This window comes from Lynx rufus, unplaced genomic scaffold (assembly GCF_022079265.1).
Source record: "Lynx rufus isolate CCGP_SWC_20201006 ecotype Redwood Valley unplaced genomic scaffold, mLynRuf1.p SCAF_6, whole genome shotgun sequence".
Taxonomy (NCBI): Eukaryota; Metazoa; Chordata; class Mammalia; order Carnivora; family Felidae; genus Lynx; species Lynx rufus.
The window spans coordinates 35,661,512-35,805,690 of record NW_025814878.1 but is presented as its reverse complement, the minus strand read 5'-3'; the positions used below and the strand labels follow the sequence as shown (position 1 = coordinate 35,805,690).

At 36.3% G+C, this 144,179-nt stretch overlaps 2 protein-coding genes across 3 annotated transcripts; one reads left to right on the top strand and one right to left on the bottom strand.

The window, feature by feature from the left end:
* The first annotated feature begins 36,727 nt into the window (after positions 1–36,727).
* HSF2 (heat shock transcription factor 2) lies at positions 36,728–72,627 on the top strand. Of its 2 annotated transcripts, XM_047102651.1 has the most exons (13): positions 36,728–36,912; positions 50,968–51,076; positions 51,213–51,340; positions 51,987–52,111; positions 54,983–55,058; positions 58,866–58,927; positions 60,078–60,165; positions 61,941–62,089; positions 62,500–62,739; positions 63,029–63,134; positions 68,036–68,089; positions 71,074–71,158; positions 71,619–72,627. In XM_047102651.1, the coding sequence occupies exons 1-13, from the start codon at positions 36,820–36,822 to the stop codon at positions 71,909–71,911; spliced, it is 1,608 nt and encodes a 535-aa protein (XP_046958607.1). In that variant the 5' UTR covers positions 36,728–36,819; the 3' UTR covers positions 71,912–72,627. The 2 variants fall into 2 exon arrangements, with proteins under 2 accessions (XP_046958607.1, XP_046958608.1); XM_047102652.1 differs by lacking the exon at positions 68,036–68,089.
* Positions 72,628–77,058: 4,431 nt separating this feature from the next.
* Positions 77,059–113,465, bottom strand: SERINC1 (serine incorporator 1). Its single transcript, XM_047101221.1, has 10 exons — positions 113,357–113,465; positions 96,428–96,589; positions 93,195–93,364; positions 84,943–85,022; positions 84,569–84,706; positions 82,557–82,726; positions 82,357–82,447; positions 80,613–80,757; positions 80,268–80,498; positions 77,059–78,621 (listed from the first exon to the last, which is right to left on the bottom strand). Exons 1-10 carry the CDS (start codon positions 113,393–113,395, stop codon positions 78,486–78,488), a joined length of 1,362 nt encoding a protein of 453 aa, XP_046957177.1. The 5' UTR covers positions 113,396–113,465; the 3' UTR covers positions 77,059–78,485.
* Between the last annotated feature and the right edge of the window lie 30,714 nt (positions 113,466–144,179).

The following is a 144,179-nucleotide window of genomic DNA, read 5'->3' as shown; positions in this document are numbered from 1 at the left end:
AAGAAAAAAATCATTGTGGAATTCTGGAGTCTCAAATGCACATCTTGGTCCAGCAACAACCCACATGAACTTTGTCCTTCCCCACTAAAAACGAAAACACTAACTTAAGTGCTTCATAGCTAGCATGGTTTTTGTGCAAAGCACTTACTGGATACTTGACATGCAAATAAATCAAGAGATGACAAAACAATGTTTTGCACAAAAGAATGAGGATTTAGAATCCAGGTCAATGTATTCTTTTCCTCTCTCTTTGCTATTTTCTGTAGCAAATCCCAGAGACTAGACATAAATAATGAGACAGGAAGAATAAAAATATGAACATCTAACCTCCCAAGCCTTCAATAGAAATATATCAATAGAAAGTTAAGATAAAGCTGAGGCTTGCTTAGTTTCTCAGTAACACTGAGTAGGTACTCTTTTTTGTTTAAAATCCTTTAAATCCTTTTGTGTGTGCACCTTCAATAAAATAAAGATAAAAATAACAAAGTTTTTAATAAAATTTAAAAAATAAAGACTTGTTAGCTTTGTTTTGCTTTGAGGAAAATAGATACAGACTCCTGAACTAATGAAAGTAAGAAGACATTTCATATTTATGTCCAACATTAGAAATTACTGTCTCAGGATGGCTGGCTGGCAGCTGAGTTGGTAGAGCGTGTGACTCTTGATCTTGGAGCTGTGGGTCTGAGCTCCACACTGGGTGTGGAGGTTACTTATAAATAAAATCTTTTAAAAAAAGAAGTTACTGGGGGCACCTGGGTGGCTCAGTCGGTTGAGCGTCCGACTTCAGCTCAGGTCATGATCTCACGGTCCGTGAGTTCAAGCCCCGCATCGGGCTCTGGGCTGATGGCTCGGAGCCTGGAGCCTGCTTCAGATTCTGTGTCTCCCTCTCTCTCTGCCCCTCCCCCGTTCATGCTCTGTCTCTCTGTCTCAAAAATAAATAAAAACATTTAAAAAAAATAAAAAAAGAAGTTACTGTATTTCTGTTAGATTTTTTCACCATCAGTAAGTTACAGAAGCATAGATTATCTTATTTCTCATAGTTTTAATCTTGCAAATATTCATAGTAATGGCAAAAAGCCCAGGCATAGGTCAATCCCCCTTTGCTATACCTCTGAAGATCTCAGGATAAAGTAACCCAATTCATTGAATGACTACTATATTCCCATTTTGATGCTGAGGGCATCAAATACAATATTTACAGCAATCTTAGGAAGTATATATTATTGACTTTCTATTAGTAGAAGACTATCATAGCTCAGACAGTGGGCAAATGATAAAATGAGAAGTCAAACCTAAATTTTTCTGACTCCAAAACCCATTCTTTCTACAAAGCACTGTGCTGCCACCAGTAGCTGCACATGATCATACAAATATGTGAATTGGATTTACTGATAGCTAGAGAGAAAATACTTATATAATTATTTTAACAGATTATCTTGTGAAAGCACTGTGATTATTTTTTTATTAGAATATTACTAATGTACATACAAGTAATAAACTCTTCTAAGTAATTTAGAAGACTCCTCATTCAGGGCATCACATTGCTGAATATGTATTTATTTGCTCTCTTATTTTCCTCCCACGTTTCCCTACTAGAAGGCATAGTTTAGTGATAAGATGATTTCACAGATGAAATTCCAAAGAACTGTCACAAGATGCAACTTTAAATTGATTTCTATTAATAAATGTGTTTACTCCAATTTTCAGTTTCTGACAAGTATATAAAGAACAGCTAACCAGAGACCTCAATAAAGTCTATGGCCAAGGAATAGTATGTGTTTCTGTGTGACACTAACCAGTACATATAGAGAGGTAAGCCATACTGACCTCATAGAAATCAATTTGTCATCAAGTGAACTATCTAGCTTAAATAATCTATGAACTCTTCATGGCCCCTCCAAAAACCCTGGAGTTAGCTATATATATTAGTTCCAAATATAGTCATGCACTCAATTACCAAAACCTTCAGTCACACGTGAAAATTTTAGAAAAAGCTTTCAAATATACTTTCAATCTAAAATCATTTTCTTTATTTTTAAAGTGGATTTGTTTTATTTTGGAGGGGGGTGGAGCAGAGAGGCGGGGGGGGTGGGGTGGGGGGAGAGAGAGAATCCCAAGCAGGCTCCATGCCCAATGCAGAGCCTGACATGGGGCTCGATCCCACAACTGTGACATCATGACCTGAGCCAATATCAAGAGTCAGATGCTTAACCGACTGAGCCACTCAGGCACCCTAAAATCACTTTCTGATTTATAGTAAGAGGATAAAAGTGTTGGTTGCTGCTTTATCATACAGAGATAGCAATAATCTACATAATATTCAATAATCAGAAGCCTCTTAAAATGAGAAGTCTACTCCTTTAAGACTCTGAACTTTGTTTTACTTTAAGAAAGAGTATTTGGCACTGTATTAATCTCCCTCAAAGCCACATTACTGCTGAGTGAAATAACAAAACTAGATTATTTAAGCACGGCAGCCTGCTAGGCAGAACATTTCTGAGTGGTTATCATAGGCCATACCTCAGGTGGCTATTGTAGGGCTCCAGACCAAAAGCAAAGTGATTCATAAGAACTACATAAATCAAAAGATATCATTTTTTTGGCTTTCATATTGCTATTATGAACTAAAATTAATATAAACTAATAACGAAAAATCTGCAACATGCTAAACTCTTCCTGTACCTTCTCCTCATGTTCACAACATCCTTTGGTTTGAAATGTACCAAAGGACAGAAACCATGTGTAAAATTCTCTGGCTTAAAACAGAAATTTTGTAGCCTGTACCTGGTTTCTGACTACTCTACCAAGTACATTACCTATAGACACCAGAAACATCATCAAAGTCACCTAGGTGACAAATGGGGCCAAAAGACTATGTGTGCAGTAAAGAGAGGGAAAGGTGTGTTTCATACATTTTGAAGAAAAATGCCAACCTAAAAGAACTTTCAGAGAAGGCTAATCAATTTTCAACAGGTGATTTTAAGTCACCTGCCTGGGAAGCTCAAGAAAGCAACTAATGAGCAGCATACAACTGTATATGTCGCCAAGCAACCTCAGACTTCTGGCCACTCCACCTAGAGTTTAGTAAATTTCAAAAAGAAAATTGCAAAAGCTTAGTTACAGACCAAAAATAATAATAATAATAATAATATAATAATAATAATAATAATAATAATAGGTACCATTTCATGAGTACAAATTATGTGCCAGGAACTTAGCATTCATTACCTCATTAAGTTACAATACCCCTATTTTAGGAAAATTCCATTTTAGAAATGTGGAAACTGGAGTTCAGAGATCAAAAACTGTCTTCATTCACTTGCATATTTTCTCAATCAGAGCAGACAGTATAATTTACTAATGTGCCCACAGCTCCCAAAACAGTGCCAAGCACACAGTAGATGTTCAAGAAATAATTGTTGATGGGAGGTCTGAACAATTACAAAGTTGAAGGCACTTTTCCCTAGGCCATACTAATTCTCCAGAGATGTGGGAAGAAAAAAAATAAGGAAAGAAAGAGGAAAAAAAGGAAGGAAGGAAGGAAGGAAGGAAGGAAGGAAGGAAGGAAGGAAGGAAGGAAAAAGAAAAGGATTATTTTCTTAGCGGGAAAAGAAATCTTTTATATTTTCATTGGTTTAAAACCAATGGGCTATTATTTTTATATAACATTTCAGTCTGGCTAATGAACAGTTTTATGCTTATAAATTGAACAAGTTAAATGAAATGGATAAATTCCTTGACAAGTATAAAATACTAAAACTTGAGAAATTGATAACGTGAATAGCCCTTTATCTGTTAAAAAAATAAAAATTAACTTTTCCGCAAAGACAACTGGAATCCACTGTCACTATCTTCCTCCCCTCATATATAAGCAATAATCCATGCTTATCATTTTTTCTTTAAAATTTTAATTCCTATCTCCAAGCACCAACTGACCAAAACCCTTTCCAACTTTTGCCTGAATTAGAATAATGGTTTCTAAGTTGTTACTCTGCTTTCATTCTTTCCTGGTAAGGTCTCTGTATTTTTTGAAGTACTTTCCTTATTTACCTGCTTAAAACAACTTTAGGATTCCCCTTTGTCTACAGAAACAGTCTCAACTCTGTTGGGAGTCCATTTCCACAGGCCTATCACATTTTGCTCATTGTGTGAAACAAAGCACTACCTGCTCTTTGTTTTAGATAATATTTTCAAGGATGTTTATATAGAAAATAGATACAGTATCTCTCCTTCTGGAGCAAAAGGGAGGCATGTTACTTTCCAGTATAGAATATTCAGGTCCCCTAAACTCAAGGATCCTCTCTTGTAATGAAATCTGCTATGTGTACAGATGTCATCTGACCTTCTTTGTATCACCCTATGGGAATTAAGATTCAAGGAACCAGCGCACGCTCACACACACACACATACACACACATGCTGATACTCTGGCTACTGATATTTCTATGAGTAATAAATTGTCCTTCATCTCTGACAAAGGAATTTCATGTTTTATACCAGCATCCTTGAAACTGTGGCAGACCAACTTTTTAGCTCTCAGAGTAAAATTTCAGACCCTTCACAGTTCTTGAGCATTAGAATCACCAGGGTAGACATTTAAAAACACCCACGTCCAGTCTCTACCATATCAATTAACTCAGAATCTCTGAAAGTAAACCCTGAACACTGCGTTTTTGTTTTTGTTTTCTTGTTTTGTTTTTTTTATTTTTTGGTTTTTTTATTTTTTGTTTTTTACTGGCTGCTTGGGAGTTTATTTTCCACTGGGTACAAGGCACACAGTTACAGGGTGTCAGGAAGTCTTGCATGCAGCTTGGATAGCAAAGAGTGGGATTGTCTCTACTTCCTTTTTATTGTTTTGCTGTTTTGATATAAAAGAGCCCAATTGCTTCTGCTTGCTGCAGCAGAGGGGAGGGGCTCTGATGAGCCTAGCACCTCCTGAAGCCTAGTGGTGGCCACTCAGGACTGGGGCCCAGTGTTGGCTTTGCTAGGGTGGCTACCATGCCACTTTCTCCTGGCTTCCAGAGCCAAGTCACAGGTGATAGTGCTTCTGGAGGCCTAAGGAGATCCTGAGCATTCTGGGGACTCCAACACTAGCCAGGAACAGGAGAGTGGATTTATTACCTGAAAAAAAGCTTGCCCGTCAGTGACCTGGGTTGGCCTGGGGAGGCCAGGTGATGAGGAATGCTTCCCCAGGATACTCTGCACTTCCACAGAAGCTCTTAATGGAAGTGGAATCCATGTGATGCCAGTAATAGTTGTGGGTCGCCATGAGCAAGCTGCTGGAGGGGATGGTTGCCATGCTGTCGCTTGTGGGCTGATGGAAACCTCCATGGCGACACCTTGGGCAATCACAGGTGGCAGGATGGAGACTCTAGGCCATGAAGCCCATTTGCAGAGGAAGCCACTCCATGACAGAGGTGTATGTAGTGTCTGAACACTGGATTTTTTAAAGCGCTCCAGGTAATTCTTTTTTTTTTAATTTTTTTGATGTTTATTTATTTTTAAGAGAGAGATAGAGCACAAGCAGGGGAGGGTCAGAGAGAGAGGGAGACACAGAATCCCAAAGCAGGCTCCAGGCTCTGAGCTGTCAGCACAGAACCCAACGTGGGTCTCGAACCCACGAACTCTGAGATCATGACCTGAGCTGAAGTCGGACACTTAACCAACTGAGGCACCCAGGTGTCCCAAAGCTCCCAGGTAATTCTAACATGCAACCACACTCATCTATAGAATAGAATTTATATTCAAGGCCCTCTAAAATCTGACTCAAATTTGTCTTTTCAAACTCATTTTTCTGGAAGAAAATTGGACACAAATAAAAGAAGAGACTATCTTAGCTAGAAGAAGAGAGGCATCTTCATAAGAAAAAAATTGAAAAACAGAAGAAAAAAAAGACAGACAAATGCAATAGAGAAAATGAGATTCTGAAGGCCAGAATAGAAACATAAAAAGGAAAAAAAAATGCATACAGGATTGCTTGCTGTTAAAGAATGTATTAGGGAAAAAAAAAGAAAAAAAGAAAAAAAGAGAGATAAATATCTAATGTCTACTAAGGCCCAACAACATTTAAGAGACAAAGACAGAGGCAATATCTAAAAAAAAAAACAAAAAACAAAACAAAACAAAACAAAAAAAACAGAAAGAAATGATTCCTCTAATGAAGCCAGGATCCTGGAAACTACTAAGAGGTGGCTTCTCAGGCTGCAAATATAGAGTCCATTGTCAAAGTAGTTGGGCAACAACCTCATAAGCTTGGGATAGCAATACTAAGTTGTTAAAATAAAAACCTACATAGATTTGAGGGGAGAAAGGTCATCATAGTAAAATACACCAAGAATTATTAGGTGAGTTCAGAGTGATACTGTGCCCTGAAAGTACATGCCTGAAATGTGGGTGAAATTAGGACTGTAAGGGATGGCAAAGCAAAGATGGGGTATATCACAGTAGGACCAGACAGGACAAAAGCAGATGGAGTTTGAGCTAGATGTTGGCTGGGTGGGAGAATATTGGTGGGATTATCCAACTCAAAATGTATAAATTGGACAAGATATATTTGACAAGCAAAGGTTCTGGCAGTCTCAGAATCTCATTATTCTACTATCAGCATCTACACATAATCTGTAGGAACAGAGTAGAAATACAAAGAATAAATTAAAGGGGAAAAAAAACTTTTACAGAAATCTAAAAACAATGCTAAAAGAAGGAAACAATTTAGGAAGCTGATTAAAAATTCAATTGAGGGGCATCTGGGTGGCTCAGTGGGTTAAGGGTCTGACTCTTCATTTCAGCTCAGGTCCTGATAGGCACAGTTCTTGTGTTCAAGCCCTGCATCAGCTTCCTCATTGGCAGTGGATTTGGACTCTCTCTATCTTTGCTCCTTCCCAGCTTGCATGTTTTCTCTCTCAAAATAAATAAGCTTAAAAAAAATTTTTTTAATTCAATTGAGCTTCTCTGAACATTTAACAGAACGGCAGGGAGAAGTGAAGCTAGAGACAAATATCCTACAGCTACAGAAAATGATGTGGGAGAAAATAATGTTACTCATTACCTGGAACATTTAAAACCAAGAAAAATGCCTTAAAAAGCAGACCCCTAGGGGCACAGTATTCAGAATTACCAAAAGGAACTTCAGAAATCTATTAGAGCGACTCCCAGGCAGGTGCTAAGGAATAACTTCCCTAGCAACAAGTTTCTGGTGTTAGGCAATTCATAATGAAAGGAAAGAACAGGTACAGGGCTTAAAAGCCTGTTCACAAGATATTCAATGACTGTCTCTAGACAGAGTCCACACTCATTATGCTCTGGAGTCCCAGAAGCATAAGATTCAAATGGAAAAAATGAAAATTGAAAGGTTTTAAATATACAAACAGAAAAGAAAAACACCTCAAATGAGACCAATGGGCCAAAGTTGCCACCACCGTAATTTCTCAGCTTAGAGGAAATAAATATAGAGTGCATGGATAGCTTCCCCTCCCCAATTCTAGTCATGGGATAGTGCCAAAATTCACTCTTGCTGGGAGAGATCTCAGGCTAACAAGTTCCCTATTCATGGATCTGAAGGAACTGTTATCTTAGGAATCACAGCAAGTCTGAAATGAGAAAAATAGCTCCATCTAACTACTTTCTCTCAAATACAACTGGGACTTTGGCAACACTAAATACAGGGTCCTGAGAACACTTTCATTGGGATTAGTGCTCTATGAGATTGGAATTGGACTGTTTTCTAAATTACGTTGGTTGGTGCTCAGGAAATTTTTTGTTCTATTAAGTCTTTGGACAGTCTTTTAAAAGCAAAGATATGAAAGAGGTTAAGTAATACAACTGAAGGAACTATCTACATTTTAGTGAAAAACTGGCCACCGAAGCTAAAAGAACCTGACTCCATCACGGTACCAGAGAGAGAGAACTTGAAGTTTGAGAAGACTCAAAGTCCTTTGATTTTAATTTAATTGTAGAAATACAATTTGATTTGAGACTTCAAATCTTTGGAATCCCCCTGAAGTATTATAATTAGAAGGCATTTTTATTCAAATCTTGAACATTTTTGTGCTGATAGCAGCTTATTACCAGAGTATCTTAATGTTTGTGTTGAATTTTAATGAAAAACTGACAAGCAATTTTGGACATTATGGTCAGCCTTGGTTACAAAATGTTACTTTAATTAGTGCACTGGTCCAATTTATTTCAGCACCTTCTAGGTGCTAAATGGACACTGATAACTAGTGTGGTAAAAGGCATACATAGCAACTGGTAGGAAGTGAGTGGCCTCACGAAAAGGGAAGCTGTCTCAAAGGTTCATCTGTTACCCTAAAACGAAGAGCCACACTCCTGATTCACCATAATAGGCTTAATGGTTAAATCCAATTGGTTAAAAGCAACAAAAACAGTAACTCCATGGAATGTGGCAAACAGAGGTAGCAGGAAACTCTGTATATTCACTGACAAATTTGGGAACAGGAACCAGAAAAGCACAGCTGAGATCCTTCCCCACCCCTCCTCCTTTATGGGAACAATTTGCCTGCAAAGAGTACACATTATCCTCTATCTTTAACACAACTGAAATGTTACAACTCTGCCCCAGGGGAGGAGGCCTGCCAGAATCTAGACAGGCCTGTGGGTGGGAAAGTCTGTCCATTTATGAGATTCAGTATTGATGGAGTTCAGTATCTTTGCCACTACCCAAGTGTCCTAACAAGTCTGGCAATAACAAAACTAACATTTATTTCCTTCTCAGCTAGACTTCTTTGTCTATATCAAGTGAATAAGAATTCAGATGAAAGAGGGGGCGCCTGGGTGGCGCAGTCGGTTAAGCGTCCGACTTCAGCCAGGTCACGATCTCGCGGTCCCGGAGTTCGAGCCCCGCGTCAGGCTCTGGGCTGATGGCTCAGAGCCTGGAGCCTGTTTCCGATTCTGTGTCTCCCTCTCTCTCTGCCCCTCGCCCGTTCATGCTCTGTCTCTCTCTGTCCCAAAAATAAATAAACGTTGAAAAAAAAAAAAAAGAATTCAGATGAAAGATTCAGATTGATGTTATGTACTGGTCCTCTCCAAACCCCAAAAACTCTCTGGCTGTAAAACCCCAACCAACACCCTACTGTCTCACACCAGAAAGCTCTGTTACCTTCCTAACCCAAGTAGCTATTTGAGTGTGACTCCTGGAACAGCATTATCATAGCTGGATTAAAGAAAAGTTTATTGAATAAGCACAGATGGGATTGGGTGATAGTTTGGTGCCACGTTGGTAAAAGGAAAGAAAACATCACAGATGACACCAAATATTTTACTTTGTGGGGCAGGGGAGGAATCTGAAAAATGATAGTGTTACTGTCAAAAACAAAAAAAAAGAGAAAGCATAGCTCAGCCTGATAGCATTACTCTTTCAGCTTTACAAGCAATTAGTTAGTACATACTATGTGCCAGGAGCTATGTTCTGAGTTCATGGTTTACATATGAAAGGGCATGGAGGAAGGTCTCTGCCAGGTACCCCATCATCTCCTGCCTGACAGCACTATCAGCAACATCAGTAGGACCCAGCATCCAGCAGAATATAAGCTTCTGACTTAAATGTTTTATTTTAATCCATCAGAGAACATGAAAAGAAGATCCAAATGCATATCCATAACAATATAGTAGAATCCCTTTCTTCTCAACTCCCCTGCTCCCACCAGGCTTCCAGAAACTCTCAGTCCCCAAGCCCCCAGTTTCTGAACCCAGAGATTTTTTTTTGTTTTTTTGTTTTTTGTTTGTTTTTGTTGTTGCTACGTCCTTCACTCCTGGTTCTTCCCTCTTCCTCATTTTCCTTGACGTTCCTGAACCTTCCCCAAAGACTGTGACTTCCTGAGGGATGTCATCTGAAATGACCATGGCTTTTCTCCCTATGAATCAGCCCACTGACTTTATCCTTTCCATAGATGCACCTGCTGTTCTCACTTGGCATTGTAAAAATGTAATATCCTTTCTGGAAGTGTCAGAATTCCTTTTTTTTTTTTTTTTTATTTTTCAATGTTTATTTTTGGGACAGAGAGAGACAGAGCATGAACGGGGGAGGGGCAGAGAGAGAGGGAGACACAGAATCGGAAGCAGGCTCCAGGCTCTGAGCCATCACCCCAGAGCCTGATGCGGGGCTCGAACTCACGGACCGCGAGATCGTGACCTGGCTGAAGTCGGACGCTTAACCGACTGCGCCACCCAGGCGCCCTGTCAGAATTCCTTTGAAAGGTGGTAAAAGCAAGGAAGCTAAGTGAGCACAACCAAAATCCTCTTCAGGGGAAATTAGACGGATAGGACTGAAAACACTTACATAATTTTGTCCAATCATAATTATAATAATAAACATAATAATTAGAATATTGAGTGTTTACTACATGCATGGACTGATGCTGAGCACTCTTACATGGACTATTTCATTTCATGTACCAGTTCTTCAAGATAATTACTATCACTATTATTACAGTTGACCCCTGACCAACACAGGGGTCAGGGGCACTGACTGTATGCAGACAAAAATCCATGGATAACTTTCGGCTCCCCAAAACTTACTAATAGCCCACTGTTGATGGGAAGTCTTACCAATAACATGAACAATGTATTAACACATGTTTTGTATGTTATATGTCTTATATACCATAATCTTACATTAAGCTAGAGAAAAGAAAATGTTACTAAGGAAATCATAAGGAAGATATGTAAAAAATCCACATTTAGGCAGTGCAACCCGTGGTGTCACAAATCTGTCTCTTGCTTTAACAGTGTTTGGATAAAACAAACCCAGGGACTCCCCTTTCTTCCAGGCTGGGACCACCCTCCAACCTCTTTTCCAGTCCCAACCTTCAGCGCCATTGTCTCAGGACCAGCGCACACCGGTTTTTTGCGCTAAGCTCCTTACTGCGGGTCAACCATGAGCCCAGGTTCATCAGAATTATTCCACCAAGGTGGAGCCCCCCACCCCTCGCCCCCGGCCCCCTGCCCCCAACAAGCATCTGCCGGCCTCCTACACCTACCTCTCTCTGGGTCTCCATTTCCAATGTGATGATGTGGATCTGGAAGGCGCCAGCCACTTCCTCGGGAGTTTGCTGAGAAGCGTGAGGCCTTCCAGCGTCTCTTGAAGACAAAAACCCAGCTCGGAAGCCACGCCCTCTTCCCGCACGTGCAGAAGCCTCCCCAAGATGAGTGGGTAAAACCCAGGACACTCCGAAGCCGCCACGGTCCTGGACAAGAACCCGACCCAGGCGCTTTGGACAAGAACCCGACCCAGGCGCTTTGGACAAGAACCCGACCCAGGCGCTTTGCATCTGCCGGTGCAGACCCCACCTCTGGGACTTTGGAGGAGCCACTTCCGGGATGAGAGGTGAACAGCGTCAGGGATGGTGGCCACCCAGCTCCCCTCTGCAGGCTGGGCGGGAGAGTATCTCTCCGAAAGCTCACCCTCAAGCACAACTAGGAGCCTGCGGGGCCCAGAGCCTTGCATCCCCCTGAGGTCAGGGCTTCTGCCCGAGTCTCTCCCTGCAGTCATTGGGCAGCTTTTTAACCACCCTGGAGCCCTTTGCCTAGCCAGGAGCTAAACGGTATTAAAGCCGTTCACAGCCAAAAAAAAAATGTATTTTAAAAACCACGTGTAAGTGGACCCCTGTTGTTCAAGGGGTTTTAGAGAGGAGACTAAAGCTTAGGAGTTAAACATTGCCCAAGATCACAAAACTAGAAAGATGTCCAGTTAGAACTGAAATCTAGGCCTGCCTGACTTGGGAACCCTTAACTTTCTCATATCCTATTTAATCCATGACAACCATATCTTACCCTTTTCTTCCCATCACCCTCCCCCAAATTCCAATTATTTTAGAAAATTTTGAGTACAAAATACAAGGAATCTTTTTTTTTTTTTTGAGAGAGAGAGAGAGAGAGAGAGCAAGTGCCAACATGGAGAGAGGCAGAGGGAGAGAGAGGGAGAATCTAAAGCAGGCTCCATGCTCAAGTCAGCATGGAGCCCAACTCGAGTTCAATCCCAGGACCCTGGAATCATGACCTGAGCCAAAATTAAAAGTCTGCTGCCCAGACAACTGAGCCACCCAGAAGCCCCCAAAATACCAGGAATCTTAAAGTACATATAGCATCGCAGTATATAAAAGCATGTCAGTGGTGCCAACACATTGTCAGCACTCAAGTAATATTTACTTATTTGACTTCTATCATCTAAAACAAAATGCCTCCGCCCAGTTCTTAGCCTCCAAATCAGTGTTTCCAAATTTTCTTTCTTCTGTAAAGCGTACAATTCCTTACACACACACACACACACACACACACACACACACACAATCACAACCTCAATCTAGAAATCACTCTCTTATGGAATCTGTTCAGTATCTCCTATTGATTCTTCCTTGAAAATGTCCCTCTCATCAATCTCTTCAGAACTACTATCATGCCTAGCATAGGCCCTCATCATTTTAGACTTTGAAGTACCACAGTAGTACCTTAAGTGAATTCCCATTTCTAGCTTCCCAATTACAATAGATTTGACACACTACATACTGACTTTTCACAAACTCTTCAGTGGTTCATCAGTCTTTAGACTGAATTGCATGTTCTTTTCTCAGTCTAACCCTTACATCTCTAATCACCAAAGACTCAGCTCCAGACAAACTGCTTGCTCATTGTTCCCTGAATATACATTCACATTTCTTTCTTATAAGTGAAATACAAACAACCAATAATATTAAAAAATGATTCATCTTTACTCACAATTAAAGATGCACTAATTTAAACTGTGAAATACAATTTTTAACCCAAGCAAAGACAAAATTTAAAAGTGCTAATAAAAATGTGGAAAAATAGGTACTCTAATTCCTTAACAACAAAAAGTACTTCAGTGTTTGGAGCACTATTTGTATTAAAAATGTAAAGGGCATTGCTTGTAACTCTAAGAACTTGTACTAGAGATACTTTAATACAAGTAGGCATATATATATACATATACACAAATTTATTTGCTAAAATATTGTTGTGCTATTAAAAATAATACCTAGTGGGACTTGGGTGGCTCAGTCAGTTAAACGTCTGACTCTTGATTCCAGCTCAGGTCATGATTTCACAATTTCATGAGTTCAAACCCCACATCAGGCTCTGCACTGTCTCCCCTCTCTTTGCCCTTCCCCTACTGTCACATGCTTGCTCTCTCAGTCTCCCTCAAAATAAATAAATAAACTTAAAAATAATAATAATACCTAGGAAACAAACCAAATGTCAATTAAGAAATAAGTAACCAGTTAAATAATGATGCATCTATACAATGGCATACTGTGCTTTTGTAAATATATATGTGCATTGCATATATATGTGTGCATACAAATATGATTGATCCATACATATTAATATAGATGTTTATAATATCATGTTAAGCAAAAAATAAATTGTTGCACTAACTTCAGTGAAGCTCAAGGGTACTATGCTGAGTTTTTAAAAAGACAATCTTAAAAGGTTACATTCTATTTAATTCCATTTGCCAGGAGTTAGGGATTGAGGTTGTAACTGTAAAGAGGGTAGCACAAGGGAGACTTGTGGTAATGGAACAGTTCTAATCTTATTGTAGTGGGAACTGCAGGAAGCTACACATGATAAAATTACATTGAAGTATACACACATACACAAATGAGTGCATATATAACTGTTAAAATCTGAGTTAGTTCTGTGGATTGTAACAGTGTCAGTTTCCTGGTTTGTTACTGTACTATCAATGTTAACTTTGGGGTAGGGTGGGTGAAGGGTACAGGGACTATCCCTGTACATATCTTTGCCACTTCTCATGAATATATAATTATTTCAAAATGAAAACATTTTTTAAAACATAGATATTCTCTCTGCACTCACAGAAAAAGCAATATTGAATACAAAGATTGTGCAACTCTTACTGGAATAGAAGGTTGAATGATGTTAGTACATTAAGAGGGTATAGGTGTTGTATAAAGAAGAGTAGATTTGTTAAAACATGCTAACATAATCCTATAGTCTTTTTTTTTTTCTTTTTTAGCAGATAGGTTATTGCAGATGTAACTGAGCATCTCAAGAGATCCTCCTGGAAAATCCAGGTGGGCCCTACATCCAGTGACAGGTGTCCTTATAGAAAACAGAAGCACAAAAGATACAGAGAGAAGAGAAGTCCACAGGAAGGCAGAGGCAGAGATTGGCATGAAGCAGCCCCAAGGAACTCTAAGAGGCACCAGAATCTGAAAGAGGTAAGGAAGGATTCTCCCCTAGGGCCCCTAGAGCTCTTAGTAAGTCTTTCTGTAAATATTAAAAAAATAAAAAGAACAAATTGCAAAATAGACATATGGTTATATCTCATTGATGTAAAATATACAAATATTTGTGGATTAAAATATCCATATGTCCACACCTAACTGTTAATAAGGGCCATCTGTAGGGAATGTGTTAGGGAAAGCTGGGGAAAAACGGGAGGAATTTTGGGTTTTACACTACACATTTTTGAGAATTTTTAACTTTCTTTTGTATTGGTATGTTTTTTTAAAAATAATTTTAAATTGATCAGGAAGATAATGAAGAGGAAGAAACTGAAGAGGAAAAGAAAAGGAAAGAGGAATTTCTTCCTCTGAGCCTTTGTTCATCCCATTTTTCAAGGCCCATTTCACGAGCTTCCTTCTTACATGACGTCTCAACAGAACACTGAACTCCAGAGGTATTTTACTTATGGTGTACACTTCATATTTGGGATTTAGAAAAGTCTTTCTTAAAATACTAGATCCTGGAATCACAGGGTTCTCAATAAATATTTGTCATGCTAATACTAATACATTTTATTTGCTAAAAATTGATTACTCACAGAATATCTATACCATATTTTCTTCCATTATGAAGCGAAGAATAAAGATAATAATTTTAAAAACATGGACTTTAATTAAGTACCATAGTCTTAAACTTCTGGGTCAATTAGTGATTCAGAAGGAAAAAAAATACAACCTTAAATAATTACTCAGATTTAATAAAGGCAGACTTCAAAATTATTTGAACATTACTTATTTTAGGAAAGCCATCTAAGTTTTAAAGACTATTAAAACTCATATGAAAGACTAAAACATGATACTGTCCAGCCATAACAGTTGCTCATCAATCCACTGCCCTATTATTGCCTTCGAAAAGCCTGCCCTGCACTCTTGTGGTGATTTCTGTTCTGTGCAACAAGTGTAGAGGAAAGATCATTCAAAATGTGTATGCCACTGCATTCAGACTTCCTATTCTTTGCACTGATGTTAGGGAAAAAATAGAAATTGTTTAATTATAGGAAGGCATGGCAGCAGTACATACCTCCAAGAGCTAATCTGATAACTCGGATAGAGACCTATTTTTCATTCTACATTGATAGCTGTATAGTTGATGATGGTCTTGATATTTGAATATTTATCATTCATTTGAAATAACTGAAAGAAATAGATATATCAAAATTTTCTTCATTAAAGGCTAAAAACTAATTTTATTACAATACCAAGAAAAAAATTACATTTACATTTCATTATACCTCAATTATTGTATTCATACCAATATCTCAAGAATATGAAATGTCATCCCAATTATTAAATTATAGAAGGTAGATAAAAGAGATTTGGTTTTATCCAGATACAGAATAAAATATAGAAAGGCTTTCCAGGGGCGCCTGGGTGGCGCAGTCGGTTAAGCATCCGACTTCAGCCAGGTCACGATCTCGCGGTCCGTGAGTTCGAGCCCCGCGTCAGGCTCTGGGCTGATGGCTCAGAGCCTGGAGCCTGTTTCCGATTCTGTGTCTCCCTCTCTCTCTGCCCCTCCCCCGTTCATGCTCTGTCTCTCTCTGTCCCAAAAATAAATAAACGTTGAAAAAAAAATTAAAAAAAAAATAAAAATAAAAAAAGAAAAAAGAAAAAAAGAAAGGCTTTCCATAGTTCCTATTGATTTTCAACATAACTGTGCCTTGTGCACCACCTAGAGGAAATCTGTAAAATTAATATTGATCATACACACTTGTACAGATTGAATGATCTCACCATGAGTTATAAAATAGAAATTATTTTCATCTGCTTGAGATGATTTTCATGTAGTCCTGCTAGAATATGACTTCCAGTCTTATCCAGGTGAAGTCAGATGCCAGTTGGAATCTAGCATGGGTAACTATAGTTGAAATTACTTAAAATGTGTTCTTGAATTTAAACTCCAGTTTCTGTTAGTAAATTGGAGACCCTAAAGCTAGATCTTCTTTAACATTAAATCAAGTCTATTTATCTAAAATTAAGTATAACACTGTGTTACCAACAAATCGTTCAAACAGAATAGTTTAAAAGAGGAAAAAAAACCCTCTTTTTTGTTCTCCATACCAAAAATAAATAAATAAATAAATAATAAAATCTGTATTACTGACAGGAAAACTGAAAGGTAGGTTATAAAAAATTTCAAACCTAAATGTTTTATTACCAAAAGAGAAAGGAAAAGAATTGAACATCATCACCAAAAATGTTTATCAAATATCTTTCTAGACCTCATAGCATCATTGTAGCTAAGTGAGTTAAATTAATAACTATACTACCTTCTATGGGTAAATATTTTTAATACACAACTCTGTCTTTATAGTAGATATTCCACTTATTTGCTAGTAATTGTTACTACTACTTACAAACACATTTTTTTTAAATGGGAAGAAACTCCTTACTCTTACTATTCTATGTTGAAAGCACTTAATCAGAACTAAAACTCTATGCCTTTGTTTATTTTTCTTTCTATGCCTTCATTTCTTCTTGCCATATGATCTTTCCTCCTAATTAGTCTGATTCAATAATAAAGTCTTAGTTAATAGTTAAATGCCATTGACTCCAAATTAACACCTATAATGCAACTCTCACATCTATATATTCAAAAGCCAATTCAATGTCTCTATTTGTATGTCTCAAGGACATTTCAACTCAGCATGTTCAGAGTCATTGTGTTTTTTACCCTCAAACTTTCCTCTCCTGCAGTTCTCTTTGGTTTAGGGTATGGCACCACGAAACTTGAAAATTATTCTTGAAAACTGTTTCTTCCTCTTTCCAAACCTAATCCATTGTCCCAACCACCGATTTAGCTTCTAAATGACTCTCAAATCTGTTCACTCCTATCCATTTACATTCCTGCAATTCTGCTTCAAACAGACAACACTTCTGGCCTGGAAATTATCATAATTTCCAAATTCATCTCCTGTCATCATTAATGCCTATACCCAGTTCAACACATAACAGCTGCACCAATCTTTTCACATTGAGCCCGCCCCACCTTCTAAACCCTCTTACAATCTTCAGTGGCTTCCTGGGGATGGAGACTCCAGCTCTAACGCTATCTAAGAAGGCCCCATTTCACCAATTTCATCTGGCTAGTACCTGCCATCTCATGTCACCTGGTTCTTCCCTTTGTCCTACATGCTGTAGCCACCTGAATTCTCTCAGTGCTTCTGAGCACCATTCTCTCTTCCAACCCTGCAACTTTGTAAATACTATTGCTTTTTCCAGGAATATTCTACCTCCTTCTCAGTGATCCCTTATATCTTAATTCAAACTCACTTTCTCAGGAAAACTGTGCCCTGAAATCAAGCCAGGTCCCCTCTCTTACCTGTCCCCTTTAGCATCCCCATAAGCATAGAAACACTCTCTGGTTTTACTTATAATTCTATTTTCAGTGCACGGAATAGAATTAGTAAGCACTTAATAAATATTTCTTGAATGAACAAATGAAAACATGAATGACAATGGCCCTTTCTATCTTCATTACAAGAAAAAAAATCAGATGGAAGACAATATAACTGTTTATTTCCTCTCTTTTCCAAGACTCAGTGAAAATAATAGTAGAGCTATACACAAAAATAGCATGAGTCAACAATTAAAAAAAGAATGAAAAGCAGGACAATCAACAAATGATTTCAACAAATTTGGGAAGACTAAAAACAGATAATGAACCAGTGGCTCATAAAGTAAAGTAAAGAAAACTGCTATAACGTATACACACAGAAAGGACCATAGAGCAAGTTAATCTGCCCAGTGGAGTTCAGAGGACTGAGAACTTTTAAGAGCCAGCTACAGTGGAGAGTAGAAGAGAGGCACAGGCTAAAAATGGGAAATTCATTGAAAGAGTTCAGACAAAACATGTTATGTCCCCAGACACCCACCTCTTTCACCCAACATCTTTCTCAGAAGGTCCATCCATCACTTAACATTTACCCTCATCACAGCCCTGGGTGAAAGAAAGAAAGGAAGAGAAAGAGAGATAGCATGGGGGAGGGAGGGAGAGAGGAAAGGAAGGAAGGAAGGGAGGAGAATGAGCAGTTGTTCTTCTCTATAATAATTGAATACCCTGCTTGGAAAGTAGGGCAGCTTGTGTGGGAGTTGGAAATCTGACATTTAAGAGTCCCAAATTATAATGTTTAGTTCCCCATCCACATACCTTAAAACAAAGCCTACCAGTCCAGTAACTGCCTTTGACAGTCACTCACCCAGCTTTTCTATTACCTCTTAAAAATAAATGGACAGGCAAGGACAACCAAAGTCTAAGGGGAAAATCCTGCAATATGAGTAAGAAAGATAAAAATAAGCAAAAATGACTCCAGGAAAAACATAGGTAATTCATCAACAGAGGGATCTTAAAGAAATACTTCTTATTACATCTTCAGATATATTCAAGAAGATACTATATCTATTTCATGTATAAAACAAACAAGATTAAGGAGAGGATGGCATTAAAAATTAAAAACAAATCAAATGTGTTCAATTAAAATATGTGCCAAATTAAAATATGAATACTAAAAATTTTATACAATATAGAACTACAAGATAAGAAGTAGAAAATATAAGAGAAAATGAGACATAAATGATTAAGATGTCTAACATTAGAGGGAACAGAAATAATAGAAGGAAGGTGATAATAGTAATAAATAATCATAATCATTGTAGAAGAAATCTCCTGCAGCTGAAGTACTTCAGTGAAAGCAAATTGAAAGAGCCCATGATGTGTCTAGCTTAATAAATGAAAGAAAGACATACATTGAGCCATATCATTGTAAAACCTCAAAACATTAAATAAAAACAATATATTTAAATTTTCTAGTATGGAAGGGCACCTGGGTGGCTCAGTCAGTTAAGCATCTGACTCTTGATTTGGGCTCAGGTCATGATCTCATGGTTGATGGGATTGATTCTCGCATCAGGCTCTGCACTGACTGCCTGGAGCCTGCTTGGGATTCTCCAATTCTCTCTCTTCCCTCTTTCTCTGCCCCTTCCCCCCTCATGTGTGTGTTTGTGTGTGTGTGTGTGTGTGTGTGTGTGTGTGCGCGCGCGCACATACTCTCTTAAAATAAATAAATACACTTTTTAACATTTTTTTAATAAAAAAAAATTCCAGTATGGAAGTAAAAACAAATTCCTTAAAAGGGAACAAAATACAGACTATCATCAGAACTATCATAATACTAGATAGAAAATCATGGAAGAATGCTTTCAAAATTCTGAGGGAAAGTGATTTTCCACCTAAAACCCTGTGTATAGTAAAACCATCCTTCAAATGAGAGGGTCGAAACAAGAAATATTTTCAGACATATAAGCCATCTTACCTTACAAAATTTAGCTATGAGCTTTTGGATGAAATTTCTTTGGGATATACTCCAACAAAAAGGAAGAATAAGTTAAGAACAAGGAAAATGCTTGGGAACAGTGAATCCTGCTCAGAAGAGCAGTGAAAGCAAGTCCCAGGAAGAATGAGTCCCAGAATACCAAGTCATAGAGGAAGAAAGTTCCAAGCAGAATAACTTGGCAATAAAAAGGTCCACAATATTATAAACTATATGATAGGAAGTTTAAACAAAATTTAATATGTAGTAATGACAAATGATTCAAAGAAAAAAAGAAGCAATTAGAAATTCTGCAAGAAAGAAACAACTTAAAAGAAAGGAAATATAAATATAATGTTCAATTTGACTTCCCAGGGATCAATATTTACACAATCATAATAACATTTTCAGTGTCTATTGAATTTCACATTGTAGAATCAACTTAGGGACACAGTATGAAAATATTGTGATTATAGGGTAGAAGGTAAGGGATGTGAACTTCAATAACAGCAGAAGTACAGTAACAAAAGGTGACAAGTAGAAGGAAAAGTAAGAGGATTGAAGGAATGAAGCGGGTTATTGCCTGTGTTTTATAGAGTAGAAACAAAAGATACTCTCCATAGTCAGAGAAACAAGAAATAAATGTAGTAAAAAAAGATTATACTACCTAAACTAAACTAAAGCTGTAGCATACAAGATCACATTTTTGATAAAAATATATTTGGAGGTAGGGAAATGTTGAAAAGCTTGGTAAGAGTTAGCTAAATTGTCATTTATCATAGCAAGAAGTTAATAAAGAATATCTAAAACTGATAAATTTAGGAATAGATATAGAAGCACATTTTGGAGATGTTTTAGAGATTTGCTAGCTTGTGTGACAGCTAAGTTACTTAACCCCACAGTGCCTATTTCCTCATCTGTAAAATGAGAATGATAATAGTATTTCATGGTGTTTGTTTCTGAGGATTATGTGAGCTAATATATGCAAATCCTTTATAATGCCTTTAAAATACCTTGTGAGTGCCACATACAAATGAATAAATATATATTTGATGCCTTTGATGGCTACTACTGGTAGAGATGGGGAAGGGAATCATAGGGCTCTTAATTTTCATTATTTATCCTTTATTTTATTTCTTTTAACAAAGATACTTATTGCTTTGGTAACAGAAAAAAATTACTTGTTCGGGGCACCTGGGTTGCTCAGTCGGTTAAGTGTCCGACTTCGGCTCAGGTCATGATCTCGTGGTTCACGAGTTCGAGCCCCGCATCGGGCTCTGTGCTGACAGCTCGGAGCCTGGAGCCTGCTTCTGATTCTGTGTCTCCCTCTCTCTCTGACCCTCCCCCCATTCATGCTCTGTCTCTGTCTCAAAAAATAAATAAACGTTAAAAAAAAATTACTTGTTCAAATAACTTTAAAAATCATGCTTTACCATTGAAAAAGTTCAATTCCAAAGCTTAGAGATGTCAAAGTTAAGCTTACACAATTAATTTTTAAGCTTTGCTATACACTATTAAAAACCTATGTAAGGTCAAGTTGAATTAAAGGATTAACGTGAGTGATACTAGGCCAAATTCTCATCCTTCTATGATCTTTCAGGCAAAAATGTTTGGGTGCTCTACTCTTCTTTGCTATGCACATAGTACATGTTGTTTCTTTTTCTCCTTCACTTTCACTCCCGCTCCTCCCCCATTCCCTTTTCTCTTTCATTGTCTTCTTTCCCTTTGTACTAGTTGCCCTGCATAAGCTTTAGCATGTTAGTGACTTGTCTTACTGTGCTTGCTTATCCCTGTTGGAGGTACTTAACACTTCGTGCCTTGGTGACCATGAAAATAGGTATTTCAGAAATTAAAATTTCTTAATCTCTACAGCATAGCCATTATTATAATGCATTTCATAAATTCAATTTATTCGATATTATAAATATAATGCTGAAATGGTTTCCTAAGATCTCAGAAATGACTACACATTTTAAATTTAAGAAAATAACTTTTTAAAAATATTCAAATAAATATGAAGCATACTATGAGTATTCCAAAATCCGATTGTCCTAATGGTCATTGAAATAACTCAGAGAGATAGGGGCGCCTGGGTGGCGCAGTCGGTTAAGCGTCCGACGTCAGCCAGGTCACGATCTCGCGGTCCGTGAGTTCGAGCCCCGCGTCAGGCTCTGGGCTGATGGCTCGGAGCCTGGAGCCTGTTTCCGGTTCTGTGTCTCCCTCTCTCTCTGCCCCTCCCCCGTTCATGCTCTGTCTCTCTCTGTCCCAAAAATAAATAAACGTTGAAAGAATAACTCAGAGAAATCATGTGCTTTCAACATCATCTAGACACTTAAAAAAAAAATCATACTTGCCAATACTATGTATTCATGCCTTATCATTAATTTAAAGAAAACTGATATCATATGTTAAGTATACTTCATTTCTTTAAAACAAACAAAAGGAAACTTACATTAACCAAGAAAGAAAATCTGATCCTAGGCAATACAACTCTGAGGTATATTCGTATATTCGGTGCCGCAGTTTTGCTAAGAATAAGCAATTCTAGTGCTGGGAGAGTGGAACTTAGGAAATTAATCATATTAAACACCATTTGGGGGCTTAAGATGAGATTCAAGTTTCTTTAATACATTTTTTTTTTTTTTAATGCAAGTGCCGTCTTTTTCTGTGGTATTTGTTTTTTAGCTAGGCACCCAAAAATAATGTTTACACATACAGGTCACAGCAGTAACTCAGCGTGAACAGCAGAGGGAGCTGAAGGGGCAGGCCAGAAGGTGAAAGAGAGTCTAGTATTTCACCACAGCCTAACCATGCTTGAGCTTGTCTGGGGCATGCGCATACAGAACTCCGCATCACGAGGGTGTGCAAAGCATATTCATGGAAATAATTGGGAGATTCCTTTATTCTTAATAGTAGTATATAAAGATCAAACCGTTCTTAATGGTCCTCGTTGCCAAATATTATTTCTGGGGCAAATATAATGAGGGAAAGATCTTATTGTCAATTTATTTTTTAAATATTTTGGAAACACCATTTTCAAATATTCCAGCACCTCCATCATTCCTGTTATGAATACCATCAATTAGTGTAAAGATTCAGGGCTCCTTACACGAGGATTTTCTACCTTGGAATAGGGAGTTAAGCCGAAACAATCTCACCCTTGACTTCTACTAAGAAGGGCTTGTTAGAGTGACCCTGTTACAGACTTACTCCCATAAATGAAGCATGTTTAAATTACTTTTTACTATCTCTTATCTGTTGTCTCATGTTTTTCTCACTTATTTTTTCATATATTTTCCTTTGAATTTTATTTATTTTCATTTTTCTTTCATTTCTACAACTCCTTCTCTCCAAATGTTTCCCAATTATTCTTGCCTATTTTTGCTTTACTCCTTGTTCCAACCACATTTTATTTCAACTTGTCTTTTTTTCTTTTTTTTTTAATATTTTTAAATGTTTGTTTATTTTGGAGGTAGAGTGCAAGCAAGGGAGGGGCAGAGAGAGAGGGAGACACAGAATCTGAAGCAGGCTCCAGGCTCTGAGCTGTTAGCACAGAGCCCAGTGCAGGGCTAGAACTCACGAATCATGAGATCATGACTTGAGCCAAAGAAAGATGCTTAACCAACTGAGCCCCCAGGTGTCCCTTCTTTAATTTCTTTTTAATGATTTTTTTCTCATTCATCTGTTTTTCTTCCATCCATAAAATTCCCTTCTTCTATAATCTTAGCCATTGTCTCAAGAAAATTTTTCCTCTTTTACTTTTTTCACATTTATTATAAAGTTGCCTCTTTTCCACTTTTGGGTGATGGGAAGAACAATATCTATGGCTTTATTTCACTAATTTACTTATTTTATAAATCCTTAACAGACGCTTACAGTATATAAGACACTAGGTACCACAGTTGAGGGGTAGCAATAAGGAATGAATAAGGAAGATGAATGAAAAAACCATGATTCCTTTCCTCTGTTGTCCATAATATAAGGAATAGACACAAATAAATATAAAGGCAGTATAATATGAGTACCATCAGAAAAATATAATATTTTTCTCCGGTAATATAAGAATGACATGAAAACCCCTCATAAGGAGACAACCTCTGTGAGGAATCTTGAGGAATGGAAGGGTATCAATGGAAGGAGTCTGAGGAGAACAAAATGAACAATAACATGAGGAGAAAGAAAGAATGATTTAATCATGTTAAAGCATAGTGTTTATGTGGAATAATAGCTGGGATTTTTACATTATTTGTCAGACAATAAAGATGGTCCCTCTGCAATATTCATAATCAGCTCTACCTTTTGGTGAACCTCTTCCACCTTTCTGTAAACTCAATGGGAAAGACTGAATATCACAATTACCAATCCTCATCCTTTTTTAAACTTTTTATCTGTTGCAAAATAGGTAAAGAGTTCTCAATTCATCAGGGTTTGATGAGAATTAAATGAATTAATAAATGTAAAGTACTTATAACTGTTCCTGAAACATAGTAAATGTCTTCTTGTTGGTGTTTTTGTTATGCTAAGGGTTAATTGAGGGCAATTCAAATACCCTATATTCCTTCCATGAACTTTTTTCTAATCTTTCCAAACCCACTCTGATCTTTTACTTCATTGTACTCCTTGTTCATGTTACCTAGTTAATATTTAATTATTCTGTAATTGCTTTGTGTATTTTCATTTTGTGTGTTCATTAGGTCATAAGTTCCTTTTGGCAGGTACCACAAAGCATTGCATACTTGCTTGATTTGTGGAACTCATATGGTTGAGGACATCTAATAAGACTCAAAGAAACATTAGCTAAACTAATCAATGCATTCCATATCTTACAAGTGAATGAGTAACTAGTATGAAATATAAGCCTGCTCATTCATTAGTTGAAATTGATAATTCTGTGGGGCACCTGGGTAGCTCAGTTAGTTAAGTATCTGACACTCGATCTCAGCTCAAGTCTTCATCTCAGGGTCGTGAGTGCAATCCCCGCATTGAGGTCCACGTTTAACATGAAGCCTACTTAAAAAAAGAAAGAAAGAAAGAAAGAAAGAAAGAAAGAAAGAAAGAAAGAAAGAAAGAAAGAAAGAAAGAAAGAAAGAAAGAAAGAGAGAGAAAAGGAAAATGAAAAGGCAAGGAAAAAAAAGGAAGTGAGAAAATTATAAATAAACTTGGAAGATACCTAAGAACTGCTGAAACACACAGTGTTTTGCTGTTTAGGGGTTGACAGTATCAGAGGATATTTCTTGGACATTTACTATTACACACCAATCTATCCATAATAAATTCATTATTTAAATTTTCACAACCATATGAGATCTTATGAATGATTGAGGCTCAGAGAGATTCACAGTCACACTGTGAATAATAATGACAGAGCTAGAGTCCAAATCTGTGTCTACAAAACTCCAAGTACAGTTGACCCTTAACACAGATTTGAAATGCATGGCCCCACTTACAAGCAAATTATTTTTAGTACGGTACTATAAATGTATTTTCTCTTCTTTATCATTTTCTTAATAACATTTTCTCTTCTCTAGCTTATGTTATTGTAAGAATACAGTATATAATACGTATAACACACAATATGTATTAATCAACTGTTTTCATTATTTGTAAGGCTTCTGGTCAACAGTAGGTTACTAGCAGTTAATTTTTTTTGTGGTTTCAAAAGTTATACATGGATTTTCAACTGCATAGGTGTCAGTGTCCCAAGCCCTCATGTTGTTCAAGAGTTAACTATATGTGCTCTTTCTTCTGTAATATCTTCTATTAATAGAAGTAAGATAATTGGTGAAAAAATGTTATTTATGGACTAAAGAGGTATATTTCATAGCCAAACAATTATGGAGATACAAATAAAGTAAATTAAAAAATCAAAATGCATATTTTAAGAGTTATCTCTGAAAATCTAGCAAGAACTATCAAATGCCAAAGTTATTTGATTTACAAGGTTTGAATTCTGCAAGCTTATTATAAAGTCTCAATACATACTAATATTGAAATTTTTCAATGGTGAAACAAACACTTTTATTTTATGGGTGGTATGAAAAATGTTGGATACATGTTTACTGAGGGAAGAAAGTTCATAATAATAATAAAATGCTTTGATTTTTATTTATTTCATGTTTTTAAGGATCAGACTAAATTTTTTCTTAACCCCATGAGTGAGTCATTTCTTTGATAACTTGGTGTAGAATTAACACATCATTAAATAAAGCCTGCCTTTATGTCAAGTCCTTTAGCCAGCTCTGGCTATTAACTTAATTGTTAGAGTGTTACCTAAAAATCTGTTCCTCTTATGTATTCATTTGTTCATTTTTCAAAATAATGTTTATTGAGTACCTGTGATGTGCCAGGCATTCCTCTAGGATCTTGGGATAGATACATCAGTGAGAAAACAAAGATACTTGCCCTTGCAGAAAAAATAAAAAGGGATTAGGGATGCATGAAAGGGTGGTGGTAAGAAATCGTTGCAATTTTTTTAAGTTCATTTACTTATTTATTTTGAGTGACAGAGAGTGAGCAGGGGATGGGGCAAAGAGAGAGGACAGAGAGAATCCCAAGCAGGCTCTGCACTGTCAGCACAGAGCTCAATGCTGGGCTCAATCCCATGAATCTTGAGATCATGACCTGAGCTGAAATCAAGAGTTGGGTGCTCAACTGACTGAGCCACCCAGGCGCCCCAGAAATCATGCAATTTTAAATAGGCTGGTCAGGATGGTCCCCATAGAAGAGATGGCATTTGAGCAAACACTTGAAGAGGAGGGAGTTAGGGAAAATGCATTCTAGGCAAAGAAGCTTGGTATCCCAAAAAGTATCCCTAAGAGGATACTTAGGAAAAATGCATTCCAGTCAAAGAAGCTGTTTGTGCAAAGACCCTAAGGCAAGGTGTTCCTGATATGTTTGAAGAACAGTAAGGAGTCCAGTATAGCTGGAAAGAAATGAGAGTAGTAAGAGATGAGTTTAGAGATGAGCTCATTGGCCTTTACTTAAAGGGAAATAAGCAGCCCTTGTAGAATTTTGAGCAGAGGAGTGACATGCTTTGATGTATATTTACAGTGAAAAATAAATAGCATAAAGCCACATAACCTATTTAAACACAATTTTAAAGTAGTAAGCTAACAAAGGGGAGAAATGAATTGACTACATCCAAAATACTGATGGTTATTTTTTTTTCTTCTTGGATACTAAAAATTGCATATTCCTTAAATCTTTTCTAGTTAAGGGTAAATTTCACAAAGTAAACTATAATTCTAATAGAGAGAAATAATTCTCTATTCACCTAGGCTTAGAATAATGCTTTATTGTGTCATCATAAACTTTTGATTATTAAAATTAAAATGTTAATGACCTTTAAAATGTATTTATCAGTTTAGTCATAAATCAACTAGGTTAGTAAATATTTTGATTAGTATTGCTTTAATATGCAGAATGGTTGGATTTTTTTTGAATGACCTGCATTTTTGGCACAGTTGAAGATCACAAAGCTCCTGCAGAGAGCCCATTAGCAATCTCAGTTGCAAGGTTTCCAACAATGCCAGCGTGCAGGCGAGGAGGAGAGAATAGGTAAAACCAAGGGAAGTATAAGGATCCTGCTACAGGCTAGATGGGAATGGATGGTCAGCAGATCTTATCACAATATTCAATGGGTAGGGTGAAATTTTTCCCTACATAGGCCAGCACTGGGACCCAAAAAAGGGAAGCCAAGGAATAGGTGGGCTGCTGTAATGCTCACCTAGTGTGTTAGTTTGCTAAGACTGTCTTAAGAAAATGTCACAGACTACGTATCTTAAGCAACAGAAATTTATTTTCTCACAGCTCTGAAGGCAAGAAGTACAAGAGCAATGTTGTCAGGTTTGGTTTCTTCTGAGACCTCTTTCCTTGGGTTGCAGATGACCACCTTCTCATTATATCCTGAATGCTTGCTCCTCTGCATGTTGTCTGTGTCCTAATGTCTTATAAGAACACCAATCGTATTGGATTAGGGACCGTCCACATGACTTCATTGATTACATCTTTAAGGACCCAATCTCCAAACAGCCACATTCTGAAGTACTGGGAGTTAAGATTTCAGCATATTAATTGGGTGGCTAGGGATGGGGGAAGGAGGGAGGTCACAGTCCAGCCCATAACACTTGGCATCAAGATCTAAATGATCCATCTGGTTGAAGCAAGATTTGAGACCAGAGCACCCAGTTATCTAACTAAGCACTAGGCAAAGTAAGAGAACCAAAACATGTTTTTCTTTGTGTTCGTTTTGTTTTATTGCAGATTTTTATATTTTCATAAAGTATCAAAGCAGTCATTATGAAAATGCAGAACTTAATTGCAGTTTCTTTTTTTATTTTAATGTTTATTTATTTATTTTGAGGGAGATAAAGAGAGAGAGCAGGAGAGTGTGCATGCATTGGGGAGGGGCAGAGAGGAAGAAAGAGAATCCCAAGAAGGCTCTGCCTCACAAACAGTGAGATCATGACCTGAACTGTAATCAAGAGTCTGTCACTTAACTGACTGAGCAACTGAGGCACCCCTGTTATATTTGGAATTATGGAGTCTCACTTTGGCTGAGCACTAAGGGAGCTGCCCAGCCAAGTGGATGGGCAATCGAGGGAGGGTCCTGGGACTAGCATCAGAATTGGAGTGCAAATCAGAGAACTATGACTGAATCCCAGTTATAGGGTCCAGAGGAGTAAAAAGAGTCAAATGGGAAGACTGTCACTGTAGATTGGAAAAACCAAGCACTCACTCTGGGCACACAGATACAAGACCTGGGTTACCAGGTTTGGTTTGAATTCTGTGAGGGTCCTCAAAGGGTAAATCCTAAACAGGTGGTGGAAAGACATATGCTTTAAAGTGAAGAAGTTCCAAATCAAAAAACTAAATACGTATCATACTGATTGTGAATTTATGAAATGTGATCAAACCTCTCTGGGTCTCAATTTCAGTAAATATCTCCATAATGCTAGTTCCTTTCCTTTACTCTTTTCCCCACAGCTGACAAGGACTGAAGGAGATCATTACTGACAGTTATATGTTTAATCCACTGAAAAGTAAACCAGAATTACACAGACCCAAAAACAGCTTATCTTCAGCCACCAGTGCCTGCAAAGTCATGTGTAATAAAATCTATAGTTTTCTGGGTTTGTATTAATTTGTTACAAAGATACCAAAGGATAAAAGTACTCCTTTAATTTCTACCTAATAGTCAAAACTCTCCTTAGCACCAAATATTAGATCCTTCTCTATCAAGCTTAAACGTTTGTTATTCCCAAAGAAGCATGATGTTGACTTTTCTGGTTGCTAGGAGCATCATAGTGTTGGATACGTATACAGTAGCATTCTGTTAGCTCAAATGTGGGGCTTTATAATCAGCAGGACTTTCTCTTTATATGCCAGTACAATACTTGGAAGGGTAGATTTACCCTGCAAATTATACACAAAAATCTGAATTAGCTAATCTAAAAAATAAAAGCATGAGTATTTAAAGACATGTTTAAGGTTTTTTGTTTTATTTTGTTTTGTTTGCAGTCTTTCAGAGTGAAATAAATAAATAAATGCCTTGAAACAAAGCAGATGCCCACCAGTAAGTAGCAGAATGGCTAAATATACTGTGCTCCACACACACCATGGAATACCATGGAGTCATTAAAAGAAGTAAATTATAGCTGTGTTAGTTGACTTGAAAGAATTTCCACTATGCCTTGTCAAGCAAGAAAGACAAAATACATAAAATTATGTATGTGCAGCAATGCTCGCAGCAGCATTAAGATAACCAGAAAGTGCCACCATTTAAAATTTTAAATGTATTAATTATAATTTACATTTAATTTTAAATTTTACATAATTCTTAATATTTAAACTTAAACATATAAGTGTAACTTTAATTTCTCAATTTTTTATATTTATTTTAAATAATATTTTATGAAATATATTCAAATCGGGATTTTAAACATAATTGTGCCTTGAAAATGCTTACATTTTTAATACTTTGATTATTACCATCAATAGAACACAAATCATGTGAAAATCTGGGTAACAACCTAATTATTTTGTTGAAATAAAGGCAAGAAAACACAATTTTATAGAATAAACATATGATAATTTATGAATTATATATGTCTTTATTTTAGTCATCATCTAAGACACCATTTCCCAACCAACAAAATGCTAGATAATGATAATTAAATTTGGTCATTTTGGATATTTTGCCAACTTAGTGTCTTATAATACTATAGCTTTTATATATTTCTTTCAAATTTGTTATTATGAAGATATTTATCAAGGTAAGAAGGGAGAACATATTTTATTTAACAGTTATTAAGTTTAACAGTTTGTGAACATGATCGTTAACTGTTCTAAAATATGTATGTGGGCCTCATTTTTACTTTGAGCCAGGTTACCCAAATCTTCCAGACTGACCTGGAAAGCCCTCTGAATACAGGCCTACCAGAATCCTAAGATTAGGGTACTTACAGAAGGGCGTAGGCTCTGGCTCAAGGTATCTTGAAGCCTAGGTTAGTCAACAGTGGAGAAAGCCAATACACTGTATCTAGCCAATACACATACCCTAAACTTCATTTTACCAAGGAAAAACCACTTCCACATTCCCTATCCTAAATTAACAAAATTTTTGGAGTTGATGAAATAAAAAATAAAATAAAATTAAGACTACTTCAGTGAGTAGGCTTTTGATTAGTCTTTTAAATGCTAACTAACCACCCCTGGAGTATGCATTCCTAATTAAGGTATTTCAAATGCTAACTAACTGCCCCTAGGGATAGATTACAATGAATTATCACACTACCGACCACTGTTTAAATAGCAGTATTTTAAAATAAATTATAGCAAATGTAACAATCATCATAAAGTCTTTATAAATAAGAGTCCTACCATTAATTAGCAGTTCTTTAATGTGTTCTTGCAAGTCCTTCAAACATTCTGACATTCAAACAATGTCAGACTTTTCTCTGGAAGGTCAAAAGTCATTCAGTTTTATCTATTCTAACCACACTGTGAGCACACACACCAAAAAGGACATTTCCCTTTCCAGCGAGTCCCTGGATGCTGCTCATAGTACTTGGCTAAACTTTAAAGAGGTGAGAAGTGTTCCAATCATTGCCATCTCTCCCTACACGCCTCTCAGATGATGCCACACATCCATGACAGTGGTTACCTCTTGACTGAAGCCAATGGCTCCAGGAATGAGTAGATTTGTCTTCAAGGTATGAGTAGATTTCTGTACTCAAGCCATATAACCCACTTCATTTAATTGTTGAAGGGGCTCAGATATCCATCATCAAATGATTTGAATACAATGATCATTTAAAACCTACTATCTAGAAAGATGAAGTCCAAACACCTATCTTAGCCACTGCTTCCACTTGGAGCAAGACCAGTCCCAGGAGGATGGAAACTGGAACCCTAATCATGATGCTATTCTAGTAGAAATAATGGAAGGCTTATACCACAGACTACATTGCTGATCTACTACATTTTTCTAATGCTTCTAGTCTCTTTTAATTTTCTGGCCTTAAATTTTCTTTCTTATCAATATCTCTCTTTGTGGGTCTGGGCCTCCATTGGGATATTAATTTGTGGGATACATGAAGTTCTTCCATTTATCATACAGTTGTTGGGATACCTATGAAAGAGTACCTTCAGCCTGCTTCCAGAATGGCTAAGTAAGAGTTGCATTTAAATTTCAGATCCCTCATCTGCACTGGCTGCTATACAAGCTCTTTGGCTTAGCTTGATGAGTCCCTCTTTCCTGTCCAATAACAGTAACTGGAAGAGGCTACAGTTAGTGTGATCAACCATCCTGGGGCTAAGGGAGTACCTGTGGCATAGGACTTTCAGTACTAAAATGGAAAGTCCTGTGCAAACCTGGACTTGTCACCTTTGTTGGGTGATGGATCAGATTTTAGCAAATCTGGCATATAGTGGAGGTTTCATGTAGAGCAGTCCCAGCCCCAGGCTGGTACAAGTGGTACTAACACATGTTCTATTTAAAAGGCTTACTCAGCCAGGGCCTCTGCACCTAAGTTGTAGCCTTAGAAAAAAGAAGGTTCTTTGATCTTCTTAAAAATTTTAAGAAATTGGGGCGCCTGGGTGGCTCAGTCGGTTAAGCAGCCAACTTCGGCTCAGGTCATGATCTTGCGGTCCATGAGTTCGAGCCCCGCATCAGGCTCTGTGCTGACAGCTCAGAGCCTGGAGCCTGTTTCAGATTCTGTGTCTCCCTCTCTCTGACCCTCCCCTGTTCATGATCTGTCTCTCTCTGTCTCAAAAATAAATGTTAAAAAAAATTTTTTTTTTTAATTTTAAGAAATTAACTTGTATAGTTTTTTCGTTCTCTACTTATTCAAAAGCCTACTATAGGATCTCTAAGCATTTTGCCACTGTTACTAAAGCATTGTTTCAAAGACAAATGCCCTCAATCCCTGGGACTATAATCTCCCTCAGAGAGAGAGGGAGACACAGAATCGGAAGCAGGCTCCAAGCTCTGAGCTGTGAGCACAGAGCCTGACACAGGGCTCAAATCCACAAACTGTGAAATTATGACCTGAGCCGAAGTCAGATGCTCAATTGACTGAGCCACCCAGATGCCCCAGGAGTTTCTAGAGTACATTCTATCCAAAGGTTTCTAAAACTGAAATTATTCATTCAACAAATATTTATTCAGTAGTTTCTATATTATTAGCACTATGTTTGCTGCTAAGGATACAACAGTGAACATTGTAAGCACAATCTTCCAGGCCAGAAGGGCTGCTTAGAAGTTAATGATCAGTAGCAGTGTGGTAAATACCATGAGGCTCAAGGTCTACATGCCATGGGAACATATGAGAAGAACAACTAATGCCAAATTTTTGGACCATGGAAGACTAAATGGTCTTAACACTCAACTGTTCATTTATTCATTGATTAATTCAACAAATATTCATTGAGAGTTGAACATGTACAAGGCACTGTGATAGCCATTGAAGATGAAAATAAATACAAATAGGACATATTCTTTATGTTGGAGTTACATAGTCTAGTATAAAAAATGCATGTAAATAATTACAATATGACATAATAAGTGCTATAATAAAGGTCTCCAGGGAAGTTTCATAAAAGAGATGACTTCTGTATAGAATTGTACTCAATCTTGAGGGTTAAGGAGAAACTTGAGGTATAATGGGGTAGAGGAAGGGCTCTCTACACAGAAGAAACAGCTTGCGGAAAAATATGCAGAGGTGTGAAAGAACGTGACCAGTAGGGTATCAAGCAGTTGGGTATAGCTAAGGGTAGGGTAAGGTGAAGAGTGGTAGACAATGATTGGAAAGATAGGTGTAATCAGAGCACAAAAGACCTCTTATGCCATCTTCAGGAGTTTGAATTTATTTTGAAATTTATGGGAAGCTACTGAACGGTTTTAAGTCAGGAAGTAAACTTTTCAGATTTGTGTTTCAGAAAGATATCTCGAAAGATTGTAAGGTGGCCTGGAGGAAGAAGCATTTTATCTGATCCTCAGAACCACTCTGTGAAGTGTGTACAACAGGTATTTTCACTCATATTTTATACATAAGGATCTAGGACTTGGAGGCGTCTAGTGATTTGCCTAAACCCCCCTGCTTCATTCCAAAATTGAAGAAACTTAACAGCTTGTCCAGATAGGATGTAGATGGAAACCTCTGTGCAGTTTCCCTTTGGTTTCAGTCATACTATGCTTGAAAATAATCTTTAAAAGCCAGTTCTGCTTGCACTACTGATTCCAACTAGTTTTGCATAGTTGATTAGGTAGAATTTGTACAGTCTGAATCAGAGGCTTTGAAGCATCAAAGTGTCCCACAATATGTTATTCTGTTTCCTAAGTAAAATCCTAGGCCACTCATATTTTCTGATGTTATTCTAAATCTTCTAAATCTTACACTCAGGCTGCAAACGAGCCACAGATATATTTAGACTTTTAAATTTGGAGTCGACAGGAGGCAATTCACTTTAAGAAAGTGACATTTTTATTCTCTACTATTGTAAATATTTCAGAATTGTGAACTCTGGGTCAAATCTGTTTCTTATATTTGTGGGATTTGTAGGTGGCAAATAACTGTGAATTAGCTTGATTTGGTTTTCTTCCCTTCCCAGTTTTATAACTGAGTGTCATATAAGTGCAAATGGTTCAATAATGATTTTCTCTTCCCCCAAAAATGTCTCTAGTCAGTACTTAAAGTTTTCAAAAAGTTTATTAATTACAATTAATATTAAGGATTAGGTTCATAGAACAAGAAAACAGTCATTTAAATTATTTCTGGAACATCTGGATTTTATTAAGAGGTGAAGGGTGAGTAACAAGAAGTCTGTACATGTTAGCAAAGGAAGGTCAGCTTACTAATTTTTTCTCTATAATAGTGGTTCTCAAGGTCAGCAGCAGCTGCGTCACCTGGGAACTTGTTAGAAACCTGCACTTCAGATCTAGTTGGTGGAGTAGGAGGAAAAGCACCAATCTGTTTTTTTCTGAAGCCCTCCAGGCAATTCTAATGTAGGCTTAAGTTTGAGGTACACTGGTATAAAAGGAAAAAAAAAAAACCATGTTTCAGACTATGAAAGACATGGTTTCAATTCCAAAGCGATGTGATTTTAGACACATCATCTATTTCTTGGTCATATCACCAGGTTTCCTGGTTAACAACTTATCTCCTTAGCTGGTCTCATGAGTGGATAAATACTATCCAAAGTGATACCTGTTTATTTGTTATATTGACCATCTTCCCCCTCCACATGATTTGGATGCATGTTTAAGTTGGAGAACCACTGATATATAACATGCAATATATTGAAAGCAGACCAGCTACAGAATTTGAAGAGCTCAATGCAGAAGGAAAATGCAGGATACCTTGTTCAAAAATGAAGAATTTCAAGATGGTGACAGCAAAGCATTAAACCAAGCATTAAAGTACAGAGCCCTATAACCCACAAGCCTACAGGTTGAATGCCCAAAGAGTAGCTTCTGCTTGTATCTAACCACACCTTTTTTTTTTTAAATGGAAATGCTACAGTGCCATGAAACTAGGCCACATTTTCCCCTCAGACACTACCAATCTTACCTCCTGAGCTGTCACTCTCCATGCTTATTGGCCTCCTATCTTTGCTCCCTGTTGTCTTCCTTTCAGCTATCCATATACAATTGTACTGTACAAGACCCAACTTAAGGTCACCATCCTCCGTGACATCTTCCTTTACTACCTTAATTTACTTGACTGTCTTTCTAAACTTTCCTAGTATTTTTATGCCATAAATTTAGTTCTTTTTAAAAAAAAACCATTGACTGCTGATCATTGTGTTTATCCTGTTTCTTGAGTTAGAATATAAGCATCTTAAGGATTGAGGTGGTGCCAACATCATACAATGGAAAGAGCACAGGCTTTTGAGCTTAAGAAACCCTGGGCGTAAATTCCCTCTCTTGTTTACTAACTGCTATATAGGTAAATTAATTCACTTTTGGGCCTTAGAATCTTCATTAGAAAAATGGGATAAGATCTGCTTTATTGGGTTGTTGTGAGGGTTAAGTGAGATAATATGGACAAAGCCCTGGGCATATATCAGTGCTCTGAAATGTTAGTTCTTTTATGCAGACACATTGGATGTATCCTGTCAGATATCTGATTTTGCTTCAGCAAGTAGATGAGGGCTGAACACAAACTCACTATTCAATAAATATTTACTCATTGGAAATTGTATGTATTTTCTTTTTAATGTATTCTTTTTCATGCACCTAGTACAAGTAAAGCAATCCTATGGTGAATTTTTTTGAAGTTTTAAGTATTTATTTATTTTTGAGAGAGAAAAAGAGAGAGAGAGAGCACAAGCAGGGAGGAACAGAGAGAAATGGAGACACAGAATCCAAAGCAGGCTCCAGGCTTTGAGCTGTCAGCACAGAGCCCTGTGTGGGGCTTGAACTCAGGAGCCATGAGACCGTGATCTGAGCTGACATTGTACTTTTAACCGGCTGAGCCACCATTTTGTATAAAGTTATTATCTCTGATTTGTTTGTATATTCTTATATTCACATGCTGACTTTTGAAAAAAAAAGGTTTAATTTTGTACATTTTTTTTATATTTCCACACCTATTATCTTACATGAGTAAAAAAAAAAAAAAAAAAAAAAAGGATAATCTTATTTCCAGTGAGGAAAAGGGGAAGTCTGGCACTGACAGATTAAGAGATTACTCTAAATTACACAGACCAGTGTAATTTAATATCCACTAAACTGTCCTTGAAGCTGGGTTTAAATTCAGATATGCTGACTCCTTGTTCATTTTTTTTTCTTCACTGTATCAGACAGTCTCTGGGAAACAAAAATATACCTGTTAAGTATATACAGAAATGATTATTTTAATTTATTAAAAGGGTACAAATGAGACTATTTTTATGTTGGGCATATGGTTGGCATTCACTGTGTGTTAGATTAAAAACAGCACGTAAGGTCTATTACCGCTCCTGGTTCACTGAAGTACACACTTAGTTAAGAGTTATTATTCAAATTCTTCTTTTTGACAAACGTATTTTAATGGAACCGTTTTCGCCTAATGAAAATTTAACTGCAAGCCTTACTATTTTTAAGACAGTTTCAATTTGGGGCCTAGCACATCATGTTCGAAAGCTGCTTCCCTACCCCGCCCCCCCTCCCCATGTGAATTATTATACTTCCTCCTGCCTGGCGCAAACCACACTTTGCTTGCCAAACTTATGGCTGAATACCCCTGAGGACTTTCTGTAGCCTCCCAGCCACAGCTCAGAAACCCAAAGCCGTTTCCACGTGAAACAACCAAACACAGTCCACTAAGCCTAAGGTCCGCTACAGTGACGGCTACTGCATAAAAGGCGAATAAGAAGGCAGCGCCCCCTTCTGCTCCCACCCCCTCCTCGCCTGCAGCACCCAATCGCTTTTCTTTGTCCTGTGGTCCGCGCCTGGGATTGGTCGGAAGCGGGACCGGCGCGGGACCAGTGCGCAGGGGCCGAACGCCGAGACTTGTCCGTCATGTGCGGCCGCCGGTCCTCCCCGCCTCGCTGCGCGCTTGGCGAGGCTGGGGGGCGGGGCCCGGGAGCTGCTGCGCCTGCGTTGTGGGCGTTCTCCCGGAGCAGCAGCTGCCGCCGCCGCCGCCACCACCACCACTACCACCACCACCGCCGCCGCTGCTGCCGCCACCGCCACCGCCGTGTTCGGGTGTAGAATTTGGAATCCCTGCGTCTGGTTAACAATGAAGCAGAGTTCGAACGTGCCGGCTTTCCTCAGCAAGCTGTGGACGCTTGTGGAGGAAACCCATACCAACGAATTCATCACCTGGAGCCAGGTAGGGGTGAGGGCACGGCGGCCTCCGAACCCCCTGACTAACCGCCTTCTCTCTCTCTCTCTCTCTCTCTCTCTCCCTCTCTCTCCCTTCCCTCATTCTCCCCCTCTCTCTCCCTCCCGTGGGGCTGTCTCTCGCGGCCTGCGGCTCGACGCCTTCTGCGCGGCCCGCGGCGCGGGGTGGCGGGGTGGCGCGGGCCCCGGCGGTCAGCCTAGCGAGGGACCCCTCGTATTGTTCGCGCGGGGAGCCGCGGGGGTCCCGGCCGGCGCCGCTGCCTCAGGCCGCGGTGGGGGAGGGGCGGCCCGCGCCGCGGCCCGGGAGGCCCCGTAACGGTCCGGCCCCGTCGGCGTTCGGAACCGGCCCGGCAGGGCGAAGGCGGCCGAGGAGCCGAGGGCGCCGGAGCCACGTTACTGCACACTCATTCTCCGTCCTCCCGCCGGGCTCGCGGGTTACGAATCGCTGAGGGCACACGCAGCCCTGGGCGCGAGGGTTTGTCTGAGGAAATCTTTACCTCAGCCATCCGATTCTCCTCACTAAAAAATACACCCAGCTTGGCGCTGGGTTCTTTATGAGGAGAGCAGTCAGAGGGATACAGGCAAATGTTCAAACGCAGGTTACTGTTTCTCATTGGGTTTCGAAATCTTGTATAGAAAATGGTACAGCATTCTTTGGAAAATCTGAGCCATTTGTATATATAAACGGATTTTTGTGATTATTTTAGTAAAAGTGCTGTAATAGACAGGTGTTCAGTAACTTGGTGAGAAGCTAACATGAATCACTAAATTTCGCTGAACAGTTACTGGGAGAGTGGGATATGATGCCTTGACTATTGGTTTGATCCCAACTCCGCCACTAAACAGGAATGACCTTAGTCAAGCACCTTATCTTGTCTGGCCTAAGTTTCATCGTCCTTAAGATGAATGGGTTGCCTGGGTGATGCAAGACCCTTCCAGTTCCAAATACAAGATTCTAAGCAGAATGATTATTACATAAATAGTGCATTTGCGTTTGAATGCACTCTCAGGCTATTGGAATCATTTTGTGAAGCGGAGTGGATTTTTCTTATCTGTTTGGGGTATTTAGTTGTTTAGAGGGTTGCCGAAGAGTAAGTGAAAACTACCTTCACAGTGCCTGGCACCTGTTAAGTGCTGAGTAAATGTTACCTCCCTTCTTTCTCTCTTTTCTATTCCTGTCCTATTATAGCTCTCACTTTTACTTACTTTTAAAAGGGAGCACTGTGTTGAGTACATGGGAGTTTCTGACTAGTGTTAACCCCATATTCTTTCTTATATTACTGTCATTTGTTCATTTCTTTATACCCCTTCTAGGACTTAATTTTTTTGAAGGTCAGTATCATCAGCTGGATGGTGTGTGTTAAGTATTTGATGAATTCTGTACAGTTGTACAAAGAAAGGTGAAAATAAGGAAGCCAGCCGCCAGCATACACTTAAAAATAAACAGATGTCTCATGCTTTTCATCAGTCAGAAGGATTAAAAGTTGACAGGGATGGATCAGCACAGACTGCTGTTACTCAGCCTTGTATTTATTAGAGATTGGACTGAGAGTCTCTCCCACCCAAGCTGACTTTATTATACGTTTTTGGCTTGTATGGTCATTTAAAAAAATAATTCTTATTTATCCCATAGGTCTAAGCTTATGTTTTACTAATTTTCTTATACATAATGGGCAGTTAAAATATAAATTCATTGAGGGCAGAGACCGTGTTGGTACCAAGGACACATTAGGTATTTAATAATGGTGAATCAATGAAATCTTTTGGGATATGTAATGGAAGTGGTAGGGATGATAAAAATAAAATTATGCCTGAAAAGAATCTTAGAGATAATCCAGTTTAGCCTCATCATTATATAGATTAGGGTTGAGGCTTAGGTTAGATTTCTTATCCATAATTACAAAGCTAGCCCATTATTGGAGATGGGACTCTAACATAGATTTTTGACCTCTCAGATCAGTCTTCCATCAGAAGCACTTCCCTTAATACACTTTGGCACAATATTTAGTTTATATCAAAATGTTACCCTTTCACAAGTCAGTGGACAATTCTGGATTAATGTTGTCTAGAGCTTAGCTTAGTTGCTTAGGACGTCTGTCTCTATTACTTTCCCATAGACTTTTCCAAAAGCAGTGTTAACAATGAAATGAAAGGTAAAACATTAATTAAACAATGATGTTAAATGGAAAAAAACTAAATAAGTTACTCTTATCTTTTAAAAGTTGCTATTTATGGTTGTTTCTGGTTTCCTTCAAATGTGTTTTGCTGAATTTCTGTCAAGGTAATTTAGCATTTATACTATCTGAGTGAAAATCATATTAAGACCTTTTAGAAGCAGCAGATGTTTTGGAAACCAGGAAATCTTTTATGCAATTTTTTTTTTTTTTAACTTGTGGAAAATAATTTACTCCTCTAGCTTGAGAGTAAGGCAAGGGGGAAAAACTTAACCAACTACAGTTTGAAAAGCTTGGCTTAAGATTTTTGAAGACTTACTCTTAGAGCTAGTTTTTCTTGAAACTTGTAATATGACAAAAATGAAAAATGAAATAATGCCCCATTATCATGATTAATTATAGAAATACATGAGCAATCAAAACTATACTAAATGTGTTATTGATTCAAATAATAGAAATGTCTTTGGATCAGAGTCTTTAAGATATTTGTACATATTTTTTTCCCCATATTCTCCCCTTGAAAGTTTCTTTTTTCTTTCTTTCTTTCTTTTTTTAACATTTTCTATAACTTCAAAATTTTGTATAGCTATTTTGGCTCTGGTAGGCAGTCTATTGCCAGAATCAGGGACAGAGATAGTACTGTTGGGCAACTTAAAGCTGTTTTAAATGTAACCAAGTCCTAAACAGAAGGCACAGGTTTAACTTGGAAGCAACTGCAGAAACTTGATATTCAGGGACAAGAGGTTGTAGAAGTTGGATGGAAGTTCTTGCCATTGATAGTGAGGAACAGTCTTTACTGTTACTGAAATTTGATAGTGTATGTCGAAGTGAAGCAGTTATAAAAGCAGGAAAGAACTGGAAGTCATTGTTTTATTAGTGTTATTACCTTTGTCTCTGTTCATATTGTTTGAGAAGACCAAGAAGTGATTTCTGCTAGAGACCTCATACCCATCTGTGCCCTTTGACATTCTCTACTTCTCCATCTCTCTCAAATCAGTATAGACAAATCAGGAAATAGGAGGGAAATGGAGCAAAACCAGAATTAGTCTCCTGTTTTCTAGCTGTTTTGAATTAATTTGAGCATTCAGATTCTGATGTTTTGGTATCGTTTTGAGCTTCCCAGAAACCATTGCATTATTATACTAAGTTGAAAACAAGAAAGCCACAGGTGTGCCCGAATAGGGGTAAAATCCACTTTAGATGAATCTACAGAAAAGTTGAAAGATTCATTGATGAGTATTTTCTATTTGTATACATAAAAGGGAGTGAACAAAAGACTCAGAAGGAATGGCTGGTGAACATTAAAAAGTTATGGACTGTTTTTAAAATGTTACAAATTTCTGTTCTGAAAAATGTTTTAGATTTAGTGGGTTTAAAGTATTAGATTATATAAGAATATTTTGGATGTTTTTAAATGAGTACCAATTTGAGCACTAACAACTGTTGTTATTTGGAAGCTTGCCAACCTTTATGGGTAAAGCCTAAAAAGAAGCTACCCATCTCTCCCACCTTACACAGTCAGTAGTGGCTTTCTTCTCCTTGTGAAATGTGTTGGGAGAGTTCTATGTTCTATTGTTTGAGCCTCACAGGTTTAAATGGCAGTAAGATGGAATTTTTGCACTCAGAGGTTATCTACTAATTGTAGAGTGGAGACTGAAGGAATGACATAAACAGAGACACAGAGTATGAGTGAAGGAGGGTTGTATGAGAGAGGGAGAGCACGTAAAAATATAAGCAAGGGGCATTCATCTGATAGGATCCAAGAGTTAAACTTCTAAAAAGATAATTTGGTCCACTGTGGCCAATGATTCATTTATTTTGTTACTCACAAATATTTATCATGAGTATGTTATGACCAGCAGTGTGCTAGGTACTTGGAATTCATTCACTAGTGAACAAAGTGGCTTTATAAACCTTATATTCTAGTGGAGGACACTGATAGTTAAAAAGTAAGCAAACACAGATAATATAATTTTAGTTAGTGGTAAGTACCATGAAGGAAATAAAGAAGGTTAAAGAGAGATAACAGGACTAAGTAGGAGACAGAAGTCACATAGTATAAAAGAAGGAAAGAATTACTTTTAAATATTTTAAACAGGGAAAATGTAGAATTACTAACTATATCAGAGGAATTGGAGTAAACACTCTAAAGAATATAGGGCTGGCAGTTATAAGAATATGACTATGTCTCACTTAATGGCAAAGAAACCACCGGTGCCACTTTAGTGGAACTTATTGGAAGCTCATCCTTCAGAACTTGTGGGAGAAATACTCCTTTAAGGCAGCAGTTTGCAAACTATTGCCCATGGTCCAGTCATCTGTTTTGTAAATAAAGTTTAATTGGAACATAACCATGCTCAATATATTTACATATTGTCTATAAGGTATTATTACCTGCAGGCCCAAAATATTTACTGTCTAACCCTTTAAAAAAAGGTTTATCAGTCCTTGTTCTAGAGCACCCTTGAAAGCTATTCATGGGGACATGTCTTGCTAGAAATACTCTGGTTTGAAACCATCGAAGGGAGAGAGAAAGCTGAGGGAAGCTGTTGGCCTTCTGCTGCTGACCTTCTGTACTGCAAGAGCTAGGTGCTGGAGAATGTGCCTACACTGTAGGAGCTTGTCAATGTTGAGGAACCAGGAAATAGGAAGGAGAACCCCCCTCCTCTTATAATCTCTTTACTATCTTCTATTGACAAAGCTTATCACCATGCCTTCTAGAAAAAGATATTTAAGGGACCCAGCCCCACGGTTGCAAAACAGACAATGAAAAATGAATTTGGAGCAATAAACTGATAACTAGCACATAGTTATCTGGGATTTGTGGGCATTTTAGGTAGATCGATGAGGAAAGCCTCTCTGAGGACATGATGTTTGAGCAGACACCTGAACAATTAGGCCAGGCGAAAGAGAATGGCAGATGTAAAGGCTTTGAACATGGCATGTTCATGTGATTGGAGAAGGCCCCTGTGATTAGAATTATCTTTAGAGAATGTGAGATTGAGGTTAGAGAAGTAGCAGGAACAGATGGTATAGGGCCTTAAGGCTGTAGTAAGAAGATTGGAAATCTAGGGAACTAGTTTGTAGATTATCACAGTTTTCCACTATGGTATTGAAAATAGTGTAGCTGAAAAAAAAAATAGTGTAGCTGAGACTAGGGTATTTGCGGTGCAGATGTGAGAAGTTGTTGGATTTGGTATCTACTTTAAAGGTAAAGCAGCAGAATTTACTAATAAATTGTCTGGAGTACAGGAAAGACAGAGAAGAATTAAGAATGACTCAGATTTGGTCTAAACAAGAAGATAAATGATACCGTTTGCTCAGATAGGAGAGTATTCAGAGAAATGCAGGTAGAGATTCTGTTTGGCCGTATTAACTTTGATATTACAAATGAACACTAGTGTTACTTGAAAATTTAGCTTACATTTTGTTGACCATACTTATTCATATGACTACACCTAATTTCAAAGGAGGTAGGGAAGTTCAGTGCTAGGAAGGAAAACAGGAATATTTTTGAACAATCTGAATGAGTTCTACACTCCAAGACATCCACGTGGAAATGTTGAATATGATGTTTGAATATAAGACACTGACATTGGAGTTTGTGAGTGGTAAAGCCATGGGATTGGATGAGATCATCCAGGGAGAGAAATGGAGATGGAAGGAGCTAAAAGACAGGCCATTCTAATTTTTAGAGGGCAGGAAAGTAAGAAAAAGCTAGCAAAGGAGATTGAGAAGGAACAGTGCAATAGGAGAAAAACAAGGGAGTAAGGTTATAGTAGTTAATGGAAAAAAATGGTTCAAGATAGAGAAGATGGTCAACTGTGTCAAGTGCTATTATGAGTATTTTTATATACCTCTCCTGGTGTGTATAAGCAAGAATTTCTTTAAGGTATATATAGGTACCTATGTTGAAGAGTGGAATTGCTCGAAAATAAGATATGAACTCTTCAACCTGAAGATAGTTCAAATTGTTTTCCAAAGAGATTAAACACTCTTATACTTAGCCATGCATGAGATTTTCCATTAATTCACATCCTCAAAACTTGATATTATCATTGTTCTTAATTTTTTACTGATCTAGTAGATGTAAAGTGTTCTCTCAATGAGGTGTTAACTTACATTTCCCTGATTACTAATATGTTCAAACACCTTTTCATATTTATTGGCCATATGTGCTACCTATTCTATGAAGTATGTGACCATTTTTCTATTGGGTGGCTTATCTTTTTTTTTTTTTTTAATGTTTATTTATTTTTGAGAGAGAGAGGTGAGTGGGGGAGGAACAGAGAGAGGAGATACAGAATCTGAATTAGGCTCCAGGCTCTGAGCTGTCAGCACAGAGCCTGACACGGGGCTCAAACCCACAAACCGTGAGATCATGACCTGAGCCGAAGTTGGACGCTCAATCGTCTGAGCCACCCAGCCGCCCTTTGGGTAGTTTATTTTTTAATATTTGTAGAAATTCCTTGTATATTCTGTATATACATTTTGGAGGTTTATGTGTTGCTTATATCTTCTCCTAGTTTGAAGCTTATCTTTTGATGAGTACAAGTTTTAAATTTTAGTATAATTTAATATATTCATCTTTTTTGTTCATGCTTTTTGTTTCTTCTGGATGTTTTTTCTTACCTCTACCTCAGGGAGAGAAAAATACTTTTCCATTTCTCTTCTTTTTTTCCTGAAAGTTTTAAAAGTTTGCATATTTTGTGTAAGTTTTTAATTCACTTGGAATTGATTTTTGTGAGTGGTGTAAGGAATTCAGTTTCATTGTTTTCCATATAAATACTCAGTTGTCCTAGCCCCTTCATTGAGTAGTTCCTTCTTTCTGTGGTGATGTGTATTGCTACTTATGTCTTATAGCAAAAGTAATCAAGGTAGATACTGTGATTTTGTTTCTAGGGTCTCCATTCCATTCCATTGAACTTTTTTTTTTCTTCCCTCATCGCATGTCTTACTGTAGCTTTATTCTGTCTTGCTTTTGGGAGGGCAGCTTATTCCTCAGGAGTACCTTGACTCTTGCTGGTCTTTGTTCTTCTGTACATGTTTTAATATTTTTCTTTTACATTTATTTATTTTTGAGAGAGACAGAGCACAAGTAGGGGAGGGACAGAGATAGAAGGAGACACAGAATCCGAAGCAGGCTCCAGGCTCTGAGCTGTCAGCACAGAGCCCAATGCGGGGCTCGAACCCACGAACTGTGAGATCATGACCTGAGCCGAAATTGGACGCTCACCCAATTGGGTCACCCAGGTGCCCCTCTTCTGTATGTGTTTTAAATTAAAGTTCCACCAAAGAAAATCTGTTGGGATTTTAATTGGAATTGCATTGAAACTAAATCAGATTAGGGAAAATGGAAGTCTTTATGATATTGAATATTCCCATAAACAAGACATGTTTTAAAATTCATTTTGTTTAATAAAATTATGTATTTTGGGCACCTGGGTGGCTCAGTTAGTTAAGTATCCAACTCTTGATTGCACGTCAGGTCATGATTTCACGGTTTGTGAGATCTTGAGCCCCACGTCCGGCTCTGCCTTGACAGTGTGAAGCCTGCTTGGGATTCTCTGTCTCCCTCTCTCTGCCCCTCCCTTGCTCGCACACACGTTCTCTCTCAAAATAAATAAACATTAAAAGTTTTTAAATAAAAAAAAATAAAGTTCTTTATTTTTTGGTAATTGGGTCTTGCACATCTTTGTTAGATATTCTTCGTAGGTATGTTAAGACATTGTAAGTGGAGGGGCACCTGGGTGGCTCAGTTGGTTAAGAGTCTGACTTCGGCTCTGGTCATGATCTCATGGTTAATGAGTTTGAGCCCCACATCAGGCTTTGTGCTGACAGCTCGGAGCCTGGAGTCTGCTTCAGATTCTGTGTCTCCCTCTCTCTCTGCCCCAATCCCGCTTACACTCTCTCTGTCTCTTAAAAATGAATAAACATTAAAAAAAAGATGTTGTATGTGGTATTCTTTAGTTAAAAGTGCATTCTGGCTGTTGCTGGTAGTTAGAAATACAAATAACATTTGTATGTTGATAGATAAATCAGTGGGCTAATCATTTTACTCATGTGGGTCTTTAAAGTGTACATCCATGAATCTGTGAATGATGGTTTTGTTCTTCCTTTCAGAGCTTTATACCTCCAATTTTTGTCTTTTTTGTGTTGGTAAGACCTCAGCATGTCAAATAGAAGCAGTGATCACAGATCACTTTTTCTTATTTTTAAAAGAAATGTTTTTTTATATTTTTCCCTTAAGTTAACTAGCTGTTAAAATTGAGAATTTTTAATTTATCTTTTTGTTGTTAATGTCATACTTATGACCCTTTCCCCTCTCAGTCAATTGCCAGGGAGGAGGATACAGGAAAAAACTTGATTTTGGTGAGTTAGGAAGATGGATTTGATATAGACAGTAGGTTGAGAACATGGTGAATTAAAGAACATTATGCAGAAATGTTAACAGTTGAAAAATCCAAGGTGAAGTTTGAGATGGGGCAGAGATATAGATGTGATCATTTATAATAAAACATCATATTTAATAAAGTCAGTACATTGCCTAGGAAAAGAGTGTAAAAGGTGTCATCATCAAGGATAGAAACCTAAAAAACACACTACCTTTGATAGGTGAAGAAAATTGAAAGGAAACATGAGAGAGGGGAGACCTAATAGTATTTAGTTTCAAAGTCAAAAGAGTAGAGTATTTAAGGAGGAGATTGTCAGTAGTGCCAAATGAAATGCCACAAAGAGGTGTGGGAAGATCAGGACTGAAAAGAAGGCATTGAATTTGGCATTTGACATTTTAGAAAAAAATAGTTTGAGTAGAGTGAGGGAGAATGAAACCAGTTTTTAGCAGGAGTAAGTAGATAGTACTAAATTGGAGAAGGGGGCTTTGAAATAAATTTAAGTTTTGCAGTGAAGGAAAAGACAAATGGGGTGAATAGATTGAGAGGGCAGCAAGGTAAAGTTTTTTTTAGATAGGAAAAAACATGCATTTTTAATTTTAATAGTTATTACCTAATAACCAATTCTGATTATCATCAAACTTTAAAAATTTTGCCAATCTACTCAGCTGGTTAAGCGTCCAACTTCAGCTCAGGTCATGATTTCTCGGTTTGTGGGTTCAAGCACCCATCAGGCTCTGTGCTGATAGCTCAGAGCCTGGAGCCTGCTTTAGAGTCTGTGTTTCCCTCTCTCTCTGCCCTTCCCCTGCTAGTGCTCTTTCTCTTTCCCTCTCTCAAAAATAAATAAACATTAAAAAAAAATTTCAAATTTTGCCAGTCTAATAAGAGGAATTTTTTATTTGTTTTGCTACACAATTATAATGAGATTGGGCCTCTTCTAAATTTTACGTTGGATTTTTCATCTTACTGATTTTTTAGAAATTTTTAATGCAATTAACTGTCATAAGTATTTAAAATATTTTTATGTTAATTTTCAACTTTATTGAATTTTTTCTAACTCTTAATAGTTATGTTTAGTTTCAGACACAAATAGTAGAAATTCAAACAGTGGTTTAAACAGAATAGAGATGCATTTTCCTTTTAAGTCTGAGGATACCCAGTCACATTCTGGTCTTTTCAGCCATACTTAGTTTCTCTATCTCAGGGTTGCTGAAGCTTTAGTCATTAGCTTCAAGTTCCAAGCAGGGATATGGGATATAGGGGTTTGACACTTTGAATCTTTCCCCTTTTAGAACCTTTTCTGGAAGCCCCACTGAGTCCATTCTATTTATATCTTAATTGCCAGGGGTATATTTGGCTGCCTCTTTTTGTAAGGGGGACTGAGAAATGTGGTTGCAAATCAGACAAAATTGTGATTCTGTTCATAACAAAGTAGAGGATCATTCGTGTTTTTCCAGATGGATCTCTTTGTTTTTAAGGGTAAATAGTGTTCCTGTGTGTGTGTTGTGTGTATCAGTTTCTTTATCCATTCTTCCATTAAGGGACACTTAGGTTGTTTCCGTATCTTGTCTATTGTAAATAATGCTGCAGTAAACATGGGAGCACAGATAATGCTTTGAGATACTGATTTCATTTCCTTTGGGTGTATGCCTAGGAAAGGGGTAGTTGCATCATGTGGTAGTTCTATTTTTTATTTTTTTGAGGAAACTTCATGGTGTTTTCATAATGGTTATACTGATTCACATTACCACAAACAGTATATGAAAGTTCCCTTTTCTTCACATCCTCACCAACACTTAGTTTTTTTTTTTTTTTAATAATTGCCATCCTACCAGATATGAAGTACTACTTCATTGTGGTTTTGGTTTTCATTTCCCTGATGGTTAGTGATGTTGATCACCTTTTTATACACCTGATGGCCATGGCCATTTCTGTATCTTTGGGAAAATGTGTATTTGGGTTCTTTTTTAATCTGTTTGTGTCTTTTTCTTTTTTGGCTGTTGAATTGAATGTGTTCCTTACAGATTTGGAATATTAATCCCTTATCACATATATCGCTTACAGTTATTTTCTCTTATTCCATTAGGTTCTCTTTTTATTTTGTTTTCTTTGCCGTGCAGAAGCTTTTTAGCTTGATATAGATGTTAGCTTGACTATAGTAGTCCTTGCTCTATGTGTTTAAATATATTAAATCATGTTGTACATCTTAAAAATATACAATTTTAGCTTTAAAATAACAAAAATCAAAAGGAGTTAGAGAAAATTTGGGAATAGGGTAGGCAGCTAGCAGTTTCCATGAATAAATTATAAATTCTTTACCACTATGGCTTCTACGTTTACTTCATACTCCCAAAAGCATGGTTGTGAGCTTTGAGTTAGCATTGAGCAGTGAGTTAGCACTGAGCTTTTGTTTTTTTTCTTTCCAAATGGAAAGTTTATGAAATCATCCTTTTTTCTCCAGATTTTCCCCCTGATATGAATGCTACTTGTACTTATTACACATATAATTATATTCATTATTATATGTTATTATATATTATTATATAATATAATATATTGTAAATATAATTCTCAAATAGATTTGCTTATGCTTCTGTTCTCTCTAGTCCATTTTTTCTTTTTGACCGTCTCTTTAGTACAAAACTCTTGTAAACACTAATCCTTTCACCTTTATAGGGTAAGGTTAACACCTCTCTTCTCATTGTTTTTAGTATTTTCTTGCCCATTGTTACATAATTATTTTACAAGTGAACTTCAGTACCTAATATTTGGTTGTGTTAGCATGTTTTCACCTTGTCTCCAAAATTTTCTTCTTAAATGAGAATTTAATATATTGGTTAATTAGAGAGAATTGACAGCTTTACAATTCTGTATTTGTCCCTCTGTAGTTTAATGTTCTCATAAACATTGTGTATATTTTTAAGACTTATTTTTAGGTATGTGACTTTTTTCTATTGGAATCTTTCTATTATTGATTTCTTTATTCTATTTTAGTTTTAAATTGTTATGGTAAAATGTACCTAACATAAAATTAACCATTTTACCCATTTTTAAGTATACAGTTCAGTGGCATTAGGTACATTTACAATGTTATGCAGCCATTGCTTCCATCTGTCTCCAGAATGTTTTTCAACTTTCCCAACTGAAACTTTGTACCTTAGACAATAACTCCAAATCCTCCCTCTTCTTAGCCCCTAATAACCATTTTGTCTCTATAAATTAGACTATTCTAGATATCTCATATAAGTAGAATAGTACAATATTTGTCCTTTCATGCTTAGTTTATTTTATGTAGCAGGTCTTTAAAGTTCATCCATGTTGTAACACCTGTCAGAATTTTCTTCCTTTTTTTAAGGCTGAATAATACTGTGTGTATATACCACATTTTGTTTGTCCATTTATCCGTCAGTGGACATTTGGGTTGCTTCTACTTTTATTTTTTTCAATGTTTATTTATTTTTGAGAGAGCGCAAGCAGGGGAGGGGCAGAGAGAGAGGGAGACACAGAATCCAAAGAAGTTCCAGGCTCTGAGCTGTCAGCACAGAGCCCAGTCCGGGGCCCAAACTCACGATGGTGACTGAAGCTGAAATCAGACACTTACCTGAGCCACCGTGGTGCCCCAGGTTGCTTCTACCTTTTGACTTTTGCAATAATGCTACTATGAACATGGGTATACAAATATCTGTCCAAGTATCTGCCCCATTCTTCTGGATACATAGTAGAATGGTAGGATCATGTAGTAATTCTGTGTTTAATTTTTTGAGGAACTACCATACTGTTTTCCATAGCAGCTCTACTATGTTTTACATTTCTACCAGCAGTGTAAAGGTTTCCAGTTTCTCCACATCCTCTAGCATTTGTTTTCTGTTTATTTGGTGTTTTTAAAAATAATTGCCATCCTAATATTGTAAAGTGGTGATTGTGGTTTTGGTTTTTATTTCCTTAATGATTAGTGATGTTAGACACCTTTTTGTTTATTGGCCATTTGTTTATCTTTTTTGGAAAATACCTACTCAGGTCCTTTTCCCATTTCTGATCGGGTTGTTTTCTTTTTGTTGTTGAGTTGTAGAAGTTCTTTATTACAGATATTAACCCCTTATCAGATACACAGCTTGCAAATATTTTCTCTGATTCTGTTGGTTTCCTTTTCACTCCATTGATGGTGTTCTTTGCACAAAAGTTTTTAATTTGAGGTAGGCTTGTTAGTCAATTTTTGCCTTTGCTGCCTGTGCTTTTGGTATTGACCAAGAAATCATTGCCAAATCCAAATAAAGCTTTTTCCCTTAAGTTTTCTTCTAAGATTTTTATAGTTTTAGGGGTGCCTGAGTGGCCCAGTCGGCTAAACATCTTCTGACTCTTTATCTCAGCTCAGGTCTTGAGCTCAGGGTTGTGAGTTCAAGCCCAACTTTGGATTATGTGCTGGGGATGGAACCTACTTTAAAAAAAATTTGTAGGGGCGCCTGGGTGGCGCAGTCGGTTAAGCGTCCGACTTCAGCCAGGTCACGATCTCGCGGTCCGTGAGTTCGAGCCCTGCGTCAGGCTCTGGGCTGATGGCTCGGAGCCTGGAGCCTGTTTCAGATTCTGTGTCTCCTTCTCTCTCTGCCCCTCCCCCATTCATGCTCTGTCTCTCTCTGTCCCAAAAATAAATAAACGTTGAAAAACAAATTAAAAAAAAAAATTTGTATACACACACACACACACATAATTTTTATAGTTCTATTTCTTATGTTTAGGTCTTTGATCCATTTTGAGTTAATCTTTGCATATGGCGTAAGGTAAACTTTGTTCTTTTGATGTGAGTATCCAGTTTTCCCAGCATCATTTGTTGAAAACTGTCCTTTTCCCATTGAATGGTCTTGATGCTCTTGTAAAAACTCTTGGGCTTTATATGTAAGGGTGTATTTGGGGGCTCTTTATTCGTTTTGTCTTTCTGTGTTTGTGACAGTATCATACTGTTTTGATTACAGTATTGTAAGTTTCAAATTATTTTTTTGGTATGCCAGAACACTAGTGACTTTAAATATTAATTAGTAACCAGGTATCTTACTGAATTCTTTTACAGTTTTTCAGTTGATTGTGCAAAGATATGTCTGTTGCAGATAACAATAAAATATGACTTCCTCTTAAATTTTACCTGTTTTTGTCTAATTACATTGGCTTTAAAATAATGTTAAATAATTATGTTGGCTACGTATAGTATTTCTTTTCTTGTTTCTGATTTAAGGGAAATTCTTCTCTAATATTTTGCCATAGTGTATGATATAGCTTTTGGTTTGAGACATACTCTTACTAAACTTCTGAGGTTGACATTAAAAAGCCTAATTACAGTTTGGGACTTAATTACAGTTTGTTTCTTGTTGCTGTTAATAGGAATAAAATGTTGATCTGAAAGTGTCATAGAAGGACTGCCCAGTTTTGGGATTCATATGTATCACCTCTTAGGACTTCAACTAATTGACTTTTTGTGTTGTTTTTCAGAATGGCCAAAGTTTTCTGGTTTTGGATGAACAAAGGTTTGCAAAAGAAATTCTCCCCAAATATTTCAAGCACAATAACATGGCAAGCTTTGTGAGGCAACTGAATATGTGTGAGTATGGATAGCAGTTTATTTGGAACACTGTCATCAATGGATTAAACCATTTTTTTCCCATTAGGTTGATAAGCAAAAAGGAAATCTTTTACTTTGGTCTATTTTAGTAATCGAAATTTTTACTCTTTTTCAGATGGTTTCCGTAAAGTTGTACATATTGACTCCGGAATTGTAAAGCAGGAAAGAGATGGTCCTGTTGAATTTCAGCACCCTTACTTCAAACAAGGCCAGGATGACTTGTTGGAGAACATTAAAAGGAAGGTGAGCTATTGTTAATGTGATTTATTTCAGGCATTATTTTTTGTGGGATGGTTCACTCCTTCTAATTTAGCTTAAAAATGTAAGCTCCTGCTAGAATGTCCACTCTCTGGAGGGCTTTTTCTTTAATTCACTGCTAAATATCCAATGTCCAGAATAAGTCGCTTGCATTATAGTAAGCATTTAATAATACATTTTTAAATGAATGGTATCTTTTGCTGAAATAAAATATTTTACTAAATCCACAAAAGAGAGGGGAGAAAAGAGCTAATGGACCATGAAAGAAAATGGGCTAGTGTGCAGCTGTTACTGCATAAATTTAATTAAACATGGAATGTGATAATAAAGAGGCTTGAAGAAATTACAGTGAGTTTGGCGAAATAGAACCAAAAAAAAAAAAAAACGCCCCTAAGTTGTTCCTGTTCTTAGAAACTTTTCCACGTTTAAAAAAACAAAAAACAGATTGATTATTTCTTATTCTTTCTCTTTGCAAAGCTATGAATTTTATTCTTTTTATAGCGTCCTAACCTGAGCGTTTTGGAACTAAATCTAATTTCCTGAATGGGCTACAAAACTTACTTATAATAGGGAAACTTTGAATGACAAATATGGTGTTTAGTATTTGATTTCCTGAATTTGCTTTCAAAAGGTTTCATCTTCAAAACCAGAAGAAAATAAGATTCGTCAGGAAGATTTAACAAAAATTATAAGTAGTGCTCAGAAGGTTCAAATAAAACAGGAAACTATTGAGTCCAGGCTTTCTGAATTAAAAAGGTAAAGTATTATTTCCAAATATAATCTTAATATAGGGGCTGGTGTTTATATTTGTGTGTTGGGGGTTGGAGGTTAGTGCTTTAAGTACTTAGATCACATTGTTGAAACCAAGATAAAAGGTCATTTTTCTGTAAGTATTGGTTCCCTTTAATTTTGATTTATAGCCCTTGACTTTACCTCAATATTATATTTTCTTAATGGTGATCAAAAGAATTTAGGGCAGTTAAAACAACATGATGCATGAGTCTCACTGATGAAATAGTAGATCTTTAAATTGTTGTAGGAAATATGATTCTACTTAAGTTAGATTTCTTATGATGTTCATACACATGAGGGCACACAAAGCATAAAAAATTCTACACGTGTTACTCATCCTTTTTTTTTTTTTTATGGTGGTTTCATAAGACTTTTCTATGTGGCCCATCTCTTAGGAAAAAATAGGACAAAAAATAGGGAAAAAGGACACATGAGACTTGGCCTACTTGGTATTTATTTTACATAGACGTGGTAAAGTGTTATTTGAATCTTTTATCTACCGAAACATGCTTTTGCTTTATTACAATTTTTGGCACCATTATTTGCCACAGTAACAACTTACATGTAGAATAGATGTACTTCTTAGTAAGTAAAGATTTTTTCTCTTATCCTAATAGGTGCCAAGGTCTTGAGAGTAATTTAAGTTTTATGTATTCTCTCCCATTTCAAGTGTGGGATTAGTTCAGCTGTCTTAACTCACGTATCTTCATTAAAAGAGTAACCTTGGATATGATTCCCTTTTTTGAATAAGCCTTAATTTTAAGATGTCCCATTTTGCATCTATTATTTAATCATCCCAGTTTATTATATGTGTTTTGTGTCTGCTGAGGTACCTTTTGACCCAGTTCCTTGAATCTCAGGTTTAGCTCTTAAGGAATGATCCTAGATTCATCCTATCAGTTTTAGAGGTAACCATTCTTCTATTTATGTTTTAGTAGGCAAATAGATGATAGTATCTTTAAATATTTGAGTCTGGGGCACCTGGGTAGCTCATCAGTTGAGCGTCTGACTTTGCTCAGGTCATGATCTCGTGGTTCGTGAGTTTGAGCCCCATGTCGGGCTCTGTGCTGACAACTCAGAATCTGGAGCCTGCTTCGGATTCTGTGTCTCCTTCTCTCTGCCTCTCCCCCTCTCATGTTTTCTCTCTCTCTCTCTCTCTCTCTCAAAAATAAACATTTTAAAGAATGTGTTTAAAATTTAAATATCTGAGTCATAAAAAGTACTCTAGTTATTCATTAAGTATTAAAGAAAGTTTTGTTTTCAGTACCCTCTGTGTGTAAATCCAGTCCCTTTTGTAATAGTTTGGCTTGAGGAAGATGGATATTATGGAAATTAACAAGAGCAAAAATGAGAGCATTTAATAGGTAGATTATCTTTCATGCCTTCTCAGTGTTATCATTGCTGCTAACATTTAATAGTTGCATGTTTAATAAAAGTAGTCAATGAAGGAAATGAAGTTACTACTAGGCAAGTTATTGATTTGTCATATATTTAGACATGCTTTAAAAAAACTTGTTTTAGTGTTTCTGTGCTTGTGTTTGAAACAGATTTTAAGGTAGACAGTTTTAGAATCTGATAGACTTTTAGATCAGCTTCAACATTTACTATAATAAATTACCTGTGTGGTTTTAGGCAAGGCCTCTCAATTCTTGAGTCTCAGTGTCCTCTTCTATAAAATAGAGTTAATAATTCCTTTCTTGACTGATTTTAGAGAAGTTTAAGAAATACACATAAAATGCTTAGCATAATGCTTAGAGCATAGGAAGTGCTGGGTAAATGTCACTTCTTTTAAGAATTCTTTTCTGGGGCGCCTGGGTGGCTCAGTCGGTTACGTGTCCCGACTTAAGCTCAGGTCATGATCTCGCGGTCTGTGAGTTCAAGCCCCGTGTCGGGCTCTGTGCTGACAGCTCAGAGCCTGGAGCCTGTTTCAGAATCTGTGTCTCCCTCTCTCTCTGACCCTCTCCTGTTTGTGCTGTGTCTCTCTCTGTCTCAAAAATAAATAAACGTTAAAAAAATTAAAAAAAAAAAAAGAATTCTTTTCTAAGGGTGCATGGGAGGTTCAGTTATTTAGGTGTCCAACTTCGGCTCAGGTCATGATCTCACAGCTGTGAGTTTGAGCCCCACATTGGGCTCTCTGCTGTCAGTGTGGAGCCCGCTTTGGATCTTCTGTCTCCCTCTCTTTGCCCCTCCCCTGCTTGTGCGTACACGCTCTCTCTCGGTCTCTCAAAAATAAATAAACATTAAAAAAAATTAAAAAAAATTCTTTTCTAAGCACAAGTCCTAAATTCACTTGGTAGCCACAGTTGAAAGGTTGTTTTATTTTTTAAATAAGATGTAATGAACCACATTGTCAGAGAAGTAAATTGCCTACTACTATATGGATGTAGGCATGACTCCTACATTTTTGTGTTTATATTGCCAACAGTAGAATGTACTATAGTTATGAAAGGATGATTCTGCGGCTGTGTCAAGATAGTTGTTATTTTATGTAATCGAACCAACATTTTTCTAGTCTCAAAAATAATAGTAAAAGTTCACTGATAACTCTTTTTTTTTTAATTTTTAATGTTTATTTATTTTTGAGAGAGAGACAGAGGGAGTGTGAGCAGGGGAGGGGCAGAGAGAGAGGGGGATCCAGAATCTGAAGCAGACTGTCAGCACAGAGCCCAACGTGGGGCTCAAACCCACGAACCGTGAGATCATGACCTGAGCTGAAGTTGGACACTTAACTGACTGAGCCACCCAGGTGCCCCAAAGTTCACTGGTATTCTTAATGTCTTCATGTCTGGCTTTCTGAAATTTTTTTTTTTGTTTGTTTCTTAATAAATGATGTAGTGAGAATGAGTCCCTTTGGAAGGAGGTGTCAGAATTACGAGCAAAACATGCACAACAGCAACAAGTTATTCGAAAGGTAAGCTTTTTTCCACCATGACTATAATCTGCCTTTGTTTAATTTGTGTACCATTTGTAACCTAAAAAAGTGTGTTGAATAGTCAGTGATTGATTTTAATTTCTTATATAGGGTGCATATAGAGTAGTGAAACTCTGAAGTCAAACAAATTAAATTGTGTTACATTTTCATTTAAAAATTTTTTTTTTTTTTCAACGTTTATTTATTTTTGGGACAGAGAGAGACAGAGCATGAACGGGGGAGGGGCAGAGAGAGAGGGAGACACAGAATGGGAAACAGGCTCCAGGCTCTGAGCCATCAGCCCAGAGCCCGACGCGGGGCTCGAACTCACGGACTGCGAGATCGTGACCTGGCTGAAGTCGGACGCTTAACCGACTGCGCCACCCAGGCGCCCCTAACATTTTCATTTTAATAAGAAACACTTCATACTAGCTTAATATGATTGTTCCATATTCTCAACTAAAGTCTTATTAGCTTTATAGCCTGATATAACAACTTTAAAGATACTTTATTTTGGGGAACATAATTAATATGTTACAAATTTCTTAACATTTTTTACTATGAAAGATAGCCTTACTGTGTGGGTTCGTTATTTTTGTTTTTACTATTTTTTACTTGAAAAGGTATGGATGTGATCTTGAAAGACAAATGACTAAAATTTTCAAATCAGTTAACCAGAATATGAGTTCAAAAAAATGAATTATCAGTGTATCCCATTATTAGTTTCTGCAGAAAAGCAGTTAATGTAGTGTGTTATAAAATAAATTCTGTATTTTAGTATCTGAGCTGAAAATTACTGGGAGAACTGAAAAATCTCTCTGTTGCATTGTGTCCTTGTGATGTAGTCTTTTCATATCAGCTTTCATATGTTAATAAGAGTTGAAACATAAAAGTAATTAAGGCAGCTATTTTTTGCTCATGAGTAAACTAGACTCTGAAGTTTAAGCAACAGGTTTTGGGTGGGGGAAGGAAGGGTGGGAGATCTTTAGCTAAAAATAGAGTTATGACTGACTGGATCTGGGTCTAGTGAAGCAAGCTTAGAACAGAGACGAATGGTTGCAGCCTTTGGCCTGTAGTCAAAATAGATATACTAGGTTTTCCTTTTTGTTTTTTTCCAATCAGTATGCAAGTGAACGGTTGAATGTTGAATTCAGTTGTAAGTGTTTAGTCTGAGTGCATATATTTTCAAAGCTTCCCTAAAGGTGATTCCAGCATGCAACCTTGTTAAGAATACCTGATTTAAAATGATAGATATATCCTAACCTGTACTTTATTTTTAAAATATCTTAATTTTTCTCAGAAAATAATGTTTTAGTTAAATATTAGCTTATAATACTACATAGCTTTTTTTTTTCCCTTAAAGTCAAAGATAGTTGGTAAAATACTTAGTAAAATTTCAATTTTTCATGAAAGTTGACATTCTGTCTGCTCAAATCTGAGTTTGAATATTTGTGGTTTGGTGGAACTAGGGAGTTTTCATAATGCTGGAGTTGGTTCATAAGTTTGCCATTTACTCTTTTGTCTTGGCTCAATTGGAATAGTATATGTGAGTTACTGGTATAGGTGCCTGTCACAGGACAGGAAAATAGTACTGGTTGTAGAACTTGCCAGGTCCAAAACTTAGAGGCTGTAAATACTGTAAATGTTAGATGACTTCAGCAAACAAGCTTTGTACAACGTGATGCAGAATTGTCATGAGAAGGGCACCTGGGTGTCTCAGTCGGTTAAGCGTCCGACTTCGGCTCAGGTCATGATCTCACAGTCCGTGAGTTCGAGCCCCGCATTGGGCTCTGTGCTGACAGCTCAGAGCCTGGAGCCTGTTTCAGATTCTGTGTCTCCCTCTTTCTCTGACCCTCCCCTGTTCATACTCTGTCTCTCTCTGTCTCAAAAATAAATAAACGTTAAAAAAAATTTAAAAAAAGAATTGTCATGAGAGAACTAAGATGAACAAATTTCAGAAGAAATTTAGCCAGTGATTCATGATCTTATGAATTCAACCACTAATGTTTTTAGAATTTTTCTATAATACTTATTTATAAATTAACAAAAACAATTGAGGTCAAATTATTTCATTGATACCTTTAAGCTTAAATTTAAGTTGTCTTCTCATCAGCTATCAGTCAGCATTTTCTTTTGAATAAGGTTAGTGACTAACTTCCTTTTCAGACTCTAATGCTATCTAATTCTTCATTTAAAATGTCTATATTTTTCTCCGTGGAAAAGTTCATTTTGATTCTAAGGAATACTACTTAGTATCCCCCTTTGGGGGAGAGCACACAATATTAAAGCCATGCACATTTCTAATTGACAATTTTGTATTTTAGTCATATAATTACATTTTACAAAACTTATAGAGAACTTCCTTGCAAAGAGTCTAAATAGTCCTCCACTCACTTTTGGCCTTTATTTATAGCCTGTCAGTAATATACTGCTTTTCATAGTTAACCATGTGATTCTCATCTTTCTAGCTCCTTTGGGAAATTGACAGTAAATTTCAAAGCACACCCCAAGCCAAGCACACTACAATCATGTCAGTGTCACCTGGAGGACTTGCTAAACATACATTGTTGGACCCCATCCTCAGAATTTCAGATTCAGCAATTCTGGAGTGGGGCTGAGAATTTGTCTAATACTGCTGGTCCATGGACCACACTTTTTTTTTCTTTTTTTTTTTTTTAACTTTATTTATTTATTTTGAGAGAGTGTGCATGTGAGCTGGGGAGAGGCAGAGAGGGAGAGAGAGAGAATCCCAAGTAGGCTCTGCCCTGTTCTTGCAGAGTCTGAGACAGGGCTCAGTCCCACAAACCATAAGATCATGACCTGAGCCAAAATTAAGATTCAGAAGCTCAATCAACTGACCCACGCCGGCGCCCATGGACTGCACTTTAAGAAACATTGTCATAAAAATGTGAAATATTGTTTACCTGTCTTGATTTGTTTAGTAGTTTTTTTCCTTTTAGATTTAATCCAACTCAGAAGATTAAACCAGCTTCTTTTGATTAGCAGTGTGTGTGTCTTGGATATTTAAGAGGAAAACCATCTAAAACAAAATCTTTACGTTGTTTATTTGAAAAAAGCATACGTATTCTAACTTTAAAGAAAAAAGCATATGTATTCCAACTTTTAAATTGTGAATTTATTTTTGGATAACCTCTAACTGTATTTGGGGTTTATTTCTGTTGCTGTATAATTAGATATTTCATGGCAATAGTTTGTATTAAGCAATAATTTTTCTAGAATCAACCAATAAGCGTTTTCTACCTTGAAAATTTTATGCTCTATTCTGAAAGAGCTGGCAGTTTCTTTTGCCTCTAATTTTATTACCCAGTGCAAGAAAAATGTTGCCAGTCACTTTTTTTTTCCCCCATCATAATCTTGAAAGAATTTTAAGTAGAAAGTTGGGATCTGTATCCAGGCATGCTTAGTACTTATCACCAAAACAAATAAGTGAATTGAATGTTGGATAGATAAATGGGTAGGTGGGTGGGTGGTTAGACGGATGGATGGATGGATGGATGGATGGATGGATGGATGGATGGATGTAGGTAGGTAGATGAATGTCTTAAGCATCTTGGTATTACAGGTAGCTGCAGCTTTCATCACAGGTTATCCTTCTGCTTGGAAACTGTTAAATTTCTTTAGATATCAATTGTAAGATGCACTCAGATTACAGATATGTTAATATGTGAGAAATTATGTGACTTAGCCTTAGCCTGTAGTATTTGAATTAATTTTGTAAGATTTGTAATATGCACTAATAATTAAGAGTCTGCGATGGAAACTTTTTTGTTTATATTTTCCTTTTAGATTGTCCAGTTTATTGTTACGTTGGTTCAGAATAACCAACTTGTGAGTTTAAAACGTAAAAGGTAAGATTTTGTGGTAAAACACTTTGACTTATTCATGGACAAGTAAACATTTTAGTGTTTAACATGAATGGCCTACATTTGCTTAGAGTATGCCTGTTGTCCCAGATGCACAGTACTTCCTTGTTAATTTATACTCTCAACATTTCAATACTAGTGTTATTTCCTCCTGCTGTCATCCTGCTGATGTTTTTGAAAGATAAGGTAGCCTAAATGGCCACTTTAAACACACATACACAGTTAATAAAGAATCCATTTTTATTCACATTAGCAGTTTAATGTATCATTAGATGGCCTGAATGAGGGAAATTTAAAAAACAGGTAATATATTGAAAAAAAATAAAAAAATTTTTACTTGATCTCTCTTATCTTTAATTCACTAATAAGGGATTTAAAAACCTATATATTGAATGTAGCTTGTGATATCTATAAATGTTAGTAACTGCCGTTATTACCACTAAAGCTTAAGGATAATGGATAAAGGAATAGTTGGAAAGCAGATAAAGATCTTGTAAGGCCATATTTTAGCAAAGCTTGTTTATGTTTACAACTTAGGCTGTGGCCTTAACTCTGCTTCCACAAACTAGTTCTCATATTACCTATTTGTTTTTTTACTATGTAAGTACAGTTCATAAAGAGTTATTCAGTCAGCAGTGAAGTATATCCAGAGAGACTAGTTTATTATATTTATTTTAAGAAAAATAGTCCAAAAGAATGGTGAAATAAAAGTCCTAAACACAGTCATCCTCTATTTCTATTCCTAAGATGTGACCATTTTCTTTAAAGAATTTTTTTTAAATGTTTATTTATTTTTGAGAGAGAGAGAGAGAGACAGAGTGTGTGCAGGGGAGGGGCAGAGAGAGAAGGAGACCCAGAATCTGAAGCAGGCTCCAGGCTCCGAGCTGTCAGCACAGCACCCTACGTGGGGCTCAAACTCATGAACTGCGAGGTCATGACCTGAGCCAAAGTTGGATGCTTAAGAGACTGAGCCACCCAGGCACCCCAGATGTGACCGTTTTAAGAGTTCATTGTGTATGATTAACAAATCTCTTATTAAAGTGTGTATGTTCATGTGAGGGTAAATTATTAGAAGAATTTAAATTTCATGTTATGTTTGCTTCACTGAATTTCATGAATATCTTCTGATTTTCAGGCCTCTACTTCTAAATACTAATGGAGCCCAAAAGAAGAACCTGTTTCAACATATAGTCAAAGAACCAGCTGATAATCACCATCATAAAGTAATTTTTTGGTTAAATTCTACTTTATATTTGTTATTTCAAGCCAAGTTTTATTGTAGCAGTATTTCATTCAGAGTTTAGTGAATAATCTGTGTGCTTATCCTCCAGCTTATTAAATCATGACATTTTTAATTTTTTGCTTTAGATTTTAAGAAATAAACCATTGTAAATATAGTTGTCTCGTTTGCCTGGTCCCAGGTTTGTTTTTCACCTTTTCTTCAGGCTCTCCTAGATAATCACTGTCTTGAATTAGAATTTATCATCACCTTGGTCATTATATGTGTGACTTCTTGAACAATATTTGGTATTATTTTGCATGTATCTAAATTTTATATAAATTACATATAATTTTGCACATATTTTTTTGCGTTGTAACTTTTTTCACTTGGTTTTTCTTTTGGAGATTTATTAAATATTTAGTTAATCTCAACTATTATATTAATTGAATATTATATAATGTAATTATGCATTCATCCATTGGTTATTTTAAGTTTCCAGTTTTTATTATAAATTGCATAGACTAGACCTTTTAGTCTAGCAATTTCAAAACGTGTTTCTGTTTACCTTTATCTTTGTCATGGGTTCTCTGGATCATTTGTCGTTTGTCAAACTTACATCCATTGGCAAATCAGTCTAGCTCAGAGTCTGGACTTTTTTTTAATATCTGATTTTCATTGTTACTTTCAAATCTTGGAATTCTAAATACTGCTTCAGATTTATTAATGTACCAAGATTTTTTTCTTGAGCAAACCATAATTAACATCTGGTTCTTCCCACCACTGTTTCTAAATAAATAAACCTAACTGTTGTGTTTTTAGAATTAAAGACTCAACGTAATGGATGACGATTTAAAAAAAAAATTTTTTTTTAATGTTCATTTTTGAGAGAGGGAAAGAGACAGCTTGAGTGGGGGAAGGGCAGAGAGAGAGGGGGACACAGAATCTGAAGCAGGCTCCAGGCTCTGAACTGTCAGTGCAGAGCCCAGTGCGGGGCTCGAACTCACAGGCCGTGAGATCATGACCTGAGCTGAAGTTGGACACTTAACTGACTGAGCCACCCAGGCGCCCCTGGATGACGATTTTTTAATTTACCTAGATTTACATATTTTTAAGTACTTTACATCTTTTGCCTCTGATTTATCTACTGTTAAAATTTACAGATTTTTGCGTATGATAATGACTTTAGTTTGCTTTAGAGAACTGAATGTATTTTTATTAAGTACCTATGATCTGAATATATCTGTAGCTGAATAAAAAAATTGTTGCTGAAAACAGGCTGACATTTAACTGTGGAATAGCTGAAATGTTTTTTTTTTTTCCTATTAATGAAAGCATTTAATAAGAATAAACCATATGTCAAATAGAGTAGCTGATAAAATAATCCTCATCAGCACAGTGGTCATCTGGTTATGCTTGAAATTCCTGGTGAAGTCTTAGGACTTTTTTTTTAACCCTTTGGATATAAAAAAATACTGTAAAATTTGAAGATCTTTCCATAGAATCATTCGGAGGCATGTCACCTTCAAGAATTCTTACAGTAAAAGAAATAGTTAAGTAGATGAAGTAACACACTTCATACCTCTGTGAATTGGTGCTAATAACAATTAGTATATAAGTCCCATCAGGGCAGACAGCATAACTGTTTTGCTTACCATTGTGTATCCTCAATGTTTAGTAAATAATGGGTGTCTAGTTAGCACTTTTTAAATAGTATGCTGTTCGGTAGTCAGTATAATTTCAAATTTTGATATATATTGTCTCCGTGATTTTTTTCAGGTTCCACATAGTAGGACTGAAGGTTTAAAGCCAAGGGAGCGGATTTCAGATGACATTATTATTTATGATGTAACTGATGATAATGCAGATGAAGAAAATATCCCTGTTATTCCAGAAACTAATGAGGATGTTATATCTGATCCCTCCAAGTAAGGAGATTATGAAGTAAAATTTGTGAAAATATTGGTTACTTTTCTTATCAGAAAGCTAAATTCAAAACCACTTTATTCTGTGAAAAACTATTGTCTGACTCATATCTGGATTATTAAACCGAAAAAGCCAAATTATTTAACCACATACTATCCTCTCAGCAAAGACTCCCAACAAAAAGTAATGAGAATTCTCATTTTTTAATTGTGGAGTTAAATGTCTTTAATTGATCCTTTGTGGTTTTGTATCATATGATAAATCAATATTTGTGATTATGCTACTCACTCAAGAAACTTAAGCCTTTTGATACATGTTTTGGAGAGAAAGTTTTCATGAAGAATGAATGGACAGATGGATTTGTTGAATTTGTTTGAAAATGTGATTGGTTCTTTCTTACATCCTGATATAGCTGTAGCCAGTACCCTGATATTGTCATTGTTGAAGATGACAATGAAGATGAGTATGCACCTGTCATTCAGAGTGGAGATCAGAATGAACCAGCTAGAGAATCCCTAAGTTCAGGCAGTGATGGCACCAGCCCTCTCATGTCTAGTGCTGTCCAGCTAAATGGCTCATCTAGTCTGACCACAGAAGATCCTGTGACCATGATGGATTCCATTTTAAATGATAACATCAATCTTTTGGGAAAGTAAGTGTTAACCTCTAGATGTTGTATGAGCCTATTTGCTTTCATTGTTTACTTCACATGTTCTGTTTCTCTTTTGGCGATCTTTCTTTCACATTATGAACCCATATAATCTATCTTGTTTTGGCCATGGCTGAGCTCTGCAAATGTTATTTTGAAAGGATTTAATCATCCCAAGAGTGTCTTGGGATTTTCTTGGCAGTTCTGTAATGAGGCACCCCTGTAATGTAATTTAATGTGAAACAAGGAAATCTAATATTTGATATATTTTTTAATCTTTTTTTTCCCTTAGGGTTGAGCTGTTGGATTATCTTGACAGTATTGATTGCAGCTTAGAGGACTTCCAAGCCATGCTATCAGGAAGACAGTTTAGCATAGACCCAGATCTCCTGGTTGATGTAGGTACTTTGAAAAATCTTTGCTGTAATGGAAGTTTGTGTATTTATGTGTATGGTGTTAAAATAATACATCATTTTCTTGTATTCTACACTGTCTTTGCATTTTCTTTTTTAAATGAATGATTTTGTTAATCAGAAACAATAAACAGATGGATTCAGGATGATGAAGGAGGGTGATCAGCAATTACTACACATTTCTGAGTAACAGTTCAATTAATCCTCCTATAACAATGTATCAGCTTTGTTCAACGGTACTACTAAGTCCAGGTCTTCTCTAGACTTGCCGTGTTTTGTTTTGCTCTAGAACAAATTGTCACTGAAGAGAAATGGGTGGATATTTAGTCATAGAATTACTCAGCCAGGAAACAGTATGGAGATACTTCTTAATACTTTGGGAATTAGTATTTTCCACTGAAGTGAATGATATTTTATTATATTTGCTATAGTTTTTAAAATTTTTATGCCCCAAGTCCTAAGGTTATCCTGCAATCCCCACCACCTTCTACATGAACTGACTCCAGTGTTGTCTGGACTGTGAATCCTTATCTACCATTTCTGGCATTAACTAACTACCTTTCTTCCCTCTTGCTCCTACCATTCCTCTCTCTCTTACATGGCTTGGTTCCATCCAGATGAATATTGTTCTCTTCCTTATTTTTGTTTTCTGTTGTGAATATGTTTCTCTATCCTAAAAAGTTTGTTGCTTGCTTATTTATTTATTTATTTATTTATTTTGTATTTTTTGCCTTAAAATGCAGCTTCTCTCCATCAAGATATTTTTCAGTCTTGTCCTTTTAAGGGCTTCTCAGTGAGGCTAAAAGGAATTAATTCTTTCTTATTTTTCAGTCTTATTAATTCAGCACCTTACTCTTCTGCTTCTCATCAGGTTTTGTCAATATCCATGATTTGATTATCCTTTCCGAATCATCAGTATATCACAGGATGGATTTCTCTTTCTTTGAAGATTTCCTTCCCATACTGATCTGTGTTACCATCTTACATGAATTCAACATCCATGTTAATGACCTATTTTAATTTGTTAATAGTAATTTGACAGCTCTTTATTCAGTTTGTCTTTGTCCCCACTCTAATCCAAGGACCTTTTTAGAATGTCCCTTAGAGCATAAGAAAATAAAATCTCATTATTCTGTCCCTCTACAAATACTTGCAATCTTCAATTAGATTATTGTTTTTTTTTTTAATTTTTTTTAGCATTTATTTATTTTTGAGAGACAGGGCATGAGCAGGGGAGGAGCAGAGAGAGAGGGAGACACAATCCAAAGTAGGCTTCAGGGTCTGAGCTGTCACACAGAGCCAGACACAGGGCTCGAACTCACAAACCGTGAGATCATGACCTGAGCCAAAGTCAGATACTTAACCAACTGAGCCACCCAGGTGCCCCTACAATTAGATTATTTTAATTTAACCTTGGAACACTTACCACATTTGTCCTCAAGACCTCGTCTGGCCAACTGTTCCTATTCATAGAGGATAATCTCATGCCCTCGTCCTCTCATAAGCTGTGGAATCTCATCTTTTTTCTTCATAAAGGAAGTGCTTTCTTTCTCTTTAAAGCCTATTTGTATACCTGCCCTCTGCCTCTGTTTTTCTAGCTCTGCCCTTGATCTTTCCCATCTCTCTTCAGTAGGTTCAGATCTTCTGCGTCTTAAACATTTTGATGTGTTGCTCTGTTCATTTACCATTCTACTTCTCTAATTCTTTCACTACAGAGTTTTAGAAATGAATGGCTGGTGGTATTTGGTACTTCTTTTTTTACTCTGTATTTCTTTTGAAACCCCGTATTGTCTTGCTTATTTACTCTAAGCCTGTGCTTCCTTGGTTTATCCGTAATGAGTGGCTTTTTTTTTTTTTTTTTTTTTTTTAAATCAGGCCATTGGGGGAGTAGGTTTGTTTTGAATCAGATGGATTTGGGTTTCATTTAGCTTATGTCACTTAGTAGCTATGGTATTAACCTTGGGAAAGCTCACCTCTCTTGCCCAGTTTCCCCATCTGTTAAATGTGGCTAATGCCTAACACGAAGAACTCTTTTGGGGATTATAAATAATTAATCACATTAACACTAGTGATTTTTGACAATGGAACTTTTTCTGTTGATTTTAGAGGCACTGGATTTTTTTTTTTCTCTTTGTCTTCCTAGCTATTCTCTGGTTACTCAAAGAGCTTTTCTTTTCCCTATTGTTTTCTAGTGAGTATTCCCCAAGGTACCATTCTTTTATCTTTTTATTTGTTCTATGTCTCTTCTTTTTCTATCCTTTCTCTGTGAAGGGATTATGGCTTATGAGATTGCTCTCAAATTTATACCTCAAGTTCTTAATATTTTTTTAAAGTAAACTGCTTGAATTCTAATTCCATGCCTTTGAAATCATCAGTTAAGATCTTGCCTTAGATTATTTGTGTTTAATACCAAACTTTTCTTTGTTCTCCAAACTAGCTACACTTCTCAGCTTTCTTTTTTTTTTTTTTTTAATTTCTTAATGTTTATGTATGATTTTGAGAGAGAGAGACAGAGCATGAGCATGGAGGGGCAGAGAGAGAGGGAGACACAGAATCTGAAGCAGGCTCCAGGCTCTGAGCTGTCAGCACAGAGCGTGATGCCAGCTCGAACTCACGGACTGTGAGATCATGACCTGAGCCAAAGTCGGATGCTTAACTGACTGAGCTACCCAGGTGCCCCCAGCTTTATTTTCTATGGTGGTATCAGACTTCTCTTTACTCATCCAGGAATGGTAATCACTGAGTCATCTTGGTTTCCTTACCTCTGTCTTATTGTTCACCAGGTCCTCAAGTATTTTCAAAAATAGCACTCAAAAATCATCCCTACTTTCTATTTCTACTGTTGCCTCTCTCATCCAAGACTTTCATTGTTTCCTCCTTGAATCTCATGCTGTATTATAAAAATCCACCCATAGGTTGCCTTGTTTTCTGAGGTGGCAGAGATGGTAAGGACATGAATAGATATGCTGAGGAACTCAGGTTCTCTGCAGAGTTCAGTTCTGAGTGGCCCAGTGTGGAGTGTCAGCAAGAGAGGCCTGGAATTAGGATTCAACCAGCTGTGTCACCGCTCCTCCTACATGATTTACTTTTTTCTGCTTCACACTGTGCATCTGCTGGGGATACATGAAGGTATCCCTGATTTAAAATTTTTTTTCAACGTTTATTTATTTTTGGGACAGAGAGAGACAGAGCATGAACGGGGGAGGGGCAGAGAGAGAGGGAGACACAGAATCGGAAACAGGCTCCAGGCTCCGAGCCATCAGCCCAGAGCCCGACGCGGGGCTCGAACTCACGGACCGCGAGATCGTGACCTGGCTGAAGTCGGACGCTTAACCGACTGCGCCACCCAGGCGCCCCGGTATCCCTGATTTAATGGGTGAGTAGGGCAAAGGAGTGAGGAGCTTATACTCTCAGATGCCACTCTCAATAGGGACAAAATCTGTTCAATCTCAGAGGCAGTGACAAGCTGAACTTGGCAGAGATTTGCAGTTATTTACAGTTATCTACTCTTAAGGATCCGAGTCTCATCCTTTTCATGGATCAGTAGGTAGTAAGAAAGGGGAAAAGTTAACAAAAGGAAGAACTGGGGACATTTTTAGGGCTATCATGAATGTGGAACTTAAGGAGAGGAATCACTGTCTAGAGAGGGTGGAGGAGGGATCTATCTGCAGTCTCTATGCATTTCAGTTTATCCTTTGAACCGTTGGTGTGTTCATTCTCCAAAAATGCTTTAATCACTGTGTGTCATTTCTGAGGCCTTTTCCAAGGCTATTATTGCTGACAGAATGTGGTCTTTTCCACTGACTGGCCTTGTTCTACTTTTTGAACTTAATACATACAACTTACTGTTCAACTCAGAACTTCTGTGTTATTTGGACTGGTCATCTTTTCTATTTCTAGAACTTACCCCACAGCCATTCCTTCTTCTCTATTATTGCTAATCTGTAACAGTTTATTCTTCCCTCCATTCTCTTCTTTCCAAATCCTAACTATTCTTCAGGGACTGATATGTGTTGGATAGCGTCATAAAGACTTTTTGTTTCATCTTGCATGTGTGTGTCTGCGCATGAGTGTGCTCACATGTGATTTTCTCCTTTCTCTTTTTAGTACTTTTGATCCCCAGTATCCATTACTATTATTATACTGAATTAAATCTGATCATATGTTGCTGTTTGATATTGTTCTTGTCTTTTAGATTGTAAGCTCCCAGAGAGCAGGAATAGTGTCTTCATTGTGTATTCTTCATGATGTCAGTTATTTCATAGATGCTCAATAAATCCTTGTGGAATGAATGACTTTGAAGCTTATGACTTAAAAGCTTTGTCTGTAAACTGGCTGGATTGAGGAGTGCAGTAAGCAGTGGTCTTAGCATTTACATCTTCTGTTACTAGGTGAGGTGAAAAGAACCGACAAGGAGGTATGCCATTTGGTCAGAGGGCTGCATTTGAGGCGTAATTTAGGAGGCACTGTCATAGAGCAGATTCTATAAATTTCTCACATAATTAGCTGGTAGCCAGTAAAGGCTTACTGTCTGGGCAAGGAACTCAGTCCTGGGTGCCAGTTAAAGCCAAAAGCATTTAGAAAGAAAATAATAAAGGAGATGGAGGAGGGGAAAGTGGGGCAAACCACCATTTGTCTTTAAGTGATTTACTCCACTGTTTTATGGAGAAATTCTTAAAACATCTTGCATGGGCTAGCTTGCTCTGCTTTTGTATGTTTTTCCTTCTGCTTTCCTGCTTTTCTCTTTCATACTTGTTTTACTGTATGAAAACTTCTTAGTGCAGGAGCTACATCTCTTCACCCAACGTGGCTGTATAGAAATTTTGAACACACAGTTCTTTTTAAATATTTTTTAAACTTATCATCTTTCTTGTTTGGTCTTTCAGCTTTTCACTAGTTCTGTGCAGATGAATCCCACAGATTACATCAATAATACAAAAGTAAGTTTTAATTCATGTTGCTCAGGACCCTTAGCTGTAAGAATCTGAAAAGAAAAAGTCCTAGTAAGTAGAGAGCAATATCACTCCCAGTTACAAAAAACTCATTTTATATTCTTACCCTAATATGTGTGAACAAGATAGTAAAATTTTAGATGAAAAAATAGCTTTTGGTTATGGGGTGAGTCATTGCCCAATTCTTCAGGCACTTGTGTGATAAACTACCAATATGAAGTCAGCCCTCAAGGTACTGGGAGATCAACTGAACTTGGCATGTTCAGGTGTATCACTGAAATAAATAATTAAAATATTTTTTTATGTTTTATGTGCTTCAGTTTACATTCTTATTCCTTCTATGAATAGCTTCTCAGCAATTTTTATTGAAAATTTACTGGTACTGATATTTTTAAATAAGTTCCTTCTTTTTATTAGCATGCAGTAAAAGCTCAGGGATTTGAACTAATTTGTACTAATTGTACGTAAGGAAAGTTAAACAATGAAGTGTGGATTTTGGACTATTTTTTTTTTTAAGTAATGGTTTTTGTTATTAGACTTATAGGAACTCCAGTTGGGATTAGCAGATGTTACCTGAAATTCTTCAGAACTTGTTTTTAATGAGTAATAAGGACAATTTGAAGTTGTTAAGAGCAGATGATTAGAATCATTCTTTTACTTTGTTTATAGCTTATTGTCTTAAATAGGTATATACTCTATTTATCTTGTTTTTTACCAAATTCTCCAGTCCCATTTTTTACTGAATACAAAGGCGTAAATCAGGTCCCCTGAAATTTATATAAATTCTAGATTAGCAGAACCAAAATTTAATTTGATTCTTGTTCCTTGTAATCTAAAAATGAACACATATCAAGTAAATGTAAGTGATTAGAGTCAGAGAGTAGAATTTAAAAAATTTTTTTTGTTTTATTTTATATTTGAAAGAGAGAGACAGAGCACAAGTGGGAGAGGGGCTGATAAGAGGGAGACACAGAATCCGAAGCAGGCTCCAGGCTTCAAGCTGCCAGCACAGAGCCCGATGGTGGGGTTCAAACTCACGAACTGCGAAATCATGACCTGAGCCAAAGTCAGATGCTTAACCAACTGAGCCACCCAGGTGCCCCAGAGAGTAGAATTTTTCTGATTAATGTCATGTGTGAGGATAGCCTGACCAGATTTTCTATGTATTCGAATTATATATTATAGCCTGGGTAACTTAGAGTTGAAAGAATTTGTGAATTTTTGAACTAGAAAGTTGATTATACATGCAGTATTTGGATTTTTATCTGGGGTTGGCATACTTTTGTAAAGGCCATTTGGTAAATATTTTCAGTTTTGCAGGTCATATGTTCTCTGTCACAACTACTCAATACTGTAATTATAGTGCAACAGCAGCATCAGACAATACAGAAAAGAATGAGTGTGGCTATGCTTCAGTAAATTTTTATTTACAAAAACAGGCAGCATGCTGATACGGCATGTGGACCACAGTTTGCCTGGATTTATACTGTAAGGTTCTCTGATCACCTCAACACTGGGTTTCAGTAAATATGATACTGTTAAATGTTAGATCTTAAGGGGGAATGAACCCATATTATGCATTCATTTAGTGAATGTGCTGCACTGTTTATTGATTGCTAGACATTGAGTCATTCTTTCTTCCTGGATTATCCTCTTTATTCCAAAAACAATAGCTTAAATACAGTTCTCAGATATAGCAGTTAAACAGCAAATTGCATACAGCTCTGTAGTACTATAGAAAAATTAGAGAATAACTTTTCATTATAGTTCTACAATCTAATTATTGTTTTCAAATAATTGGCACATTCCCTTGCTCATGACAGGTATTTTATTGACATAGATTACACACTCTTTCCTAATAAATCAGGATACTTGTACTCCTCAGTAGAGCAATCTAAGTGGCCACTACTAATGAACAAGAATTTGCATAGGACTTGAAACCCATTTGTCATCCTGGTTCTCATGTTTTAGAGTAACAACGGCATCCTTGGAAACTACTTTTTAAAAAGTAAAAAACAAAGATGGTATTTTTGCATTACTGTTTATTTGTTGTGATTGCTAAATGAGAAATATTTTTATGTTCCTTTTTCGGAAGGTTTAGTTTTATTATATGTTGGGACCATTCTTATGTCTGAATCCTGGAAACTTGTACTGCTTTATTTTATGATGAATATCAGGAGAATTATAGGAATTAGTATGTTTTTTACACCATATGTACTGAACCAGCATGCAAGTGTCTGGGACTTACAGCTATTCAGGAAAAATTGTGAACCACTGCACCTCAGTTTGAACATCGTGGAAAAGAACATTGAAGAACTAAACAACATTAAAGGTTTAATCCCCCTATACAATCAGATGTGAGGAGAGAAGACAATGGTTGAAAGAAGCAATTTAAATAACAGAAAAGAACTGAAAGAGTCTCAAAAAGGAAATGAAGCAATTTCACCTCAACTTTGAGGCTTCCAGTTATAGAGATCTATAGTTTTTGAGGATATCATCATGTCATCCTGAGCTACTTACTCTAAATATGTTCAGTTATGCTAAATATTCTGTTTGTGAGTGAAATGAGTAATAACATTTTTAATCAAAACTGCTTAAGATGAGTTTGTTTAAAGAATTATCTCTTAATTAGTTTGAAACCAGCCATCTTTGATTCATTCCCTTGACATTCATTCCCTTTGATTCATTTTACCCTTGACAAATTCTGTCTGTTCTGTTGAAATGTCCCCTCTTTTCATACTTACTGTCATTCTAGTTCAGGTTCTTTGTTTCATCCACTTGATGACAGCAATAGTTTTTTTAACCAGTGTTGTTACCTGTTGAGATCTCTTTCTGTAGTTCCTCTTTTCTGGTGCTCCCTGTTCCCATATATTTCAGATAACGTATTCACATACTGTTCTTTATTTTATGCTATATTTTAGGACTATATAAAATATGAAACAAGTATTTTTATATGGTTTTTTCTCTTTTAGTCTGAGAATAAAGGATTAGAAACTACCAAGAACAATGTAGTTCAGCCAGTTTCAGAAGAGGGAAGAAAATCTAAACCCAAAACAGGTAGGTATAAATGTAGTATTAGTTTTTTCCAGATTTTTAAAATTAAAAGTCTTAACATAGAAACTAATAGGAAAGTTTATTTCTGAGTATGGAAAGTCTGGCCATACTTAACAGTTGAACACAGAATGTACTGTTCTCAATTCTGTGCATAATGTATCAAGGTTTCAGCAGATAGAGAAAATTAAATTGGTGAGGTAATAGTTCTTTAAGTCTTTTTTTTTTTTTTAATTTAACTTTAGGACAACTGAAAGAATTCTCATATTGTAATTGTTGAATAAAAGACTTAACCTTTCTGACTAGTACATTTTTAAATTTACTGGCATAAAGTGTCAGATTTCTTGTTTGGATATATAAGGGTAGTTGATTGCATATATGCACATCTGTTTTTATTTTTTCCACCTTCAGCTTGAACTCTGTATAAGCTGGTGATAAAAGAGCATTTTTCTAATCTTTATTATAGATAAGCAGCTTATCCAGTACACTGCCTTTCCACTTCTTGCATTCCTCGATGGGAACCCTGCTTCTACTGTTGAACAGGGGAGTACAGCATCATCAGAAGTTATGTCCTCTGTAGATAAACCCATAGAAGTTGATGAGCTTCTGGATAGCAGCCTAGATCCAGAGCCAACCCAAAGTAAGCTTGTTCGCCTGGAGCCATTGACTGAAGCCGAAGCTAGTGAAGCCACACTGTTTTATTTATGTGAACTTGCTCCTGCACCTCTGGATAGTGATATGCCACTTTTAGATAGTTAAATCCCCAAGAAGTGGACTCTACATGTATATATTCATCAAAATGATGAACTATTTATTTTAAAGTATCATTTGGTACTTTTTTTTGTAAATCGCTTTGTTTTGTTTAATCAGATACTGTGGAATCAAAAGCACCTTTTGCTTTTCTCACACACTCTTGCAAAGCTTTCAGATGTTACTCAGCTACATAGGTACACAAGATTTAATGCACATTGTTGGTATATCTCTAAGTTGGATTCAAATGGCCATTTTTCTCCAGTTATAGTAAATTGGATTTCTTTTTTACATATATACCCATTAACCCCAGTTAAACTTTTTTGTTTGTTTTACTTGTTTGATGCTGTCTGTTTGCATTGAGTGTAAGTCACTAGAACTAATGGTAGAACTCTTAAAGCTTTGTCTGTTCCAGTTACTTTTACTAAATATTTTTCACTTGGCTTATTTTTAAAAACTGGGAACATAAAGTGCCTGTATCTTGTAAAACTTCATTTGTCTCTCTTGTTCAGAGAAGTTCATTCATGTTCAACAGGAAAGGCAAAGTATACTTGAGTGCTTGCTGTCAGATATGGCTCCAGCTTCATATACATAGAAAGAAGGGAATGGGATGGCATCAACCCCATCCATCTCGTTGGACTAGTTTTAAGTAAAAGTTTTCTGATTTGTTTGTGTTTTTTTTGAACCATACTATTTAGTAAAATAAATATAATGAATGTTGCGTACTAGTGTCTGTTATGTGTCTTCTTTAGAGGTGACACCCACATGTAGAAATTTTTCTTTTTTATAGGAAGTAGATAGACTTAAATTGTAAACTGTCTGTTGTCCATTATTGAGTCACACCAAGATCTTTGTGCCTCATCTCAAAAGATAGGCTATTTGCAACAAGGAAGGAATATAAGGTCTCTAAACTTAATGTGTTTTAAAGTTCTTTATTAAATTATACTGGCTTGCTTTCTATATTTCTAATAAAGAACTGAGAGAAGTATGCCTCTCATTGTCCCAAATGAGGTAAGAACATTATCACTGGGTGCCACCCAAAGAAAGGCCTCTAATTTTTGCCCCTAGGGAAGACGAAACAGTTAAGTCACTTTCTCCCTTTAGAACTGTCGTTCAGGAGATTAATGCAAGACCAGGACACCTCTTTTATCAAGTTGAATTCCACCTTCAGGCAGAGGGCTGGAAATAGTGCAATTTGTATCTGAATATTTGATAGGGCCATTTGATTAGGAATTACAAATAATGACCTTCCTCTTGGCCATATTCTGTCGTATCTTGGAATTTCTCTATGTTGTAAAAATTCAAAGGAAAACCTAGCACAGAGATAGGAAACCCTTCCTTAGCAGATCCTAAAATATTTGGCTCTGACAGTGGCATCTTTTGTCCCCAGAAATTTCTGCATAAGCTGTAGAGATCACCTTTGTAGAGGTCGTTAAGGTTGAGAACAAGAATTTAGAGACTGGGAAGGGATACAGCTTTAGAGACTTTTCTTATTCCCTTACCTTCTTTAGTGTGGAATATGATGAAATTTCTTCTCTTTGGGGACATTTTGGAGCTCTAGAAGTATTCTAAAAATCTTGAAAAACTATATATTCTAGCACTTTTTAAGTTGAAATTAAAATTTTTCATCCTTAGTTGGAAGGAATTTAGGGTGTTGTTAATACTACCATTTAAAAATAGTCATTACTGTTTAAAAATGCAATTATGTGCTTTTTAAAATGTATCTAAAGGAATCTAAATACCGCAGTGATTTGATATCCATCATCATCTATTCTACTTCTCCCAAAGAATTTTATCCTATTTTTATCATCTGTGAGAGTCATACATTGAAGATACTGTCACACTTCTCTGTAACAAAATTTGAAATTGTTTCCTGTAACCTTAAGATTCTAAGCATTAAAGAAGTTTGTCTCCAGTTATAAATACAGTTGATCAAAACTGTGTATAAATACATGTGGCAGAGACTGTTAAGTGAGTGCCATTTTCTCGATCATTCAGTTAGATTATTTCCACCTTTGTATACAGGGTGGCTATGGAACTGAGTTCCATATAAATCAGAAGTCATGTAATAGAACTTCAGGTCTGGTCTGTGAAAACCTCCCCTGTGCAATCCTCCTTGCTCTTTTACCCCCCTCCACTAGCCTGATGCAGAGGAGTATGTGGCTTCTGAGTATACATTCAAGGAGGAAGAAATTTGGCTTCCTGAATCACTGCTTAGAAGAAAGCCACCTATCAATCTTGGACACCCATTGTAGACTTCAGGTGAGTGGGGAACAAACTTTATGTTCTGCCTTTGGAACTTTTTTTTCTTTTTGGTTGATCTCTTCTTACTGTCCACTAATAAAACATCCATATTTTGGTGAACTGTTATTAAACATAAGTAAAGTTTTATCAGAAATATATTTTTAGTGGAGTTAACAGGTCTTCATGGGAGGGGGAGTTTTTCCCCAATTTTTTTTTGTATCTGGGGGTGAATATTACTAATATTAAGAGCATAAGTTTTATTCCTTTTTGTTTTCATAGGTATAAAACTCTAAGAAACTTCATTTATAATACAAAAAAGTATGAGAATGGAAGAATTTTGTTGTAGCAGTGTCAATTCTCTGAATTCCTTCAGAATTACATACCAGAACTATTTTATTATGATTTATTAACTCTGGTGACTTTAGATGATCCTTCTATTTCAGTGAAAGCAAAAAAATAGAAACTACCTGAATTGTAAAAGGACCTTTTTTCCCAATGTCCTTCCTTCACACCAATACTTAAAAATTGTGTCTTTATTGGATATTCAAGAGATTTTATCCAAAGTGCCTTGGTAAGATTCAGAATGCGTAAGAGGTACATATTTGTTAAATGTGGAGAGTAATCGCTAAGAGGGATGGGGGATGCCTTGATGTCCTTTTGCATCTTTTCGCACAGATCCAAATTGAGGAAGGAGTAACGTGGAAATTGAAAATCTGGAAAGTGATTCCTCTAAATACTCTCATTTACCAGAGGAAGTCTGTATACTGCCTGTAAAACAATATGAAGACTGTGGTATAAAAGTAGGGCCAGAGGAGACAGCATAGGACTTAGAGCAGCTGAATGTTCCTTTAGGGTGGATCATGGTGTTTTTCATAGGGATGGTATACTCAGGTGATAAGTTTCAGTGTGAAAATAGTCTGCAGACTAGGAAATGGACCTAATGATACTGTGATGAACATATGTAGAATGTTACATTTAAGAATTAGAGCCTAAATGTTCATTTCAAGCACACATGAAATATTTGAGAGTTGGTTGCATATTAGACCATAAAGCAAATCAACAAATTTCATGGAACTGATGTCAGACTAACTACAGTACAAATAAACTAGACCTTTACAGTTTTGAGGAGCACTGGCATAATATTTTGTAGTGACCTTCAATTTGGGATTACCATGCTTCTTCTCATGATTAGACAGAGGTTATGGGTTTGGGAGTAAGAAAGATCAGAGGTGAAGTGCCATTTTCACCACTCATCAGAATATCCTACTGGTTGTTTCTCTGGGAGAACCCTAATATGTTCATTAAAAAAGGAACAAAAGTTCTCTTTATCTTAGAACACAGAAAAATCAAAGGTGGGAGAATAGAACATCTGCTCAGTAAACGGGGATGCTTTCAGAGCTGTCATAGGGCAGTACTAAAAAGTGAACTGGCTTAGTGACAAGTTTAACATAAAGGACTACAAAACAACTGACGTGTGTAAGGTAAGGTCTTTTAAAAATTGATAAATTGAAGCTAATCAAAATTAAGTACTTTTGCTGTGCGAAAGACCCTGTCAAGATGGAAAGACAAAGCTACAGGCTGGGAGAAAGTATTTGCAAACCATGTATCTGATAAAGGATGAGTATTTAGAATATATGAACTCTCAAAACTCAACAAATTAAACTGTCCAATTAGAAAATTGCCAAAAGGCATGAACATTTTACTGAGGACATATACATGGCAAATAAGCACATGAAGAGATACTCAACATCACTAGCCATTTGGGAAAGGCAAGTTAAAACGACAATTGAGAGAACACAATGTTCTTATCATAACGGCTAAAATAGTGACAAAGGCTGGCAAGGATGCAAAGAAAATGAATTGTTCATACATCAGTGGTGTGAATATGAAATGGTACAGTGACTCTGAGTTTGGCAACTTGTAAAATAATCATTTAACCCATCCACCAAGATTTCTCTCTTCATCCCTGGTTCCAAAGACCACGAATTCCCATTTCTTTATTTGCATCATTGAAAGCATGTTAATATAAATGAAATGATCCTTTGTAACCTTTTGAGATTGGCTGTTTTTACCCAGGATACCTCCCTGGAGATCCAGTCGAGTTGTTTTGTATACCAACAGTTTACTCTTGTCTTATAGTTAGTATTCCATGATATGGATGTACCACTGTGTGTTTAAACATTCACCAGTTGAGGGACTTCTGGGTTGTTGTTAGTCTGGGCTATTGCAAATAAAGTGATAAGCATTCAGGTACAGGATTCCTTGTGAACATAAGATTTTTCTGAATAAATGTCCAAGAATTTTATAGGCATTGTCTTGCCCACGATGGGGGATCAGACCATTTCACTAAACCTTGGACTAAATGGAATAGAGTACTCATTTACAATTATATTCTTATTCCCCCCTCCCTCCTTGGTAAGGGACTTTAAGTAGGCTTCAGCCCCACATGGGGGCTTGAACTCATGACCCTGAGCTCAAGACCTGAGCTGAGATCAAGAGATGGACGCTTAAGTGAGGCATCCAGGCGCCCCCCCCGTAAGAGACTTTTTTAAATACCATTTTGTGTCAGCACCAATTTGCAACTTAGGAAAAAGTGCCTACAGGACACAGCAGCTGTAGAATAGGTATCTAATCAATTAAACATATTCTCCAAATTAAACTGGTCCACCCCACTAAAGGTTCTTTAGGAGAACATCACCTTAATTACCTGAGATCCAATTTCAGGTGTCACTTACAGAGGACCAAAAAAGGGTGTGATGTAACTACCACCTTTAAAACAATTCAGTTTTTCAGGACACAAAATGGACAGTTAACCTTCTTGTTTCAGGTTCTTTTATACGCAGGAGGAAAAGTAGGTCTGAGTATTACAGCCACCTAAATTTGGGTTGCTAAAGAATTAATACATCACACACTTTGTCTTGAATTCATTTATTTAGAGATAGAACACAGCCATTCAAAATGATGGAACACAATATCAACACCCAGAATAAAGTTGGGGAATTAAGTTGAATTGTTATATATTTCATTTACATTAATAAATACCTTAAAAGAAGCAAATGTAGATTTTAAGATTCATTAAGACACTAATGATGTGTACAAGTAACTAAGTTTCTAAGTTAACTATCATACTGCTTGATTTTTCAGGTTGAAAGATTATCATAAACTATATATTTTAATTAGATGGCAGCAAATACAAAAGCATTTTAAATATCTTCTGAGCTGTAAAATGTACTGTAAGCAGTTTATATTCTATAGCATTCTGTCATTCTGGCCTCAGTTTATGGGTAGAAGGCAAGCTGGACACCAGCAAATATAAATTATCCACCACTAATGAGGTATAAAATCTATTATGCATGTATTTGAATAGAAGTTATTTTTAAATGCCAAAAAATGCCAGCTATTTTCGGGAAACCTGGGATTTCCCAGCTTGGCCACAGATTAGAAATCTGAGCTTCAGTTTCTTCTTACTTATAAAATGAAGGTTTGGATGAGATTTTATCTAAGTGTCTCCTCAAGCCTAGTATATTGCAGTGTCTTCCTGTCCTATCAAAAGTTTACCACTTTCGATTTTAAAAATGGACGTTCACAGTCATTTTCAACAACTGCCTTCTAACCCATGATTATCATTTAAAAGCTTTGTCTAAATCCTTCAGAGTTCTAACATCTCCAATGAACCTATACTTCTGCATATGTTCATAATAACCAAAACGAAGTTCACTATGTTTGTATGAAAAGCTAACCCTACCCAGGGAAGATTACAGCCTATTTGGGTATTCAATTTAGTAACCCACCACTACCAATCTTTCTCTGAAGGCTCCTGTGTCTCAATCTCCATCATAATCTACAGGGAAAACCTGAAAAGATTATTCAGACAACTGGCATTTAAGTGACTTGCTTACACAATTTTACAATAGCCACGTTCTTTGCAGTCTCTTGTAGGGCAAGGCATCAAACATTTCAAAAGGCAGCCATACATTTCCTTTTATACTTTCTAAAACAGCTTAGATAGCAGAATTTAAAAATCAAACTGTCAAGCAGTTTTATTTTTACTCTTAACTTCACAGGCATAGAACTAAGGATAAACCTAACAATGTCCACTTTTCCTAACTCACCAACAGATTCCTAAATCTCTCCCTTTGTGATTCATTCTAACACATATATCAATGCACATGGCAAGAATATAATGAATAAAATGGCAAGCGATAAAATCTAATTCATGCCAGAACACTGGAGAAGTTACATGGGAAGCACACACATACACAACTTTACAAAAGTTGGGAATACTGTTAATCTCAAACAAGCAATGATCCAAGTGGGACTTTCATGCCATAAGTCCTGTTCAGTCAAAATCACGATTTGTAAGAACAAGTGGTGCCACTAGTGTCCAAACATACAACACAATGCCGATCCAACTAGAAGAGATTTTCACCCAGACTGCTGTCCACTGACTTTTCATCTCACGAGAAGGCTCATACCTAAAATTTAAGAAAAAATTTAAAGGGTTGGATTATCAGCCATCATGCTACTTAGCTTACTTCCTAAGTGTTCTTTGTACACAGTTTGTGATAACAGACATACAACTTCTGGGCTAATCTGCTGCCCTGCTAGCCATACTACATTAATAGCAAATGTGAAGGTAAAATTCAATGTTTCCTTTAAAGGAGGAAAGGACGCAGGCTTCCGAGGTCGCTCTTTTACTGATACTCAGGTGCTCTTTACATACAGTCCCCACTTTCCAAAAGTTTATGTCAGGCCAGTTTGCTTTTACAAAACTACATGAGTAAGGGAAGTGGCTTTTTTCTTAAAGGCAGAAATTCTATTTGGGTTTAAGTAACAAAAACCTATACCAACGTAATCTTTTATAAAAGTGTAGTAGTGTAACACCAACATTGAGAAAATGGGGGGAACCTGTATTTCTGGCTTAGTAGTTCTGAGATACAGAGAAATGGTGTTGTGTAACTTCTGGGTAAGTGAAATGTCCTATCCTGTGTAAAAAATATAATCTGTTCCAAGTGTATATGGGAACCACTCTCCCACTTCAGCCTTCTCAGATTTAAGACACTGGAAAGAAAATACATCTCAAATTTAACTGGTTTTTGTGCAGATGAAACATACCAAAAATATTTTTGATCTAAAGTTTTTTTTTTTTTTTTGATCTAAAGTTTATTTTTTTGATCGAAAGTTTTTTTTAAGATTTTTTAAGTAATCTCTACACCCAATGTGGGGCTCGAACTCAAAACCCCAAGATAGAGTCGCATGCCCCTCTGAGCCTGTCAGGCACCCCGATCTAAATTCTTAACGTTTACTATTATCTGACAGCCAAAGCTGTGAATTATTGAGAACTACATGGATTCTCATCATTTAATATGTTCCTGCAGTGTAGGAATTCTTAAAAATACTTCAATAATAAATACCAGTAAAGACTGCCCTCAAAATGAATAATCTTTTTCCTACATCTTTTTTATTAGTCTTCTTACAAGTTGTAAGGGTACTATGCATTAAAAAGTATTCAAAACAGAACTGCCCAAACCATATAGTTCAACTTGAATCTTAAATGGAATCTTTCAGTAATCATTTTGACAAAATTAGAATTTTTGAAAACAGAAATACTAATAACTACCTTCCTATTACTGGAAAAAGACTTATGTATTATTAAGTGCTAAAAAAGTATACATTACAGCTTTGAAGAGAATCCAATTTTAAAGTAGCCATGTTCTTTGCATTAATCTACATTAATGTATTTCACCTCAATTCTGAGAACTTTAGTGCTTTTAAAGACAGTTTGAACAAAACAGAAAAGGTATCTTCCACTATGTCAGGAATTGGGTTAACAGTATTTAAAAAATTAGGAAAACCATTGTGGTGTATCAACCATCAACATGGTATTTCTGTAAAAAAATGTTAGTAAAAAATCTGAAGCTTTCTATTTTAATCTCATCAAGATATGGAATATTTGTCAATGCCAAAGCAAGGTAGTCTGCATTTCTCATACTGATCTCACTTAGATGTAAATTTTGAAGTACACTGGAGGTTAAAAAGTACTTCATACCATATGTTTTGTGATGGAATCATGAAAAACATCGAAATTTCCACATGCAAAGTTTTCATGAAATGTAATTACCTGTACCAGTTGGTAAGGGTCATCATGATATAGAGTGAAGCCAAGAAAAGCATGAAGTGAAAGAAGGAATAACTGTAAGTAACACCATCCCTTTCATTATCTACAGCTCGGTGAACATCATCTCCATCCTCCAGTGATCCATCACTTCTGGCTCCACCATCTTCTATTAATGTTGATTCATCACTTGTTAGAGTCAATTTATTAACCTGACTATTGTTCGAAGTGCGGATGCTGCATGAAAGACAGTTAAGGAAGAAAGAGAGAAGGAAAAAGGGTGTTTTTTAAAAAATGATTTTTAAATGAAAGGCTAGACTTCTTGTTAAAAAAATGCACAATTTTTCTTACCTTGAATAAAATACACACAATAAAAAGAGGATTAGTCCTATAATTCCTTGAGCATGCCACCACTGGACAGACTGCCCTTCCTTTGGAATAGTGCTTGTTGTATTGTACCCAATTATGCTTAGTAGACTTGGGTTGCAGTTTGTTTCTGTAATGTAAATTAAGGTCGAATTAATGTTAGAACACTATAGAAAGTATTTTTCAGGTCCTAGTTACAGTTGTTTTTCTTCTTTAACTCTTTAAGATAACTGCTATTTATTAATGAGACTTAAATATTACACTGCTAATTTTATAGAGGTGCTTGGAAAAATCAAGTAATTTCATTTTAAACCTCATGTAAGAGCGGAAATATTTTTAAGCTTTCTACTGATCAAGAAACAGGTGAAATTTAGATAACCTTTGCAAAGTATAATAAAACTCTAGTAGAGTTAGGAATAAAAATTCAGATGTTCTAAACTAAAACAGAATGGTTTCTCCTAACATATATTGTAAGAGAACAAGTTACTTTAATGAAATTTATCCACTTGTCAAAATACATTGCTACATAAGCAAGGTAGCTTACACATAAAATTACCAGTTATTAGAATTTTAGCAAATGCTTTTGTGGTAAGTCCAATTAAGTCCTAATGATCTCCTCTGTATTCTTATGTGAAAAAATTAAAGTTTGTGTAGTGTTCACTAAAGTATGCAAAATGTTTTTCACGAAGCCAGATAGGTCAATTACCATCTTATTAATGAAAACAATCGTTAATTAGGGGGGAAAAAACCGATTCTTAGAGCCATTTTAAGAATAATTACTAAAAAATTTTTTCTAACCACTTAAATACCTGAACAAATCTAATCTTTCTCTAATAATAAAGCCTTTCTCTGACTAGTGATAAATTACCTACTAAGCTTATGAGCTTGAAATCAGATTCAGATAACATATTTTATAATTTTCTTTTTAAGTAAAAGAGACCATTTTCTTCCTTTTCAAAATTAGTAACTAATTTCTCACTAACTTGTTTCACGCCAAATGATATTCCATGAGATTAGAAGCCAATATATATCATTTGGGGTGAAACAAGTTAGTCTCGTGGAATGCAATGTAACAGGCCTATAAAGATTCATTAGGGGCACCTGGGTGGCTCAGGTGGCTACGTGTCCAGCTACAGCTCAGGTCATGATCTCACGGCTTGTGGGTTCAAGCCCTGTGTCAGGCTCTGTGCTGACAGCTCAGACCCTGGAGCCTGCTTTGGATTCTGTGTCTCCCTCTCTGCACCTCCCCTGCTCAGACTCTGTCTCTCTCCCTCAAAAACAAGTATTAAAAAAAAATAAGTAAACATTAAAAAAAATTCATTACAAAGCCCTATTATATTCACTTGCAAGGTACTCACAGGCAGAAATAGTATTTTCATAAGTAAAAGAATTATACTGTTTACCACTGAATCAAGGAGCATTTTAACAGCTTTTCTTTCTTGTATACTTTCTTTTGTGATATTGTATATATACTATCGCAAATACGGCAGTACAAATTAGGTATATTTGTTATAATTTTCATATACTCTCTTATAATTTTGTTAGTGAAAGAAACAAAGTAAAAAAAAAAATACAGTGATACATCAAAGATGAAAATGGTATTATTTCCATACGGTTTATTCCTCTAGAGGCTTATTTTTTAAATGACTTAATTTCATAAAATGACCATTTCTGAAAAAAGAAAAGTTTCAGAATTCATTAAAAAGAAACCCAAGCAAACAAAACATACCTGGTTCATTGGTCATAGCAGACCATGTCAAATACATCGTGTAGACTGTAATTACTGAAGACTGTAACAAACCAGATCTTGGTTGTGATTCCTACAAAGAAAAATTAAGCAAGACAAATAAATATTCTGACATCATTCAAAATTTAAGAAAACTCAGAAAAATGGAAGCTTCATAAAAACTAATGATATAAAGAGCATACTTGGATTTTGGGCAGTATAGACATTACAGAAGCACCAAGGCAGAGGAGCATGTTGACACTGATGAATGCTTTATTTTCTGAACAACTGGCTGGATGAGTATAGTAAACAAAGAATAGGACGATAGCAACTAAAGACAGCAGATAATTCAGAGCTGTAGCTGATAACAATGCTGTGAAGGAAATATAATTGGACAATTAGAATTGATCATGAATATTAGGAATTAGGCATAGGGCTCATTTTAAAAACAAACTTTTTACTCTAAAATGTATTTTAAGCAACTAACATTGTCAGCATTATGCAGGCTATAAAAGCAGGGAAGAATATTATTTCTGAACTTTATCACAGAAAATCTTATAGTCTTCACATATATAGCTCACTATAGTATTTTCAAGGACATTAAGTTAGTAACAGACTAAGTATTTTATTAATAGTAATATCTCCACTACAAACACATTCACGTACATTAGTCATTATTTTCAAAATACAGAAAAATAAAAGGAAAATTACTTAACCATAATTGTTCAGTTACAAATGACACTGAGAAACAACACTTTCATTGCTAATGCTAAGCCCACAAAACAAGGCTTTCCCATATTAATATCTTTAAACATTTTTTATTATGTAAGATTAATAAGACAACCTAGTTTCTCCTTTGTAAATTAAAACATACACAGTGTGTTTTTGTGCTATTGTGTGTGCTCCATATACACAGGTGTTTATGTAGATGTGCCAGATGGGGATCCACCCTACAAGTATTTATTGAATGCCTACAAAGTTCCAAGTGCTGGTGGAGCAGGGAACAAAACAGAAACTCTTGCATTAAATTTGAACTAAAGAATGGGGTGTTCTAGAACACTGAATTTTCCAAATAACTGAAGCTTATTTCTTTGAATACCAAACTCTTTGTTTTAACCACCGAGATCAAATACCGCAAACTGTGTGAGAGAAATATTAGGCTAGCAGATACAATGATACAGCTTTCACTCCAAATTAAAATATTTAGCTGAAACTCAGATCACTTCACATAAAATTTTAGATTTATGACTTCTCTTTAAAGAAATCAGAAAAAAATTAAGCAATACTGAGTTCACGTTTCCATAAGGCAACGATTGTATGAAACTGAGCAGCATCTATGCATTTTAGGGAGGGTCTTCATCATAGTCCCTACTATTTGCACAAGCATTGACTGACTATACACTTAACCTGGTTTTCTTCCCTCAGTTTTTTTTTTTTTAATTTTTTTTTTTTTTCAACGTTTATTTATTTTTGGGACAGAGAGAGACAGAGCATGAACGGGGGAGGGGCAGAGAGAGAGGGAGACACAGAATCGGAAACAGGCTCCAGGCTCTGAGCCATCAGCCCAGAGCCCGACGCGGGGCTCGAACTCACGGACCGCGAGATCGTGACCTGGCTGAAGTCGGACGCTTAACCGACTGCGCCACCCAGGCGCCCCTCTTCCCTCAGTTTTTGATCCGTGTTTTGCAGTATAACCATAGGACGACCCAAGATCATCATTATAAATAAATACACATTAATCACACTACTACAAGAATCCCCTTAGGTGGATCTTTCCACTTACATAAAATGAAATTTTCTAGAGTCGCTTTTTGTATTTTTTCTGCATGCTGATGTTTATGCCTTATGCTACTGTTTATTTCTAGCAGCCCTAATCCCTTTGATATTTTATCTACCTGTAGTTCCTGTAGAACAGGAAACTAGGCTGTAAAAGGTACATACTGCCAGCAGTAGCCTTTGCAACGTCTATTTTAGCCATTCAGGGTATCTTGGTTTATTTCCTGATTCTTAAGTATGTTCCTAGAGCTGATTCACTAAAAGTTCTCTCAGTAAGTTGCTGATACAGTGTGATTCAGTGCCACTCACAGACTCCTGAAGTAAGTATCTCTTCACAAAAATCTTCATAAAAATCTTGATTTCCCTGTAGTCTACATATGTGCTCTCATCTTCAAAGTTCAACTATCCTGAAGATGTGCTATAAAAGACAAAAGCTTACCTGCATACCAACATCTTGAGTTCCCTTCTTCCATTTTTTCAACCCATGATTCATTCCACGAATGGGCAAAATCAATAAGTAAGACTAGCTGTATGAGGATGAAGCAAAAAGCACCTGCCATGCCTACATAAAACCACACTGAAAGAAAAAAAAAAAGTATACAAACGAGCAGCCAGTTCACTTTTTATCACTTCATTTTCACAATCACAATAAACAAAAGGATAAATAATATTTTACACAAATGCCTTGATTTTGTCAACTGGAAAAAAAAAAAAATAGAAGTAGTGTTACAGTTCCAGGCAACAGTTATTAAAGTTTCTTTATAGAACATCAACATCACACAATTAAAAAAAAGAAAAAACAAAAACTGTTACCAGTTGTAAAAGTTCCTTCTGGAATGAAGAAAGCCCCAATAATAATTGCAATTGCTGCGGCAAATTTAAAGAACCAAAATCTAAAAGAAATAGAAATATAGTTTATTAATAAATCACTCAACAAAGAGTTTCATATATGAAATCTTTTTTAAGAGCATCTGAAAAAAATAGTTTATGTGACTGTTTAGGATAGTTTTAAGATAGATTTGTAACTAATTCATTATGAGAAAATGAGAATATTCTATTTCACAGGTTCACTTTTAATAATGAATGGATATAATGCTAAGTGAAATAAGTCAGAACCACAACTACCATATGATTTCACTCCTCTGGAATTTAAAGAACACAAAATAACAAAAAAAGACAAATAAAAAACCAGACTTTAAATACAGAGAACAAACTGGTGGTTGCTAGAGGGCAAATGGGTGAAATAGATAAAAGGGATTAAGAGTACCCTTATCTTGATGAGTGCTGAGAAATACCTAGAAATTGTTAAATCATACTGTACACCTGAAACTAATGTTAACACCGTACATTAATTATACTTGAATAAAAAAATTAAAAGAATGGGATATGTGAAAGTATAAAGTCTACTGTACAAATGAATAGGTCTTATAAACACATGATAAATGCTCCATCTGGTTTTAAAAAACCCAGCTTTTAGAACATCAGCCTCTTGATGACATAGCAAGTCCTTATTTTTTGTTCTCCTGCTTTGAACAAATAAATAAGGCATCCATCCATGAACAAAAGTGCTACTATGGGAGTTGTGGGATCCAGAAACATGCCAAGACCAAGGAAGAGTCTTGTGCACCCGTGTATTTGATAATAGGCAGACACACTTTGGTATAGGCTACAAAATTAATAAACTTCTCCAATCCCTCCAAGCTTTTCCCAGTTGGGGAAAACCTAGAGTGCTGATATGGGCAAATACCTATGAATGAGAAACAATTTATAAAAGTCTAGCCCTACTGTGGGAAGATTCCCACATGGCCTGAGTGTGTGTGTGTGTGTGTGTGTGTGTGTGTGTGTGTGTGTGTGTTGGGGTGGGAGGGAGAGGAGTTTCAGTGCAAAAGAGAGGGGAAGAACTTTGCCAGCATTGCCCCTATACCATGGTAATACAGTATGGACACGGGCAGCAACCTCTCCCATGGGGGAAAATGAGAGCTGTGAGTGACCAGCTACCCCAACTCTGTGTGACAATTCTGGAGAAACCATTTCTCTCGAGAAGCACCCAGATTACTGAGGCAAACTCCATGACTAAGGGGAGGGAGAAGATGGAGAGAGAGGTGGATATTAAAAAGAATTACAGGAACACAGTTTCTGCCAATTACACTCAGGACTTAAGCAGGAAATCTGCTCACAAGCCTCTGGGAGATCCTCAGCCAAGAATCTCTGCTGGCTGGCTAAGTGGGACCCTAAACACCCAGGGTGCTAAACCCACACCTCCCACTCTGCAGCCAGCTCTTTGTGTGCACTCCTGAGTGCAAGAGCAAGAGAGGATGAGATAATGAGAGTGCTCTGAGAAAAACACCATGATCTGTAGGCAAGGGAGAAACTACAAATGAGCTGTAGTGCCATCATCTGGAAAACAAAACAAAAAATTTCTGGTAGCCAGCAAGGTGAGTTGTAAGAACCAGGGAAGACATAAAAGCTTAAGATCTTCCACAAAAGTGAGCAAGAAGTGTGCAAGTGTATAAAAGAAATGTGCAGCAAGTGTATAAACACGAGGTCAAAGAGAACCCCAGATATATATAACAGGATCAAGAAGAGTATACCCCATCGAAAGCAACCAGTATAAACTTGAGATGTCTCCTACTTCAAATGCGAAAGCAACCAACACAAAACTACAGGAAACATGAAAAATCAAGAAAACATTCCATTACCGAAAGACAATAATCCAACAAGTAAGCTGAAAGGCATGGAATCTTGCAATCTAGTGGATAAAGAATCAAAATAGCTATTTTGAGGAAACTCAACAAGCTACAAGAAAACACAGAAAGATAAATTCAGGGGAAAGAAATACATGAACAAAACAAGAAATTTAGGAGAGCCAGAAGTCATAAAAAATAATCAAATTCTGGAGCCAAAGAAAGATGAAAGAAATGAAAACTGCAATAGCACTTGCAGCAGGGTAGATCAAGGACAGAATAAGCGACCTGGAGAACAAAAATTTTGAAATAACCCAATAGGAGTGAACAGAGGAGAAAAGAATAAAAAAGAGCAAAGCCCATGAGATCTATAGTATCCAAATATTAGAATAATCAGCGTTCCAGAGATGAGAGAAGGGAAAAAGTTTATTTGAATAATAATGGAGAACTTCTCAAACCTGGGAAATACACAACCGAGTTCACAACTCTAATAGATTATGCTATTATCTCAATGCAAAAGACCTTCTCTAAGACATGAACTGTCAAAGCAGCCAGAGAAAAAATGATCATAATCCACAAAGGAACTCCCACTAAGCTATCAGTGGATTTCTCAGCAGAAATGCTACAGGCCAGGAAGGAGGGGAATGACACATTCTAAGTTTTCAGAGAAAAAAAACTTCCAGCCAAGAATACTCGATCTACCAGTCATTCTTCAGATATGAAAAATAAATACTTTCTCAGATAAATAAAAGCTAAATTCACCACCACTAGACCTTCCTTGCAAAAAATGGTGAAAGTTCAAGCTTAAATGAAAAGATGCTAATTAGTGACATGAAAACATATGTAAGTATACAATAAACTGGTGAAGACTAATGCACAGTAAGATTCAGAAAACTCTAATTCTATAATAGGATGGTATGTTAACTATAAATGTTAAAAAAAGTTATTAAAAAAAACTATAGCCACTCTATTAATATACAATCTAAAAAGTAAACTGACATCAAAAATATAAAAGGGAGGAGTAAATGGGTAGAGCTTTTGTATACAATTGAAGTTATGTTGCTATCAGCTTAAGATGGGCTTTTATCTCTAAGATGTTTATGTAAATCTCATAGTAAACACAAAGCAAAAACCTAGAGTAGACACACAAAAGATAAAAAGGGAAACAAAGCATACCACCAGGAATACCAATTTACAAAAGTAGGCAGAAATGGAGGGAAAAGAATGGAAATACAGTACAACCAGAGAGTATTGTATAAGGTAGCATTACATATCAATAATTATCCTAAACATGTATGTACTAAATTCACCAATCAAAAGGCATGCTTTGGCTAGATGGATTAAAAAACCAAGACCCAACTATATGCTGGATACAAGATTCACATCAGATTCAAGGACACTCATGGGCTCAAAATAAAGGGATAGTAAAGGATACTCCCCGCAACTGGGAAGCAAAAGAAAGTGGGAGTGGTAGCATACCTACATCAGACAAAATAAACTTTAAGCCAAAGAAGGTAACAAGAGACAAAGGTGGCCATTATATAATGATAGAGGGACCAATTCAATTCTCTAAGAAGATGTAACAACCATATATACACTACACTACACACACACACACACACACACACACACACACACACACCCAACATCAGAATAAATATATTAAGCAAATACAGATTTTAAGACAGAAATGGACAATAAAATAATAGTAGGAGACTTTAATATCCCACACTTTCAGCAGTGGATAAATCCTCTAGACAGCAAATCCACAAGGAAATGCTGGATTTGAACAATACATTAGGCCAAATGGACCTAACACATTCATAGAACATTCCATCCAACAGCAAAAGAACACACATTCTCAAGTGCACAGGGAACATTCTCCAGAATGAACTGATCATAGGATAGGGTTCAAAAGTCTTTTCAAACTTAAGAAGACTGAAATCATTCCAAGTATCTTTTCCATCTGTAAGAGCATGAAACTAGAAATCAACAAGAGGAAGCCTGGAAAATTTACAAGCATGTGGAAACGAAACAACACACCCCTGTGAAACCAAGGGATTAAAGAAGAAATCAAAAAATACCTCAAAACAAATGAAAACAGAAACACATAATAAAATGTATGAGACACTGCAAAAGCAGTTCTGAGGGGAAGTACATAGTGATAAATGTACATATTAAGAAAACACATCTTTAACAACCATAACTGTACACCTCAAGGACTAATAAAAAAGAACTAAGGCCAAAGTTAGCAGAAGGAAGGAAATAAAGAGCAAAGTGGAAACACTGATACAGAACAGGAAAAACAAACAAACAAACAAACCAAAAAAACCCCTGACAAACCTTTAGCTAGACTAAGAAAAAAGAGAGAATACTCAAAATCAGAAACAAAAGAGGCATACAACTGATACTACATAAATACATATGTTTGTAAGAGACTGCTGTAAAGAATTACATGCCAACAAACTGGATAACCAGAAGAAATGGATAAATTCTTAAAAACACAACCTATCAAGACTGAATCAAAAAGAAACAAAATCTGAACAGACCAAGTAAAGGGACTGAATCAGTAATCAAAAACCTCCCAACCCAGAACAGCCCAGTATCTGAGGATTTCACTGGTCAATTCTAACAAACTTTTAAAGAGGAATTAATGCCAATCCTTCTCAAACTCTTCCAAATTACTGAAGAGGAATGGATACTTCCAAATTCATTTTACCAGGCCAGCATTACCCTGATGCCAAAGCTAGGAAAGGACACTACAAGAAAACTATGGGCTAACTTCCCTGATGAATACAGATGCAAAAATTCTCAACAAAATGTTAGCAAACCAAATCCGACCATACATTAGAAGGTCTGTAGCACCATGAGCAAATGGAATTTATCCTTGGGATGCAAGGATGGTTCAATATATGCAAACTAACAAATGTGATAACTGAATGAAAAATAAAAATCATATGACAATCTCAGTAGATGCAGAAAAGCATTTCACAAAATATGAAAAACATCCTTTCAAGCTGAAAACCCTCAACAAATTGGGCTACAAAGAAACATACCTCAACAAATAAAGGTCATAAACAACAGATCCACAGATAACATCATACTCAACCAAGAAAACCTTTCCTCTACATTTAGCAACAAGACAAGGGTGCTAACTGTCACCACTCTTATTCAACATAGTACTAGAAATTCTACCTAGAGCAATTAGGTAAAACAAAGAAATAAAAAGCAGCCAAACTGGGAAGGAAAAAATAAAATTGTCTTTATTTGCAGATGGTATGATCTTATATATAGAAAATCCTAAACACTCAACCAAAAACCCTGTTGGAATGAATCAACAAATTCAGTAAAGTTGCAGAATACAAAATCAACACACAGAAATCAGTTACATTTTGATACATTAACAACAAAATACCTGAAAAGTAAAGAAAACTATCCTATTCATAATGGCATCAAAAATAATAAAATGCTTAGGAATAAATCTAGCCAAAGAAGTATAAGATCTATGCAACGAAAACTACAAGACTTTGATGAAAGAAACTGAAGATACAATAAAAGAGAAAGATATTCATGTTTATGGATCTGAAGAACATTGTTAAAATGTTTGCACTACTCAAGGCCATCTATGGATTCAATACAATCCTTATGAAAGTTCCAATGGCATTTTTCTCAGAAATAGGAAAAAAAAAATCCTAAATTTTGTACAAAATCACAAAAAGACCCCAAAATGGCCAGAATAATCATGTGAAACAAAGTTAGAAATATCACAGGTACAGATTTTAAACTGTACCACAAAGCTACAGTATTCAAAATAGTATGTTACTGGCATAAAAAGACACATAGGCCAATGGAATATAACAGAGAGCCTAGAAATAAATCCTTGCATGTGTGATCAACTACTATTTGATGAAGATGTCAAAATCAATGGAGAAAGGACAGTCTCTTTTATGGGAAAACTGTATAACCACATGCAGAAAAATGAACCTGGACCTCTATCTTACACAACTCACAAAAATTAAACTAGAAATGGATTAAAGAATGAAATACTGGAGTGCCTGGGTGGCTCAGTCAGTTAAGGGTCCGACTTCGGCTCAGGTCATGATCTCGTGATCTGTGAGTTTGAGCTCTGCACGGGGCTCTGTGCTGACAGCTCAGAGCCTGGAGCCTCCTTCAGATTCTTTCTCCCTCTCTGTACCTGCCCTGCTCACACTCTGTCTCTCTCCCAAAAATAAACATTATAAAAAAAAAAAGAATGAAATATTAAGAACTGACATTGTAGAACATACTAGGAAGATTCTGATACTAGGAAGATTAAAATAGGGAAGAAACCCCTTAACACTGGTCTTGGCAATGAGTTTTTAGATGATACGATACAAGAAGCATAAGCAACAAAAGTAAAATCAAACAAGTGAGACTACAAACTAAAAATCTTCCTCTGCACAGCAAAAAAACAATCAACAAAAAGGCAACCTACAAAACAGAATATATGTGCAAACCATATACTGGATAAGGAGTTAGTATCCAACATATATAAAAAAAACTCACACAACTCAATAACGAAAAACAACCCAATTAAAAAATGGGCAGAGGAACTCAGATTTTCCAAAGACGACAAATGGCTAACAGGTGTATGAGAAGGTGCTCAGTATCACTAATCATCTGGGAAATGTAATCAAAACCATTATGAGATAGCACCTCACACCTGTTAGGATGAAAGGGGTATCATCATCAAGACAAGAAATAAGTGTCGAGAACGATGTGGTGAAAGGGAACCTTGAGCACTGTTGGTGGGAATGTAAACTAGTTCAGCCACTATGAACAGGAGTATAAAGTTTCCTCAAAAAATTAAAAATAGAAACTACCATAAGATCCAGCAATTCCCTTCTAGTTATACATCCAAAGGACGTAAAAACAGGATACCAAAAAGATACCTGCACTCCCATGTTTACTACTGCAGCTTTATTCACAATAGGCAAGATATGAAAACAACTTAAGTGCTTGTCAATGAATGAAGAAACAGTGGTATAGATGTACAATGGAATATTATATAGCCCTGAGAAAAAAGCAAATCCCATCATCTGCAACAACATATATGAAGCTTGAAGGCATTATGCTAAGTGAGATAAGCCAGACAAGGAAAGACAAATACTGTATGCTATCACTTACTCATATGTGGAATCTGAAAAAAACCGAACTTGTAAAAAACAGAACAGAATGGTGGTTACCAGGGTATGGGGTGTATGTGTGTGGGTGGGTATTGGGAGAGGCCATGAAGGGGAACAAACCTGCAAACACTAAGTAAGTCCTGGAGATGGAATGCACAGCATAGTGACTATAAGTAGCAATACTGCATTACACACTTCAATGTTGCTAACTGTTCTCATCAAAAGAAATAATAACTGTGACATGACTGAAGTCCTGGCTAACCCTACAAAGGTAATCATAATGCAATATACAAATGTATGAAATCAACACTTTGTATAGGCTAAACCTATACAATGTTATATGTCAACTTTATCTCAAAAAGAAACACGTGTAACAAAGATGATTCTAAGAGTGCTATGTGCATGCTACTTTGACAAGAGTATTATCTCAGGGAATGGTTGTCACAGCCATTCTGAGATACATTTTGAGAAGTGTTTAAAAACACATTAAATAAATATAGTGGTAGGAGTGCAAATAAATACCAATAACTACAAGGACAAAATAAACAAAATAATTCAACCTGTCACAGCATATTTTTTCATTAATATTTATATTACACTTGCTCCTCCTTCCTGTTTTTGGTAGCATATGTTAATAAAGAACAACAGATACTCAAAAAAAGTTGTTTTTTTTTTTAACTTATGGAGAGAAAAGGACAGATAAAATTAAAAACATTCAAATTAAGTACCAGAAGCGATGCTCTACATTAAGGGAGATTAATAAAAGGGATCTTGAAGTTCCTTTCTGGATGGTCTAGTATAACCAACCATTTAAACAATCAATCACCCTATTTAGGATTAAAGTTTTTCATTTTGGTTGCACTGTAGGTCTAGGGAACTAAGTTCAGTTTCACGTAATAAGACTGGTCTACCAAAAGGTTAAAGCAGAAGTAGGAGTAAGTTCCTCCTTATTAATAACAGATATAGATCCTCTTTTTATAATGAAACTATAAAGCAACCTGCATCAAAGATTATACCAATAAACAACCCAAGGCTACTATCTAATATTAGTATTTCTAAAGTCTGACATTCTCTAGTAGAGACCAGAAGATATTCTTACCTGGTCATTCATGAATAACAAAATAATTCTGCAAGTTGTGTAATTTATTTTACAGTTTCTTTAGATTCAAAAGTACTGAGACTGCACAGATTTTCATATTATTATTGAAAAACGTACCCATTATGCACTGCAGCTCTAGGATCACTGCTGCTCTTCACTTTGATCATTAGCAGAGAGAGGAGAAGATAGAACATAGCCAAACCAAAGCACAGACGGTACACTGCTTTATAGCCAACCAGAATATTACAAGGAACAATGCCTTTCTCATTTTCACAAAATCCAGGAATCTAGAAAAACAAGAGTTTATGATCTAGAATTTTAAGTAAAAATGAAAACTCTATGTAATCAAATAGTTTAAGGTTTAAAAAACTGAAGTTTGCTTGACAGTTTATGCTGAATATGTAATCAAGGTTAAATCTGGAAAATTTTCATCAGTAGACATTTAACCGTTTTTACTTTATATAAGCCCAAGATAAACTATGAATGCCAATCCTACATTGGATGCTTATTCTGACTTGCAGACTTATTCTAAATTTTCTAAAACTTGCATTCCCCCAGGGGCGCCTGGGTGGCTCAGTCGGTTAAGCGTCTGACTTCAGCTCAGGTCATGATCTCGCCGTCTGTGGGTTCGAGTCCTGTGTCAGGCTCTGTGCTGACAGCTTGGAGCCTGGAGCCTGCTTCGGATTCTGTGTCTCCTTCTCTCTCCGCCTCTTCCCTATTCACTCGTTCTCTCTCTCAAAAATAAATAAATGTTAAAAACAAACAAAAAAATCCTGCATTCTCCTGTGATATATTGAATTACACCAGTAAGAGAAGAATACAATCAATGAAAGCTGAAGGCAATTACAGAGTAACTAAGTTAGTTCCTAAATACTGAAGAGAACATTGATAGCTTCTCAAAGCCAATGAGACCTAAATACATTTTGAGTTTTGGTCTCTTATTCTACAAGTATTATTTCTGATAACAAATGGATTTGCATTAACAGTATAATAGCTGGCACTGATTTTACTTTGTAACTTAGAATTGTGAAAGACTAATGGCCATTTCAAAGTCACACTGGAATCAGAATACAAAAAAAATCTTAAGTGAAATAAATGGGAGTTCTCAGAACTACATGCACTATTCATATGTATGAGAATGAATTATTCCCTCTAGAAAATGTTAAAGCAAACCAATATGCCAAAATATAACTGTTAATTTGTGCCTTTAAAACCAAGAACTTAAAAATATTTAAGCTAATGGAAGCACTACTTCCTTTTGCTAGTCTCTACACAATCTGTAAGCCCTTTCTTGGTGCCACTTAAATCTCACCTTGCTAACCCAGTTTGAGCCTTATGGCAATATATACTTACCAACAGTCACTTGCAACATGTACTCAACTAGGCTAATTATCCCATTCCCTTATACAGGACACCACCTGGCAAATTCCCATAATTAAATGAATTCAACCACCTATATTAGGTTAAGAAGGTTCAGTAACAACCCCCAAATATCACTGGCTTAAAACAGCAAAGTTATAGTTCTTGCTCATGTACATAAATGGTCATGTACATAAATGGTCATGGTAGTCACTTCAGGAGCCCAGGCTGTTGAAGAAGCCACCATTTCAAATGAGGTACATGTTGACAAGAAAAAAAACAAAAGGAAATCAGTAAGTAGAGGCCAAGGTGTATTTCTTCTACTCACCACTCACTGATCAGTACTAGAGACATGGCCCTACATATCACAAAGCACTCCAGAAAATGCAAATCTTTGATGACCTTCATAAAGCAGAAAAGGAAAAATATCTGGTATTAAGTATTAACATCCACCAACTAAACTATTTATAACCACAGACAACTGGATCTATGACAAAATCATACAGATATGTCTTTTGCTTATACCCAGGACTTGAGTAACATTAACTGGTCATCCACATCTACCATGTACAATGCTAGTTACTTTCATAATCATAATAATTTCATTTCCCAAACTTTCACCATCTTTCCTTACCCAAATGCCAACCTCAAGTAGACACTATGCTTTAAAATGGAGGTTATCTGCCATACTCTCTCTCAACCTCAAATTCTGCATGGTCACTCATCTTGTCTTGGTGGAAAGCTAACCTCTAAACCTTCTCTGGATCACCTTATCTCTCTCTCATACAGATTAGATCTCTTATCGCTGACTCATCTCAAAATACACATGAATAATTCTCATCCTAAAAATCCTTTCCTTAACTCAGCTGACCTCTGAGACTGCCACCTTTATTAGAAAACTCCTCGAATCAGCAGCTTATAGCTATTAGACACATTTCCTCATGGCTTTACAATTCTCCTCTCACTACTCTGATCCCAGCACTCTGAAGAAATTGCTTTTTCAAGACACTAATCATGGACTGGGTGTCAAATACTTTCCTCCTCAGGCCTATACAACAGGGCGTACACTTGGTTCACCTTTTTTCATTGTTCCTTCTGAGGTTCCCTTTTCGCTAACCAACCCCTTTCACTAAGAGCTTTTGTCAAAGTTAGTCTGCTCCCTTTGAATGGTCTTCAGCATATGCTACCATGGTTTTAACTTTCATCTCTATTCCCAAAACACCTCTAGCTATTTCTTTTTTGTTACACACAATGTTTTCTACTTCCCACGGGATACACAAACACACACTCTCACTCACGTATGTAGTACAGTAACAAGTCAGTGTTTTACAAATTAAATAATTGTATTTTCCTCATCTCCTTTCACAACCTGAGTTCCTGAAAAAAAATTTTTTAAGTACACTTTTTATTTTTTTTCCTAGGTTAACAATAACAGTTTCCTCCTAGTTGTCCAGAATCAGAACCTGAATATTATGTATGATTCTACCCCTGCCAGTATTTAAATCCCAATTCAGTTAATTCTGTATTCAGAAAAACTATCACTGGCTCTCTATATAGTTCTTGATTATACCATTAAAAAAGCCTCCACATTTAACTGCCTAACTTCGAATTATCAATCTGCCTAAAGCATACATATTCTGCGCGACAAGCTCTTTATCCCCATTCTGCTTCCTATTTTTCAGTCTCTGCATAGAGAAGTTCTACTCATTCTTAGAATGTCCCTTTTTCCATGACACCCACTGAGTTCTGACATTTAACTGGTTATAATTACTTATTTCTCCTTATTACCACAGCACATTTTCTACACCACCATCACAGACCTTAATCTGTCTTGTATTGTCTGTCTTTCCTAAAAGACTATGAAGATTGCTAAAATTGGGAATTACACATTATCTTACTTTGTACATTATTCTGTTTTGAACATGAAAATCAGTTTACACATACACATACTATAGGTTCAGTTAATCACTTAAACAAACAAAAAAACTAACCTTGTTCAGTTGTTCTTCCATTCCTGGTATCAACATTACACAAGCTACACACACTCCAACAAGCAAGAAAAGTGCATAGATCAATCTAGTTACAGTAGAGTTGTTTCCACTAGGACAGCATCGACACAGCAAACAAGGGGCACTGCCACATAAACACGGTATCTGGGAAAAAGAATATTAAAAATCAGTACAGTTTAAAATGATACGGTGAAAATTTATGTTCCATCCACTCAAAAGAGAAAAAGACTGAAGTTAAAGTGATTTACCAAAGAACAAAAGGATTTGGGTCAAATATAATTATCCATGAACTATAAAATTCAGTCATTTCTGTGTAAAGTTAGACCCAAGTCAAAACATAAAAGTGCTTGACCTCAGGAGCCTGGATGGCTCAGTTGGTTAAGTGTCCAACTCTTGATTTTGGCTCAGATCATGATCTCAGTTAGTGAGTTAGAGCACTGCACTGGGCTCCATGCGGTCAGTGCAGGGCCTGCTTGGGTTCTCAACTCTCTCCCTCCTTCCTGCCCCTCCCCTGTTTACAGGCTCTCTCTCACTCTCAAAATAAATAAATAAACATACTTAAAAAAATTTTTTAAGTGTCTGATCTCCAAATCAATCAAAATAAATGAGTTAAAAAAACAAGGGGAAAAAATCAGCAGAAACGAATTTAACAAAAACAAAATATTCATGATTACATGCCCATCTCTGGCTCCCATCTTTTAGCCCACAGATATATTGGTGAATTCACAAAATCCTGAGACCTCTCAAATACCCCAGAAGAGAAAAAGAAGTGAACTGGTGTCCTTATCTTTTCCCTCTTCTGGAAAGCAAGTGGTGATAGTGAAAACAATGAAAACTCAGGCTAACTTTCTCCAGTGGAACTCCATCTAAACTAGTTGTATACCCCAGAGGAACATTGGTAATGGTATTTACCAGTATTTCAGAAGAGGAAAGTGTAAGTATGCTCGTAAGAACTCACTCACCATAACCTAGGCTAGCTCCACCATACTGTCAGACTTCAGGAAGTTGGACAGACTATGATATTCCAGACTGACAGCCACAGCTCTAGGGGAAAAGTCTCAGAAACCATGGGAAGGGAGTATGGTAGAAATCAAGACACACTAGAGCAACCAATATAAGGTAGGAACAAAGCCATTTATAGTAAGCTTAAGTAAGACAAGTAAAAATCATCGTTAACTATGCAAACATACTCTAACAAAAAATTAAATAAATAAGCACATCCCTCAGGGGGAAGGGAAAAAAGGGGTGGTGGTGAGAAGACATTTTAAGAATTCAGTCTGAAACAAAACTCAGTAAGAAAAAGAAATTCTGTACAAGTGCTTCACCTGAACAATAAAAGAATAAAAAGCAAATGAACTCAAAAATGAAACGGGAAAGAACAAAATAAGATAAAAAGGAGCTTGCAGAGTTAAGCAAAGAAATAAGAGAAAATAAAACTTAAAGAATAATTAACTGTCAAGGAACAAAACAGACACACCTGAAAATTAAATTACTAACAGAAAAAAGCTTGAGTTAACTACTATAAACTTAGATAAAAATGGAGTCAACAGTGACTAGATTTTACCCTACTGCCTTAATGGAAAAAATTAAAACAATGGTTTTCAGACAATGAACAATAGGCAATGCAGGACAGTAATTCCTGACAGGAAACAATGTGAGCTCCATGATTAACCTATCTTTCTGCCTGGGAGAGCTTCTAGTGAAGGGAGGGGAATCCAAGCAGAGGCTAGCAGTCCACCTGAACTGAGAAGACTGAGTTGGGAGCAGGAACAGAGTTGAAGTTGAGTTTATAGAGCAGAATCATGAAGAGAAGAAAGCTACAGAGTGAGCTCTTGAAATCTGTAGAGGCTTCAACTTGAATCTGTAGTAGAGTACTGATCAGTGCATTCATCTGAATAAATTACTAAAGGAGAAGAGTTGGTATTCCCACTAGCCACAGTGGAAAACCTTGTAATGCAGAAGACACTAAGTTATACAGGCTTTTACTTAGAAGGGAGAAAACAAAACAAAACAAAACAAAACAAAAAAATCAGCCATAAGACTAAAAGCTGCTCCAGTCTCATTTAACAAAGTGTAAAGAAAACATTAAGAAAAATTTTCAAGTAACTCAACTATGTCCAAGAACAAAACCCAAAAATATTTTCGTTTTAGAATACAAGTATGTCCACCTCCATCAAGGTAAAATTTACAATGTCTGACGTCTAATAAAAAGTTGATAGCTATGCAAGAAAGCAGGAAAATACAGTCTTTAATGAGAAAAAACAATCAAAATCAACCTGGAAATAACAAAGACAGCTGAATTACAAATAACAGCATAAAGATATTATTTTAATTATATTTCATATGCTCAAGAGTGAAAAAAACATCAGCATGTTAAGAAGAGACATGAAAGATAATTTAAAAGATCTATACCAAACTTGTAGAAATGAAAAATAAAGTAACCAAACCAAAAAATACTAAGACACTGCAAAAAAGATGAACAAATCTGAGGACACAGAATAAATGAGACAAAAACACTAGGATAAAAATGAACAGAGCATTGTAAGATAGCTTCAGGCAGTCTAATGTAAGTGAAATTAGAGTTTTTGAAGGAGAAGTGAAACTTCTGAAATAATTGTCAAAATGCTCCCAAATTGAATCAAGATTATAAATGCACAGATCCAAGAAGCTTAATGAAATTCTAGAAAAATAGGAGTGCTTTGGGTGGTTCTTTATTCGGCTCATGTCATGACTTCATGGTCTGTGGGATCAAGCCCCACATGGGGCTGTGTGCGGACAGCGTGGAGCCTGCTTGGAATTTTCTCCCTCTCTTTCTGCCCCTCCCCACTCACATGTGCTCTCTCTCAAATAAAAAAAAAAATTATAGGAAAATAAACACGATGGAAACCACACTAACTCATATCATAATCAAACTGTTCAAACCATAAACAAAAAAATCTTTAAAAAGCAGGCAGAGGGGCGCCTGGGTGGCTCAGTCGGTTAAGCGTCCGACTTCAGCTCAGGTCATGATTTCATGGTCTGTGAGTTCGAGCCCCACGTCGGGCTCTGTGCTGACAGCTCAGAGCCTGGAGCCCATTTCAGATTCTGTGTCTCCCTCTCTCTCTGCCCCTCCCCTGCTCATGCTTTGTCTCTCTCGGTCTCAAAAATAAATAAACATTAAAAAAAAAATTAAAAAAAGAAAAAAAAAGCAGGCAGAAAAATTAAGCCATATTATATAGAAACAAAGATCTCAATTCCAGTAAAAAGAATTGTGCAAAAGTACTTTAAAAAACCCTGAGTGATAAAATTTTATACTCCCTAAAAGTCTCTTTCAAAAATTAATGTAAAATAAAACCACTTTCAGACAAAGACAAAAGAATCCAAAATTAGCAGACCTAAACTACTAGAAATGTTGAAGGAACTCCTTCAAGCAGAAGGAAAATTATACTAGACAGCTTATCTATATAGATACCAAAAAAAAAAAAAATCTATACAACAAAAGGAATGAAGAACAATGAAAATGGCAAATGTATCTTTCTTATAAAAAAAATACTTTAAAGCATAATTATCCTTTTAAAACAGAAATATTAGCAATGTACTGTGGGGTATATAACAAATGTGGAAGTCAAATGTATGAGGATTACAAGCAGTATGCAAGAGGAGACATTGAACTATACCACTATAAGGTTCTTAAATTGGAAATAAAGCAAGATTGTAGTAAGTTGAAAATAAACACTATAAACCCTAAAGTAACCTCTAAAAAACCAAGACAAAGAAGTAGGGCTAGTAAGCCAATGGAAAAAAAACAGAATACTAAAAGTGATGGCTAGTAAGTACAAAATATGGCAAAAAAAACTACAGAAAAGGGATAATAGACAAGACAAACAAAATAGAAAGATGGTTTATTTAAGCCCAAACATAATCCACAATCACACTAAATGTAAGTGGCAAAAACACTCCTACTTAAAAAGGCAAAGACTATCACACTGGATAAATACTGTGATCCAACTCTAGCTCTTCTACAAGAAACCTACTTAAATATAAAAATGCAAACAAGTTATTTATGAAAGAAAAATAAATAAATACCATGCCATAGTAGTACCAGACACAACAGATTTCAGAGCAAAGAATCTTACCAGGGTTAAGGAGGGACACTTCATAATGGTAATGGGATGTTCACAGAGTAAACCTACAATCCTATTGTTCTACACTTAGTAAGAGAACTTCAAAATACATGAATGGAAAAATAATAAAACTGAAAAGAATAAATTCACATTTATGTTCTCTCATTTAGCAGAACAAAAATAAGGATATAAAAACTTGTACAAGATTATCAATTAACTGTGCCTAAATGACATTTAGGGAATACTCAATCTAACCAGGGCACAGCACAAATTGTTTTCCAGAGTACACAGAACACAACTAAAACAGACCAAATTCTTGGCCATAAAACAAATCTCAAACTGCAATAAACATAGAATGTTTCAAATCATACAACAAACATGTATTCTAGGCCCACAGTGTAACTAAGTTAGAAGTCAGTAACAAAAAATATCTGGAAACTAAATGACACGTTTTTAAAAAATTTCTTTTAAATGTTTATTTATTTCTGAGATGAGAGGAGGGGAAAAGCGAGAGGGAGACATACAATCCAAAGCAGGCTCCAGGCTCTGACCTCCAAGCTGTCAGCAGAGAACCCGACTCGGGGCTTGAACCCATGAACCATGAGATCATGACCCGAGCCAAAATCAGACACTTAACCGACTGAGCCTCCCAGGTGGCCCCTAAATAACACACTTCTAAATAATTCACAGACAAAAGATATCAAAAGGAAATTAAATAAAATGAAAATAACACAATACATTCATGGAATGCTCTAAAGCAACGTTCAAAGGAAATTTACAGTACTAAATGACATTAGACAAAAATAAAGATTTAAATCAGTGATCTGAGCTTCTACCTAAAACAATCAAATAAACAAACCCAAAATAAAAAAAGAAACTAATAAAGACAGAAATCAGGGAAGTAAAAAGCAGAACAAGAAAATCAGTGAAATCTAAAATCTAAAATCAATTTTATAAGACTGTTATGACTGAGAAACGGACTGATGAAGATACAAAAGAGCAAAAGTAATCACACAAAAATCATGAATACTGGAAATGTATGAAGATACAAATGTGTCTTCACACAAATGGAAATGTGTGAAGATACAAATACAGATCCTAGGAGCATTAAAAAATTATAAGGGAAAAGTATGAGCAATTTTATTCAGTATCTTAGATAAAGTGGACAAACTGAAAAACCCACATTGTCAGAAATCATTCAATAAAATTTATATATACATACATACATATATATATATATGTATGCATGTATGCATATACACACACACAATCAATGGTCCTGTAACTACTTTAAAAAGTTAAATTTTTAAGTTAAAAACTTTCCCATGCATAGATGGTTTCACCAGTGAGTTCTATTAAGCATTTAAGGAATAAATCATGAATTCTACACAAACTATTCTAGAAAACTGGAGGCAAAACACTTCACAACTCTTTTCTAGTGGGCCATAATTACTGACACTAAATCCAAAGACATTATAAAGAAGAGAGCAACATCCTTCATGACTACAAATTCTTAACATCTTGTCAATTCAATCAAAAATATAAAAAGCAAATGAAGACCTCTAGTATCTTTTTTCCCCATTTAAGAAGCTTGGAAGCACCACTTTCTCCTCACCAGTAAAAAGATAAACAGAGTAAAATATCAAGAACTCTTCCAGGATCCATAAGACAGGTGAGAAAATCACTGCCCCCAAGATTGGAAACAGATAGGCAAATACAGGGTGCCACAACTTACCAAAGTAGAAAATCACAAGTGGAAACCAACTTAGGAACCAAGGCCCAAGTAGGGCAACCTAAACTGTAACTGAAGAATTGCTGAAACTTACTGTGGAAATTCCCTCATGCTTCCTGCAGAAGGAAAAAGGAACCATTTTAAAATATACCCAGAACACATGTTCTTAACAATGCCTGCCCTAAGGAGAAACTGGTTAACCAGAGCCTAACCTGTTGGGGTGGGGGGGGGGTGTATTATCAGAGCCAAAATAACATGGAAGGGAAACACTCAACGCCAGCCCTCGTTTGCCATCTTCTCCCACCTAGGAGGAAGAAAAAGCCTAGGAAACACTTGAGAAGTTTACAGTCCAGACACAGGCTCACTAAAGGGCTATGACCTAATCATAGGGCTGTGGAACACTCTTCTTTCCCCAAGACCTCACCACAACATGACCAAAGCCTATTTACAGCAGTCCCTTTTAACCAGTACAGCATGTCCCACTATAAAGAAAAAGTTACAAAGCACAGCAAAAGGTAAAAAAACAAACAAACAAACAAACATAATTTAAGGAGTCAGAGGAAACATCAAAAGCAGACATGGTAGGGATGCTGGAATTACCAAACTAGGAATTTAGAATAACTAGGATTGAATATGTTAAAGGTTATGATGAATAAACAGCATGTAACAACACATGTGCAATATAAACTGAGAGATAAGAAACCTAAGAACCAAGAAAAAATGCTAGGGATCAAAAAAATGTAACAGAAAGAAAAACTGCCTTTGATAAGCTTATTAATAGTCTACGACAAGACAGAGAAATTTAATTTCTTAGCTTGAGGACATCTCCTCTCAAACTGAAAAGAAAAGAGAGCAGAGATTGAATAAAACAGAACAGAATAACCAAGGACTGCAGGACAATTAAAAAGGGGTAATATATTGAGAATAGCAAAAAAAAAAGAAAAGAAACAGAAGAAATATTTGAAAAAACAATGACAATTTTCCCAACTTAATGTCAGAAGCATATACTAAAAACCAAAACAAACAAAATCCACAAACCAAAAATTAAAAACCTACACCTAGACACATCACTTCCAAACTCAAAAAATAAAAGATAAAGAAAATATAAAGAAAAAAATCTTGAAAAAAGCTGAAGAAAAAAACAACTTATCTATAGAAGAACAAAGAGAAGATTATATCCACTTCTCAGAAACCATGTATACAAGAAAAAGTGTAGTGGAAATATCTGAAGTGTTGAGAAAAAAAAAACCCACCAAGTGAGGGTTCTATACTCTGTCAATTATCCTTCAAAGGTGAAGTAGAAATAAAGACTTTCTCAAAGATTGAGGGAATTTGTTGTCAAATTGTAGACCTGCCTTGCAAGAAATGTTTAAGGAAGTCCTTTAGAGACAAGGACATTAATATAAGTCAGAGTCTAAATAAGAACATCAAACATCAAAATCTCTTTATCTTATTTTTTTTTTACGTTTATTTATTTTTGAGACAGAGAGAGACAGAGCATGAACGGGGGAGGGGCAGAGAGAGAGGGAGACACAGAATCGGAAGCAGGCTCCAGGCTCCGAGCCATCAGCCCAGAGCCCGACGTGGGGCTCGAACTCACAGACCACGAGATCGTGACCTGAGCTGAAGTCGGACGCTCAACTGACTGAGCCACCCAGGCGCCCCTCTTTATCTTATTCTTAATTGACCTAACAGATAAGAGTTTGTTAAAAAATCTTAAGAACACTGTATTCAATTATGTATGCATACATATTCACCTCATGTGTATATACATGCTGAGACTAACAAAAAGAGAGAACATGATTACTAACATCAAAAATGAAGGAGAGGGTATCACTTTAAATCCCCTATTCATCAAAAGGATAAAAGAATGCAGTCAACAGCTACACTGTCCACAAATTTGATAACCTAGATGAAATGAACCAATTCCTTGAAAGACACAAGATGCAAAAATTCACAAGAGACAATCTGCATAATTCAATACCTGTTAAAGAAACTGAACCAATAATTTAATAACTTCTGAGGCGCCTGTGTGGCTCAGTTGGTTAAATGTCCAACTCTTGGTTTCAGCTTGGGTCGTGATCTCACAGTTCATGAGTTTGAGCCCCCCCCCCCCCCGCCCCGGCCCCCATCGGGCTCTGTGCTGACAGTGTGGAGCCTGGTTGGTATTCTCTGTCTCCCTCTGTCTCTCTGCCCCTCCCCCACTCACTCTCTCAAAAAAAAAAAAAAAACTTAAAAAAACACAAACAAAAAAACAAAAAAAAAAAAACACAAACAAAAAACAAAAAAACAAAAAAAACACAAACAACTGATAACCTTCCAAAACAGAAAGCACTGGACCCAGATTCACCGGTGACCTCTACCAAACACTTAAAAGAAAAAAAAACAAAACAAAACAAAGAAACACCAGTTCTCTGAAATCTCTTTCAGAGGACAGGCAGAGGAACACTGCCTAACTCATTGTATGAGACCAGCATCACTCTAACAACAAAACCAGACAAAGATATTATAAAAAATAAAAACTGTATCAGCATCTCTCATGAACACAGATCTTCAACAACATACATGCGTATCAAATCCAACAATGTATGATCACAGCCAAGTGGGATTTATCCCAGGTATGCAAGAATGGTTCAACATTCAAAAATCAATTAATGTAATCCATCACATCAACTGGCTAAAAAAGATGGGTCACAACAGATGCAGAAAATCTATTTCACAAAATCCAACACTCATTCATGATAAAATTTCTCAATAAAGTAGGAATAGAGGGGAACTCTCCCCAACTTAATAAAATCAACATAACACCTATAGTTATCATATTTAATAGTAAGAAAATTGAAACCTTCCCATTAATATCAGGTACAAACCAAGGATGTTTCCTCTTACCATTCCATTTCAACACTACTGGTAGTTCTAGCTAATGCAATTAACACCAAAAAAAAAAAAAAAAGGAAATAAAAGGTAAACACACTGGGAAGGAAGAAATAAAATTAGCTTTCTTCACAGATGACATTATCATCTATGTAGAAAATTCAAAAGAATTGACCAAAAAAACCCCCACAAAAATCTTAGAACTAATAAACAATTATAGCAGGGTTGAAGGATACAAGGTTTGTATACTAAAGTCAATCACTTCCCTATATATCCCCCAATGAAAAAGTGAAACTTGAAATTAAAAATACGTTACCATTTACATTAGCATCCCCCAAATTAAAACTGCCAAAATACTTAGGTATAAATCTAACACACTACATACAGGATCAATAGAAAAAAAACACAAAATTCTGATAAGCAAAATAAAAGAACTAAATAAATGAACAGACATTCCATGTTCATGGATTAGGAAGACTCAACGTTGTCAGGATATCAATTCCTCAAACTTGATCTATAGATTCAATGCAATTCCAATCAAACACCCAGCAAGTTATCATGTAGATACTAACAAACTGATTCTAAGTTCATAGAAACACAAGACCCAGACTACCCAACAAAACACTGAAGAAGAACAAAGGTGAAAGACTGAAACTACCAAACTTCAAACTTATTATAAAGTGACAATAGTAATCAAGCCAGTATAGTATTGTCAAAAAAAGGGACAATCAAAGGTACAGACTAGCAAACACATAAATAGCCTCATATAAATAAAATCAACTAATCTTTGACAAAGGTGCAAAGGCTACTCAATGAAGCAAAATCATCTTTTCAACAAACTGTGCTGTAACAACTGGGCATCCACATGCAAAAAAAAAAAAAAATCAATCTATCAGTCTAGACACACATCTCACATCATTCCCCAAAATTAACTCAAAATGGGTCTTAAATCTAAATACAAACCATAAAACTATAAAACTCCTATAATATAGGAAAAAATCCAAATGACCGTGGGTGTGGTGATGACTTTTTCAGATAACACCAAAGGCATGATCCACAGAAAAAAAAAACAAAACTGTTAAGCTGGTCTTCATTAAAATTCAAACAATTCTGCTCAGTAGGTACGCCTGGCTGGCTCAGTCAGTTAAGTATCCGACTTCAGCTCAGATCATGATTTCAAGGTTCTTGAGTTCAAGTCCAGCCATCGGGCTCTCTGCTGTCAGCACTGAGCTCATTTGGATCCTGTCTCCCTCTCTCTCTGCCCCAAGCCCGCTCGTGCTTACTCTCAAAAATAAAACATTAAAAAAAAAATTTTTTTTTTATTTTTAAATTTTTTTTTTTTCAACGTTTATTTATTTTTTTGGGACAGAGAGAGACAGAGCATGAACGGGGGAGGGGCAGAGAGAGAGGGAGACACAGAATGGGAAGCAGGCTCCAGGCTCTGAGCCATCAGCCCAGAGCCTGACGCGGGGCTCGAACTCACGGACCGCGAGATCGTGACCTGGCTGAAGTCGGACGCCCAACCGACTGCGCCACCCAGGCGCCCCCAAAAAAATTTTTTTTTAATTCTGCTCTGCAAAAGTCAGTATCAAGAGAATGAAAAAACAGGCCAACTGTGTGAAACTTTGCAAAAGACATACCTGATCTTAAAGGAGTATTATCCAAAACATACAAAGAACTCTTAAAACGCAATAATAAGAAAACAAATGGGTCAACAGACACCTCACCAAATCATATAATACAAATGGAAAATCAGCATATGCAAAGGTGTTCCACATCACATTTCACATGCATATGGTAAATGCATATTAAAACAAGATACTACTACCTATTAGGAAGGCCAGATAACACCAAATGCTGATGAGGATATGGATCAATAGTTACTCTCATACGTTGCTGGTAGGAATGCAAAATGGTACAACCACTTTGGAGACAGTTTGACAGATTATAAAACGAAACATATGCTTACCATACAATCCAGTTAAATACCAAGAAAAACTCATGTCCACACAAAAACCTGCACATGAATGTTTATAGTAACTTTATTCATAACTGCCCAAACTTGGAACCAACCAGTATGTCCTTCAGTAGGTACTGTGGTACATCTAAATAATGGCATATTATTCAGTGCTGAAAAGGAGTTAAGCCATAAAAAGACAAGGAGAAAACTTAAATAGGTATTACTAAGTGAAAGAAAACAACGTAAAAAGACTACATTTTGTATGATTTCAACTGTACAATACTCTGGAAAAGGAAAACTATGGAGACAGTAAGAACAGTGGTTGGAGTGGGTGGAGGGATGAATAGGCAAAACACGAAGGATTTTTAGGGCAATAAAAATACTCTACATGCTATATTAATGGTAAATACGTGTCATTATACATTTGCCCAAACTCACAGAATGTCCAACACCAAGAGTAAACCATGATGTAAACCACAGATCCCCTAAGGAAATACAAACTAAAACCATAATGATACCACTACACACACATTACAACGGCCAAAATCAAAAAACTCATAATACCAAGTACTGACAACTTTTTGTTAATGGGAATGAAAATTGGTAGAGTTATCTTAGAAACCAGTTTGGTGGTTTCTTATTAAGTCAAATGTATGCTTACCATGTTGTTCAGCAATTCCATTGCTAGATATTTTACCTAAGCAAAAAGAACTTAAGAGTCACACAAAAAACCTTAATGGTACCTTTATGAAAATGCTTACAGCTACTTTATCACCAAAATCTGGAAATGCCCTTCAACTGGTACATGGACAGGTTAAGTTGTGGTACATCCAAGCAATGGAATAGTATGCAAAATTAAAAAGGAACCAATAATACACCACCATGAATAAGTCTCAAATGAATTATACTCAGTAAAAAAAGCCAGACTCAAAACACCCTATGCTGTATATCCTATTCATATGCCTTTCTGGAAAGAACTCTGGAGACAAACAAAACAAAACAAAACAAAACGGGTTTCCAAGAATGGGGATGACAGAATTTTTTAAGGTAGTAATTGTTCTGTAGTTGTTACATAAGTATAGGACTTCTCAAAAATCACAGACCTGTATATTACAAAGTGTGAATTTCATGTAAATTGTATCAACTAAAAAAATGACAGAAAAAAAATAATGTAGAAGGAAAACAAAACCAATATAACATGAAGGTAACTAGTGTCCTTAAAATACAGAATCCTCTAAATAAGACATTCAAGGATAGAATATGAGAAAAACTTCCCCAAAAGAAATGAGTAGGTATTTTCACACCTGTCACAATGGCTAACATTAACAACTCAGGCAACAACAGATATTGGTGACATTGCGAAAAGGACCTCTTTTGCACTGCTGGTGGGAATGCAAACTGGTGCAGCCACTCTAGAAAACAGTATGGAGATTCCTCAAAAAATTAAAAACAGAACTACCCTACGACCCCAAAATTCCACTACTAGGTATTCATCCAAAGGATACTGGAGAGCTGTTTCGAAGGGGCTCATGTACCCCAATATTTATAGCAGCACTATCAACAATAGCCAAAGTATGGAAAGAGACCAAATGTCCATTGACAGATGAATGGATAAAGATGTGTGTATGTATGTATGTGTATACACATGTGTCTATATACATACATACATACATACATACACACCCACACATACACACCCACAATGGAGTATTACTTGGCAATCAAAAAGAAATCTTGCATTTGCAACTACGTGGATGGAACTGGAGGGTATTATGCTAGGCGAAATTAGTCAGAGAAAGACAAAAATAATATGACTTCACTCCTATGAGGACTTTAAAATACAAAACAGATGAATACAAGGGAAGGGAAGCAAAAATAATATAAACACAGGGAGGGGGACAAAACATAAGAGACTCTTAAATATAGAGAACAAACAGAGGGTTGCTGGAAGGGTTGTGGGAAGGGGGATGGGCTAAATGGGTAAGGGGCATTAAGTTTGTTGCACTATATACTAACTAACTTGGATGTAAATTAAAAAATAAATAATAAAAAAGAACATATTTACCAGAAGAAAAAAAAAGTGATAAAAGATTTAAAGTCAGACATACTTGATCAATTTCAAAGACAAGTAAAAACTGTTCAAATATCCATGCAAAGGAAAAAAGTCAATAGAACATGTGAGATGTATTGGAAGGCGGTGGATACCAGGAGGTTGTAAGATAAAACAGAATTCACAAAAAACACTATTAAGTTCTGAAGGAAATGGGTGTAATGGGTATACTATTATACTAGTAAACAATGCCTCTCAAATAGGATATTTTTGCATATGAAAGAATTCAGGGATTTCAGCATCCATGAATTCTTCCAAACTCTAGCAAATGATAAAATTTAGTCAATTAGATGACATATCATTAAAAAAAATTTTGGGAAAAGCCATGGTTAAAAAGAAATATTTGAGCTTTGAAATCACTTAAGTGTAGAGCAGTGGTTCTCAAAAGGTAGCAGACATCAGAATCACCTGGACGGTTTATTAACATAGAATGCTGGGCCCTAGTCAGTGTTTCCAATAAATTCCCAGGTGTGCTGATGCTACAGGGTCCAGGGAATACACTTTAAGAATGACTTGTTTAGTTCTAAGACTAAATAACTAGGAGAACTATGGTTATAATACATAATGGTCATACATAAAATATAATACAAAAAGATTCTGGTTAAAGATGGCAGATTAAAGGTGAATTTACCCATGCTCCCTTTAGAAATACCAATACAATTCAAAAAATAAAGGGCTTTTAAAAATTTTGTTTTTAATGTTTTATTTATTTTTGAGAGAGAGCATGAGTGAAGGAGGGGCAGAACAAGAGAGGGACAGAGAATCCAAAACAGGCTCCAAGCTCTGAGCTGTCAGCACAGAGCCCGATGAAGAACTTGAACTCACAAGCCGTGATCATGACCTGAGCTGAAATCAGGCACCCAATTATAAGCCATCAAAGGAAAATGTTAAGCAGTAAAATTTGTAGAGCAGAATTCTCAAATAGATCAGGAAATGGTGACATCAGGTAGCCTCCATAAGTGAGGCAGAAGGTAGAGGTAAAAATAGAATTCATTACATGCTTTTTTAAAGAGCAGTTAAAACTCTCAGGTTTCATTCCATTTTTTATTCTGGCCAACCAAAGAGGATAAAGTAGAATTTCTCAAGCCTGGCACTATTGACACTTTGGGCCAAAAAAATTCTCTGTGGGGGTGGGGAGGGGGGTCCTGTGTAGTGTAAAATGTTTAGGAGTTTCTCTGGCCTTTACTCACTAGATGCACCTCTTACCCCAAAATTGGACACAAAAAAAATGTCTACAGACATTGCCAAATGCATCTTGGGGTCAAAACTATGCCCAGTTGAAAACCACTGCTATAGAAACATCTCAGAGGAATCTTTTTAGGAAATTCTCCTGATGAAGAAATGTTTATTTAACATTCAGCAACTCCTTTACTTTTATTTTGTCTTTTGTTAAATTCAGGAAAAATTCGATTTAATGCTTTAATTTAGCATGCTACCATTCCTAAAAAAAAATATTTTTGTCCATTCATCCATGTGTATATATGCATTGAGAGAAAAGGAATGTTATTGGTGGTGGCATTTTTTTGTGTGTGACATTTTAACTTTGTACTCTGCTATGCTTGACTATTCATAGTGACTATGAATCATTTCTGCAAAAACAAGTCATTGTACTAAAAAATAAAAATCTAGCTGAGGCTCACAAATAGGCAGGCAGTAATCACTGGCTCTTTCTTCTTAACTACATTAAATTATCTTGGGCAAAAAAATGATAGCTATTGTATATAAGGTCCAGTAATTCAAAAAATCAATTCTAGTCATTAACACCATTGTTGAGATTGGGGTGGAGAAAAGCACTGAAGTAGGCATAAATTTTGCTGGTAATGTAGTTACAGGATTAGGTGGGAGATTCAGATATCTGAGTGCGTAACAGTCACTAATCAAAGACCAGGCATACATGAACCAAGGATTATGATCAATCTAATTCTAGGCCACTTGGCAAAAAGAAACAAACAAACAAACAAACCCACCTCAAAATAAAATAAAAAAATTAATGCTCCAATCTCTACACAACAGTATTACATGTATTTTTTTTGTGCTTTTTTCATGGTTCAGAAATTTTCTACAGCGCTTTTATAAATCAGAAAAAAACTTCACAAAAATTGATTAAGCCTGAAGGACTCATTAAGATTTAATTGTGGTTTAACTTCCAATTTAATGACTTGAATAGTTTTGAAAATTTGAACAAATTTTAAATTTGTCAAAACCTCTAAGTAAATAAGCATATTGACTGTTAAGACTGTGGGAAAAAAACACATTTGTATATTACAAGGCAAAGTCCCCTTCAATTGCTATCAAATTACTCTAAAATTGAACAATTCAGGAATAGAGACAGAAGCACCAGGAAGGAAAGGGGAAAATATGACCAGAATTGCAGACTACAAAATCAATTCCCAGACTGGCCACAATAATCTAGAACACTAAAGATCAACCTTGGCCATCTGGCATATCTGCCACAGATCTAATTACTGGAAGATAAGAAAATTGCCTCCTTGTTACCACCTTTTCAATATACCTTGTTATTAACAGTGACTACAATGCAGTGTTAATTTTATCAGTTTTCTAGTCAATAAAGGTGAACAATTAAGTTGTAAAAACATTAATAGGAATATAGTATTTCCATATTGCTCACTAAAGTTATTTTCTGATTTAGAACACATAAATATTAAAAAAACCTTAAAACATTTTTTTTTCCTTCTGTAACCGTAAGTGTCCTTGAGGCAAAAAAGGTTGTTCAAGGTTCTGGAGATGAGAACAAAATGGGAAGTATGAATCCCTCCCTTTAAGTCTTTACTATATACAAAGAATATGCCAACTTGATAAATGGATAAATCTGACTTTACAAATCACACATCCCCCTCCCCCACCATGAAAGCAATGTTTTAACATTTATTATTTTTTAAAACATTTATTACATTATACCTCTTCTGTATTAGACAATAGACTCAAGTGGATTCTGAGTTTCTTACTGAGATAAAAAATACCTGGTTTCCATACCAAACTAGGTGAAGAAATACGTAGGACATAATCAAGAGAATGGCCTGAGTTGAAATAACAATCTCCACGTATTATTTTATTAAAATTTAACTTTTACAGTTCAAGCAGTACATTGATTTCTGAAAAAAAGCGAGGTATGTAAAAGAATAAAAATTCTGACTGATGTATATAATGGGAGTCATTTGGGAAGTCAGACAAGCGTTAGAAGTGGAATTTAGGAATCACAGATTAAAGAACTATGATTTGAACGCAAATATCTCGCCCCAATTCATAAATAATTTATTAACTATAATATTAATATGCTGTTTACATTTGGGGGTGGTAGTGGAATGATTATCTTAAACTGAAGTTTATTTGCACCACCCAAAACAAGAAATTGTGCCACTATAATGAAAAATGGATTCATTCTAACAATGCTATTTAAAATGGAACCCACACCTAATTAAACATGAAATTCCAGATTACCCAAGCATGCTTTATGTCAAAAGACACAGGATTTTCAGCACTGAACTGACCAGCTTTTAGAGATACATGTTATTACTTGAGAAATTTCCTCCTACCATTAAGGTTGACGATCCAACCACAGAACTAGAACTAAATAGTATTAGCGTGTCAATACTACCGCCAGGCTGTCCCAAATAGCCGGCACTTAATTGTAGTCGGCCCCACAGAACAAAGAGGCCAACATGCCTCCAGGGATGACAGTGCTGCAGTCTGAGGTCGCTGGGAATGTGACGAAAAGAGACGGGGAACTCCACGGAACAGGCCTAAGACCTTTGTTGAGATGGCCTACGCAGACACACAAACACAAAAACAACAAAAAAGCGCCTGGGAGAATGGGGAGTAGCTTTCACGAAAGACGGGGTGTTGGGGGAAGACTACCAGCTCTCTTCGCTTCTCCCATCGGGGTTATCTTCCCATCTCCTCTTCTCGGCCACCCGGGTCAGCTCTTTGCAAGACTCAGGGCCCTAAAGCTGAGTTGGATGACCGCGGGAGATAGGGAGAGAATGGGGACGGAAGGCACTCCCTGTTGGGTGGGGTACCACGTTACCGACGGGCCGCATCCAGCCCAGCTCGGGTTCCCTTCTCTTCCGCATCGTACGCTTAGCACCCCTTAGGCCACTAAAAACCTCCTTACCCAGCTCGCCATGGAGCACAGTCCCAAGACGTTCCCCATCTCCGCAACGTCGCAGGAGCAGAGGAGGGCGACAAAATGGAGACAGTATCTCTCCACCCTCTCAGGCCTTATTTACTATCAGCGAGCCACTTCCGGCGCATAGCCCACCCCGCCCCTTAGCTTTGCGTCACTTCCTTTGAGGCCTGTATTGGGGTGGGGGAGTGTGTCGTGTTAAGATTGCGCGTGCGCGTGCGCATGCTTGGAACCTGGCGTTTTCTGCAGAGCGGAATCTTTTAACACTGCGGGCATAAAGTGGCTGGCTGATGCAGCCGGACTGTAGTTTATTTACCACATTAAGAAAACGTTGTGAGAAAATCTCACCTTTACTTAATATTTATTTGAATTTGAGTTAAGTAGAGGCTGAAGTGGTCGTTAATGATTTTGCCTTCGTCCATTAGAGGAATTTCTCACTTCTGGAGGATTGCTTTCTCTTTCTCGATGCTCATCCGTTCATCCACTTATTTCTAGTATTTAACACTTCTGCGTCTTTTCCTCCCCACTTACTTTCTCAGGCATTACTGCAGACCACTGCCTGGGACAAATTTTATTGGGATATTTCTATTCTTTTGGGTACTTAACAGTTCACTGTAATAACGTGAACACGATAAGTGTCGTATCACTTATTTGCTGTTGACACGCATTTTAATTTCTTGTCCAATTAAGATGTTACAGGAAGCTTTCACATTCAAAAATTTTAATTGCATAAGAAGACATACTGGTTATAAAAACTTAAAGGCAGCATTGATTGTTGAATGTTATGAGCTGTTCAGGAGACATTTGGAGCGCTTGATAATTAAGTGATGATGGCCAACTCCAGTGAATGTACAAAAAGTTCTAGTTCTTTTTATAGTGATTGGTCCCTGAAGATATTCTGGGAGAACAGTTTGGCCACAGAAATAACCTAAAATAGAAATAGGCATTGTCATTAATAATAAGACTCTTAAAAAATTTACAAAAATTAGATGTGTGAAGGTCAGGTATCACTTAGGAATCTGGAAGAACTGTGACCATTAACTGATAGGTAGCAAAAAGGAAGAAATGGAATTGGCTAAAAGACAGTTTAGTTTGGACATGTTGAACTTGAAGTCTCAGAAATGTTACCTCTCAGCACTTGAAAATGAAGCTTCAAAACCAAGAGTTAATGAGATGCAAAATTCAAAGTAACTTACATTGCTGTTATAGTTGAAGATGTCAGCCAATAAACAAGAAATCAGTTCCAGAGATAAAGCATGTAGTTGGGATCAAAGAATTGCAATGCAGGCTACACAGATTTAAATAGAATCCCAAAGAGTGTTGAGATTTCAGGAGGTTGACCTAGGATTTTCATGGGGGAAACAAAAAAAGGAATATTGGGTAAATTGTTTTAAAAAGAAGAGTTCCTTGGTGCTAGTAAGTAAGGCTAGATTTGCACCTCATTGGTTGGTCAGGTGAAGTGGTCACTAGACCAAGGTTCACTTTTATTAGTCTTTTCAAAAGGGACATTCTCTGGATCTTCTGCTTGCTGACTTCTTGAATGTTGGCAGTTTGGCCCAGTTCAAGGTTTCAGGAAACAGGATGTGAAAGACAGTTCCTCTGAAATGGCTGCTCTGGCTCCATTTTAAAATGGTTCCACTTAAGTCATTTTAAGAAAGAGAGAGGAGGGGCGCCTGGGTGGCGCAGTCGGTTGGGCGTCCGACTTCAGCCAGGTCACGATCTCGCGGTCCGTGAGTTCGAGCCCCGCGTCGGGCTCTGGGCGGATGGCTCGGAGCCTGGAGCCTGTTTCCGATTCTGTGTCTCCCTCTCTCTCTGCCCCTCCCCCGTTCATGCTCTGTCTCTCTCTGTCCCAAAAATAAATAAACGTTGAAAAAAAAATTTTTTTTTAAGAAAGAGAGAGGATTGAGGTAGATATCCAAAGAGAAATGTTGTAGATTTATAAGAGTCCTTAATATGGATTCAAAAAATTTAACCCTGGAAAAATTATCAACTGGGGAAAAGCTATTTAGTTTTTAACTTCTCACTTTGATTGTTAATGTCATTTACATACCCCTCCTTCCAAGTTCTGCACTTTAAATTCTGCTTTCAGTGTAAGTTGTGAAAATATCTTTTATAAGGTCCTTGACTTCTCAAAATCTTAGAATCCTTGTTAGTAATATATCAACCTTAAAGAGTTGAGAAGATTAAATAATAACACATGGTCTTATAAATGATAGCACCATGTAAGCCTACTGTAGATAATCAATACAAGCTAGTTTACCCCCAAAATAAATTATCTTAAGGAATAATAACACATGGTCTTATAAATGACAGCACCATGTAAGCCTATTGTAGATAATCAATACAAGCTAGTTTGCCCCCCAAACTAGATTGTCTTAAGGATGAATAAAATTTGTGCATAGCTTACATTGTACAATGCAAGGAGTGAAAAGGTCTGTGAAAAATATTTTATGATTTTAATCCTAAAATAATTAAATTCTAAATGTAAACATGTTTAAGTATTTCAGCCTATGTTCTGTAAGACTAAACCAGGAATAGATTAAACAAAATAGCCTATAGGGGTCAGTATAAACTTAGAATTAGAAGAGACTCTATTCTGATTAAAGAAATGCTTTTGTCACTGAAGACAGATTTTGACTTTTTTTTTAATTAAAAACCAAGGAATAATAAAGGTATAAAGGCTCTCCTAAATTGTTACCTTAATATTAAAATAGCCTGTGAACAATTTTCTTTCTACACAGATTTTTTCCCCAAAAGTAAGCCAGTAATTCCCATGACAACCAGATATGTCTACACCAGTGGAGTAGATGAATACAAAGGTATAATATTTATTTCAGGCAGAACATACACAAATTTAAAGAAAAAAAGCAAATATTCATCATGCAAATAATGAAGTGGGTAGAGAAATCAAATATTTCTAGTGTTTAGTATACCATTTTACAATTATGTAGAGTGACTACTTGAAGAGATGCTAATGGCATTTCTAAAACATTTTGCATCTCAGGGGCAATTAGCTAAAATATGTTAAGGATTTATTGACCTCTCATAAGAGTTGATAAAATATAATATTATACATTGAAGAACTATTAAAATCAAGCATCCATTCACCAAAAAATGTTATTATGCTGTAGAAAGGAGAAACCATTTCTATTTAGGCATTTATCAGATTTTTGAATTCTTATTAAATATGTTAAGGCAATGTCTAACACTTTCCAACAAATATAATATATGCCACATTTATAATTTAAAATTTTCTAGTAGCCACATTAAAAAGAAAAAGAGACAGATAAAATTAATTTTAACAATACTTTAACAAACATTTAATTTAACCTAATATCATTTCAACATAACATTAATGTAAAAATTAATGAGATGCTTTACATTATTTTTCATGTTAAACTTTCTAAATCTGGTTTATATTATACATTTACAGCACATCTCAATTCAGACTAGCCACCTTACAAGAGCTTGAGAGCCCCCCAAATTGGACAATGCATATCTAAATGTTGAAGGAAAAGGGGCACCTGTGTGGCTCAGTCGGTTAAGCATCCAACTTCGGCTCAGATCATGGTTTCATGGTCCGTGAATTTGAGCCCCACATTGGGCTCTGTGCTGTTAGCTCAGAGCCTGGAGCCTGCTTCAGATTCTGGGTCTCCCTCTCTCTCTACCCCTCCCCTGCCTGTGCTCTGTCTCTCTCTCTCAATCTCTCAAAAATAAATAAACATTAAAAAAATTAAAGTAGTTTTTAAAATAAATAAATAAATAAATAAATAAATAAATAAATAAATAAATAAATGTTAAGGGAGAAAACTGAAGCAATTATCCAGATGACCCGGTACAAGCGAAACTAACACACACACTTTTCTTTGCGTAAATTATTTAGATATTTCAGGATAAAGTGGTTTTAAGCCTGTGCATTTACTTCAGGCATTAAATTGGTTTCATCTAATTTATTTTGTATAAAAATTAAATCTGAGAGAATTGTAAGAAAGGTAAATGTTAAGGTCTTATAATTATATTACTATCATATTATTTTTTAAAATTTAATTTATTTTTTAAGTAGACTCCACAGCACGGAGCCCAACATGGAACTTGAACTCATGGCCCTGAGATAGAGACCCAAGCTGAGATCAAGAGTCAGACATTTAACTGACTGAGCCATCCATACTGCTATTTTATATGTTTAAACTTAGCCAGATATGATTTTCAAATAGCCCATAATTCCATTTTAGCCAATTTATCCTCATGTTTTAATTCACTTGAGCTTCTATGGCTTTAGCTTTCTCCCCTCTAGAATTAGTTGTAACAACAGGGTGCTCCCTGGAGGCTTTTGACATTTTAAGCAGCCTGAACTCTAGTGACCCCAGACAGGCTTGTGGACTCTCACCCAGTTGTCTACACCTCATTTTACTTCCTGTTGTCGGCCAATGAAAGACAAAACTGCAAGCTGCACAATAAATGTGTTTCATTTATTTGGTATCTTAGGGATTGCAACTGGGAGACAGAATTCAGCAAAACTGAAAGTGTAATCTGGAGAGACAAAGGAGGTTAGAGTTTTTAAAGAGGAAAGAGGGAATTTACATAAATTGCTTTGAATGAAATGTAATTGTTTCTGGTATTGCTACAGTTACACTACCATTAGTTACAGTTACTACTATATATGATTGTTTCCTAGGGTTAATGTTAGGCCGAAAGTCCTTTTATGTTCATTCTAACATGCAGCAGATTTCTTGACTTTTAGTTGAGTTCAGCAACAATTCAGAGTATTTGAGACAGGAGACATGCATAAGCCCCATTTCCTCAGTGTCCTCCTGGTTCCATTTTAAACAACCCTCTTAGCAATGCTTACTCCATTTTATTCTCTCTGTTATCACTATATTCTCCATTACCTCATATAATACTCCTGCAAATTCTAACGTAAAGTGAATCTTTTTATTCTTTCTGCGGAGTGATTAAGAACTTTGGGTAATTTTCCTCCTCAGTTCTCACTCTGCTGAAGATTTGCTTTAATTTAATTTAGTTTAATTTAATAATTTAATTTAATTTAATTCTAAAAAAAATTAGAACAAAAGTGTGGACATACTTCCACTTTTCCTATCAAGTTTTACTCAACCCAGTAATACCTGTTAGGATCTTAATTTTTTCATAAAACACCCTAATATTTCCTAGTATTAAAGTATTTGTATCTGGAACCCATTCTACATTATGTGCAAAAACCCTAGGTTTAGCTGCTTGGTAGCATCCAGCTATGTCATTTATTGCATTATTTTCCCCAAACTTTTAATCAGAGTCTTGATATAGCTTGTCCTGGCTTCCACTAATTCGACCATATTGCTAATAAATCTGTCCTACTTCAGAAACAATCTTATCTTCCTTAAAGATTTAGTGTCAGAGGAAGCTACCTGCATGAACTATCGTCCATTGACATCTCCATTGACAACGGAATTTCTTGCCTCAGTTGGCCCAATTTACTTATATTGTATAGCAGAGTCCAGTCTTTCTGGGAATCATCCAGTTTTTTAAATCCTCTCAAGGGCTGTAGGGTTGAGAATAGAGCTCTCTCCACTTAGTTTCTATGCGATGGGAAAAGACCTTTCTAGCACCATTAATATAAATGCCATGCACATTTCCCCTTCCCAGCAATACTCATCTAGCAGTTTAGATGCTATAGAAGGGCACTCTTTAGTTAAATTTTGTGGTATGCTTTGATTCAGGCATGGTTAGACAGCACCACACTTCAGCAATCCCAAATGTTAGTCTTTAGTAAGACTAACATATATGTGGGAATTATGCTTTAAAAAGTAGCTCTCACATACAAATAGAGTCCAAAAGATGGACTTTTCCCATTAGATCTCTATACAGAAATAACCTTTGATTAAATAGAAGTACAGAGAAGTATTTAGAAACATGCTAGAATCTGGAGTAAGGATGCCTGTGCTTAACTGCTACGTCCACCTCAAATTAGCTGTGTAATCTGAAGTAAGTTTCGTTTTTTTGTGCTTCCGATTCCTCAACTTTAAGATGGGAGAGTAACAGTACCTTCTTCCTAATTTTGCTATGAGGATTAAATGAAAACAGGTGAATACACAGAATAGTGTTAGGCCCATGGTTAAGTGCTCGGTAAATATTAGCTACTACTTCTAGATATCAGGGATTTTTCTTCTCTTTTGTCTTTGTTTTCTTTAATACCTCTCCATAGTTTCTTGGGACACCTGGTGGTTCAGTCAGTTAAGGATCCCATTCTTGGTTTTGGCTCAGGTCTCATGAGTTCAAGACCAATCTCAGGCTCTGTACTGTCAGCACAGAACCCACTTGGGATTCTCTCTCTCTCTGTCTCTCTCTCTCTGTCCCTCCCCCACTTATGCTTTCTCTGTCTCTCTCAAAATAAATAAATAAACTTAAAAAAACACCTCCCTCTAGTTTCTTAATCTTTGAAACCCAGTGTCTAGCTCTCAAATGTTTCCATCTAATTTTCTCCTCAATAAAATGGAAGGCAGAATAGTGTAAAGGCTTCCAGCCCCAGTAACTAAATATAAGAAAAAACAGACCCTTTTAATAATTCCTGTTAACTGTTAACCATAGAAATAAAACTTCCAGTTATTTTGTCAGCCAAAGATGGGTTTATTCAGGAATAGCAGAGAATTACAATCCAGGACAAGCAAGCTACAGCAAAACCATAGGCAAGTATGGAAAACAAAGGAGAGAAATGCTCTTTTATAGAGGAAAGGCAGGAGTTGGGAGGCACTGTTATAAACTAAAAGTCTATTAGAGTGAACTGGGAGTATGAGCATAATGGCTTCTCATGGGCTGGGCTGGGCTGCTGCCAGAGGTAGAAGAATGTTCCTTCTTCTGTCTGGCACAGTCAAGTAGTATGGACTTGTAAGGTCCTTCTCTTCCTGTTGGGTGTGTTATTGAGAACTGGTGCTGGGTGCAAGAGCTCCCCCTGCTGGCCTCCCAAGTTCATTCTAAATGAGATTGGGCTTTTTAAATTATTAATTTTCACATAATTTATTAAAGTACAACTCCTATGAATTGTTTTCTTAAGAGAATATTTGTTTCTTTTTCAAATCTTGCCAAATACCCATCTCAAGAGGAGGTAAGAATAGAGGTATTTAGAACATATCCTGGAGGCAGAGCAGTTCTAGGATTGGTTGATACAAGCTTTTAAGCATGGTCATTTTGAGAGAAAGGAAGGGAAATTCTCTGCACCCTCCTCATACCCCATCAAACATCTCTTTTCCATATGGAGGAAAGCATTTCCCAGAAGCCCTCCCCACCTGCCATTAGACTCTTCTTCAGCCTCAAGATCAGAATTGTGTTATATGTCTTTGCTTAAAACAATTTTTGGGAAAGGGAATGGAGATACCATGATAAATTTACTCATCAGTGTTTTCACATGGAATCCTGAAGAGCATAGCCTTGAATCAAACCTAAGCAAAATTAAAGTTCTGTTACCATGTTACCTCAAGTTTAAAAGCTGCTTCTTTCAGAGAGAACCCAAATAGATAGAATCATGAATGAAAGAGGAGAGATCACAACCAACACCACAGAACTACAAACAATTATCAGAGAGTACTATGAGAAATTATATTCCAACAAACTGGACAACCTGGAGGAAATGGACAAATTTAGACACCCATACACTACCAAAGCTCAAATGGGAAGAAACAGATAATTTGGATATAGCCATAATCAGTGAAGAAATTGAATCAGTTATCAAAAATCTCCCAACAAATGAGAGTCCTGGGCCAAATTGCTTACCAGGAGAATTCTACCAGACATTTAAAGCAGAGTTAATACCTATCCTTCAAAAAATAGAAACAGAAGGAAAGCTTCCAGACTCATTCTGTAAAGCCAGTATTATCCTGATTTCCCAAACCACTTAGAGACCCCACTAAAAAGAATTATAGGCCAATACCCTGATGAACATGGGTGCGAAATTCTCAACAAGTTACTACAAATCAAATTCAACAATAAATTAAAAGAATCATTCAACATGATCAAGTGAGATTCATTCTTGGGCTGCAGGGCTGGTTCAATATTTGCAAATCAATCAATGTGATACATCACATTAATAGAAGAAAGGATAAGAACCACATGATCCTGTCAATAGATGCAGAAAAAGCATTTGACAAAATACAGCATCATTTCTTAATAAAAACCCTCCAGAAAGTCGAGATAGAAGGAACATACCTTAACATCATAAAAACCATATATGAAAAGCCCACAGCTAATATCATCCTCAATGGGGAAAAACTGAGAGCTTTCCCCTTGAGATCAGGAACACAACAGGGATGTCCATTCTCACCACTGTTGTTTAACATAGTGTTGGAAGTCCTAGCCTTAGGAATCAGACAACATAATGAAATAAAAGGCATCCAAATTGACAAAGAAATCAACCTTTTGCTTTTTACAGATGACATGATACTCTACATAAAAAACCCAGACTCCACCAAAAAGCTGCTAGAACTGATACATGAATTCAGCAAAGTTGGAGGATACAAAATTAATGTACAGAAATTGGTTGTATTTCTATACACCAATAAAGAAGCAACAGAAAGAGAAATCAAGAAATCGATCCCATTTACAATTGCACCAAGAACCATAAAATACCTAAGAATAAACCTAACCAAAGATATAAAAGATAAGTATGCTGAAAACTATAGAAGCTTATGAAGGAAATTGAATAAGACACAAAGAAATAGAAAAACACCCCATACTCAATTAATTTTATTAATTTTTTTTCTTCCTCTAAAATAACAAAAAAAGAACAGGAAGAAATGACAGCCAGGTCCTTGACTGGTCAATGACGGGTCAAATGACAGATAGATATAAGCAATTTAGTGTCTGAACTAAAATTTAGAACCATGATAATAAAAATACTAGCTGGGATTGAAAAAAAGCATAGATTCCTTTCTGCAGAGATAAAAGAAGTTAAATCTAGTCAGAACAAAATTAAAAATGCTATAACCAAGATGCAGTCTCAAATGGATGCCACAATGGCAAGCCTGGACAAAGCAGAGCAGCAAATCATCTATATAGAAGGCAAAATTATGAAGAATAATGAAGCAGAAAAAAAGAAGGAAACAAAGGCGAAAGATACAAGACTTAGAGAACTTAGTGACTTATTAAGGAGGAATAACATCTGAATAAGAGGAGTCCCAGAAGATGAGGACAGAGAAACATGGGCAGAAGGTTTAGATGAGCTAATTATAGCAGAAAACTTTCCTAATCTGAGGGAGGACGTAGACATCAAAATCCAAGAAGCACAGCCTACTCCCATCAGATTCAACAAAAACTGACCATCCCCCTGGTGTATCATAGTCAAATTCACAAAATACACAGACAAGGAAAGAATTATGAAATAAGCAAGGGAAAAAAAGTCCTTAACCAATAAGGGAACACAGATCAGGGTCGCAGCAGATCTATCCACAGAAACTTAGCAGGCCAGAAAGGATTAGCAGCATACATTCAACTTACTGAATAAGACAAATATGCAGCCAAGAATTCTTTATCTGGCAAAACTGTCATTCAAAATAGAAGGAAAGATAAAGTTTCCCAGAGAAACAAAAACTAAAGGAGTTCATGATCACTAAGCTATCCATGAGTGGAGAAAAGATGATACAAACCAAAAAAGAACAAAAGCAAAAAAAGACTAGAAAGGACTAGGGAACATCACCAGAAACACCAACTCTACAGGCAACACAATGGCACTAAAAACATACCTTTCAATACTCTAAATGTCAACGGACTAAACACTCCAACCAAAAGACATAGGGTATTAGAATGGATAAGAAAATGAGACCATATATTTGCTGCTTACAAGAGACTCATTTTAGACCTAAAGACACCTCAGATGAAAGTAAGGGGATGTAGAACAATCTGTCATGCTAATGGTCATCAAAAGAAAGCTGCAGTAGCCATACTTATATCACACAAAACAGATTTTAAAATAAAAACTGTAACAAGAGATGAAGAAGGGCATTATATCATAATTAAGGGATCTATCCACCAAGAAGATCTAACAATTGCAATACTTATGCACCCAACATGAACAACCAGATATATAAATCAATTAACCACAAACATAAAGTAAGTCATTCATAACAATACCATAATAGTAGGGGACTTCAACACCCTATTTACAGCAATGGACAGATAATCTAAGCAGAGAATCAACAAGGAAACAATGGTTTTAATAAAACACTGGACTGGATGGAGTTAACAGATATATTCAGAACATTTCATCCTAAAGCAGCAGAATGAACATTCTTCTCGAGTGCACATGGAACATTCTCCAGGATGTATCACACACTGGGACACAAATCAGCCCTCAACAAGTACAAAAAGATCGAGATCATGCCGTGCATATATTCAGACCACAACACTATGAAACTTGAAATGAAGCACAAGAAAAACTTTGGAAAGACAACAAATACTTGGAGACTAAAGAACATCCTACTAAAGAATGAATAGGTTAACCAAGAAGTTAGAGGAAATTAAAAAGTCATGGAAGCCAATGAAAATGACAACAACACAGTCCAAAACCATCTTTTTAAAGACACTTTTCCAAAGAGGACATCCAGATGGCTAACAAACATATGAAAAGATGCTCAACATCACTCATCATCAGGGAAACACAAATAAAAACCACAATGAGATACCACCTCACACTGGTCAGAGTGGCTAAAATTAACAACTCAGACAACAACAGATGTTGGTGAGGATGCAGAGAAAGAGGAACAGTTTTGCACTGCTGGTGGGAATGCAAACTGGTGTAGCCACTCTGGAAAACAGCATGAGGTTCCTCAAATATTAAAAATAGAAGTACCCTACAACCCAGCAATTGTACCACTAGGTATTCATCCAAAGGATACAGGAGTGTTGTTTCAAATGGGCTCATGCACCCCAATGTTTATAGCAGCATTATTGACAGTAGCCAAAATATGGAAGGACCCCAAATGTCCATCAACTGATGATTGGATAATGATGATGTGGTATGTACATACAATGGAATGTTACTCAGGGATCAAAAGCATGAAATCTTGCCATTTGCAACAATATGGATGGGACTACAGTGTATTATGCTAAGCAAAATAAGGCAGTCAGAAAAAGATACAAAACAGATGGACATAAAGGAAGGGAAGCAAAAATAATATAAAAACAGGGAGAGAGACAAACCATAAGAGACTCTTAAATACAGAGAACAAACTGAGGGTTGCTGGAGGGGTGTTGGGTGGGAGGGTGGGCTAAATGGGCAAGGGGCATTAAGGAGGACACTTTTGGGGATGAGCACTGGGTGTTTTTCTTCTGCTGCCACAGCTTCCTATCTTCATATATGAACTTATTTTCATATAGATAACCTACCTCTGCTTTTCATACCCAAACTAGATCCAAAGAAACATTGTAACCATTGTCTAATATTGGTTTTCACCATTGCAAATAAGGAACTTAGTTTTTCACATCAAAGTGTGCCCTCTCCCAATGAGAAGTGGATTTTTCTGGTTCTTTTGGCGATCTACAACCAAGGCATCCTCTCTTTGCTTCTTCTTGAATGTCCTCCCCAACTCTTCTCTATTAATTTTTGTCAGTCTTTTCTCCAGTTTCACCTAGGATTTAGCTGTTCCCTGATTTTGCTTTGAAAATGAGATTGTATCTTGTTTTTCTTTCTCCTCATTCTATTTGGATGACTTCCAGGAATACAATAAGCAAAATGCCAACTTCTACTTCCATCTTGGAACTGGAAGTCCATTGTTGTGACTTGCATTTTATTTTATGCTTAAGTCACTCCACACTGCTTGGAGTTTACCCAACATGCCATGAACTTTCTTATCTTTTTGTCTTTTCTCCTATATGTATTTCCACCTGAAATATTCCCAGCACCATTTCTGGTAAATGCTTTTATCTAGCCAATTTATCAGCTAAAACTTAGGTGCAGCTCCTGCAAGAAATCTTCCTGACAGCTTCTTCTTTCCTTGGTTAATCCCTAACATTAGATATGATAATTTATCTACTCTTTATGAGGCCTGAGTAGTTTTGCATGTCTACATTTACCTCACTGCTACCTGCAATATTTATTGTTATTCTGTTGTGCTTTTATCTCCCAACCATACTAGGCTTCTTGGGAACAGTGACTGCATCTTTGGCAATTTTGTATCCTCAGGCTGGAAAAAATGTTAGGTCTGTGATAAGCAATCAATAAAGCTAATTTAATGAATAAATACACACATTATTTAGAAAGAAATCACTCAAATTATGTGATCAGTAACATAACATTCCTGAGGATAAAAGAATGCATTCATTTAGAATTTAGTTTTTAGAACATTTATAAATAATTATACTTATTGATATAACTATAAAATTTAGCAATTCAGCTCAGGAAACATAGTTTTGTGTAAATAAGATTACAATAAGTGAATCCATTCATTTCTCAGAGATTTCCATAGAAAGTTTATTTTCTATTCAAGGGGAAATGTAATTTTTGTTGCTTCTAGTACCCCACACTAGCCCTGTGATCCGTCAGCAAGTAATGCTATTTCTGTGTTTTGCATCCTTATCAGTAATAATTATTGCAATTGCATCTTAGTTGACAATTCTCGGTCTGTCGTGTAAGAGAAACATTTTATTATTCTTTCTGCAATAAATAACAGGAAAAAATAGCCTTTTAGTAATATAAAAATAAGTGCTACTTTCATGTAATCTAGTATCAGATATCTTAATATCAGGTTTAAGGCTATAATATTTCACTTTAACTTCTTGGAAATATATCTCTGACATTTAGGATAAACCTATCATATGTCTTTTTCAGTTTTGCATGAACAAAACCTCCCTGAACTTGGTTGTTTAGTTATTCTAAAAAACCTTTTGGAAACAAAGACAGACACATGAAAAATCACATCACATAATATTTCTGTTTTTGTTTGTTTTGAAGAGAAGGTAGTACTAAATAGACTATATACTATAAAAAGTAAATATAAGGAGCACATTTTATTGTTCAACCAAATGGAAGATACATTAAAACAAATTAAATACATGCTTATTGTTGGGAATAATCAAAATTATGTTGCATGATAATTATTTATAAAAGATAATTTCTAATATATCCACAGGCACTTTATTTGTGTATGGACAAATAGAAGGTAACTCTGTGGGTATTTTATATTATGTTTGATTAAGTATATTTAGTGCCTAAACAGGATTATCAGTATATATGCTAGAGAATATGTTTTCTATCTTTAATTCCTAGAAAAAGATAGAGTTTTCAACAGAGAAATCAGTTAAGGTTTCTACTGTGACATAAAACTGATACCTTTATTAAACTGCTCCAACAGTTTCTTGTTATTTTTAAACAATGCCAGCTCTACTATCCTTCAAGTAACCATAGTTAAATAAACTCCTTAACCTGAAGTTGTTTAAATATCTTTTGTATATGGTGTGGGTTCGTGGTCTTGGTACAATTCTGAGAGGGAGAGGAAGACAGTAGCAGATATCTCACTAAATTCCCAGAAGTGAAACAAATGGGAAATGTTAGAAATGGGATGCAATCATCAAGAATAAACAAAGGTCACCACATTTATCATGAATTCAAGTAATCATTCAACACTATAATAGTGTAAACTTAGAAAATTCTCACAGAGGTTTAAAACAAAATTTAAGGAAACTATGAGCACTTTGATAAAACTCTTCAATAGTAAGATGGCTAATAGTTTGGTATCCTTCATGTATATGTATTATCTTGCTTAGCCACGAGGAAATCTAGTGATGATTAAGAGTTCAGTATCTTTGGCAAATTGCTTAAACCATTTAGCCTTAGTTCTTTCATCTGTGAAACTGGGATAATTATAGTATCTACTTTTTTCTAATTTTATTGAGAAATAATTGATATACATCACTGCACAAGTTTAAAGCCTACAGCATGATGCTTTGATTTACATATATTGTGAAATCATTACCATAATAGGTTCAGCTAACACCCATCTTCCCATGTAGGTACAATATAAAGGAAAGAAAGAAGAAAAAGGAAAAAAAATACTCCTTGTGATGACAGCTCTTAAAATTTACTCTCTTAACAACCTTCCTTTCTATCATACAGAGTGTCAGCTACCAGTCATCATGTTGTACATCACATCCCTTATACTTATTTATCTTATAGCTTAAAGTTTGCACGTTTTGACCAACTTGTTCCAATTCCTCCTCTCCCAACCCTTTGCCTCTGGTAACTGCAAGTCTGATCTCATAGAAACTCATATGAGTTTGGTGTGGTGCTTTTGTTGTTGTTGTTTTTAGATTCTACATGTAAGTAAGATCATACAGTATTTGTCTTTCTCTGTCTGACTTACGTCTCATAGCATAATGCCTTCCAGGTCTATCCATGTTTTGAAAATAGTAGGATTTTTCTCATTTTTTCATGGCTACAGACCAAGAAATCTGAGGAATATGGATTCAATAGTAGTGTTATTCTTGGTTTCCTTATCAAATATTAGTTGATCATGTATGCTTGAGTTTTACTTATTTATTTTTTAAAGTTCATTTATTTATTTTGAGAGAGAGAGAGTGGGGAGGGGCAGAGAGAGAGGGAGAGAAATAATCCCAAGCAGGGTCTGCCCTGTCAGCACAGAGCCCATGAGGGGCTTGAACCCATGAACTGTGAGATTTAAGACCTGAGCCAAAACCAAGAGTCTGATGTTCAACTGACTGAGTCACCCAGGCACCCCCATGCTTGAGTTTTATTTATGGATTCTTGGTTGTGTTCCATTGATCTATTTGTCTATTTTTATGCCATTACTATACTGCTTTAATTTCTTTTTTTTTTTTTTAGTGTTTATTTTTGAGACAGAGACAGAGCATGAGTGGGGGAGGGGCAGAGAGAGAGGGAGACACAGAATCTGAAGCAGGCTCCAGGCTCTGAGCTGTCAGCACAGAGCCCGATGTGGGCTCGAACTCACAAACTACGAGATCACGACTTTAGCGAAGTTGGACGCTTAACCCACTGAACGACTCAGGTGCCCCAAATTTCTGTAGCTTTATAGTATAGCTTGAAATCAGGAAGTGTGATGCCTTCTGCTTTGTCATTCTTTCTCGGGATTTCTTTGGCTATTCAGGATCTTTTGTGGTTCCATATAAATTTTAGAAGTGTTTTTTTCTAATTCTGTAAAAAAAAAAAATGCCATCAGAATCTTGATAGCTATTACATTGAGTCTATAGATGGCTTTTGGTAGGATTGACATTTTAACAATATTAATACTTTCAATCCATGAACACAGGATAGCTTTCCACTTATTTGTGTTTTCTTCATTTTCTTTCATTATGTCTTATGGTTTTCAGAGTAGAGATCTTTCACCCCCTTGGTTAAATTTATTCCTAAGTATTTTATTGTTTTTGATGTTATTGTAATAGGATTGGTTTCTTTACTTCTTTTTCAGAAAATTTGTTGTTAGTATTTAGAAATTCTACTGAATTTTGTATGTTAATTTCATATCTTGCAACATCACTGAATTCACTGGTAAGATCTAACAGGTTTTTGGTGTGTCTTCGGGATTTTCCATATATCAAATCATGTCATCTGCAAATAGAGGCAATTTTACTTCTTCCTTTCCAATTCTGATACATTCTATTTCTTTTTCATGCCTGATTACTGTAAGTAGGACTTCCAGTACTATGTTGAATATTAGTGGTAACTATGTTGAATATGAGTGGTAAGAATGGGCACCCTTATCTTATTCCTAATCTAGAGGAAAAGTTTTCAACCTTTAACCATTGACTATGATTTTTGGTATGGGTTTGTCATATATGGCCATGATTATGTTGACATATGTTCCCTTTATGCCTAAATTGTTAAGTTTTTTTTTTTTATCATGAATGGACATTGAATTTTGTCAAATGCTTTTTTTGTATCTATTGTGACACTTATATGATTCTTTTCTTTCATTCTGTCAGTGTGAGGTATCACAATGATTGGTTTGCATATGGTGAACCATCCTGTGTCCCAGGGATAAATCCCACCTGATCATGGTGAATGATCCTGTTTATGTGTGGGCACATTTGGTTTGTTAGCACTTTTTTTTTTTAGAATTTTAAATCTATATTCCTCAGATTTCTTGGTCTGTAGTTTTCTAGTTGTATCCTTTTCTGGTTTTGGAATAAATATAATCCTGGCCTCATAAAATGAGTTGGGAGTGTTCCCTTCTCTTCAGTTTTTTGGGATTTTGAGGATTGGTGCTAATTTCTTATTAAATGGTAAAATTCACCAGTGAAGCCATCTGGTCCTGAACTTTTCTTCTTTAGATTTTTGGTTACTAATCCAATCTCTTTACTAGTAATTGGTTTATTCAGATTTTCTATTTCTTCCTGATTCAATCTTGATAAGTAAATAGCAAGTATTTCTGAGAAATTTTCCATTCTTTTTGATTGTCTAATTTGTTGGTATATAGTTGTTAACAGTAGCCTCTTAGGATCCTTTATATTTTTGTGTTATTTGTTGTAATATTTCATTTCTCATTTGTAAGTGTATTGATTTGGGTCCTCTTTTTTTTTTTTTTTTTTCTTGGTTAGTCTAGTTAAGGGTTTGTCAATTTTGTTTTTCTTTTCAAAGAACTAACTCTTAGTTTGGTTAATCTTTTCTATTTTTTTCTTTAATTTACTTCTATTCTAATCTTTATTATTTCATTTCTTCTGCTAATTTTGGGCTCAGGTTTTTCTTTCTCAAGTTTCTTAAATATAGAGTTAGGTGACTTATTTGGGATACTTTTTGCTTCTTACTGTAGGCATCTTTTTCTATCAACTTCCCTCTTAGAACTACTTTCACTGCATCCCATAAGTTCTGAAATGTTGGTTTTTCATTTTCATTTGCCTCAAGAAACTTTTTTATCACCATTTTAATTTCTTCTTTGATCCATTGGTTGTTCAGGAGAGTGTTATATAATTTCCATATATTCATTAATTTTCCAGTTTTTCTTCTTGCTGTTAATTTCTAGTTTCATGCCATTGTAATCAAATATGATACTTAGTATGATTTCAGTCTTCTTGGATTTGCTAAGACTGGTTCTGTAACCTAATATATGGTCTATCCTAGAAAATATTCCATGTGCCCTTGAAAAAAATATATATTCTGTTGTTGGGCAGAATGTCTGGGGAGAGAATGAGTGGGGAAGGGGCAGAGAGAGACAGAGACACAGAATCCAAAGCAGGCTCCAGGCTCCAAGCTGTCATCTCAGAGCCTGACATGGGGCTGGAAATCATGAACTGTGACATGACCTGAGCCAAAACTGGATGCTTAACTGACTGAGCCATGCAGGTGCCTCCAGCCTGTGTGTTTTTAAAGCTAAAATAAGTCTCTTATATATAGCATATTGCCGGATCTTGGGGCTTTTTTTTTGTTTAGTTTTGCTTTGTTTCATTTTTGTTGTTGTTTTTGAATTTCCAACTTCATTTAAACTTCATTTAACTTATTTTTTAAATTTACATCCAAGTTAGTTAGCATATAGTGCAACAATGATTTCAGGAGTACGTTCCTTAATGCCCCTTACCGATTTAGCTCATCCCCCTCCCACAACCTCTCCAGTAACCCTCTGTTTGCTCTCCATATTTAAGAGTCTCTTATGTTTTTGTACCCTTCCCTGTTTCTATATTATTTTTGCTTCCCTTCCCTTGTATTCATCTGTTTTGTATCTTAAAGTCCTCATGAGTGAAATCACATGATATTTGTCTTTCTCTGGCTGACTAATTTCGCTTAGCATAATACCCTCTAGTTCCATCCACGTAGCTGCAAATGGCATTCTTTTTCATTGCTGAATAATACTCCATTGTACATATATACCACATCTTCTTTTTCCATTCATCTGTTGATGGACATTTGGGCTCTTTCCATATTTTGGCTATTGTCAATAGCACTGCTATAAACATCGGGGTGCACGTGCCCCTTCGAAACAGCATACCTGTATCCCTTGGATAAATACCTAGTAGTGCAGTTGCTGGGTCATAGGGTAGTTCTATTTTTAATTTTTTGAGGAACCTCCATATTGTTTTCCAGAGTGGCTGCACCAGTTTGCATTCCCACTCGCAGTGCAAAAGAGATCCTCTTTCTCCACATCCTTGCCAATATCTGTTGTTGCTGGAGTTGTTAATGTTAGCCATTCTGACAGGTGTGAGGTGGTATTTGTGGTTTTGATTTGTATTTCCCTGATGATGAGTGATGTTGAGCATTTTTTCATGTGTCGGTTGGCTATCTGGATGTCTTCTTTGGAGAAGTGTCTAATCATGTCTTTTGCCCATTTCTTCACTGGATTGTTTGTTTTTTGGGTGTTGAGTTTGATCAGTTCTTTATAGATTTTGGATTATAACCCTTTATCTGATATGTTGTTTGCAAATATCTTCTCCCATTCCATCGGTTGCCTTAGTTTTGCTGATTGTTTCCTTCTCTGTGCAGAAGCTTTTTATTTTGATGAGGTCCCAATAGTTCATCCTTGCTTTTGTTTCCCTTGCCTCTGGAGATGTGTTGAGTAAGAAGTTGCTGCAGCCAAGGTCAAAGAGGTTTTTGCCTGCTTTCTCTTCAAGGATTTTGATGGCTTCCTGTCTTACATTGAGGTCTTTGATCCACTTTGAGCTGATTTTTCTGTATGGTGTAAGAAAGTGGTTCAGGTTCATTTTTCTGCATGTCACCGTCCAGTTTTTCCAGCACCACTTGCTAAAGAGACTGTCTTTATTCCATTGGATATTCTTTCCTGCTTTGTCAAAGATTAGTTGGCCACATGTTTGTGGGTCCATTTGTGGGTTCTCTATTCTGTTCCATTGATCTGAGTGTCTGTTCTTGTGCCAGTACCATACTGTCTTGATGATTACAGCTTTGTAATACAGCTTGAAGTCCATGTTGTTGTTTTTAAATCCACTCAGCCTACTATGTCTTTTGATTGGAGAATTTAACCCATTTACAAAAAGTACTTATTGATAGATAAGGACAATAGTAATTGTTATTTTGTTAATTTTTAAAAATTGTTTTCCAGTTGTTTTTGTAGATTTATTGTTTTTTATTTCCTATCCTACTGTCTTTTCATGTTTAGATGTCCTTGGTATCAGTATGCTATAAGTTCTTTATCATGTTCTTTGCTGTAATTGGTATAGGTTTTTTCCCTCCTGGTTACCAGGAGGCTTACATAAAATATATTAAATTTGTGGCACTATATGTTAACCTGATAACAACTTAACTTCAAAACCATCCCCAAACTTTACACTTTTGCTTCTTCTCCTCCTCACATTTTAGGCTATTTGTTACAATTTACATATTTTTATACTGTGTAAATAATAACAAGATTGTTGTAGTTATGGGTTTTTTTTTAACTCTATTTGTTTATTTATTTATTTATATTTGAGACAGTGTGTGCATGTGCACGCATGAAAGCAAGGAGAAGAGAGGAGGAGGAGGAGAGAGAGTGAGAGAGTGAGAGAGAGAGAGAGAGAGAGAGAGTGCCCCATGCAGGCTCCATGCTCAGCACTGAGCCTAACACAGGACCTGATCCCCCCGACCTTGGGATCATGACCTGAACTGAAATCAAGAGCTGGGCACTCAACCGACTGACCCAGGGGCCCCTACTGTGTATTTTTTAAACTAGAGTTGTAAGTATATTTTGTGCTACAACTACCAAATTACAGAATTTAATTTTGACTATATATTTAAGATTACCAGTGAGTTTAAGGTTATTTTTTAAAAAATATTTTTATGATGTTAATTAGCATCTTTTTACTTCCACTTAAAGAACTGCCTTTAGCATTTCTTATAAGGCAGGTCTAGTGGTAATGAACTCCCTCAGCTTTTATTTGTGCTGGAAAGTTTATATCCTTCTTTAATTTCTGAAAGAAAGCTTTGCCAGGTGTAGTATTCTTGCTTGGGTTTATTTCTTTCAATATTTTGAATATGTCATCCTATTCTCTACTAGCCTGAAATGTTTCTGTTGAGAAATATCCACATATAGTATAATGGGATTTCCCTTATATGAAAATTCTCTGTTCTCTTGTTGTTTTTAAAATTCTTTCTTTGTCTTTGACTTTTGACAATTTAATTATGATGTGTCTCATGTGACTCTTTGGTTTCTACTAATTTGGAGTCCTTTGGGCCTCATGGATCTGGATGTTCCCATGTTATTTCTGTTCCCATGTTTGAGAGTTTTTAGTCATTATTGTTTTAAATATACTTTCTGTGTCTTTCTTTTTCCCTTCTGGAATTCTCATTATGTGAATATTGTTTCTTTTCATTATGTCCTACATGTCTCATAGATCTTCTTCACACATTTTCTTAACTTTTAGGTTTTTTTGTTTGTTTCTCTGATGGGGTAATTTCTATTGTTCTATCTCCAGGTCACTGACTCTTTCTTCTGCATGGTCGAGTCTGCTTTTGAAACTTTCTACTGAATTTTTCGGTTCAATTACTGTATTTCTCAAGTCTAAGATTTCTGCTCTTTGGTTTTAATTTTTTTCTGATGGCTTCTGTTGCTTTGTTGAACTTCTTGTTTTCTTCGTGCGTTGTTTTCCTAATTTCAGTTAGTTGTGTGTTATGTAGTGCACTAAAACTTCATTAAGAGGATTATTTGGAATTTTTTGTCTGACAGTTCATAGATCTCTATTTCTTTAAGATCAGTTATTAGAACTCAGTTTCCTTTAGTGGTTTACCTGTTTTTTGTTTTGTTTTGTTTTGCTTTTTTGTTTGGTTTGGTTTTGGTTTGGTTTTTTTTGTTTGTTTTTGGTGCTCCTTGATTCTTTACATTGCTATCTGTGCACTTCTAGATTTTATAGGTTTGTTTTGGCAGAGACAGATCTTCACAAGTTAGCTCAGTTTGGGTTTCTGGGAGTGTTGCCTGGTAATGTTCCTGGGAGGTAAGACCTGCTATTATGGTCTATTTAGGGGTGAGGTAACTATTTGAGCTCTGAGGTCAGGGATGTGACCCGTGTGCCACTGGCTGAGAACAGTTGGATAGGCTGGCTTGGTTCTCAAGTGAGGCTGCAGAATGGCCTCTACAGTTGCCTGGATTCTCTGGTCAGGCTTTCTAGATGGTTGGGACTGAGTATATTCAGTAGTAGACAGCCCTTGCAGAGGGCAAGCAAGTAGCTGCCCTTGCAGAGCAGCAGGATCGGTCCCAGGGCCTGTACAGCTCTTTGCTTGGGGACTCAAATCAAGAAAGATTGCGAACTGTAGTTCTCTGGTCAGATGAGGCCACTGGTTTTGCTCTGTGGATGGGGAAAGTCACAGGTTATGCTGTCCAAGTGTTACTGTCAGCAGAGCTATTGAATAAGATACACAACTTGCCGAGTGTTCTGATTGGGTTCCTTGGTCAGGTAGGTTAAAGGCTGTGTTCAGTAATGAATGGGACTATGAATTATTTTCCCTGCTTAGGTGCAGTTGAGAAGGAGCTTTAAAGCTGGTAAAGCTCTTCATTGTCTTAACTCATGCTGACCCATGCCCCAAGTTCCCTGGCCAAACAGGTCCACTGTCTTTGCTCTGAAAACTATTGGCTCTGCCTATGTTTCTCTCGGCTCAAGCACTGGTGGGACACATAGCTCCTAGGTGTTCTCACCAGCCCTTCTGGTCAGATGTGGCCAGAAGCCACAGTGGATGGGGCTATGTTCCAGCTCCCTTATCTGGGCAGGAAGGAGAGGGGCCACTCCAGGAAAATGTCAATTTTCCCAACAGGCTGTCTTTTTGGGAAAGGCTGGGAGCTGACCTCAGCCTTGGATATGAATTAACTGTCCTATCTGTGTGTAGCACAAAGACCTCTGTCCTCAGTATTGTCTTTGTTTTGGGGGCAATCAGTTCTACCCACCCATCTCTCTTCTCACCCTTCCATATATCTTTCAGGTGTTCCCCCAGCCCTTCTGGTGTGATATGGCCAAGAGACCCTCTCCATACCTCTCCAGAGCAGAGGGTGTGTCACTCAAGTTTTTGCCTGTGTATGGGCAAACCAAGCTCTAGTGCCAGCAAAACTTATTTGAGGATCCAAATCAGGCACATACACACCTCACAGAGTCCCCTGATCAGTGTACCCCTGACTTGGTTCTGAAGAACTCCTGGTTGGGTTTAGTACTTGGGCACTACAGTATGAACTCAGGCTGCCAAGATCCCTGTGCTGATTGTTACAGGCCTATCTATCCTTCTCTGTTACAGTCAGAGTCCCAGGGATTGAGCCCTGCAGATTCCCCTGCAATCCTCCTGGGGCAAGATCAGAGTAGAGGCTCCCACAAAGCAATCCACAACACTTGGGGAAAGCTGGTTGTCCCCTAGGTTCTCTTTTCCCACTGGAAGAACTGGAGGCTCACAAGAGATGTCTTCATGTGGTGCTGCACTGACCTGGGGTAGAGGTAATGTGGCTAACATGTAGCTACTTCTCTTACCCTTGTAATGCAGTCTGTCTTAGTCTCTGTGGTACAAGAGTGCTTGAGCCTCACCTCCGTGTTCTCGGATTCCCTTAGTAGGGTCTTGTTTTTGAATATTAGTTGTTCTTGTGAGGAGAATGACCTATGGCACCACCTTAGTGATGTCACTCCAGTATCTATAGGGCTCTCAGGATGATTAAATGACATAATACATTTAAAATGTATAGTTGCACACAGTAAATGCTCAAAAGGTACTTTGTTATTTTTCTATTGCTGCTGTAGCAAATTAGCACAAACCCAGTGGCCTAAAGCAACACAAGTTTATTAACTTACAATTTTGTGGGTCAGAAGTCCAAAATAGGTCTTTTGGGGCTAAAATCAAGGTGTTGGCAGGACTGTATTCTTTCTGGAAGTTTTGGAGAGAATCTATTTCTTTGCCTTTTCTAACTTTATAAGCTACTCACATTCTTTGGCTTCTATAGCTGCTTATCACTTTGGCCTCTGCTTGTGTTGTCATTTCTCTTTCAGACTCTTCTGCCTCTTCTCCCTCTTTATCTTATAAGGAGCCTTGTGATTACATTGAGCCCACTTGGATAATCCAGGCTAATTTCTCCATATCCATGTCTTTATCTTTAATTATACCTTCAAAGTCCCTTTTGCCTTATGAGGTGACATATGCAGATTCTAGAAATTAGGATGTGTTGTTCTTCAAAGTGGCCATTATTCAGCTTAGCACAGTGCTCTGATTTTGGCAATAACTGTAGAGTTTGTAATTTTGTTTAAGGAATTTTTATTTTCCTTAATCTTTTTATAATTTTTGTCTGTGGAAAAAAACTTAATATTTTAAGAAAATTTTGCAATATTATTCAAAAATAAATTATATTTTTGAAAAGTATTTACATGAAAATTTTAATGAATAACATAGTTTATTTCCTTAAGCTTACCTCTGAAGAAGCATACTGCTACCGCATTTATTTATTTACTTAATTACTCATTTTAAAAAGTTGTTTTTTAATGTTTAATTCACTTTTTTGAAAGACAGAGAGAGAGAGAGAGACAGAGAGCAAGTGGGGGAGGGGCAGAGAGAGAGGGGACACAGATTCTGACCCAGGCTCCAGGCTCTGAGCTGTCAGCACAGAGCCGGATGCAGGGCCTGAACTGGTGAACCATGAGATCATGACCTGAGTTGAAGTCAGACACTTAGCCAACTGAGCCACCCAGGCGCCCCTTAATTATTTATTTTTAATTCTTTTTAAGTTTACTTATTTATTTTGAGAGAGACAGAGTGCTTGCAAGTGCATGCAGGGAAGGGGCAGAGAAGGAGAGAGAGAGTCCCAAGCAGGCTCCATGCTGTCAGGGCAGAGTAGGACACCAGGCTCAATCTCATGAACTGTGAGATGATGACCTGAGCCAAAATCAAGAGTTCGACACTTAAGTGACTGAGCCACCAAGGTGCCCCACTGCTACCACATTTAAATAATGTGTGGTCTTCATTATGCCTCAAACACTACATCAAAATTCAGCTGCATGAAACCTAAGTAATTTACTATATATGCAAAATGAAAATATGCCTTTTACATAGTAGGTATTTTAAGATAATTATGATTTTAATTAATAAATTGTAGAGCTGCTATGAAATGAATTTAACGGTTCCCTTTGGTTCTCTTTCCATGAATCATTCCTACTTGAATGCCCCACTACAGTGCAAATTCCATAAGGCCATAGATTATTTTATATGCTTTGATGGTACGGGGTATCCCTTTGCACATAGTATACAGTAAATATTCTTAAATGAATGATTTTTAAGAGTGAATTTCATAGCAGGAGAAATAAGTGAAGGAGTTACATAAGGTCCCTTTTTACCGTTTTTGATCCTGAGATGAAAGTTTTCCTTTAGGAGACTCAAAATTTCTGAATAGTTTTCAAAATTACATTCTTGGAAATAATTTAAGATATTAAAATCTGGAAATCATATTTATTTTCCCCACACTAATTACTATTTTCTACAAAAAAACACACAAATAATCATATTGACAGTGGTCAAGGAATAGCAATTACTAAATTTTATAACATTAACAAATCTAGAGAAAAGCAATCTATGATACTATCTATTGAGAAATCTCTTAGGATTTCCTTCCTACTTCATATCCCCTACCCACAAGTTCCAGTAAATAGAAGGGTTTTAATGCAAAACAAGATTAAGTTGAACTCTAGCTCAGAAAGCAAAACTTTGTTTTTGATTTTGATCTTCTTCTGTGATAGAAATAAATGTGGTACATTATGATAAAATATCTTAACTAAACTTCCCACGTCTAATGAATGGGACCTGAAAACATTTGATCTCTTTTATACATGAGTAGGTAGAATAAGTCACTATCCTGGAAACAAAACTTGAATCTATGACTTACATTAGAATTTAATTTAGAAAGCCAGAAATACAAGTTGTTACAAATTGTAGCATTTAGAAAGCCAGAAATACGACATGCTATGAATTCTAGCTAAAACATACCTTGCAACCTTGAAGAATGTAAAAACTTTTCCTCTTAGTTTTTAGAAATATCAAGCTAATTTAAAGGTTCGCAGCATTCAATTCATCCTCTATTCCAGATGGTATCAGACCTGATGTAGAAAATTGGAATTAAAGAGATGTGGAGAAGGAAGCAAGTCTTGCAGAAAGTGTGATTGCTTTTAACAACAAAATCCATGAGATGCTTTCAGTCACTGAGGGAAGAAGCAGGAAAATAAATTGAACTGAAAGGATGAAGCTTGATTGTGAATATTATGTAAGTGAATAAAAAATAAAATACCTCACCTGTAGCGTGATTGCAAATAATTCCCTTATTACAGGCACATCTCTTTGTCATTTGTTATTCCTAAAACTGCCAGAGGGTTTTTAATTTGGCATTTACTTACAAGTAAAAATAAGATTTTTCCAGTGCAATTACTCCCTTTTCCAAAAATGCCTACAGCCAACGTTAGCTGCAAGTGGATTGATTTTTGATTCTTTAAGAGCTCTTCAGTGCTTCTTCAATAATACCCTCTTGTGGAGGCCCTAGTAGTGGAACAACGTCATAAATCCTAGTGACTTTCACAGCTTGACCTTCCTTTTGTATTTGAAGCCAGAATGTAGGTTTCATAAAAAGCAGGCATTGAAAGGCTTGAGAGATTTGTGTAGGCGTTATTTATGCGAACCAATAAATATGGTTGCTTTTATATAAATAAAACCAATGTTTTGTCTGAGAAAGTAGAGCAGCTGACTCTTCTAAAAATAGGTTATTGATTCTGTATATATTTATGTTTAAATTAGTATTTCAGTTCCAAATAAGCATTTGATTCTATATAGATGTTTAAATTTTATCTTGAAACTACACACTAAAGCACTTGGGACTCAGGTCAGAATGTTTAAGATTAAGAATCCTGACTTATTTTATAAGGTTATTGATTATATCCTGGGGTAGAGGAGAAATATATGAAGTACAAAATAGCTTTACAGTTTAAAAGAGATTGTGTATATTGTCTCTGCAGTAGTAAGGTTTAGTCCTTCCCAAGGCAAGGTAATGGAGTACTCTAGAATAGATGCACTTTAAAAATCTTACAGTTTTGACATAAATCATGGTTTTAAATTACTACCAGATTTGTTTTCTTCTTAATACTCTATCTAGGCAGTATTTGAATTATTAGAGGCAACTTTTTTGTTCAGTGATGACTGATTTTTTTGTAATACATATTTACTTTAAAAAACATGAGTATCAATTTAAGAGATCTGATGCTTTTGCATGAATTCCATTTCAAAAGTAAAAGTCAACAAGAATATTTTAGTTGACTATTTACCCATTTTCCAAGTTAGTCTGTTGATTTCATATTCAATTTGAAGGCACAGAAATTTATTCCAGGATAGGAAAAGTAATCACCTAGTTGCTACATGACTCTTAACATCATCATCATAACCATCGTTAATAATAATAAATAGTAATCCAATACCTGTACTGTATGCAAGCTGTTATTATAAGTATTTACATGTATTAATTTATTTCATCCTTATCACAACTGCATAAGGAAAATATTATTTAGTATTCTATTTTACAGATGAGAAATCTGAATCCTGGAGAAATCATGTGACTTGCCTATGTTATGCCCAGAATTCGTGATCCCCAAATACCGCCAGGGAGCCGAGTCCGATATAAAAGCAAAAGAGCCTTTATTGGAGCTAGCTCGAGCTCATTCCCCTACCTGTACCGACGCAGCGGTGAGATACCAGGGAGAGAGAGCGAGTTTCAAAAGCACAAAGGTTTTATTGGGGTCTAGGGACAGTTGGTGAGGTCATGGCTGTGGCCTCAGCCGATTGGCTGGGGAAGGGTCATGGCCTTGGCTGATTGGCTGGGGAAGGGTTGGAGTCCTGTTACTCAAGGGGAGGAGGCGTGGTCGGCCGGCGTAGGTCCGCCCCTTCAGCCTACAGGTACCCAGCTAGTAAGTGGCAGAACCTCAGGTTCGTAACTACTTACCTGTTCATAAATTATTGGAATTCACAATTGTAAATGACCTCTACTCACAGATATACATTACTACTAAGACCAGTAGGTGCTTAGATGACTGAGGATATGTCTGAGACAATGTTGTGAATGCTCGCTAGTTGTGATTTAGATGTGCCAGTAATTGGAGGAATTAAAAATGATTAAGAGATTGTCTCTATAGTCAAGGAGTTTCCAGTCATTTATGATTTAAAGATAAAAAGATCTACTGCATATTGCTAGGCCGAGGTAAATTCTAAATATGTAGGATTTAAACAAATGACTGACATGGGCAGTACCGTCAGTCACAACTTCTCTTTAACAGCCCCTGCCCTCTGCCACCCAGAACCACCACATTCCCCTTTCAGTAATAGTTTTTATTCCTTTTGAGACATTGAACTCTTTCGTATCTAGGACCTTAACTTATGCTTGTTTTTCTCTCTGAAACACACCTCAACCTCCTAGTAGTCTTACTACCATCATCAGCCTAGTGCCCTATGCTGAGCACGGGCTCTGTAAAAAATTATTGAATGAATTAATGCATTTCCTTGTGCCTTCGCATGTTTCCACAAGACATTTCTGCAGCAAACAGATTCATACACTTTTAAATAATTATCTGAGGTAAACAAAAAATGCCTTTATCAAATACCCAAAAGCTAGCGTGAAGAAATAAATACAAACAGAAACTAAATCCAATAAAATAATTTCACATGTTTAGTTCCTGTATTTGTTAAAAGATGTAGGATTGTGCCTTAGAAATCAGAGGCCAATTTTACATCTTAACTGAGAATTATTCCCAGCAACTCTTAGAATATGGACAGCTGCAAAGAATAAATATGATTTAATTTTTGGAAAATATATTCTGTGAGGAATTGTTATGGCAAGATTTTATTCAGCCCTGTTAAGAAAGGAGAATTCTGAAGTAAAGGTAAGCCAAAGTAAAGAGATCTTTTTCAAATAGGTGTTTTCCCTATTAGAGATTCACAGCACACGTTGCTTTTTAAAAAGCTTTCAGAAATCCTGTGATAAACCTATTAAGCTAGGGTTTCTCAAATTTATATGACCTCAGGACTTTCTGTCTCCTGAAACAAAACAAAACAATTACCATATATCATATCTCATAGATTATGCTTGGGGAAACACTGTTAAAATACACTCTTTTTCAGAACGTGGTAACTAGGTGGTTTATATTTCCACTGAGAATAAAATGAGACAAAATGGGAAAACTGGCTTAATCTATTACATGGGATATAAATAAGAGTTCTAAGAAAGAATCAATACACTGAATTTATTTCCCAAAGGACAATTAAAATCTTACTTTATAAGTGGAATAGTCATCCTAAAGTATTTATTTGGGGGGGTTTGGGTTAAAAATATTAGAACAAATTAATTTGTCTAAGTAGCATCATTCTCCAGGTATCAGCAATAAAAATATTCCATTCTCTGGAATAAATAAGATTCAGGATAAAATCAGTAGTATGTAATTAGAATACAGAAGGTAGGATCCAAGGGAAGCATATATAGCAAACTTGAAAGAAATTAAATAACAAAGGAGTGGTTGGTTAACACATTTCCAAGTCAAAGCTAGAAGAGAGCAGAGATGGCTAGTTAACAGCAGAAATAACAAAGGCAATGTTATAAAACAGAAGATGAAGTTTAGGTTTGTGACCAGAGGGGTTGTGAAAGAAATTCTCAACAGATTGAAGAGTGCTTGAGGATTGAATACTTAACTGCCTCTGCTGATGTCTTCCATACCACGAATTAACAATGAGTGTGCTTTAGTAGTATGATTTAATTCAGTATAACATTTGGAGATTGCCCTACATCTTGCCTTTACTCTTCTCTTTTTCGTTGGTCACCAAAATTAAGCCAATTTTGTCCTCCAAATCCCCCCAAAATTTATTTCCCCAGAAGCAATCTCTGGTGCCACTTTATGGGTTTTCTTCTAGAGATAATATATTCATAAACACACATAAAAATGTAACTGATAGATTGAACATATAAACTTAGAACTAAAGCACTTTATTTTTGTCTACCGCTATTGCTTTTAACTCGTGATGCTACTTCTTCCTGTGGAAATGAAGGAAATCTGGAATCTGGTTTCATCATTTTGGGCCAAATTTCACATAATGAAAAGTCCTTCAGTCATCTTAGTGCCCCTAAACTCAGTATCAATTAAGTAATTACTATATTCACTCCATTCACCATTTTTACAAATTATGTGATTAATTGTTGGTTCTATTTTATTATTTTAGCTTTTTCTTTGAAGGTTCCAAACATAGTTGCTTGATCTCACCCTCTTCATCTTCTATATCTATAATTATGTCTTTACCAATTTTAACTTTATTTCTCTTTCACTGGTTGGTTTTTTAGTTTTGTTTTCCATGCTTCAGCAGTATCTAAATTTCATTGAAATTCTTTCAATTTCATTTTTCAAATTCACTTTTTGCAAGCTTATATATATATTTTTTACTTCTTGTTTTTCCTCTCATATTTTATTCCCTTGTCTTACCATTTCTTCCCAGAATTCTGGTATTTCTGCTCTATGGTCTAGTTAGAGAGACTTGTTTTAAAAAGTTTTTAATTCTTGGCAGAATGTTTGATCACAGTTTTAATGTGTGCCATGACATTTTTCTTGTATGTTTTGCTTTTTAAAAGCACAACATTTGTAAACTTCTTAGTTGAAATAATTCAAATTTTACAGAAAACTTATAAGAATAGTATAGATGAGGCAGGGAAACTGGAGGGGCTCCATGGAAAAAATGCTTTTTTTTGCTCTTTTTCCTGCTTCCATTCTTGCTCGCAACTGCACCCCTACTGTACACATACACGCCTTAATGAGTGTCCTCCTTGTAAAGGTCAGAGTTAATGATTTCTTTGGAGTCATCCAGCACAATAGATAACATCTAAGCAGTGACCAAAAGGGGTTGTCATGTTCATTTTCCAAGACTACTGACTCCAGACACTTTGAGGCCAAGATCCCTGGCTTCAGGACATAAGTGACTTGTGAAGGACGCCCGGGCACTCATCCTTGTTTTGACCAGTTCCTGGATGCCTGAGAGGACATGTACACCAGACCACCATCCTCAAAACAAAAACAAAAACAAAAACAAAAACAAACAAAACCCTCAGACCCCAAGCAAAGATGAAACTCTCTCTCTCCTTTCCTTTCTGAGTCTCCCAGATGCTCTGTCTGTATCTGCACTCCATGTCTTCAATAAACTCTGCTCTTACTTCCACTCAGCTTGCATTTAATTTCCATCCTGGGCAAAGCCAAGGACCCTCTTAGCTGGTCCTGTGGGACCCTCTCTGGGACCTTTGACTGAGCCTGCCTGCATCATAAAGAATTCTACATATATATACATATTTTGCACCTAGGTCTTCCAAATGTTAACATTTACTGCATTTGCTAATCTATCCATCTATTATCTACCTATCTACATACCTACCTACCTATATCTACCTATTTACCTACCTACCTATGTACCTACCTATCTATCTACCTAATTACTACAATTAGATAAATGGATTAAAAAATATAATCCATGGCCCAGGATCCAATGAAGGATTACATGTTGCATTTAGTTGTCATGTCTGTTTATTATCCTGAAATCTGGAACCTCAGATTTCCTCATCTTTCCTTTTTTTTCATGACCCTCTTATTTTTTGAAGAACGCAGTCCAGTTAATCTGTATAATGCCTTTCATGTCTGGATTTGTCTGATGTTTCCTTATGATTATATTAAGCTTATGCATTGAAGTCAGCAATATTACAGAAGTGAAGCTGTGTTTTCCTCATTGTGCCATATCAGTAAGCATACGACATCAATTTGTCCCATTATTGGTGATAGTGACTTTTATCACTTGTTTAAGTGGTATTTGCCAAGTTTCTCCATTGTGAAGTTTCTAGTTCTCTCTTTGTAATTAGTATTTTGAAGGGAGGTATTT

Excerpts from the sequence above, each read along its gene's own strand:
- HSF2 (XM_047102651.1), top strand. The coding sequence starts at position 36,820 with ATGAAGCAGAGTTCGAACGTGCCGGCTTTCCTCAGCAAGCTGTGGACG. Across the intron at positions 52,112-54,982 it reads AGGCTTTCTGAATTAAAAAG|TGAGAATGAGTCCCTTTGGA; the intron begins GTAAAGTATTAT and ends TAAATGATGTAG. Across the intron at positions 55,059-58,865 it reads AGCAACAAGTTATTCGAAAG|ATTGTCCAGTTTATTGTTAC; the intron begins GTAAGCTTTTTT and ends TTTTCCTTTTAG.
- SERINC1 (XM_047101221.1), bottom strand. The coding sequence starts at position 113,395 with ATGGGGAACGTCTTGGGACTGTGCTCCATGGCGAGCTGG. Across the intron at positions 96,590-113,356 it reads TGTGCTCCATGGCGAGCTGG|ATACCGTGTTTATGTGGCAG; the intron begins GTAAGGAGGTTT and ends TCTTTTTCCCAG. Across the intron at positions 80,758-82,356 it reads TGCTATGACCAATGAACCAG|AAACAAACTGCAACCCAAGT; the intron begins GTATGTTTTGTT and ends TTTACATTACAG.